This window comes from Oryza brachyantha, chromosome 2 (genome assembly GCF_000231095.2).
Source record: "Oryza brachyantha chromosome 2, ObraRS2, whole genome shotgun sequence".
Lineage (NCBI taxonomy): Eukaryota > Viridiplantae > Streptophyta > Magnoliopsida > Poales > Poaceae > Oryza > Oryza brachyantha.
Genome location: NC_023164.2, coordinates 15,996,276 through 16,111,288, shown reverse-complemented (window position 1 = coordinate 16,111,288; position 115,013 = coordinate 15,996,276). Strand labels below are relative to the sequence as shown.

The window sequence follows — 115,013 nt, the reverse complement described above, 5'->3', positions numbered from 1 at the left end:
ATATGCTAATTATTGGGGAGCTTTTTTTATTATCTTTAAAAAGTAACTTAAGGTAACAAGAATAAATTTTTGGTACCTTATGTCTTTTTACGCTAAAAGAGGTGGTGCTTAAGGTATTTTTTAAGAATGATAAAAAAATTCTTATTGAGACATTATCACCTTTAAGCGTATGGCTATTATTTACTCTTTTACTTTTATATTCTAAGATTTTCTAGTCTTGTCTATATTGTTTATATAGTTTGTGAATTTAGGTTCATTAATTACGTGGTTTAGTTTAATTACTCTTGGTCCGGGAGTTGTTGAATCAAGCAACACACACGAGTACGATCAGTGCAGCTGAGCTATATATAGATCATTAGCGATGACAGATAGCTAGCTCTAACAGCACGCTACCTACAAGTGTTACGTGCGAAGAGCATGAATACCATTTCCCTTGATTCATATGTGTACCGTGTCGGAATTAATTGAACTCCAATTACCGCTTTGGAATTTATCTTTGGGCTCAGTTAAATATATAATATCAAACATTTATATATATAGTTTCTTGAGTATATATATAAAACTGTGCACGCATGGGTCAGCAAGGGCCATTTTTTCAAAACCCTAATTAAAATTGTGGTTTGAGCAATCTCACGATTACGTGTAGCCTGGAGCTGAGGCCAAGTTGTTGAAAAGGCATGCAATGCAATGCAGGCTAGCCTGGATGCACACGTGTTGATGGGTGACCACATAGAGTTAGGATATATTCGCCGTCAGGGCCTTGATTGGGTGGGTCCATGGTGACACGTGTCAAAGCTTGCGTCGCTAATTAATACTCTTCGGGGTTAATTAACCTTTTTTGGTTAATGCATGGTTAGCGTACGCGCGTGCAGTGCTGATAGAGTGAGCTAGCTAGCTAATTGCACCAACCATGCGTTAACCAATGAACGGTTCAAATTAAACCACCAATTTTATTCACGATTAACCGATGAGATCATCGATCGATGACTATTATTACTCTGTCAATTGTTTTTACGTGTACGAATTCCGATGCTTTAATTTTTTAAATTTGACCATTAATTTAGTTTAAAAATATTATTTATTTTAGTATGGCTGGTTAATTTTGTCATCGTACATTTAAATTAAGCATAACGTATATATGTTATCATGTGCAACGTGTATACTAACTTTTTGAATAAGACAAATGATCAGATAATATGCACGTGGTAATTTTAAAATAAAATAAATAATCTTGTGCATTAAAAAATAGAGTAGTCCTCTCCTTACGTTTAAAAATGTTAACTTCTAATGTTAAATATGAACCTAAGTTGATTTGTTTTGAATGGAGGGAACATGTGTTAATTTATGTGTTGCTATATGTTGATTAATTGATCGATTGATCGCGATATATATTGAGCATCTGGAGTGTTCTGGACAGCTAGCTGATGACCGCAAGATTAAGATCTCCATTTAATCAAGCTCTTTTAATTTGCAGGGGATTATATGTGTCCATGGTATGACATGACTGATTGTGTCAATCATATCACCTGTTAATTATGGAGATAAAAGCTAGGTTGATCGATGGGGACAACGTGATAATGTCAAATAATTCCATCCGTGCATGTTTCGGATATACTGCAATGGCAGCAGAGAATGATACATCGATGTGACATGTTAGGGACTATAAGCCAGCTATAAATATATTTTAAAGAGATGATTGAAAATAGAGTGGATTACCAATTTATAACTAGCTACACGAGCTCTAAAATGTCATGTGCCTATGACATGTTGAATTATGTAGTAATGTTTTGTTTTGTAGCCAGCTATTATACGAATTGGCTATTAGATTGACTATAGATGAATTAGAGCTAATAGTTAACTATACTTATATTAAACTTGCTCTTAGTTTGATTGGATTTTGATTGGATGCTTAATGATTTTGGCGCCTTAATCGTCATTTCAGTATCGTGAAGAATGAATGAAAATGTAGCAGAAATGGCATGCATAGTACACCAGAGTTGTTCACGTGTACAATCGATAATCGATAGGACGGCAATTAATTATTGATGATGCACAATGTATTTAATAGCATGGACCCATGAATATAACCTCTAACGTACTTAAATAAAAATAAATTGTATCAGTGGCTCATTTCTAATATCATTAAAACAAATATTATAGGCTCGAGTAGATGGAGTCGTAAATCACGACTCTACTATCACACATGTGTTTCCTTATATATGGATAATTTTTTTTTGGGTAGCCAAGACAACATATGTTGTATGGTTAATTCTGCAAAGATTTTGTCAAAGACTAATTAGCTAACCAGATGACACACGCATATGACATATGTCGGATTGTTATTATAATTTGTGGTCGAAATGTCTAATGAATGGGTAAAGTGTGTGTTGTGGTTAGGCAGAATAATTAAGGTGCCTTGTTGTGTCTCTTTTTGGGAGATTGACGTGCGCATTTGATTGGAAAACATGTGTATAGTAAGTGATAGTATATGTTTTGTTTGACTTCCGTAATTTTCAACGGTGAGTAACAAATAATGGTGCCACGTGTGTTACTTGAAAAAGATGTAAATCGTGCGATTTGAGACTGACGTTTTGTCACATCGGTTAACTTTTGCACTTAAACGGGTGCTGGTTACAGTTGATACTGGGGACTGAGGGAAAAAAACGCGTCGAACAACCATTTTTTTCTCTTATGTATTAAATACGTTTTAATTATTAGAACCATGTTAAATAACTTACCAGTTATAAAATATTTTTTTAAAAAATAATAATTAGACCATCATTGATGATGCGGTCAATGGAGTAGTAAATACTATCTTCGTCCCGTAATAACTTTATTTTTCATTTTTCTGTATCCAACGTTTGACCGTTCGTCTTATTTAAAAATTTTATATAAAAAATTAAAAAAAATTATACAAAAAATTAAAAAATAGTCATGCATAAAATAGTATTCATACTTTATCATCTAGTAACAATAAAAATATTAATCGTAAAAAAATTTAAATAAGACGAAGAGTCAAAACATTGAATAAAAAAACTAAAAAATAAGGTTATTATGTGACAGAGGTAGTATATACCTTCTGAACTTCATCCATTAATAAATATTTTTATCGACGAATATCAGCTTACACGTACTCGTGTGAAAAGCCCTAGCAAGCCAGAGCTAGCCCCACTTGTTCTTCGAGAGACAGCTTCAAAAAGATGAGAGCTAGCACGATGGAGACACATTAATTCCCTTCTGGTATATAATACCCGTATAACCAGCCAAACAGTACGTTGGATGGATGGATTGGGCTGTGTCAACAATAAACGCAGCTGGAGTATGTGCTGTGTTTTCTGTCGATTAGACGAACGGGCGTGCGCTGCGACGTTGACGAGAGCACGCACACGCGTGCTGCAGGGCGCGCGCTGACGTCGCTTCCGACGCTAGGTGTTGTCGTGGGGCAATGTTACTGGATCGTTTCGTAATCCTACCAAATCCTTGTATATTTATAGCTTAAAGACCTATGAAATTCGAGTCATTCTATTTTAAACCCAACCAAAAAGTTAGCTACATTACATGTATCACCGGCGTCACAGATTCCGTGCCTGCCTTAGAGTAATTTATTATTTTTATAAGTATTTATTAAAAATTTCAAAAATAGATTTATTTTTAAAAAATATTGCTAATCTAGACCTCCAATGCCTAGCCAGTGGGCGCAAAATATATAACATCGACTAGCTGTGCATGGAATCCGATGTAGTAAGGAGCGGGGCAACGACTGTTGGATGAAGGATGGCATATTTGTACGTAGCCCCTTATCGCTACATAGCTAGTGTTTTATCCCCTAGTAGTACGCCTCTTGTAAATGTTATGAGCTGGGTAAGAGGATGTTTACCCGCTTGCTACCCATTGCACCTATTTTTTATGTCTAGGTGGGAGGCCAATTCACTATAGAGACGTATTAACCCTTATTCAACTACACTTTCTCATACGAACTTAGAATCGGAAAAACTTATATGCATTTATAGGAAAATTTACAATCGCGAAATTGCGTTGGCAAGACTGTGTTTTGAGACAAGAAGCTTTGTAAACTTTGAAAAATTTAACGGGTCACATAGTTCGTTCGTTTGAGCTCAGATTTTCTGTCGTTGGTTCATGTATGCTCCTAGGTGAAAACAAAAGATCAAAAAATAAAATAAAAAGCACACTACTAATAGAGAGAGAAAACCCTCCAACCCCATCTCAGCCTTCATGGTTGTTTTACAGACAATCTCTGCTCAGACTTAAAACACCCTCCTACTGGGTGGAAAAGGGGTCGCCTACAAAATAGGCAAACTCCCAAACCCACCTATCTCGGCTAGTTCATACATTTGTAAGTGCTCCCTGCTAGGGGATAAAATATCCAGGTAATGGCGACAAAAGGGTCGCCTCATAATATTCCCTTCTTCGTCAGAGGCCATTGTCCCTATCCATGTAACCATTTTCCACGTTAGATTCCACGTTCAACTTGTGATCATTTTATATTTCTCGTTCCCTGGCCGAGCTTGGGCTATTTTTTAAAAGAAAGAAATAAATAAATATAAGAAATAAAAAGCTACCCTATGGCCCGGCCCATGTGGCCCACATAAGGTTCAAGCTTCGCAGTGGTGGCCATTCTTCAGAACAGAAATTTAACAATATGTTACTCGAGGTGACTTTAACAGGACCATCCCAAAGAACGTTCTTATAAAAATAACACTCTATAAAGCATGCTTTTTAATGAAATGCCACTTTGGGGGATTAGAGGCTTTTAATCACACTTTGAGGTAATTAGAGACTTCTAATCACGATTAGATGCTCACTTGTTTGCTCTGCCGCCAAGCGCACCGGCACCACCAAACGGCCGGCAGGATGAAGGAGGGCGCCAGGGCGGCGATGATGGTGGGTTCGTGCGGGCCGACCAGATCGACCTCAAGAGCCTGGACGAACAGCTGGAGCGCCACCTCAGCCGCGCATGGACGATGGAGAAGCGCAAGGAGACGGCGGCCACCGGCGCCGACCAGCGGGACAGGCTGATGCTCGCCCCCGCGCACTCGCTGCAACGCCGGCAGCGGAGGGAGGACTGGGAGATCGACCCCACCAAAGCTCGTCATCAGGGGCGTCATCGCCCACGACACCTTCGGCACCGTCCACCGCCGCAGCCGGGAGGACTCGAACTCCCTCCTCTCCCCCATCCTCCCTGCCGCTGGCGCCGCCCCCATCCACCGCCGTAGCAGCAGCCGCCGTCGCCATCTCCATCTCCGGCCTCCGCTTCGCCTCCTCCTTGTCATCGTCGATGAGCGGCGACTCCAGCGGGTGCGCGCGGATGGGCGACGACTCCAGCGGCCGCGTGGAAGGGAGCCGACGCAGGTAGCCGCGCGGGGACGAGCGACGGGAGCAGCGGCGATGACGACGAGTTCGACGACGACCGCGCCGACAAAGATGGTTAGCCTTTAATCACCCCAAAGTGGCATTTTAGTAAAAAAACATATTCTACGGAGTGGCATTTTTATAAGGACGTTCTATAAATCTATGGGACGGCATCATATTAAAGCCACCTTTATGGAGTGACGTATTTTTAAATTTCTCATTCTAATGTTCTACCGCCGTAGCGATATTAGTGTTCATTAGGAACGGTCGCTCCGCCTACGGTTAAATCGAAATATGTTGAACCGGAAACGAAAATAGTAATGAAAATAATGTCAAAAATAAAAAAGGAAATATATAGGCAAAAACATGTCAACATAGAATCACATATTTAACCATATAAATTTCTTAGAAGCATATATACTATTTAAATGTTATACCATAATATAATAAATAGTGCTACGCTGACTCAAATAATTCTTATCACATCAATGTTTAGAAATAATTTACTATATCATTCTATATCATTCAAAGGAATGATATAATATTTAGAAATAATTTACTATTTCATTCAAAGGAATGATATAATATCTAGAAACAATTTACTATATTACAGTACTATAATAATACCATAATATAATATTTACAAAGGAAATCTAAATCATTCAAAACTCAAAAATGGACTATTCAACTGATTAGATTATCTTTTTATATCTAACCTGAATATTTATACTTTAAAAAGGATGGAGTGCGGACTCTTCACCCATACTCCACGGACCACGAACCACGGTGCAAACTCTTTTCTGACATCTAAACAGATACTCCCTCCATATACCATGGTGGTGTAAACTTTTTTCCCACATCTAAACAGATACTTCCTCCATATTTTTTTTATATGACGCCGTTGACTTTTAGGTCTACATTTGATATTTCGTCTTATTAAAAAAATTATATAATTATTAATTATTTTGTTATAATATGATTTATTATTATAGAAATTTTAAATATGCTTTATATTTTATATATTTAGACATAAGTTTTAAATAAGACGAACGGTCAAACGTAAATTTAAAAGTTGTCATATAAAAAAAAATAGAGGGAGTACTGCATCATTTCCACTGTGATGATTCGAACGAGAATCTAGGAGTTGGAGCCGTACGAAACATAGGGTTGAAAGCCCTGGTTGTCATGGTGTCATGTCCTCCTCCTAACAATAGGAGGAGGAGGAGGTGCTCTTAAGCACAGAGATTTAGAATTTACTTGAAGGCAGGTTAAAAACGGGTGGGAGGGCTCCTTTCGCGCGAAAAGAGGGAGCTCCCGCCATTCCCCACCATTAACCCCTCCTCCCGGGGAACAAAACAACCGCTGTTCTTCCCTACGCGCTCCCCGCCCGCCCGCCCGATCGATCCATCCGTCGATCTCATGCGGGATTCTTCGCGGGAGGTAACAATGATCTCCCTGCCCGCCCGATCCATCCACTGTTTGTTTCTTTCTGTCTTTCTTGGAAGTAATCTTTGATCCAACCCACGCTGTTGATGATGACCATGAACGAAATTAACGATCTCTGCCTCGATCGTTGGGTTGCTAATTGTTGGATCATTTTTGTTGTAGATCGTGGCGCGATGATCTGCTGATCACTGACCGCCGGCACCCAAATCGACCGACCGCGCATTGTGAGTCCGGCGGAGGAAGGAGATGTCTTGCTGCGGAGACGCGGAGGAGGACAGCTACGGGCCGCCGGCGAACCAGGCCGCTCCGCCGCCCAACTTCAATGCTCCCGGTGCGTCGCGCTCTTCCGTTTCCGGCGCCGGCGTTCCTGCCCGTGCCGATCGTTAGATGCGTACGGCCGGGGTCGTCGTGCTCTTGCTGATCGGTCTCGTGTTCGTCTTCTTCTTTGGCTGGCTGGCGGCGACGGGCGGCGCAGGGAACAGAGGCGGGCCAAGAGGTCCAGGCGCGCCGCGGCAGGGCGGGCCGCCCAAGCCGGTGAACATCGACGTGCCGGCGATACCTTTCGACGAGCTGAAGAAGATCACCAGCAACTTCAGCGACCGCGCGCTCATCGGCGAGGGCTCCTACGGCCGCGTCTACAACGGCACCCTCAGCGACGGCCGCGCCGCCGTCATCAAGAAGCTCGACCCCGGCGCCTCGCAGGAGACCGACTCCGAGTTCACCGCCCAGGTGCACCCTCCATCGATCAGCCCGCCCCCGCCCGCAGCCCAATTTCATCCTCCTTCCTCGCGAGATGATCGTGTTCCTGTCTCCTCCGCTGCCATAGATAGCCATGGTCTCCAAGCTCAAGAACGAGTACTTCCTGGAGCTGATGGGCTACTGCTTGGAGGACGGCAACCGCATGCTGGCTTACCAGTTTGCAACCATGGGTTCCCTACACAACATTCTGCATGGTAACTCCCCAACAGTAAAAGAGTTTCTTTTATTATCTTTGAAAAATATGTCGAGACACCATATTTTTTCAATGTAAAAGTTTAGTATCTTGAGGTACAATGGACCTTAAGACACAAGATTTTTACACTAAAATTTATGTTACCTCAAGATATTTTCTTTCAAAAAAAATGTTACATCAAGATACTTCTCAAGGATGATAAAAAAAACCTACGGCAAAAATACCGACAAAGTTGTGACATTGAGAATGATTTGCGGGTTTGGCTTGGCGTAGGCAAGAAGGGAGTGCAGGGTGCAGAACCCGGCCCGGTTCTAAACTGGGCGCAGCGGGTCAAGATAGCTTATGGGGCGGCGAGAGGGCTAGAGTACCTTCACGAGAAAGTTCAGCCATCGATCGTTCATCGAGATATTCGGTCCAGCAATGTTCTTATATTCGATGAGTTCAGCTCGAAGATCGCCGATTTTAACCTAACGAACCAGGGCACCGACACCGCTGCTCGGTTGCATTCAACTAGGGTGTTAGGAACATTTGGTTACCATGCTCCAGAGTAAGAAATAAAAATGATTTTTTTTCACATATCAGACTGCACATTGAGTTTTGCTTTTGCAGAATTTTCATGCTGATGGTTATTGTTTTGATTTCGGTGATATTCAGATATGCCATGACAGGGCAAATCAATCAAAAGAGTGACGTCTACAGCTTTGGTGTGATTCTTCTGGAGCTACTAACAGGAAGGAAACCAGTAGATCACACCATGCCAAAGGGGCAACAAAGTCTTGTTACTTGGGTAATGCATATTTTTAGTTTTTCCTTTTAAAAAAATACTTATATCATAATGCCTCCTATTTCAATGATTCAATCGTTTAGTCTCCGATAGCCTTACTTATGCCATGATCTTGTGAGATGTAGGCTACTCCAAGATTGAGCGAAGACAAAGTTAAGCAGTGCGTCGATCCAAAGCTCAACAGCGACTACCCTCCAAAGGCTGTTGCTAAGGTAGTTACTGTAGCAAATCCGACAAAACGTAATGCCTCCCTGAAAACAGAAGAAGTCAGTACCCCATCTGTTTATTCCTCTCTTTTTTTCTTCATGTTTTCAGTTAGCAGCAGTGGCAGCATTGTGCGTTCAGTACGAAGCCGACTTCCGGCCGAACATGACGATCGTCGTGAAGGCAATCCAGCCTCTCCTGAACACAAAACCAGCCGGGCCTGCAGAACCACCACCACCACAACAAAATGCCTGATCAAAAAAATTGTATGGGCAGTTGTTCTGCTCTAGGCAGAATGAAAAGGAGAAGAAGAAAAAAAAACACCACAGATTTACATGGTTTCGTGTGTTCTTTTGGTGGCATCACGCAGTGTGTAATGTTTGAGAAGCCGTGCAAACTTGGAGCATCAATCCGGCATGACTTTTTTCTTGTAAAAAAACACTGATCCATTTGGGTACCACAGGATAATTACGTACATATAGAGGGGGCGTTTTGCTAACTGGTGTAATGAATCAAAGCTATTGTTTGTGAGTTCACGTGTAATTTTAAGGTCCTTCAAAAGATTGCATAGAAACCAAGGATTGCAGGTTGCATTCCGAAGAACTTCCATGGCTGCCTTTTCTCTGATACTTCTTTTGTAGAACTCTGGAATGAAGAGTAGTCTGTTTTTTTGTGTCGGGACTACAAAACTGGGACTAAATACTATTCTCATATCAGGTTTTGGTCGCCACGGAGATAAATGGTGTACATTAGATACTTACATCCTTAAAAAAGTATATCTAGGTATTAAAATTTTGGTGCCTCAAGATATAAAGTACTTAAAAGTATTAAAATTAGAACTTTTTTACTATCCTTGAAAAAATATCTCAAGTTATCATATGTTTCCGTGTAAAAATTTAGTATTTTAAGGTAAGGTATTAAAATTTTACCTTAAAATAATTGGTACCTCAATATACTCAATATACTTATCAAGAATAGTTAAACATCCATCAAAATTAATATTAGAAATTTTGGTACCTCAATGTAATGTATAAACTATCTAGAGATATCAAAATTAACTTTAGAAATTATGGTACCAAACAGTAGGGTTTTTTACCATCCTTTAGAAGTACCTTAAAGTAAAAAAAATTAATGTAAAATTCTAAGAGGTACTATATTTTTATACTAAAAATATGATACCTCGAAGTACTTTTTAAGGACCGTAAAAAAACTCTCTTTCAGTATCTTTTCAAAAATTGATAAAATTGCTCATTTACGTAACATTTGCTCTAACGTAGGATGCTAGATGTATCTTTTTTGCACATTGCATGTTGAGAGGCACAAAATAATAAGACAAGGATAATTTTATCATTATTGAGAAAATAACTCTAGGGTCTCTAGGTACCGAAATTTATAAAAATTTTAGTAACTTGAAATACAAAGTAACTGGAGTACTAAATTTTATACTAAAAAAATATAATACCTCTCAATACTTTTTCAATGATGGAAATATTGCTCATAAGATAAATGGTTATGCCTAAACAAAAATTCATTTGATTTGACGCAGGAGAAACTATTAACTAGAGAAGTGTAGCATAATACCAGGTGAGCCTGGAATCATTACAAATTTATATGCAAGATTCACAACTTACAAGCTAATCAGTGCCTTGCATATATTACAAATCAGGCTTGCTCGACAGTGAGGCTCAGAATCACTGTTTGTTCAAGTACTTGATGGTGGCAATCTGACAAAGGCCTTCCATTAGTATCTGTCACTGCATGACTGTAATAAAAGAAGAGAAAACTAAAATCAATTAAATCAGCAATTTTAGTACAATATGCCACATTAGAATTGTTACTCCTAAGGATGGTTACTGCACAAGTGAAAGTCCTGTTTCTGATCTGACATTTAACATAGAGTGGCTAGTGCCATTATGTTTTAGTGGAAGAGGACTGAATCCAACATTTTCCTGTCACAACACAACTCACAAGCACTGAAAGTAACTCTATGAGGACGAGGTTTGAATCACATCACTGCCCACTGGTCAATATCTTATGACACCCAAAATCCAAAGGAAAATCTGGATATCACAGCCTTTTCCAAAATCCAGTTCGAATTTTAGGTTTTCAATTCAGATATGAAAAATATATAGTTTCAAATAGAAACCAACCAGTCATTTTCATATTACAAGTTGAATTGGCATTATCTAAATCACAGTTCTTATATTTATCCCAAGCAGATCTGTAGAACCACATCCGAGAAAACAGCATGACTAGTCTGAACTTTGAAACCTTTTAGGGTGTACTATCTAACATAATTCAATTCTGGCTTACGGTACAGGAGTAGAGAAAACAGTTACCATCAGCCCATCACGTTAGATGTTTGATCGGATGATGGAAGGGGTTTTCGGACACGAACGAAAAAACAAATTTCACGGCTAGCCTAGAAACCGCGAGACGAACCTTTTGAGCTTAATTAATCCATCATTAGCACATGTTGTTACTGTAGCATTTACAACTAATCATGGACTAATTAGGCTCAAAAGATTCGTTTCAAGATTTTTTCTGTAACTGTGCAATCAGTTTTTTGTTTCATCTATATTTAATGCTTTATTTAGGTGTCCAAAGATTTGATGTGATGTTTTTAGAAAAACTTTTTGGGAACTAAAAAGGCCTTAACACATCTATTCATTCATCTAGTTGATATGACGTGATGAAGAATATTAAAGCAACAAATTCCTGATCAAACAGCTCTAAATATGTAGCTTAAACTAGTATGATATAGCATGTAAACCATAAGCATGTAAGCACAAGAATGTGAAACATGAAACCATGTACAAGAATAAGGTAAAACATGTTAAGACAATTATTATGCAAAAATTCCAAGCAACTAGAAGACCTGGTGGGCTGTAAGTCTGTAATATAAGAGGTGGAGAAAAGGACTCACATGTTGTCAAGAAAGCAACATCAATTAAGATACCATTTAATGAACATCCAGTAAAATCTCCTCTACTACCGAAGATGCATAGAATATTAGTCTCAGCCCTCGATACTGATATTATCCCTTTATACGTATTTGCAGTTCAATCAAGCAATCTAATGGCTCCCTTATTTACCAATCTCTTCCTCATGACTCCTCTAGAACACAACTCATCCAGCAATTCACGTGCCTCCTTGATTAATCCCTCGTAAGCCAAACCTTCAATCAATATGGTGTACGTTGATTCATTCGGCATGCAGCCATTCCCTATCATGCAAACAAAAAGGTCGATAGCACCGTGTGTTTCACGCCTTTTGCAAAGTCCAAGAAGTATCGCATTGTACAGCACAGTGTTGGGCCGTATGCCCATATCTTGCACTTTACAAAATGCTCCAATTGCATCTTCAATTCTATCTTCTCTACAAAGACCAGAAGCTATTGTCGAGTATGTGATAATATCTGGCTGGAGCCCTTTGCTGACCATCTCATTAAGCAGCTCCAATGCTTCTTTTGTCTTCCCAGCCTTAGTAAGGCCATCGATGACTGTGTTATAACTAATCAAGACAGGAGTGCAGCCCTTATCCTTGAGTTGATGAAGCAATTCAATAGCAACATCAACCTCACCACTGCGGCAGAGTGCAGTAAGCAGAGTGTTGTATGAAACGATGTCTGGATAACAGCCTCTTGACACCATTAAATCTAAAAATGCCATCGCTTTATCCATCTTCTTTTGCTTGCAGAATGCGTGAAGAAGTGGGTTGTAACTCAGTGAATTAGGTGTGCATCCATACTTGGGGATCTGCTCAAGAACTTCCATCGCCGGCTCAACCAATCCTTTCCGGCATAAGAAACTGATGAGCATATTAAAAGTTACCACATTTGGAGGGCAGCCCTTCTGGCCCATCTCTGCCATGAGCACTTCAGCATCCTCCCATCGCTCCGCAGTACACAGGCCTTTCAACACAATGTTGTAGCTAACTGTGTTTGGATCACAGCCATACGACGGGAGGTTCTTCAAGAATTCCATGGCATCGTCAACCCGTCCTTCTTGGCAGATGCCATTCACAACGACATTATAGGTGACGATGTCTGGGGTGCAGCCCTTGGCGCGCATCTCGTCGAGAAGCTTCATGGCCTGCTTGTACCCGTTCCTCTTGCACGTGGCCTCGAGCAGGATGGTGTAGGTGACCACGTCCGGCACGCAGCGCCGGCGGAGCATATCGTCGAGCACCGCCAGGGCGTTCGCTGTCCGGCCGCGACCGCAGAGTCCGCGGATGAGCGTGTTGTATGTGTAGGCGTCGGGCTCCATGGGCATCTCCGCGACGAGCCGCCTCGCGGCGTCGAGCTGCCCGGCGCCGCAGTAGCCCGCTACCATGGAGTTGTACGCCATGACGTCGGGGTCGCACGCGGCCAGCACGCGGCGGGCCTCCGCGGTGCGCCCCGACGCGCAGAGCTTCTTGATGAGCGCGGCGCAGGTGCCCCCCTCGAGTCCCCGCGAGGACTCCACGAGCCGGAGCGCCTCGTCGAGCTCCCCCCGGCGGACGAGCGCGCGCAGGCGGTCCCCGGAGGAGGAGGAGGATGCCCGGTGGGACACGGCGTTGTTGGGGGCCGCCGCCGCCGCGGCGGAGGCGGAGCCCGCGATGCGGAGGCGCGGCCTGGGGGAGGAAGCGGGCCTGTGCGCGGGGAGGGACGGGTAGGGGTGGTACGAGGCGAAGGAGAGGAGGCTGGACATGGCGGGCGGCGGCGTCGGCGGCGAAGCTGCGGGCGCGGCCATCGGGCGACGACGACGATAAGGTGAGCCGTGTCGTGTCGAGCGATGCGGTGGCGTGTTTGTGCTAGACTGCGCGTGCGGCGTGCCGCGTGCTCGGTTGTTTCATGGGCCGGAGTATTTGCTTGGTTCATGGGCCTGTGCTCGCTTATTTCATGGGCCAGAATATTGTTTCCTAATGGGCCTGAGCTCGGTTTTATTATGGGCCGGAGCATTGTTTTCTTAATGGGCCTTGCTGATTGAAATATTTGGATTAGTGGGCTGGGCGAAAAATATGTGAATGATGCGAGGGTTCCGGCCATTCCAGCAAACTTAAGTTCTTAACAGAGGTGAGTTACTATCCTATCACTGGTGAAAATGATGCAATGTTTCTTTCTCTTTTTTTCACGGTCTTAAGATATGGTTTTGATTATGGTTTATACTAGAATTAGTTTGTGATATTTTAGAAGTATTTTTCAAAATAAGTCTACAAACGTCGACATTCCTATGTTCTCAAACCAAGTATTTTAAATGCTGTTATTAGTCAACAAGTTCAAAAGGTTTACCACAATCTTTGATACTTGTGGCTAGACAAACTAATAATAGAATTACAAGGGAATCCTCTAACTAACTAGATTCTAAAGAAATGCATTGCGACCAAAATAATCGTAAGGTCCTATTTGGTATACGAAGATTCTGATAAGTAGTCGGTGAGAAACTAGTTTCTATGAATTTAGAAAAGTTGGTTTTTCCATCTTATTGCATCATATTCTCGATTTTACAACCTTTTCTTTGGGAGAGATTTTGGTTTCTTAAGATTTTGTGAGAAGCTCTGACTAAAAGAATCTTCTGAAAATGGAATCTAAGAGTACAGAGGATTCATATAGGTTTATGTGGATGCTCCGTGACCCTGTCATCAACTCAAACAAGCAGTGACTTTTAAGTGACATGGATAATATATATACATGCTCGTTCTTTTTTTTTCTAATTAATACCGTTGACTTTTGGATATATATTCAACCATTCATCTTATATCGAGCGTCAGGCTACATGGCACTAGTTTTGCTCTTTACGTGGTTGGGGTGGCCCACCTCCCTCCCAAAGAGACACACCTAGATCCGAAATAGCTTGTCTCCTTATCAGCATAGGGTTGGGTCCCGCAAAACCCTCCAAAAGACCCTTCCCTTTTAGGCCTTGAGGTCCTAGGAGAGGAGAGATTGATATGCTCCCTAGCCGTTGATGGCTGATCCCTTCCAAGAGATGCTAATCTTGATCGTCATATGTCATGAGGTACTAATATAAGGATCCTTGTTTCTATAACACCAATAATTATACACTAAATATATATAGAAAGTTTATATGGAGAAAGTTTGTATGTAGGAAGTTGTGTTCATTTGGGTTAGCCGACGTGCTACGCTTTATGAAAAAACGATTTTTGGAAAAACTGTATTATCTCCGTTTCATATTATAAAACTTTCTGGTCTTAGTCTTGTATAGATTCATTTATATGCAAATAAATCTATATACATATATAAAACATATAAATCCAGACAATTCTAAAAACTGTTGTAATATGGAATGGGCGGAGGAAGTTTAACCGAACCAAATTGACCGGAGGGGAAAAAAAAAACTAACGCCCATCTCTGTCTAAATAGAAGGGAACGAAGGGATTACTAGTTACGGGGAAGCTATGCTATAAATTGTTGCTGTTTTAACGTCATAAGTTGAGCTGTTAGTCGTTGGATGTTGCAACCACCCAAAGGCCAGAGAGAGAGGAGGCCACATCTCCATCAGTCCAGCCACAGCCAGCCCGCCGCCATCGCCGTCAGCGACTTCCCAGCCGCACCGGGCAGCCAGCCAGCACACCGCCACCGCCGCTTCCGGCTTCCTTCCCCTCCCCACCCGCTCGTACACGGCACGGCAGGCACACCCCCGCACGGCGTCTCCATATCGATCGTCCTCCAGCCAGCGGCCAGGCCATGGCGCCGCGACCGCGTGCAGCAGTCGTCGCCGTCGCCGCTCTCCTCGTGCTCCTCGTGCTGGTGGTGCTTCTGCGGCCTTCGTGCTCCCTCCCCGCTGTCGTCTTCAGCGTCACCAGACGGCGGCTCGACGGCGGCGGCGGCTCCCGTCGTCCCTCGCCGTCCCCGGCGCCGGCGCCGGCGCCGTCCCCCACCACGAACGGTGGCGACCACCGAAGCCCCACGGGCGCGCCTCATCCGCGGGGTGGTAGAGGCTCGCGTGGTGGTGGTCCGGCGCCGCGGGGGAGGAAGAGGAAGCCGAGGCTCAACCTCGGCGAGAGGGTCGGGATCGCGCTCGCGGCCGTCGCGGCGGCAATGCAGGTGGCCCTGATCGGCGCGTGCCTGGGGCTGCTCGCGCGCCATCTCCGGCGCCGGCAGGGCAAGGCCCGCGAGGAGGAGGAGGCGGGGGCGCTGCCGTCATCCTCTTCCGCGCCACCGGCGTGAGCTGTGAGAGTTCGCCGCCGGCGCCGCGGCGCTACAAAAATGTACGACACTGCATATATACGTATTGGATTATTAAATGAAATTTTACGAAAATGTACGTATCGCTATGCTTCGTTAGTTACGGGATATCTTTGCTATTCTTATTGTTTGGACAACTGTAAATTTACCATAAATTTAAATCATCATTTCAAAACTATCTAAAAGTTGGGTTGTGTACAGCTTAGACGGGTTTAATATAATCCATTATAAAAAAAAACTACCAAAAAAAACTACCTAAAAGTTATAAAATATTTCTAAAACCATCGGTCGATGGTATTCTTGCAATATAGAAAAATTTTCTTTCAAAAAGGAATGAATTTCATTTTTCAAGTTTGGACTGCACCAAAATGGACAAAAGATACATTGAAATCCAAATACCCGTTAGTCATATTATAAATGATGATTTAAATTTTGATATGAATACATTCCCTTCGATTCTAACAAGGCAAAGGAGCATAAATGTCAAAATGTCAATTAATAATCTTATAAAAGAGCATTAAAGTAAAAAAAAAATGGGAGAGTTTTATGCTGACGTGGACTTCCAAGTCATCCACCGGTTCAGGCGAACGAAGCCTCCGACGTGGCAAACACGGTCCACCTCGTATCCGGCCCCACCCGTCAGTGAAACATTGCATCATACTGTTCAGTAGTACCCACCAGGCCACGACATCCTCCTCTGTCTCGAGTCTCGACGGCGACGACGACGCGGATAGCGACCAACGGCGGCGGCGCCCCCGCCTCCTCACCGGCGGCGAACAAGGCCAACCTCCTCGACCCCTACTCCATCAAGCACCTCCTCGACGACACCGTCTCCGAGGTGCGGGCGGCAGCAACGCTAGACCCTAACCCCCTCCGAGATCCTCCCGATTTGAGATTTGATGAGGGCTCTTAGCCATTTCTGATGAATGCTGTGGTGTATTGCGGCAGGCCGTGAATAGCAAGGGCTACGCCGAGGACACGCGGCTGAGCAGCCGGAAGCTGGCGGTCGGCGCGGCGGTGGTCGCCGTCGCGCTCCTCGCGCAGTTCTACCCCGGGAGGTTCCCCGAGAACAGGGGCGTCCTCCTCGTCTGCATCGCGCTGTACGCGGCGCTCAACGTGGTGCTGCAGATCGTTAGCTACACCAAGGAGAAGAACGCCATCCTCTTCGCGTATCCTCCTGAGGTGAGACAGTCGCATCCCAGAGTTTGTAATAACTAAGTAGCATATCACGCATGCGCCGTAATAAAATTTTATTAAAAAATATCATTAGCATGTTATTAAAGTATGGTAAATAAAAATAGTTTGATATAGATCAGCTATTTTTTAAAAGAAAATATAAAGGAGTTAGTGGTGAGATAGGTTGAAGATTATCATCCACCACCACTGCTGCTCATTCTGCATACGTGTTTGTCCCTTGAACGTGCTGCTACAATCCACAAAATGTTTTCATAATTATACTTGAATTTAAATCCTAGTGTTTATTTACAGTTTACAAAAGTTTGTTCTTTATATTGTTGTTGCAACTGCTCTGCATCAACTTCATTTTCCAGATTTTGGCTTTGATTAGCAGTTTTTCTCCTGTTATTACTTTGACAAGCTAGTTTTACTGTATTGGTGAACGTTGAGTTGTGAACTGCTTTTTGTTTTTTTTTTTTTGGTGGAACTAGTTATATTCCCAATGCACATCTGTAAATTTTGGTATTCTACACTTGCCTTTAATATAAGAGCAGAGCATCAACATTGTCCAGGGGACTAGCTATCCTACATTCCTACTCCGGGTCCTTCAATAGAAGCAAGTTTTAACCTTTGAGCTAAAAAAAATTAGTATCTCTGTAAGTTGCTGTCATGTGGGGACCGGTTGCATAATAAATTTGTTTTGTAAATGTGATTTCGGGGAAATTTCGACGTACTTATTATTCAGGCTGAATAGCTGTAGCAATTTAATATAGTTAAATTTTTACTTTATTTGGTTGATAGGATCATTTCTGGTAGCCTATTACATCATGTGAAGTGTGAATGTGACATCAATTATTTACTTGTGAGAAGTAAATGTGTAACTTTGATAATTGTAATTGATGCTGTGAACACATTCTTTTTTTTCCTTGTGTTTTGTTCAATTCTAAAAACGTGTTCCCTGCTGTACTTTTGTTACAGGGTTTATTTAATAGCACTGGACTTGTTTTATCTTCAAAATTACCAAGATTGTCAGACTTGTATACCCTCACAATAGCAAGTGCAGATCCACAGTATAAATCTTCAACTGATCGAGTGCATTTCACTAAGAGTGTCACAAAATGGTAACAGTTCTTGTATATTTTATGTTCTGATGACAATGTAAATTATTTATGTCGGCTGAAATGTATTATAATCTTATGCATTTATTCTGCAGTCACTATTGACAACAATTGAGTTGAAAGGACACGTCTGAATTTTATTGTAGTTTCAGGGTTCAAACATTACAATTTAATGCTTTGCTGCTTGTAAAATCTTATGTTTGCTTAATAGTGTTATGATGTCAGTATAAACAGGCCTGCACCTCTATATATAGTTTGATACAAGCTAATGAATTAGTGAGTCTAAATTTTGCAAAATTGGTCCATGCTCCACTTACCTTATGCCAAACCAAGAAATGTTTGCTTGATGAATGCAATTTCCATGGGAATTTCATCTGTCAGCTAACTTTTTATCTATTTAGTACTTGTTGGTAGCACTATTCGCTGTTTCTTCTGAATGCCTGCAGTTCTGTTTCCACTGCTTTTAACCCTTTTTTTTGGTCCAGGTTCACCAAAGATGGGGTTCTTGTGGAAGGTTTGTTCTGGAAGGATGTTGAGAAACTGATTGATGACTACAACAGGAGCAAATGAAAGGATAGCATACTTATCAATGTCATGAAGCAACCGTTCGCTTACTACATCTGTTAGTTCTTGCATATGCATAGCAAAAATCTCTTTCTGAAATCAATGTTTAACTGAATTTTGTTATACAATTTTGTGACGTGTCCTGGTATTAACTGATGATATGATGTGTCAATTCCAGATCGTGTTTCTGATGAGAATCGGCTCACTGTTCTAATTTCTGAACGCTCTTAATCTACTACTAACAGTTCCAACAGCTGCATCACAGTTGTTGGTGCACCAGAATTATATGAACAGCTTTGTTGTGTAGCTCTTCAACAACAATGAAGTAGTTAGTTTAACTGCTTGAGTATATTCTGTAAATCCTTGTATGCATGTTTCAACGATCGAAGTGATGGGAAATGCTCGAGATGACAATGCTAGTGTTGGGTCTGTAAGATGCCTACTTGGGTCTTAACTTCCTCATGCTTTTAAAGTTATAAGAGTATAGTCCTGAAAAATAAATTTATGACCGTAAGGTTTCACAAAAACTCACCATTGACTAAATTGTAAATTGTTCGACATTGGAATGACGGTCACTGGGAGATGAGTTTTGGTGATGAGCTTTTTTATCATTCTTAAAAAACAGTACCTTAAGCTACTATATTTTTTAGTGTAAAAATTTAGTACTTCGAGGTACCAAAATTTTACACTAAAATTTTTGGTACCTTAAGATACTTCTCAAGAATGATAAAAAAAACCCTTTGATGACAATTGGAAAATCTAGACTAACCTGCTCCCTAGAGATGGCGAAATTTTGGTTATGGTTAGTTTCTATGAAATACAATACAAGTAATAATAAGTCGATAGCTAAGAAACATGGGTACTGGGGTACTGTGCCACTCTGGACCAAAGTTAGGACTTATCTGCAATTGTTTGAATGCCATGCTAGATTTCTAATAAAAAGGAAAAGCATCTATTCATCAATTGATTGATTTGGCCTTTCTTTGAAACTTTATGTACATTTTTATTGCACAATTGCTTGCAAAAGTTCTAACCATGTCTTTATCAAATGGCTGCTAAATATGTTTTGGAAGAGATTTGCTTCAGTCCAACAAAAAACAATAAAAAGTACCTTGCGGTACCAAATCTTTTCTGATCGTTGGATCTAATAGTGCACATACTACTCAGCTAGATTTAATGGTGAGAAACAATTTGACACCTTGAGATACTGCTAACTTGATATACTTTTTGTTGGACCGAAGCAAATCTTGTTTTGGAATGCAATAGAAAAAAGGCCTTCTACAGATCCACCCCTTCCTTCTCATGGGGATGTTCTTGTGATGAGATTTGCTTTGGTCCAACAAAAAGTATCTCGAGGTATCGGTACCTCAGGTTAATAAATCATTTCTCACCATTGGATAGCTGAGCAGGATGGACATTGTTAGATCCAATGATTAAAAATAATTTGGTACCGTGAGGTATCGGTAACTTGAGATACTTTTTGTTCCACTGGAGCAAATCTCTCTTGTGGTTATGCAATGTTGTCATCGTCAAATTCATGTGGCTAGGGAAACATTTTGTGTAATATCAGTGGTAGGAGATCACAGGGAACCAATGAACTTTGTCAAATATTTCTGGCATGTAAGGTGGTTGTTGTGATCTTAGTGGAAAGTTAACTTCTTATCTTAGAAAGTTTGGTTGATAGACACTACACCAAAACTGAACCTTTTGGAAGAGGCAAAACCAGGGGGGAAGAACATCTGGATCCTAAATTGGATAGCATGAGCACACCCTGACAAAAGTGTTTTTCCTTCTCATCAAAAACCATGTTCTATTCCTGACAGAAATGGGTTTTCTTTTTCATCAGAAAACCATTTTATATTTGTGTTGATGATGAACTTTGCCCTTGTTTCAGCTACTAGAAGCTAGAGCCTTGCATATGGACAATTTAACAAGAGTGGCACCAAGAATGAATGGATAGGGGTGTCAATTTATGGCTCTTGGGACGAGCCAAACCTGATGAGCAAGCTAGCTGCTCCTGCACCTAATCTAACGAGACACCTTTCCAGTCTCTCTTTCCATCTGCTTGCTTTCTTCTCGATGTCAACAACAATCGGCGGATTTCGGTGCAAGTGAGGAGGCCAGGTGAGGTGCATTTTTCAGGGCAGAGCCGCAGAGGTTGCTACTAGCTTCCAAAAGGTTTCTTGGCATTCAGCTCGATCGTGTATATCCTTAGTTGCTACTCCCTCCGTTCTATATTATAAGGCTTTCTGAATTACCTAGATTCATCTATATATTCATGTATATAGTTTGTATATGTGACTAGATTAATTAGCATACCTATAAATTTAGGTAAGGCCAAGAAGTTTTATAATGTGGAACGGGGATAATAGCTAGCTAGCTGCTTCGCGTCGACACATGACGGGACAATATATTCAGGGTTTGAGATGGTGGAGATTGGGTCACACGTAGGAGCGCTCGGGGTTCACAGAAGCAGTGAAAAACCTAGCGGTTTTCATCAACTTTTGAGGTTTTAAGCTGGCTCGATTTTGCAAACCGCCTCGTTAACCGGTCAAATTTTTTTGACAAAATTAACCGGTCAAATTCAAACTGATCTATAATTTAGTGATAAAATTTATTCGAGTTTCATTTGTTCTCAGCGGTTTTTAATCTGGTAACGGTTTTGTGAATCCTGTGAGCAGCGGCGGAGGTGGCATGGGGGCTATGGTCTTCAGCCCCCACTACCGGCGCCAATCCTATGGAGACCCCCCTAAGCCCTCTCTTAAGACTCCCTACAAATCTTCTCTATGGTTTCATGGGATGGGGGATGGAGTTCTTCAGTTCGTGGTTAGAGCTAGAAGATGAAGTGTTAGACCGTTATGAAAAGAAGCCTATTAAATTTGTTTCCTTGACTTAACCCACTTAGAACATAGCCATCAACATTCAGCTATCCATTTTCATCTGTTTCTATCCAAACCGTCCATTCTCATCCCAATCCACACCCCCTCTCCACCATAATACCCTAATCCTCACTCACCCACCCAATCTCAGGCGGCTGGCGGTGTACGATGGATGCACAGAGCGGCGGAGGCGGTCATCAGCTGGCAGCCGATGGCGAGCGCGTACGAGCGGGCCGAGCGGTGAGTGGCCTACGCACGCGGTAGGGGTCGGCAGCGGCGCGTGGCATGATAGGGAGCCCGGCACACACGGCACGACGGAGGACGACAAGGACGCACCCGCACACGGCAGCCGGTTTGTTCAGTCCTCCCTACGATTTTTTCCTGGATCCGCCCCTGCCTGTGAGCACTACCGGTTTCAGCGCCCACTCCCGTGGAAATTGTCCACGGAGAGCTTTACTATGCTGGAACTAGAATCTTGCCAATCATCTATACTTGCACGACGATAGCTTCTAAAAGTTGTAGTCTGCTTAGAACTCCCTTCGTTTCATAACTTTAGTCTTGTCTAGATTTATTAGCATCTAAATAATCTAGACACATATATAAACTATATGAATTTAAGTAAGTCTAGATAGTCTTACACTACGAAACGGAGGGAAGGAAATACTGAATTTCACAAGATCACCACCTCTGTAGTAGGAGCTGTAGCAGTAATGGCCGTAGAAATGAGCATGGTAATATGGTATGAAATATATATTGTCTCCTAGGGATGACATAATCAGGCAGTGTTCTTTTGGCATAACAATGACATTGATAAACCAATCAGCAGGGCACTTATTTCTCTTCTGGATTGAGTGCAAATTCAGCCAACACCAAGGCATCAACCATATGCCTAGGCTGCTGTTTATTAGCAACCGTTCTTATCACCAAAAACTCTGACATGCGCAAATTCATCTGCAGACAAGCAGATCTTTACACAAGCGAGTGTTGTCATCTGGTACCAAGAAAGATGATCGAATTGCTTCTTCTGATCGACCAACTAAACTTTCATGCCGCTTACCCAATTAATCGCTTGATTTTAGATCAATATTTCCATCTCTGTGGAAGAGAACTGTTGTGGCAGGAAAGAGCAAACTTGAGATCGACATAGGTGTCTTTTTAGCAGGAAAAGTCAATTAACGATGATCAATAGTTAGTGGCATCAGTCATGGATGTTTGTTCAGGATTGAGTACAGATTCCGTCATCGCCAACCATATTCTTGTGCTGTTTTTAGATAAAGAAAGGTTTATCGATAATAAAATATTGCATGAAGATGATAAATTACTCTAATACCCCTCCTGGTCCCTATAATTATAGAAAAATAGAAAAAGAAAAGAAAAGGAAAGACACCATACGACAACAAACATCATACCTCAACGAGCTATAACCACAAGCGATCTTCATCCTCATACTTTACTAAAGCAACATTTGGATTATAGATTTGTTTCAGTCCAATAAAAAGTAACAAAAGGTATCTCGAGGTATCGGTATTAAATCGTTTCTGATCATTAGATCTAACAGTACACATACTATTTAGCTAGATCCAATGATAAGAGATGATTTGGTATCTCAAGATACCGATACATCGAGATATTTTTTTGTTGGACCGGAACAAATCTCATTGGATTACAATAAATGTTTACACCTCCAAAAATATTAATGTAGTTAGCGACCGTGTTTATGTTATCACCAAAACTCTTGACATATCTAAAAGCATCTCCATTCTTCATATCACAGCATTAATTAGTCATCGCCATCTAGTACCAAAACAGACGATGAACTGGAAGCACAGACATTCTGTATTTATATATATATATATATATATATATATATATATATATATATATATATATATATATATATATATATATATATGAAAAAAAAACTCAAGATGAACACAAACGTACGTAGTGCCCTGCTCCCATCTGTTCGATCACTCAACTGTCCTGCAGCTCGCCATAAATGGAATCGTCCATGACGACGCCCGGCAAGCTTCCGAGAATTCAAACCTGAAACGGAAGGATGACGACGAGGAGGATTACGATGATCGATGATGCAAGTACAGGCTGCACCTCGATCCGCAGCTAGAGCTAGCTGGAAATTGAAGGAAGGTCGGAGTAGAGTGAAGGATTCGATTGCGCCCAAAGGGAAAAATTCAGGATCCACTGAAATCGAGGAATCTCATAGATTCGGACAAATTTTGATCGAATTGGACCGAATTTAGACCAAATTCAGATTAAATGGGAGCGGACGTACCGTCTTCGACGTAACCCAGAACATAGCTAGTAGACGACGTTTGATACAAATGAGGTTGGCTTGCATGCAGGGGCGTAGCTAAAGGGTGTACCAGGTATATACGTATTTCTAGAAGAAAAACTCACCTGAATATAAATACCTTTTACTTATTATTTATATATTGAATAATATTGTTAATTTTATAATTATTACTAGTTTATTAAAAAATATCAATCTAGGTGCGTTAATTTTTAGACAGATGTATCCTTAAAATTTTAGATTCAATTTAGCACCGATTGCATGTAGGAGTGTAAATGGGCCAAGGCCGGTGGATTCTTTCATGACCCTATTTAATTCTAAAAAAATTTAGCTTAAAACTTTATACAATTTTAATTTTAAACTCGTCCCTTAAATTTTATAAACAAAATAATTAGGCCTATTACCACCCTAATTGCGTGACACAAAAAGCAGGCAGCAGTACAGCAGCAGTAGTACAACGCCACTGCTCTCTTTGATATATCTCTTCAGAGAGAACCAAGGGCGAGACGAGCTAGGCAGCAAGCCTAGCCTAGGTAGGCGCCTAGTAGCCGCCGCGAAGAGGAGAGGAGGATGGGGGGCGCGCCATGCGACGGCGACGTCGTCGCCGGCGAGCCGCGTCGTCGCGGGGGTTCGTTGGTGTGGCGCGGGCTCGGGCGGCGACGGAAGCTCCCGGTCGTCCGGCTAGGAGGAGGAGGAGGAAGGCGTGGTGGTGGCAGCGGCGGGCGCGGGAGAGGGGTGCTGCGGCGGCTGCGGCTGAGGTGGCTGGCGGCGAGGTGGCTACGGCGCGCGGTGCGCAGGCTGGCGGCGATCTACGTGGCGGCGCTCACGGGGCCGCCCCACGGCGGCCACGCGTCGGCGTCGTCGTCGTGCCCGCCGTGGCTCGGCGTGGAGCCCCTCTTCGCCGTGCCCTTCATGCCCAACGTCCGGCACTTGCTGTGATCGACGACGAAGCTAGCTACGTACGGGCGGCGGCCGGCCCGGCGCCCCGCGGGGTCGACGACAACGGTACCACGGTGCGGCATGCCGGCGGCGACGCTGGCGTGCACGCGTCCTCGTCGGCGGCGGCAGAGTGCCACCAGCTCCCGGCCATCCATGTCATCTCCCAATCTGATCTCATGAAACTTACTACTCCTTAATTACTCCCTTAGTAATAAATAATGGTATTAAATTTTTTACATATTTAACTATTTATTTTATTTAAAATAATTATGTAGAATTTAATTTATAGTTAAAATATATTTATGTAAGTTATAGTTATAAAAATAAATAAAAATTATGTAAGTTAAGACACCTCTATTAAAACTTGATAGGAACGAAGTACTCCCGCCATATTTTTTTATATGACGCCGTTGACTTTTAGGTCTACGTTTGACCATTCGTCTTATTAAAAAAAATATAATTATTAATTATTTTGTTATAATATGATTTATTATTATAGAAACTTTAATTATGCATTATAATTTTGTATATTTGAATATAAATTTTGAATAAGACGAATGATCAAACGTGATTTTAAAAGTCAACGGTGTTATATATAAAAATATGAAAAATATGGAGGGAGTATTAATTACGTGCAAACCAAGAAAAATATATTACTCCATATCAAATCATATATGGCAATTAGCATAATATGCAGTGCATGCATAAGAAATTAAACTGAATATGCTCTTTACTCTTCTCTAATTCAGACTCTTTTCGAAGCAATAAAATGGAAAAGTGATGTACAACACCAATTCTTTTCTCCATTTTGATGACTGACAAATTGGGTCTATACATAATAGTTCCACAAATTATATACCGGCATCCATGGCTGCTGATTTCTTTCTCTTGTACTGCCCTTCGATCGCCTCACCTCCTAGTACAATTACATCACACACCCTTCGAATTCTCAAAGCTGTTCGTGCAAATGGGGGAGAAATTCAACGGATCGAGTACATCTTGCCTTTTGGCGTGCGTCCGATCCATGACGTATGCCATGGACATGCATACGAATTTAATTTACAAATAGAAGAAAAAGAAGAGCTCCGAATTAATTAACCCTCTGAACTTTGGTGGCAGTTCGATTTACCCTCCTGATCGGAAATAGCTACGTCATTGACTTTTTAATGCACGTTTAATCATTCGTCTTATTAAAAAAATTACATAATCACTGATTATTTTTATATCATTTTATTTATTGGTAAGTACACTTTTATGCATATATATAACTTTACATATTTTTAAAAAAAATGAATAAGATAAATGGTCAAACATGTATTAAAAAATCAGCAATGTCAAATATTTAGGAACGGAGGGAGTATATTTTAGTATAGATGGAGTAGTTTATTAGCAAACCCTTTTAAAGTCTCAGAGCATATCCTCCTGTTTCTTCTATGTCCCCTTATAGTTATAAAAAAATAGAAAAATAAACATGATAGATTATTGGGTGATATATCAATAAACAAACATGCAAAACTAAATTTGAATTATGTGAGTTGCAGTAGAAAACAAATATTACTGTTAATATGTGTATACTAGCCATAGTTTAAGTTGTAAAGTTTATTACTACCTCCGTTTCATAATGTAAGATGTTTGATTTTTTTTTTACAACGTTTGACCATTCGTCTTATTAAAAAATTAGTACAAATATAAAAAATAATAAGTCGTGTTTAAAGTTCTTTGGATAATAAAATAAGTTACAAGCAAAATAAATTATATTTTCATATTTTTTTGAATAAAACAAATGATCAAATTTTATAAGAAAAAAGTCAAACATCTTACATTATGAAACGGAAGAAACGGAGAGAGTACAACTTATATAATCGAATTCACATGTTTGTGGATAAATATATCATATGTTATGTTATTTTATTCATTTAAAAATCATAACTATTTGAATGGCATGTAAAAATAATGTGGCATCCTCTCGAGGGATTAGAATATATTTCTATAGTTTTCTTCATTTCTAACTTTATTTTTATGTTCAGTAGTATTTTTTGTAACTTTCTAATGCGTAGTTATTCAGGATTCAACAAATGGAGTGCAATTAATTGCAATTTTCAAATCCAAAAGAAGAAGCTCAATTTTGCTGCTGCGAACGACTTTCTGTTTGATTTATCACCTGAAACAAAATCAGTCTGCAAACAAAACTCGGCGTTTCGCGCGCCCCCGGGGGGCTCTGAACTTGGAGTCTCATGACAACCTACCCTTTCGCCTCAACCGAACACGGCTACGGCCGTCCGGCGACCATCTGTATGCGTACGTATGAATCTTGAAAAATCATAAGATGCTCAAATTCGAACCAGATAAACTTATTTTTGAACGTAACAGGTAATTCTTATAACTTAAAGTAATTCGCTAGAGAACTACACTAGTATGTAGAATATACTATCAGTTCAAAGTGCAAGTATTTTTTATTTAAATTTTATATCAAAACATAACTATTTTAATACTATTTACCATAATATTTATTCCCTCGACCATCTTTCGTTCAAAATTTTCTTATTTTATCCCCATTTTATCCCCATGTACCCTTCTACTGACTTTCTCCATTCCTCATGTATTATGAGAGATATCAGATAACATAATTTTTTTTCTTTTTAAGCTTAATTATATTAAGAAAATAATTATATTTTGAAACGCAGCGAACACGACACACCAAAATCGTGCTGGCATCAGACGTCTGCCGTAACACACGACGTGTCAGAAAATGCATACCCTTTTGCCCTATCCGTCCACTTAACTGTCTCTGCATTTCATCAGAGAACTGTTTTTAGCACACGAAGAGAATGTACATTCGTATATTTGTATGTCATCTAAATAGTTATTAAAAAATATGAAAAAATTTAATAAGATAATTTAATATGAGTTATATCACTTCATAAACATGCAAGTTTAAATTCAACTTATACAAGTTGTAGCAAAAAAAACAAAAATAAAATAAAACTAGTATAAGCACATTCACAATTATTTTTGTCACCACACGTAGATGTCGAATTTAAATTTGCATGTTTATAAAGTGATATAACTCGTACTAATCTATCTTATCAAATTTTTTATATTTTTATAACTATTTAAATAAAATACAAGCAACACCCATCCGGCCCCAGGGTCAAAGTCGAAACGGAAGGACGACGGCGACGAAGCGGCGGCGACAGGAGCACAGCTAGACCTTGGCTCTGTATATATCTTGCAAGAAAGACGGTAGCTACTCCAGGTAGCCAGTAGCCACCACCGTGAAGAGAAAAGAAGAGAGGAGAGGAGGACAATGGTGGGTGCGCCATGCGGCATCGTCGAGCCGCCTTGTCGCGGCGGCCACCGCCAGCCGCTGATGTGGTGCGGGCTCAGGCGGCGCCGGAAGAAGCTCCCGGTCGTCCGGCTAGGAGACGGCTGCGGCGGCGGAGGAGGAGAAGGTGGTGGACGAGGACGAGGACGTGGTGGCGGCGGCGGGCGCGGGCGAGGGGTCCTGCGGCGGCTGCGGCTGAGGTGGCTCCGGCGCGCCGTGCGCAGGCTGGCGGCGATCTACGTGGAGGCGCTCGTCACTGGCCCGCCCCGACGACGAAAGTCGCCGGCGTACTGGCCGTGGGTCGGCGTGGATACCCTCTTCGCCCTGCCGTTCCTGTGAAGCTCCGGCCGCCGTGAGGCGACCATCGAGGCCGCATGCATGCAGGCATGGTCGTGCGCCGTCGCAACTCCATGAGGCCGGCACGTGAAGATCGTCTTCTCATGTCATCCAACCTAGTAAATTAATTAAGGGATCAGGTACGATGCAATCATGCACTCAACAGATTAAGGGATCAGGTGCGATGCAATCATGCAATCAACAGAAATTTAATATTGTCTGTTCATGTCTTCATTTTCGTTTCTTTTCGAAACAAAAGAGAAGGAATGTTAATATAGCATTAATTCTTTTTCACTTTCCGTTTTGACAAAGTAGATCTTCATCGGTATTGATTTCATCTTTTCGTTTATTATTATGTTTATAAACTAAATTTTAAATTTTAAAACTTAATTTAGTGTTCTTTCATCGTAGTTTATTTTCCCATTTTTTGTTTTTGATAGTTAAGAATATATATATATATATATATATATATATATATATATATATATAAATTTTTACCCACACCTTATTTTTTTCGGTTTCGCTTTTACTTCTATCATCCAAAGATGGGGCTCGGTCACCTCATACCATTACATCACACGCTCGAATTGTCAAAATTGTTCGTGCAAATGAAGGGGAGACGCCCACAGCCCCCATTCCCATTTTTTTTCTCTTGCTTATATTTATAAGCTAAAATTTAAAATTTTAACCTTAAACTTGAAGTTGATTTTATGGTTTTTTTATCATGAATTATTTTTAGCTTTGGTTTTTTAAATTGAAGATGTATATAAAATTTTTATTCATAATTTATTTCCGGTTTGCAAATATATCTTTTAGTTTTTTCCACCAACAACTCAAATGATGGCCGACAAATTTAACCTAGTAAGAAAGGAAAAAAATGGCGCCTTTGTACCATGTATGGTGTTTGAAGAAATGGTTTCAGCTGAGGATTATGGGCTTATTTGGATTGGATCCATCTTTTTACCCTACCAAGATTTTGGCAAATTTAATAGTAGGACATGCATGTTTGATTTGCTACAAAAATTTACCCATGTTTGAACAAATTCCACAATCAATCATGTGTCACAATCTATACTTATCAACCTCTTTTGTCGTCTGTATAGGATGGTTCTTACAATTTACACGACAAAAGAGGGAGTGGAGATAAGTATAGATTGTGGCACCTGATTGATTGGTTTAAGAATGACAGGAATCTGAAGAGGGCACAATGTAATCTGGACAACCAGCCTCACAAACTCTGAGAAAAAAATACTCTCTCCGTTCTCCGTTTTATGATGTAAGACTTTTTAACATTGTCTAGATTTCATATAGATGCTAATAAATCTAGACATATATATAAATTATATGCATTTATCAATTGATGAATATATATAAGGCTAGAAAATCTTACAGTATAAATTTATATACGGAGGTAGTATAAGTTTAGCAGTTAGCACAGTCTTCAATGCCGAGATGAAAATTTGACACCCATCTGATTCATGATGGTCGTCAGTCTCAGACACTCGATACTAGATATATGAGCTTCCATGAAGTTTCTGGCATGGTAGTTTGCACCATCCTAGTCCTTATCATACACAATCTGAAGGGGGATTTCCTTGAATCCCATCTCATCTTATGTTAAAAAACTTCCATCAACAAAGGGGGTGTTTCAATCGGCCGGGGGGAGGGGGGCGCTCTGACAGCTTTGGGATTTAGTTCAAAATTCTGAAGGATTTGGATCCAATTAAGGTGTGAAATTGTATAGTGACATATGTTACAGATACGCCTGTCTATATATCCTCTACAGCTCATCATGTTCCACGCTATCTGCATCGCCATTGATTTGCGTTAGAAAAGTTGGTGTCTTCAAAATTTATGAAACAAGATCAACAAAACTAACCAGATCTAACATCTCCAAAGAAAAATGAAATTTCTCTGGCTGCAGATAGTGGTGAATCTGAACCATGCACACAGTTTTTCTGTGAGTCTACTCCACACATTGCTCTAATACTGAAATGAAAAAAACATTACTCCTGTGAGTAAAGTAAACATACAGTAGGAAAAGCGAGAAAACATATTCAGACCCAAACAAAGTATCATCACCAAATCGTGATGATAAAGTGCAGCAAGTTTCTTGGAGGGCATTTGCTCATAGCTGCTTCCATGTGCCATAGGAGTAACCATATGATCTGGGAAAAATTATGCGTTCTCAAGTACAACGAAGGATTTAGTTCTTAACCTGTTAGGATGAGAGGTTTTAGCCTTTCTCGCATCAGTTGGCCCAATCAAAACTCGCCAGTGTAAGATGGCATCAGGCCTTTCCAGAACCATGACAAGAACTGGGCCGCTGAAGAACAACATTTATGGTCAAACACAAACGAAAATGTTAAAAACTGTTTAGTAACATTGAGGCTGATGAACCTAAAGAAGTCCAATGCAAATATGCTATAAAGGATAAAGATAGCTACATTCAGCAAACAAAAATTCCATGTTCACTCATATCTAACCTAACCGTGCTTGCTAGGCTTTGGAGGGCTTGTTAAACTAGCATCTCACTTCAATGTTTGAAGTAACTTAATTACAAATGGATCAGAACCTAAAAACCAAAACCTTCATGGCTATCCTAAACTGTTTGCTAAAACTAAAAGTTTTTGGGTTTAGTGCAGCAAAATATTGCCACCTAAATAAAAAATGCAGTCCACTTACAAATATGAGAACTTGGTATGTCATATTTCCAGAAGTTGCTACTTGCTACCATTTTGAATATTCAGTAACCAAAGGACAGTTGGCACAAGAATATGCATTGGGAGTAAACTTAGTACCATGACCTTAAGAGGTATCATCAAATTGATTGAAGGATAACTATACAGCACAACTATTCAGTGGGTTCTACTTGTCAATCAGCAAAATAATATCCACTGAATAGCTGTGCTCTATAGTTTCCTGTATTCTATTTAGAAAATCGTATCCACTGAATAGAAGTTCGGATATTCTATTGAGAAAATTTCTGAACTTCTGGATTCATGTATCGAATACTTGTCTAAATAGAATATCTAGGTGCCCCAACAGCAAAATCATAATGAAACAAGGATAGCCTAGTAGCTTCAAAAATGAGAAACATTTGAAAATATGGCACCATACAGGCTGCTTCCTCTGGCCACAAAATCAGATCCTCATACTTAAGTAGCTAAATTTTCCGATTTCTAAAAATAAGCAACTAAGTTCCCAATTTCTAAAATAAACCACATTTGACGAATTTCATATTTTTCATGTTCTAACAAATCACTAAACCATATGACTGCGGCGCCTTAAGCAAGGAACAAGACACACAAGTCTTTTGGACAACAGTACCTCGTCATATACTTCACTAGACTGTCAAAGAAGCTTCTCCCAGAATGCTCCGCGTAGAAGAGGGACGCCCTCTCCGCGTCCAGCCGAACCACCGCCTCTTTGACAATATCAAATCCAGACTCCAAGATGACCCCCTTGATCCTCTCCGTGTGGTTACCAGACAAACCATCCGGCTTGATCATCGCCAGCGTCCTCTCCCTCTCGACAGCTCCGCAGCTCCAGCACCTAAAATCAAACGCCCCCAAACACATCACCACCAGGTAAAAGCTAGCATTATCGCATAACAAGACCTTGACACTGCACAGCCACTCCCTTCTACAGCCGCACGCACCACCAAATGCATGCATCCCTGAACAAAGCCATGCTTGGTGCTTCATCTCGATTGCCACAAGTGAAAAAACTTAGCACACATGTGTACAAATTACAGTCCATATTAAGCGAGCGACCCAGTGAGCTGAGGATGCGATGCTCAGATCTGCCGAAGCAGGCAGCGATATTCGATAGCACACCAAATCTAGCGTCACTCTCTACTCGATCGGCTACTGCGCCACCTCCTGCGGCGTTGCCTTCTGGGCTAATCAGCAGCACGAACTCAACTCATCACCCCCCCCCCGCCCAAACCTAGGAAAGGTTTCAGTGTCTATATATAAATCGAGAGTTAGCGGCGAGCTTGGAGCTTACCCGTGGAGGTGGAAGAGGAGGAGGAGCAGCAAGCAGATGAGGAGACGGGTCGCCGGCGGTGAGGTGGCGGCGCAACCCATCTCCGGCGAGACGGAAGAGGAGGGAGGGAGCGGGGGTGGGTCTCCGTGTCCCTCGCTCTTTTCTTTCCTTGGTTTTGTCGCGATTATATCGGAGCAGGTTTTCAGTGAAAATTCTTCGCTTCACTCTAGCTTGAAAATACATCTTTTTCTACAAAAAATTTCCTCCGTTTTTTAATTGGAACAGTTGAATTTTGATTTGACCATTAGTTTCATTAAAAAAATTATATAGTTATTAATTATTTTATTATGATTAATTTATTATCAAACTAACTTTAAATATGGTTTATAATTTTGCATATTACGACAATATTTTAAATAAAACGAAGGGTCAAACATATATCCAACTACGTCAATTAAAATAAGGCTAATTTGAGGATACTGTACTTAACAGATGCATAGTAGTTTGGTAGAGGAGGAAAACTGGAAGAGTACGAAACCTTTTGATTAAAAAAAAGCATTGGCTTATTTTGGGTTAATAGGCTAATAGTTGACGATATCGTCTTTGTGTTTTAATGTATGATGCTTTCATCGCATTGTAAAGTATAGCGACTAACCATTTCACAGTGGAAGGGACATTTTTCTCTCCATTTTTACTTGTTACTAGCTTCACATGAAATCCATGCATTGGTTTAATTATAGACCATATCCATGAAAACACCAAATATGTTGTAGTACATATAGAATATTGCTTAAAATATTATCATGGTATGCAGTATACGAAATTTTACTAATATAGGTAGTGAGATACCTAGATCAATGATTTGTCATAGTTTTTATCTCTCGAAACGTTATTACGTTAAGGGTACAAATAGGGATGGGACATATTGATTTGTGGGTAATTCGAAGCCGATACTAATTTAAATAAATAAATAAATTTTTATTTTTAAAACCGTGGACGATGAATTACTCATGGCAGTCCCAGGTCCATCCCTTAGAACAAAACCCTATGGATATTAGTATGTAGAATCGTGACCCTCTGTCATTATATCACTTTTATAATCGTCATTAACATGTGAACATGTATTACGATGACTTACATGTAAGTGATTATAGTATCTGGTAGAGAACGTGAATCCGAGGGTCCCATGCCGCAATTCGCATAAAGCCGGGAGAATTTTACTAAGAAAAACGCCGGCCCATCTACGGAAATGGGCCAGAGATCAACGGGCCCCCGCAAAGGCCCTCCTCCCCCGTTTCCGGCCGGCCCAACAGCCCGCTGGCTCCATCGCAGTCCGGCAGTCCCTCGCCTCGCCGCCGGACGCGACGGCGGCCACAGCCAGCAACGCGCAATCAACCAAAATGGCCCCCGCTTGATTCCGGATTCCTCATCGCCCCCCTCCCCGTCCGTCCATCCGTCCCGGAAATATCCCCAAACCCTCGCCCCCCTCCCCCTCCTCCTCCCCCCGCCGCCGCCGCCGCCGGCGAGGGGAGCCAGATCTGCGGCCATGGACGACGACGGCGCCGCATCCCCGTCGTCCTCGCTCTCCCCGTCGCGCTCCCCGTCCCCGCTGCCGGTCGCCGACCCAGTCACCGTCGCCGCGGCTCCCCCCGGCCACCTCGCCCTCGCCATCCCCATCCCGAAGCCTGGCTCCTCCTCCGGCGGGGGAGGAGGGGGAGGAGGGAGGGAGGACGCCTGGAGCGACGGCGCCACCTCCACGCTGATCGACGCCTGGGGGGAGCGGTTCGTCGCGCTCGGCCGGGGGAGCCTCCGCCACCCGCAGTGGCAGGAGGTCGCCGAGGTGGTGTCCTCCCGCGACGGCTACTCCAAGCAGCCCAAGTCCGACGTCCAGTGCAAGAACCGCATCGACACGCTCAAGAAGAAGTACAAGGTCGAGAAGGCCAAGCCGGACTCCTCCTGGCCGTACTTCCACCGCCTCGACACCCTCCTCGCCCCGACGCACAAGCCCGGGGGAGGCGCCTCCGGCGGCGGCGGAGGCAATTCCGGCTCCAACTCCGCCGCCCGGAGCACCGCCCCCATGGCGCCGCGCGTCAACTTCCCGCAGCGCACCCGCACGCAGTTCCTGCCCTCCTCGGGGGTGAAGCGGAGGTTGCCGTCGCCGCCCCAGGTATCCGCGTCGTCGGAGTCATCCGACGGGTTCCCGCCAGAGCCGCCTTTGGCCGCCGCGAACGGCAAGAGGCGGCGCGTGGAGGAGGAGGTGAACGGCGCGGACGGCAGCAACCGCACGCAGGGCCTGCGCGAGCTGGCGGAGGCGATCCGCCGGTTCGGCGAGGTGTACGAGCGCGTGGAGTCGGCGAAGCGGGAGCAGGAGCTCCGGATGGAGCGAGACCGCCTTGAGGCTGCCCGCGAGCTGGAAGACCAGCGTGTCCAGTTCTTTCTCAAGATGCAGATGGAGCTCTCCAAGGCCAACACCGCTAGCTCCTCTGCCACCGCCGCCGCCGTTGCTGCCGCAGCCACAGCTGTTGCTGCTGATGTCAATGGCACCAGGAGAACTCCAGTGGCCACTGACGTCGGTGCTAGCAGCAATCACCATGTTCGGTACCGCTTCAAGGACAGCGGCAGGCACCGCCAACCCGCACAGCAGCCACAATATAGCGAGAACAATGTCGCCGGAGCTGCCAGAGGCACCGGGAACGGTAGCGACACCGACAACAAAGATGATGAGGACGAGGCCGAAGACGAAGAGGATGAGAGCCAGTAATGGCACCCGGTTTACATCAACTCAAGAATTCGATTTGTATGATTGTATCAGTTAATTGGCATTGTCCTGGTTAGAATTACTCCCAGTTAGGCTGTCCTGGGAGCAACGAATGACATCTGAGTACTAGTTAGCATCGTATTAGCAACAAGGAATAGCATAGTTATGTTAAGTGCCCCTCCTGTGGGTGTTGTGTAACTTGTAGCTGCTTGTTTTATGCTTGTGATGTGGTCCTGTGTTCTGAGCTTCTGATGCAACCACCATGGAGAATACAGCATCGGTTGTAACCTGGTTATGTGACAAATGTTAGCATTATCTGTGTTTGTTATTGGAAGTCAGGATCATTGTCCTGAACCCTGTAACTGCTGAGACATGCTCCATCAGTGCTTGAATTTTCGCTTGCTGGGTGATTGAGTAGCTTCTGCTATGACTCATGAATCCTGAATTGTACCTGACTGTGAACTTATTATTATGATATAATTTGAGCTGGTTATGTTGCATGTGCTCTCTTGACAGGGTAGGACTCAGCAGGAATGTGGAAGAGCCCTGACAGAACAATTGTGGACAGTGGGCACCCAAGTATACTTTACAAGCGTCATCGAATGGATGTAAGCATAAGAAGATGCTCCAGACGTTATGTTTGTGGCATCCCAATGTGAGATTAGATCCAGATGCTAATCTAATCCCTGAGCACTTATACGGATCCTGCTGGTGATCTGGTGACGGCAACAGGAGATGAATGGAATGGCAGTGGTGGTTTTGTATGGCCTGTGGTAGCAGCCTAGCAGAAAAATGGTGTATGCAGTCTATGAACGAAAAAAATCGCAAGATCTACGGTCAAAAATGAGTTTAGATTAGTGCAAGGGACAACCAAATGTGGTAACATTGCATGCGAGGTTGGCTTGAGTGAAGAAGTAAATAACATAGTATACCAAGTATTTCTCTCTCCACTCAATTTTCAAATACTACGATTGATACAATTTACACTCAAATATTTCTAATATAGCATGCCGTTGCTTATGAATCTGATCATCGTGTAAGTACTCGGTTGATACAATTCGACCCAAGTTAAACACATGCACTTCTAACTTTAGTAATGACAGTACCTAAATGTTATGAATGATTTAAATCCAAATAAAAAGATAAAAAAGAAAAATGGCATAACACCTAAACATGATGAATAATTTAAACATTATTAATTATTTAAGTAAAAAATGGCATAACACCTAAACATTATGAATAATTTAAACATTATTAATTATTTAAGTAAAAAAATGGCATAACACCTAAACATTATGAATGGTCTTTTTTTTAAAAAAAAATAAGAATAATAAACATTATGAATGATTTAAGTAAAAAGAAAAATGGCACAATACCTAAACAACATTATGAATGATCTAAGTAAAAAAATAAGAATGACAATTTAAATAAATTATGAATGATTTTAAAAAGATAAGAATGCTAAACATTATGAATGATTTAAGTAAAAAAGAAAAATGGCACAATTCCTAAACATTGTGAATGATCTAAGTAAAAAAATGAATGGAGACGCGGGGAATCGAACCCCGTGCCTCTCGCATGCGAAGCGAGCGCTCTACCATATGAGCTACGTCCCCACTTGTTATTGAAACAGCTTTCCGTTATTTCATCTATCTTGATTATGCAGTAGCAGAAGTAATAAACAAGAGTCCAGTCTATGTCCATCTTTCTGCCAATCCTAATCTTGATTACCTATATTTCTGTGATCTTAAAACGGTCGCACAACTGCCAAAACTTCCGCCCAAGTAGCTAAGGTTTCATTGGAAACTACTTTCTATGTTCTTCTCTGCACGAAATGTTTTTCCTTTTTTCCGGGAGGCCAGCTTAGGCTTATCTTTAGAAGGTGCAAAATACATGTTGCAAAAGGCGGTGCAGAAAGCTAAAAAATCAAAATTTTACACCCATGGCGGCAAACAGGATTGTCGTCGATTCATCTTGTTTAGAATATGGTTGCAATTTGCAAACTTGTTGTATGGAAGATTCATTATCTCAGAAGTACGTTCTTGTTTCTTTCGTTCAAAATTTCCCAAGCTACTAAAACAAGGGCAGATTTCAGGCCTTTCATTGTAGAGCGATCAAAGCCATCCGTTCTACTAATCCATCAATCCAAAGCGTTTTTTCTTTTCGGATATTGGGCGTTGTCTTGTCTAGGAGGGGCGGGTTCAGCTTGGTGAAAGTTTCATCCCACGCGGCCTGAGCGAAGGGGGCATTCTAGCAGCTTATAGTTTCACATGCGACGCTGACAAATGTGGTCATTTTTTCGCTTGTTGAATGAAAAAGCTAAATGATAAACAAAAAATAATTTATAAATAAAAATTTTAATATATACACTTTTATGATTAAAAAACAATACTAAAAATAAACTACGATAAAAACATTAAATTTATTTATTTCATTTTGCAGCCTTGGCTTTTAGATCAGTAGAAACGTATATATAAAATTTTTATTTGCAAAATATTTTTATCTATAAATATTTCATTTTTCCCCTTAAATAAAGCCAGACAATCACCACTTTAAATACAGAATGAGTAAACATGTAAGCAGGTTACTCCCAAAAACAACTTGCAATTTGCCTCTTGGTCGCCAAGCTCCCAACACACGTGTAGTTTGCGGTCAACTTTGCAACGGGAGAATAGACGAGGCCCGTTGGCGTTCGTGCATGTGCATTTCGAGCAAGTTTAATAGTATAGCCATATAAATTATCTATAATAGTTAATTTATGCCATAGTCATATATTATAAACAATTAGTATCCAGCTCCTTCTGTCATACACATATGTCCGTGTTGTACTGCTGTCATCAGCAACGGTTCCCGGTTGTTTCGATCGATCGCTCGCGGCAGCGGCTCACAGCTAGTCCGTCTTTTCCTCCCTTTCCAGGGCGCCGGCTGAGACGAAACACACAAAAAAAATTGCTCATCTCCAGAGCAAAATCGTTTTCGGGATCAGCGGCTCTCACCGTCGTCACTTTGCTAATTGTCGTTATCTTCCCATGGTTAAACTATGGAATATTAATTAATTAATCAATCCGAATCTACTACCATAGCTAGTTGCAACGAGAATTTCTCTGCTTTTATTTTGAGGCAGTTGTTATTTTATTTATGCTTGATTATTTATCTTATTTAATTTTTTTAAAAAAGATAAATAAAATCATAAGCCAAGCTTAAAATAATTTAAGTAATAAATTAGGGACTGACTATACAACTGCCGGCTGAAAAATTTTGTACTTTCAGCAGGATGTTTTGACCGCACGATGATACACGTGTCTCCATCTGTTAACTAGACTGCTACGTATGCATTCTGCTGCCACTGCGTGTGTCGCACTCTCTTTTCTGGGCTTTGCGCGCTTTGTTTGGAACATACAGCCCCACATGTTTACCATGTCCCCCTGCCCCCCTCCCCCCCCCCCCCTCATCAGTAAACAATGGTAAAAAATATGCATCTCCTACTTATTTTTACTTACATAATTATATCTCCACAGATGATAGATTTTAACCACATTTGCAATAGGCAGCTGTTATAGGAGTACACGTAAGAATTGCATGAATTTCTCTATAGCGTCGTATAAAAAGTACATGTGTACGTCATATAAAGCTGAGAAAAATAAATTAGTTATTATGCGAAAAAAATTAATAGATCGGACTGCCCACTGCTTGATAAGCACCTTGCATACTCAGCTGGTTGCAAAACATAGTAAGGCCGAGTTCGGCAAGCAGGGATAAGTTATCTTATACCTCTTGTTTTTCGTGTGCATGCTTCCTGATCTACTAAACGGTATATTTTTTACAAAAATTTTCTATAGAAAAGTTGTTTTAAAAAATCATATTAATCTATTTTATATTTTTTAAATAATTAGTAATTAATTAATCATGTACTAATCTATTACTATGTTTTCCGTGCCAAATAACTAATCCACCTTCACCCTTGTGCGGAATACAACCTCAGCCAAAAGGTTTGTTTTGACATAAATTATTTTCACTGGGTTAGATGCTTCATACCCCTCCCTCCTTGGACCCCTTGTTGCCGCTGGTACTAAGGCCGTGTTCGGATGGAGTTAGTTAGTTGGTGTGAAAACATAATAATAGTTTAATACATGATTAAATAATTATTATTTATTTAAAAATATAAAATAGATTAATAAAATTTTTTAATACAACTTTTCTATAGAATTTTTTCGCAAAACATACCATTCAGTAGTTTGGTAAACGTGCGCGCAGAAAATGAGAGAATCGGGGGTGAGAAGTTGGGCGGCCGAATGTAGCCTAAGTAATATTTCTATGTTTTTATAGTTAGCCACCAAGAATAAACTTAGCAGTTCTCAGCTGGCTGAATCAGAAAAAAGAAGTTTGCTATAGTAAATTGTATGCTAGAGTACAAAACCATGGTGATAACAAAACCCAACTAGAAATCTAATAACAAAACTAATTACGACGCACAATGCATGTGTGCAGCTTGGGGCACAAAAAAGAAAATTAAAAAAGAGGACAAAGATCAACTAATAAGGTGCTACCATTTTAAAAAGAAACTGACAAAACTAATACCTATTGCCAAAAGTTGATGACAAAAATTCACAAAAAAACAAAAAACAAAACAAAACTGGGTATGATTTTAGCAAAAAACTTAAGTTCCGACACTCTAAAACTGAAACATTAGCAGAACATTAAACAACTTCAGAAATTACAATCTCAACAAACATATGCAAATTCAAATCACATTCTTTCACAAACCCAGCACCCTCCCCTCCCCTCCCCTCCCTGGCTCAGACCATGTGGTTGTGGAGGTCAAAACTGAATATGGTTGTTTAAAAAAAAAAAACTGAATATGGTGAACGGTCCCATTGACACGTGTCTGGCTGGGACATCGACACCCAGCGTGTGGGCTCAGCCCGCTGAACAACGCCTAGCACAAATCTTGGAATCATCCGATGGCCAAGAATTCGGCTGTTAAAACAAAAAAAAAATCAGCAGGCTGTTGTGTAGCAAATCCCATAAATTAAATCATTCAAAAATATTAATTATGTAATAATTTTACCAGACGAACGGTGAAACTTACACCAAAAATCAAATCAATGGTGTTAAGTAAAATAAAACGGATGGAGTAGCTTTCGGCTAAACCTAATTAATCGCATGTGCAGATAGGGTTAGGCGACGCTGATGCTGCTGCTAATCGCAAAACCGGAAAAGCGGTTAGGTCTTACGTGTGACTTGGGAGTTCTTGCGAAACGCATTCCTTTTTATCCTTGCTTTCCAGATGTGAAAGAATCAACACGGGTCATCAGCTTATCGAATCGGCCGGTATGGAATCTATATACATCTCTCGGTTTTCTTTACGTCGTTAAGTTTTATCTGCGTCTAACCATTTGAATTATTTAACTTTTTTAAATATATAAAATTATAAATTATGCTTAAAGTTTTATTTAAATGGAATAAATCAGAACAAAATAGCTGTTATCATTCTTTATACATTAAATAGATATCATAAATACTCAAACATAAAAAATCTTGCTAAGCAATAAACGTGGGCCTAGGTAATTGTGTGAAGTCGACACATACTCCAACTTAAGTAATATGGGCATGTTCTAACTCACAGAACGGTGGTTGTATCTAAATATCTCGAATCTATCATATAGATGGTTAAAAAGACATGTCATATAACCCAAAGTCTATTTTTATTGTCTATAAGTTATTTAATGTTTTTGTGTAGTTAAGATCAACTATAAATAAATTATTAAAAATTTATTATCTACGAGCTATGCAACCGTACTAAACCCATTTCTTCTCTATGAGCCATTTGACGTCTCTCGATGAGCAGATGGCCTGGCCGACTGCAGGGCAAGATGAGGGCTTTTTTACAAAAGTGCCGTCTCTAGCTGGTGCGTTGTACTTGCCCTGATGTGTCTATCTTCTCCTCGTGGCTTTATCATTTGCACCCATACAGCAAAAAGGAACAAAACGAAAATGTTGAGCGGCATAAAAGGCAAAAAAAAAACATAGCGGCAACAAAAGGCAAAAAAGAAAAAGAAAATCATACTAGCAATTTTATCCTCTATGTAAGATACCCAACTCTTTATCATAAAAATTTGGTACTCCTGTCATTTCAAAACATAACTATTCCTACGTATTTCCACGTATTTATAAAGATATTTCTATACAAATGAATAGAAATGAGAATAGTTATTTTTTGAAACGGAGGACCAGAATATGACGTAGGAGCATGGATTTTTATTTTATATCAGAAACTCAGCCGTTCGCTTTTCTTTGCCTGCCTGCCTGACCCGCACATATACGGCCAGGGCCGCTTCGGCGCTTCCCCCTGCGCACACTTGTCAGCCACGCACAAAACCCCAAGCAGCCACGCGCGCACACAAGTGAGTGCGTAGGTACACGCACGCACGCACACACCGTCACGCGCGCAGGCGGGCGCAGCTATACAACAAAAAGAGAGGAAACGCACGCACCCAAGCGCGCGAGAGCCGAGCCGAGCGCCTCGTCTTCCCTTCCTACCTCCTCTCCTCTCCTCTCTCTGCTCTGGTCTTCTCCTCGCCCGGCGAAACCGGACCCCGGCGGTTATATACACGCGCCTCCTCCTCCTCCTTCCTCGCCGCACGTCGCCCTCCGCTCTCGCCTCTCCTCAGCCGTCAGTCGGACTGTGAGCTCCTCTCTCTCTCTCTCTCTCTCTCTCTCTCTCTCTGCTCGCCGTGTTGGATGATCGCCGCTCTCCTGTATCTATTTGTGTGTGTGCGCGCTTGGGCATTTGATTGGGGATTGAATTGATGTTGGGGGGGGGGGGGGGTACGGGAGCTGTTTCCTGCATCCTTTGATGGTGGTGGTTTCGATCGATCAGCTTGCGCTCGATCCACCCGTTAAAAAATGTTTTTTTTTCCTTCTCTTTTCTCTTTATCTGGAGGAGATTTATTAGTCCGTTCATGTTCTTGGTGGAACTGCGGCCGTTTAGTTTGAATGCTGCTCGGTTTGGAGGTGTAGATTTCCTGATTGGTTTGGGCTCTAGCTCGTCTCTTCTGCCGTTCTGAATTTCTTCAGGTTCGGGGAGGAAAAAAATGGTCCTGTATGACAGTTGCAGTGTTGTGTAGTGTGCTGCCTCTTTGACTTTGTTTTTTTGATTGATGCATTTCTTTACGCGCCAATATGTCAGATGCAAACGGTCGAGTTTGGCAAATTTATTTAGTAGTCAAGAGTTCTTGGAGATTCTTTCTCAAGGGCCTCCATGATACTAGTACAGTACTAGTACGTTCTGTGACTGCAATTTGTCAGATCAGATTACTCGGAGCTCAAAAAGTGTTTGGGAAAAGGGGTCTGTCCATCGAATCGAATATTTGAATACTTAATAGTAAACGTAGACTATTAATAAAACCCATCTATAATCTTGGGCTAATTCGCGAGACGAATCCATTGAACCTAATTAATCCAGGATCAGCCTATGTGATACTACAGAAAACATGCTCTAATTATAAATTAATTAGGTTTAAAAAAATCGTCTCGTGGATTAACACTCATTTATGAAATTAGTTTTTTTATTAGTCTATGTTTAATACTTGAAATTAGTGTCCAAACATCCGATGTGACATGGGGCTAAAAAGTTTAGCCCCATCTAAACAACCTCTTAATATCTTAATCTTAATCATCTGGCTGATCATGAATGAGGCCATGCATGAATAATGATTTAACTTACTAACTAGCTACAACATGGATAATTATTTATTGTTCTTGGCAATCATTTTTCTAAACCAATGTTTTTATGGATCTCAACTTCAACTTCAGTCAACCATGATTCATCCAATTTTTTGGCATCTTAGAATGGCCTTGTTTGCTTCTTCCTCTATTCACTGATTTTTTAAAACAAAAAATATTTTTTTCGTTCTTGTTTTGTTCAGTTGATTGCACCGGAGAGATCGGAATGGGCGGCTTCGCCTACCCATTCACGCCGTCGCCGGCGTGGTCGCGTGACATCGTGTTCACCGGCTCGTCGTGGTCAGGCGGCGTCTCCTCCTCCCTCGCCGGGAGCTACGACGAGGCGGCGTTCCTCGGCGAGATCACCGCGTCGTCCCCCACGGCGACGAAGCTGCACGAGCAGCTGCTGCTGGAGGCCGACCTGCTGCGGCAGAGCGAAGGCCTCGGCTTCGCGATGGACGACGGCGGCGCCGCGGCGGAGGCGCTGGGGTCGGTGCTCGGCGCGCCGGGGCCGGGGCCGGGGCCGGGGCCGGGCCCGTGCGCCGTGCCGCTCACCGACAGCGTCCCGCTCATCTGCAGCAGCAGCTCGAACGACAGCAGCGGGAGCGAGCAGTCCCTACCGGCGTCGTTCCTCGCCGGGGAGCAGCACGTCCCGGCCGCGGCCTACGCGGGTGTCCCTCCCATGGCCGGAGAAGAAACGCACCAGAGCTTCGGCTTTGGCAGGCTCTCCAATGGCGATCTCCTGCAGGAGGCGGATGGGAGCAAGTACCAGCAGCTGCTGGGCGCTGGGCGCTCGTCGTCACAGCTGCTTCTGCATGTGAGTGGCGTGGCCACTGTCCACACTCCGCACACTGTGCAAGATCAAAATCAAACCCCTGAATTGAATTCTTCGTCTGCCTTGTTTGGAACACAGCAATTCCCAGAAAGCGATTTAATCCTGCTGGAACAGGGAAACATTTCTGTGTTCTAAACAGGGTGTTAATAATCATAAGCACTAACTCGCTTGCGTGTCTTGGTTGCAGGATGACATTGATTTCGATTCTGGCAAGCTGCTTTCTTTTGCTCCTGGACAGCAAGTTACCCCCTGCATTGACAGTCTGCAGGTTGATCAGAAGGTGAGAATGAGGAGCTCACTAAAATGTTTGTCTTTTGTTCTTTATGAGAGACATGCTTGATTATCAACTCTTCTAAGTAGATCTACATTTAGTCAATATATAGTACTGATTTATCACTGTCTAAATAAAGCAGCACAGTATTAGTTAGCTCAAGGCCGAGGCGGAATTGGACCCTGATGCGTCAGTTTACCTAACCCTGGCTTTCAAAATTTCAGGAATTCAGTGGCCTGCACCACCTTAATCTCTCCTCCCTGATGTCTGGGTCACTCGCATCATTCAATGCAACACAGAGCCATAGACAGGTTCATTTCTTCTTGTTTCATCTTGGTTGACAATCTGTGTATGTTTTGTGCAGTCAAAATTATCTGCTCGAACTGATGTCATGAACTAAAATTGTTGTGCATATACACAGCCTACTGAAGCTCGCAGCGACAAAAATGATAGTGCTGCTCCATTTGTGAATCTGTCTGAGGTTCTACCAAATGGCAATGGGGGTAGTGCTGGGAATGGAGCACCCAAGCCTCGTGTCAGGGCTCGCCGAGGCCAGGCCACCGATCCCCACAGCATTGCAGAGAGGGTGAGCCATTCATGATTCTGTACTTCTGCTTGAATTCAGTCTTCAGTTCAGTCAGAACAACAGATTGCAGCAGACTGTTTTGACTCTGGTGATCTCCTGTTGTAGCTCCGGAGGGAGAAGATTTCTGACAGGATGAAGGATTTACAGGAGCTTGTTCCAAACTCCAACAAGGTACTCCTACCTTCTGCCATTGAAACCAGCTTCATTGCACTCTTGTGATCTGAACCGGCATTCTTTTTTTGTGTTGTGCAGACCAACAAGGCTTCCATGCTCGATGAGATCATTGACTACGTGAAATTTCTTCAGCTACAAGTCAAGGTTTGCGCACCAACACAACCGCTTGCTTTCAGAGGTCTTTTATTAATAATAAACTTCAAAGAGATTTGCTCTGGTCCAACAAAAAGTATCTCGAGGTACCAAATCGTTTATCACCATTAGATCTAGCTGAGTAGGACGTGTACTGTTAGATCCAACGATAAGAAATGATTTGATACTACGAGGTACTGGTACCTCGAGTTACTTTTTGTTGGACTGAAGTAAATCTCAAACTTCAAATGACAGTCTTTGTTTCTGTACTAATGCCATGGCTGTCTTTGAAGGTCCTTAGCATGAGCAGGCTTGGTGCGGCCGAGGCCGTTGTCCCTCTTCTGACAGAATCACAAACTGAGGTAAACCACAAACTAATTCATGCCACAAATACACCTGTATGCTGCACAGCTGATCGATGCAATCAGGTCAAAGAACCAAAGTGGCTAATCCTGTGAATTGAATTCCGGTGCACTTACTGAAAAAAAGCTGCTGGTGCAGAGCTCCGGGCTTCTCTTGTCCCCAAGATCAGGAGAGCGGCAGGCAGGAGCAGGGCTCCTCGGCGGCGGCCAGCCGGAGCTCCAGGACGGCGCCACCTTCGAGCAGGAGGTGGTGCAGCTGATGGAGAACAACATGACGACGGCGATGCAGTACCTGCAGAGCAAGGGCCTCTGCCTCATGCCGGTGGCTCTGGCGTCGGCGATATCGGCGCAGAAGGGGACGTCCTCGGCCGCGGTTCGGCCGGAGAAGAACGGCGGCGGCGGCGGCGGCGAGGAGGAGGAGGAGGTGAAGGGAGCGTTTCACGCACTGAGGCCTCCTCCTCTTGGCAGGCCGAAGGAGATGAAGTCTAGAGCCTAGAGGTGCCTAGCTGTGTAAAGCTAGAATCTCTGCTGGTTCAGGAGAGATGGAGCTTAATTAGTACGGAGTAGATCCTAACATTTTGCTGCCTACATGTTTGTCAAGTTCTGGTGATCTCGAACGACCTTTTTAATGTTAAAAGTGCCTAGAAACTTGTTATTATGGAGGTCAACTTGTTGTCAAATATATGTTTTGTAATGTTGCGTTTGCAATGCCATCGAGTCATTTGATATTTGATCTAATTTATTACCATCTCTTCGATCCATAAATATTTTGACGCCGTTAACTTTTTTATATATATTTGATCATTCGTTTTATTTAAATATTTTTTAAAATACGTAAAGCTATATATATACATAAAAATATATTTAACAACAAATAAAATTATAAAAAAATAATTAATAATTATGTAATTTTTTTAATAAGATAGATGGTCAGATATGTATAAAAAAATTAACGACGTCAAATTTAGGTACAGAGTATTTAGGAACAGAGGGAGGACTTTCACAAGATTGTCTTTCCTCTATGGTTTCTTCTGACTTTGGTGAGAGATACGGAACGATGAAATACGATAATTACATATTCGTGAAATTCGTATACTCATACCGGGGCATAAGAAACACTGAAGAACATTATTCAATCGACGAACATCGAAGTCAAAAAAAAAAACATCAACGAATGTGTGCTCTATAAAATATTATTTAACAAATGGTTTCGTGTAAGAAATATTATCATCGTTAGGGTTCTACCGTCTCACGTCATTAAATACATTGTTCATCTTATCAAAATCCCAACGACAAAGCATCTTCAAGAGAACGACTAAATTTTGACTATCTAAATCAAAATTTAGTCATTCATTTTAGTTTTGGCAACTCAAATTTATAGAGCATCTCTAATAGACTATCCATTCTCACTCTCCAAATCCTACCAACGTGAGACCCACGGATAGTAATTGTGCTGGTGGGATAATGAGTTGCTAGATATAGCCATTGATGACTCAAGTTTAGTCATTCAAATAAAATGGCAAGTCAAATAGCTCCTCTCTTGAAAAACATTTTTTGTGGAAAATTGCTAAATTTAAATATGGCAAGTGAGATGACCATTCTCTTGGAGATGCTCTTAGATTAAGTTTTCTATGCGATGACATTTCATAAAACTTATACTCGTCGATGATATTTTTTAGAATTATGTGTTTGTCAAAAGTCATTTTTTATACTTTGCATTTGTGGAGTAGTATTATAATATGCATTTGTGCTGTAGTGTATAATGTTTGTCGTCATAACTCGTAAGAGTGTTGTAAAGGACACTGTTTTCATTCTCAATGTTCAATGTTTCATTTCAAAATTTCAGTGCAGTTTTGACTCAATTACAGGACACAGGGAATAATCGTATCAAAGAGGAGAGCACTAGCAGTGATCCACTTCAAACGAGGTTCAGCTCGCTTGGATTTGATGGGATCAGTTTCTTCATGGAACGAAAAATGATTTCTTGAATTGCGTTTGATTTCCTAGCCCTTCCTGGACAGGAGACGCGCCCGGAGCTCGGCGGCGTCGACGTCGCCGAAGCGGTTCTCGGGGACCCAGCAGCCGGTCTTGGGGTCCCTCATCCAGAAGATCTCCTTGGCCGCCGCCGCCGCCGCCGCCGCACCGGCGGCGCCACCACCCTCCACCGCCGAGATCCTCGCCGCCATCGACGAACCGCGCCGCTGCACCTCCGCCGCGTAGCCCCGACGGCTGCGACACGCAGAACCAGAGGAAAAAAAAACACAAGAAGCAGAGCACCCCAGTCAGCGAGTCACCTCGCGCAACTCGAAAGAAGAAAGAACCAACCAAGAACGGACGGTGAATCCTTCTTCCAAGATCGTAAGAGAGAGGCGGCGGCGGCGAGTACCCGAGCGAGATCAGTTGTCCGGCGGCGGAGGCGGGACGCGGCATGGCGCTGTTGCTCCCCTGGCGGGCTTGTCAGAGAGAGAGAGAGAGAGACGCGGCGGCGAGATGTGTCCGGAGAAGAGTGGTGGTCTCCGCCTCCGGCGCGGCGCGGCGCCGCGGGGGGAGGTGCAGGTCCAATATAATAGGAGAGGAGAGAGAGAGAGGGTTTCGGGGTCGGGGCGCTAGGGTTTCCTCGGCGCCGCCACTGGTCGGCGCGACGAGAGACGAGCCGCGCCGCCGCGGGCGCGCCTGGCGCGCGTCCCAATCTTTCCGCGCTGCGCTGCAACAAACTTGCTCGCTCGGTTGGGCCCGGCCCATACAGGCCCAGTCCGGAAAAGAAAAGGAGACGCGAGAAGGCTGGGCTTGGGCTCATAAATGGGCCTGACTAGTATTGGGCCGGCCCACCAAATTTCGCTACTAGCCTAGTCCACTTCAGTTTTCTCGTCGTCTTCGTCTTCGAGAAGGGAGACATTTCGGAGGCCCACGCAGCGGACGGCGGCGAGCGGCGGGCGGCGCTCTCCGGGAGGATACCTCTGCTCCGGCTGCGCGGTGGCGGGGGACCGGCTCGCGCTGTAGGGAGGGGATAGGTAGCGGAGCCGGGAGGGGGGACATGGACACGATGCGGGGGGCACTGGAGCGGGCGAAAATGCTGGTGGGCATGGAGGTCGACGAGGAGTCGGCGCTGCCGCCGCCCGATGAGCAGTCCTTCTTCGACGACGTCACTCGCCACTGCGCCCTCACCACCACCGAGGCAAGACGCCACCCCCCCCCAACCTACCCCAGCCGGCGGCGCCCGCGGCCCGCCACTCGGATCCGGGGGGGCGGCGAGCTCTCCCCCCGCCCGGATCTGTGGCCCGCGAGTAGGGTTGCTCTAGCAATGCGGCTGCGCTGGTGGCTGGATTGCGTTTGGGCGCTGCTAACCGTGCTGAAATTCTGTGCTTGTTTGGAATCTCCGTGCAGAGGCTCTATGGCTTCGCTATATGCTTGGCTGCCGGATTGACGTGCACCTTCTTGGTAAGTTTCAATGCCGATGTTGTTGTACATATTTGTTACTTACATTGCAGGGTGCTTTTAGAACAAAGTAACGCAGGAAGGATGAGATTCGATGCTTTCAGACTAATGACGATACTTCATCCTTGCAGTATGCTATGCAGCTGTAGTTGATCCTTGCTCAAATTATCGTAATCCTGCATTTTTTGTGACCTTGTCTTGGACCCTCAGTTCAATATATCTGCTTATTGTATTAGTTACTATTTAATCTGTTGCAGACATGTTTCACAAAATTGGTGATATCGATTCTTTTTTACACATTAGTAGGACAGAGTGCATAATTGAGCTAGAATATTTTTCCCTATTCTTTTTAACAAAAACTTTGCAACCATTTTCTATGATACATTTTTTAACCGCTGACAGTGTGAATAAATACCTCAAATGTTGGAAGCTGTGTGATGTCCATGCAGTATACGACTGTTACTAGTATAAATTCTTGTATCACATGTTATATCTGATGGTCTAGCAGTGGCAGAACAAAAAAAATCAGGTAATACTACCTCTGTTCCCAAATATAAGAGGTTCTAGGTTTTTTCTTGAGAAATTAAGGATGGAGGGAAAAGACTATGATGCCCTCATTAGATGAGGTAGGGGTATGTGGGGGAGTGGGGAGGGTAGTTGGGGGTAACATTGGGCAAAATTTAAATGAGGGATGTTTGGGTGGAGGAAGTAGTGCTTGTGCTTTAGGGTACATTATATTTGAGGACAAAATTTGAATATTTGTATCCCCTGTATTTGGGGATGGAGGGAGTATGCCCATGATTGTACTTCACAGTTTACTTGGGTTCCATCTCTAGCCTATGCCCTACCCTAGCTTGTTTGGGATTAAAGGCTGTTGTTTTTTTCGGTAACTGGACTAAAAGTTGTTTTCAGTGGTTATTATGTCTCCCCATTTTTGCTGCAATTAATTTTCCTTTCCCTAACCACTGTGGGCTGCTTCTTATTTGCTTTTTTTTTTTCATCCCTGTCATTGCAGTCGATGCTAGTTTTCTTCAATCCTGTGAAATTCGGGGTAACATTCACCCTTGGAAATTTGATGGCACTTGGAAGGTCTGTTTGAAAGTTCTGTTTAATATATTATCTTGGTCTCTTTCCAAGTTATTTTATTACATTCCTTTGGACACCAGTAAAATCAGAATGACATTTACTTCAAGAAATAAGGTTGTACCTTTCTCATCTGCATATCGATGCAAGCATACAATCTTTACACTCTCCATATTCTCATCTTGGATGCATTTTTTTCTTTTCTTCTGGATGGGTTCTCAACTACTTGAATTATATTTACATACATGTATTAATCTTTTATCTAGTTTTTTATTGATTTAGTTTCACATGTCCCCTCATTTTACTGTTCTTTAATTTTGGCATGGTATAATACTTTCATTTATAACTAGCTAAATACCCGTGCTTTGCTATGGAGAAATATGAATTATACACATGCTAGTTTTGTTTGGAACAACTTGTTTTTCAGGGATAAAAATAAGATAGAACCAATAGATAGGACTATATTATAATATTAAAGTATATGAAGAAATAGTATATGTATACGCTTAGTAAGACTCTAATGTTCTGCCCTTTCTCAACTAGTAGTCTCATCTTTTTGCCTCTGCTTATGCTTATTAGCCAAAATTTAAATTTTCATTCTTAAATTTGGGTTGATTTGGGGTTTTTCATTGTAGTTTATTTTTCAGTCTTTGTTTTTAAATCACTAAGAACATGTATATAAAAGTTTTATTCACAAATTATTTTTCGTTTGCAAATATGAAAAAGCCAAACGATCACCCCCTAGGTATTTATCTTCAAAGCCTCCAAGTTTTTTTAACTCATGTCAACTAACGATGAGATCATTTGTTTGGCAGTACAGCGTTTCTTATAGGTCCCAAAAGGCAATTCGATATGATGCTTGATTCTGTGCGGATATATGCAACTGCTGTATACATTGCAAGCATCATAATTGCTCTATTCTGCGCTCTCTTTGTAAGATTTTTAAATTTAACTGGTGTAAATCAGTTTTGCAGCATGCCTCAGTTTTCAGTTCTGCAATATGCTAAATGGCTCTATTTGTTCTTCACAGGTTCACAGCAAGCTGCTGACTCTGCTTGCCATTATCTTGGAATTCGGTGCTCTTGTATGGTAAGTCAAATAACTTTCAGTGACTGATTTTGAAACATTTGTATAACTAGGATAATGGTATATACAATCACTCTCTCCTGGTTTTAGATAAGGTTCTAAGTTAGTTGTGTGTACTAAATAAATAAATAAACAACATCACTAAGCTAGCCAGCTGCTAACAATGTTTAATGTATTTGTAATTTTCTCTACATGAATACTATCTTTGTTCTAGATTCATACTACTAGCACGTGTCACGTCCAGCATTAGGGCTTTTATATTTTGGAACTGAGGGAGTAGATGATATGGTAAATTGCCGAAGTAATGGTGCCTCATTCTATCACATAGGCTGAAAATTTTGCGGTCTGTAAATGCGATAGTAGTCAAAGAAAAATGGCGCATGGTCACAGGGATGAAGCAATTCTCAAGTTTTAAATGTTGGTATTTGCAGGTACAGTCTAAGCTATATACCCTTTGCACGCTCAGTTGTTTCGAAGGTGATGACATCTTGCTTCGACACTGAATTCTAATGACCATCCTGATCGACTTGTCATAGCTGGATGAATGCATACATATCTGTAATATACTGTGTATTTCGGTGAGCGAAGGGGGAGTCACCTCAGTACATCATCTCCTCCAATTAGTTTGTGCAGTCATTCTGATGTTGTGAAGACAGTCAAACATTTACCCTAAGTTTGTTTGGGTTCTCCTCCTAGGTTGCTCCTGGATTTTTCTGCTACTCAACTTCTTCCAGATTTTGAATTTGGAGCATATTGATGACTACTCTTAGTTTTTTTGTGTTACGATCTTAGTCACAAGTCATAACCCGTTAGTTGTATGTTCGATATGCCTGACTTATGATGCATCCACGCTTTATATATATTTTTTAAAAGTACGTCATTTAACAGTTTGGAAAGCGTGCGTGTAAAACTGAGGAATACCGTGGAAAGAAAAATGCAGCCCAATATGCAAGCTCAAGCCTCACAATGGTGTTTGTCATCAAAGACTAATATGTAATTAATTAATTGTTAGCTTAAAACATGGATTAATATGATCTTTGAAATCAAATTTTCTATATAAAATTTTTATAAAAAATAAAATATAACGTTTAGAATTCAGAAAGTATATGTCCGAGGAACAAGAGAATCTAAGCTTGTCGAAAGAACATGGCTTGGCCTTAAAGAGCATTTTTAACAGCTCATCTAAATTTTATTATTTATATTATCATTTAGATGATTATTTAAAATAAATTCTATGTTCATATCATATATCACTCTAATAGAATATTCATATATATTTTATTAATATTTTATAACAACATTCTCTTATGTTGTTATTGTTCTCTCCTCGTGTAATTGGATATTAAGATATGGAGGGAGGGAAAAGAGCAAGTTATTCTTTTTAATATGGACGATGTTATATGTTTAGATGATGGAATAGATAACTTGCTGAAAACTTTTGTTTTCTTATATCGTCTATTTTTAGGATGGATGATAGGACAGAGAATATGTTGGGTTTGCGTGGACAGTACAACGCCTTTCTTACTTGTGGGTGTGCTATAAATAGGGGTGGGAATGAGTAAGGCCCGTAGGTTCTTTTACGACCCTATTTAATTCTTAAAAAAAATTTAACTTAAAACTCTATATATAATTTTATTGTACTCCACCTTTAAATTTTATAGGCAAAATGGTTGGACCAGTTACCACACCAGCTGCAAATGGTACTGGTGCTTGACGGTTGGTCAATGAGGTACGACCGTACGAGATCCTTGGGCTTCATTCATGCTCTCCAGGTGCATGGGTTGGTGCTGACCTCGTTCCCAAGCGCGACGTAACAAAGGTTAGCTCTCAAGCACGTCGATCGGTTCTACTGCTCACGCACACACGCGTCCAATACTCCAATTTGAGCTCGAACCATCCGCCGGAAGAGCACAAGAATGTGCAAGTGCAACTCATCAGGATCCCAGTTGGCCCAAGGATTGGGACTGGAGGTGAAAAAGAGCATGCAATCATGTGACATGATATATGGGTTATCTTTTCGTTTTTTTAAATGTCAAACGATATATTTACAAATAAAAAATAATCTATTAATATTCTTAGCGATATAAAAGTATATGTTGAAAAATACACTATAATGAAAAACTCAAAATTAACTCTGAATTTAAAATTAAAAATTAAAATTTTAGCTTATAATTATAAACAGAAACGAAAAAATAATACCGATGGTTTATAGAGTTGACCACTATCGCATAGGCGATGTACCTCCAACCCGTTCTAACTATTGGGATGGGTGACGACCTATTTTGGAGGTCACGTACGAGCTCTAGAAGGTACAGATTGATCAGCTGTTGTTAGTTGAATTTTTTCTAAGTATAACCATGATACATATGGTACCACCAATATACATCATGGTACATTGGTACTGGAATACACAATATCTCACGGTAGAACGGAAGTATGGTTACCAAAACCAACTGTCAAGTTCACAAGAAAAAAAAGCGCATATACTGTTGGACTGCGTACACCCACTAGTGCGCATGTATCTCTGCCACCTCCACCTTGATAATTTTCTGTCATTTTAAACATTGACATGGTCTTCCAAATCTATTTGCTATTAGTTAAATACCCGTGCTTTGCTACAGATTTTATGATATGTTATCAAATTTTCTTATATGAAATAATTACCTTAATTTGAATATATATATCTATATTTAACTGGTTTTTAATATCAAGAAATTTATATATAGATTCACTGCTACCACCACTACTTTTTTATAGAAATATATAAATTTTATATTAAAATATATAAACATAAATATATAAATATTTAATAGATGTCTATATAATCCATAGAAAGTTGGCCATATGATACATACATAATTGTAACAAGAGAAAAAGGAATTCCATTAAAGTACTCTTTATAACTTATCTATACATGCTATCACGGTGTTCTTAAACTAAATATTTTAGAAGTAATTAATAATCAAAATTTTAAAATTTACATGTATACTTATCGAAAACAACGAGGTTACGAGAATTATGGAGGAAGGGAGCACTAAGTACTGTCTTTCTGTCCATCCACGATGCATCATGCGAGGGCACCATTTGACCCACATCTGCAGTTTGCATGCTGACCACCTCAACGGGTACTCCAGTTTTATAATTTTTGTTGTTTGAATATAAGTATGGTTAAGTTTTTAAAATTTTGACTATTAATATTTTAAAAATATTTAGTTTGAAAACACTACGATAGCATGCATAGATAAACTATAAATTGTACTTTAATAAAAATATTTATTTATTCGTTATTTACATTTTAATAGAAAATCAGCCAAAGAATGATAATACCACGTTGTTGTTTACGACGATAAGAATTATCAAACTTAATACCGGCACCAAGCTGAAAAGATTCATTAACTATCATGTACCACTACGGAACGGAATACCATGTTGTAGTTTTTCTAAGGCCAGTGCCAGTTTTATGCATACTTTTATGTCTTTACCAAGACTGTAAATTAGATAACCGAGCTAGATGAGTTTTAGGATGAAACTTCTTTCTCCTCTTATAAAACTTACTCATTTAATGACCATGCCAAATCAACAATTTTACTGATGCGGCACCATATTTAATGTACATGACATCCCTATGAAACATGTATTTAGACTAAATATGATACCCCTATAAAACATGCATTAAGATTGATCTAAAGTAAAAAGAATTAAGATTGATCTAAAGTAAAAAGAATAAACAATAAACAGTGTGGGTGGCAAAGTGCAACAATTTGGAAAACTGTTAGGTTCAAAGTGAAAACATAATTCAAGAAATCCCCTCTTTGCTCTAAACATTATATTTCAATCCTCTAAAATTAGTTTTTTCTCTCTCCCTTTCCAAAGAAGGGCAACGTTTCGACACTGAACATCTTTATATATCGGGAAAATTCGACATCCCAAGTTTTTACCGGGAAAAAAGAACATCAGTGCTCCAATATGTAAACCATGAACAAGCATCAACATTTCGACGACAGCGTTATTGGCATTTTCCTTCCACATTTTTCATTGTTTCTAAGGTTTCTTTACATTCTGCAGCAATCACAATTCTTTGACCATTACATTTTTCACGAGAACCTGGTCTCTGTACGACACCCATAAATATGCCCCCAACCTATGGTCTCTTCTGAAATCCTGCTGTAAATTATGCGAGGGCTGGAGGCCTGCCTGGTCATGTGCGCTGGAGCATTTTTTAACAGATACTACAGACTTTACTTTACAGGGCTAATACTTACATTATTACATCTGGGATTAGATTTTTACAGGTTATACAGGAGATGTGAGAACCAATAATAAATCACATCCCCATTGCTCTTGACGAGGAAAGCTCAGCTTCTCTATCCACTTCGCTTCCTGCTGCATCCCCTGCTGCCTGCAGCATTTTCCCAAGGAATTTTATAGTAGCAATGGATAGATATATAGCTGTGGATGGACATGGGCACATTATATGATTATATCCATCAGTTCATAGGGTTTCGCAATCCTTACCTTCATCTCGGAGAGATAACGATCAAAAGCACCATCTCCGTAAAGGATCTTAGCTCCACAACCTGGTTGGTCCACTGATCCTACTGCATCTTCATCTACGACCACTGCATCAATCCGCTTCTCACCAGATTTTGCATCTGGAATCTGCAAGGAACAATGAGTCATTAAAAAAAAAAAACTGTGTTAACTCCATTGAGTTTATGTCTAGACTGAAGTCAATATGAAAGACAAAATATTGTCACAGAACAGACCTCATACATGGCATCCATGAGAATATTCTCAAGGATAGTTCTCAAACCACGTGCACCTGTATTTTTGGACATTGCTTTTTTGGATATTATTCTAAGTGCAGCATCCGTAAAATGAAGCTTAACCTGAAAACCACAGTTGGGATTGAGATGAGATAGCAAGGGGACATTACTTTGCATGTTTCTATTGCAGATATACTCACATTGTTCATGCTGAATAATTTCTTGAATTGTTTACCCAGAGCATTTTTTGGCTCCATGAGAACCTAATAGCACATAATTGCATCAGTGCTTGTTGGTAAAATCTATAAATATCTTTCAGAATTCTACAGGTTTTTTCATAGTAAAGTATCATAAATAGATAACAAGATGATACTACGGAGAAAAGAAAATACAGTACATGATTGGATTACCTGAACAAGTTGGTCCTCATTTAGAGCTGCCAAGCTAACAAGGATAGGAAATCGTCCAATAAATTCCGGAATGAGTCCATATGCTATTAGGTCACCGCTCTCAACCTAAAAAGGACAGTTAGAACACCTAGGTTTAAGGTTTTACATAGCAAATTCATTGTCGCACAAGCATTCTCCTTAAACAAATTGGGTTACCGAACAGAAATTTGGTGCTTACTGATTCCAACAAGGATGATGTCACTTGAGCACTTGAGACGCCACCTGCCCTCATGTTAGCACGGACAGGTGCCCCAAAGCCAATAGAAGAATCTTGCCGTCTATTTTTTTTTTTTAGTAAAGCAGGGGCAATTACATCAAATGAAGATTGAGGAAACAATGGAGATAGATGGTTCCTACATGTAGATGCTCAAATATGAATATGCAATTACCTCTCTGATATAGTTTTCTCCAAGTCAACAAAAGCACCACCACATATAAAAAGAATGTCCTTTGTATCTATCTGTATGGCATGAAGACCATTACAAATTTGAAGTTTTTACATACCGTAAGCATTGAATGACCAGAAAAAATAAACCCAAGGTTTTACTAGGCAGTTGGTAATGTGAAATTGTGCTAGTTTAGATCAGACATTTATGATGTGAAGGAACAATAGCATGTGCTCATAAAGCAGCATTTGCAAGGAGACCTATCCAGAGTGTATTTAGAACAAACGATTTTTTTTTTCTCTCACTATCATCAGCCATGAAACACCCAAAAATCTAGTATTTTTCTTGGCATTATCATTCAGCACAAGTTAAAATAGTATGATGTAATTATTCAGCTATAAAATGCTAAATATTTTCTTGAAGATTGCAATATACTGTATAAACTAACAATACCTGTATATTATCACCACGAGGATGCTTCCTTGCTCCTTTCTCGGGGACATTGACTATCTAAATATGTCAACATTTCACAAAAATATCAGAAAGATGTCATGTCGACATTCCACAAAAATATCAACGGATGTAAAATATTCCACAAAGATTATATGATCTAACACTAGAAAACCAAATAAGCAAAGGAGTTCCTTTTAAATAGGTAAGTAGATGGATTACCGTAGTTTTTTAGCTTGATGCCTTGTAGCACGTGTTGTAAAACAAAAATATCAATATCACAAGAGAAGACTAATACTGAAACATTTCAACCATAAAGAGAATGATCATCAATCAATACCACTAGGTGCAGCTATTGAGGATAGAGCCATTCAACAACTATGAAAGTTTCAGTACAGTAGTACACTCTAATAATACAATGTTGTTTCATTTGCCGGGAATACTACCTAGATGTAATCTGTATCTAAAGCAGAGATCCTAGAGTACAGCTAAGCAATATCTGCTTATCTACAATTAAGCTTCAACTTTATATTGTGATTCAATATGCCAAAAGACACATGAGCTAGCCAGGAGATCAATGCAAGCCACTTACCGTGCCTTCCAGCATTTTCAGCAAAGCCTGCTGGACACCTTCGCCTGAGACATCTCTACTAATATTAAGGCTCTCAGCCTGCATGTTCAACACATCAGCTGGTTTTTGTCACCAAGGAAGACATTGATTCAGCTAAGAAAGCCATACCTTCTTTGTGATCTTATCAACTTCATCGATGTACACCATCCCTTGTTGTGCTGCTTGCACGTTAAAATCTGCCACCTAGTTGAAAATAGAATATCCATAATCACTTTCAAAGGCATGGTGTAAAGAGAATAAGCAGGTCCAAGTTGTCAATTAAAAACCATACCGTAAGTAACTTGTATAGTATAGATTCTACATCTTCTCCTACATATCCTGCCTGCAGGAAGGCACAGGAGTTAAGCTTTACTTTTGGAACCAAGATGATATGAAATAAGGGGAAAAAACTGATGAACATTGCACATGCTCACTAAATAGAAAAAAAATGATCAGTCATAATATCACTCTTAACTTAATTCAACGTAATAAAACTGCTGGTGGCTGCATGTTTATTTCTGTTTAATCCAAGAGAAATTCCATTGCTTGTCATTGAATAACTGATTTAATGAACAACATGGAATAGCTGTGTATTCTTTTCATGGCATCGGGATTCATTCGCCTCACTCTATGAAAATCACTGTTCTCTCAGTCTGATTGCTTCCTGTTAAGGTTGCAAGGCCATTTAGCACCTATGAGCATGAGACTAACAGACATGCCCTGCATGCTGTTCTCTCATTTTCTCTATTGTTGCCATCGAACCCAAAAGTCAGACCTACATTAGTCCATCCCCTCAATCCCATATCATGTTTCTAAGCAGTAGCCCACACAAATGTAATGGAAGTGGATTTATTGCATCTGTTTTTAACTATACAAAACTTTAGTATAAACCTTCAGGCAATAGTTGGTTGGTTATGGAATTTAATTCACTCATGTTTTTCACCCCAGCCAGCAGGTATGCCAGGAAGGAATTTGCAGTTATCTAGTGGCCAAATGTTGAACTCAGAATTACTTGGTGGCATATAATGGATCTTTCCATAGTTTAATGGCTTCATCATTTTAACTCTTTGTAAATAGTGAGTTCAAATTATAAATATAAATCCCTGATATTGAAAACATATCACCCATGTCTATGACATGTGAGTGTGCGGCACTGTTGCCTCAGATCCTATGTGTGATGTGTCATAGCGATGAGACTACATGGGAGTAATTACCAACGCTTGCAAGATTGTCAACAAATGATGTTAGTTGTGTGCTTAGGCATGGTGCATTTCTATGATTACTTGGATTGTAAAAGTTGGTGAAGACATACCTGTGTCAATGTCGTTGCATCAGCAATTACAAATGGTACATTCACAAAGCGAGCTAATGTCTTAGCAAGTAGAGTTTTGCCTGTGAAATAAAAGGCATGCAAACAAAACAGTGCTGAGTGCCCTCTCCATTATAATTGATCCACTATCGTAGAAGACTAATGAACATAGTTCCCATTACATCAACGTTCAACTTTTAACTTGGTGGCAAATGCTTACCTGAGCCAGTAGGCCCCATCAATAGAACATTGCTTTTCTCTAGTTCAACACCATCGTCATCATCAGCTTCTCCATCAAAACCACCCAAATCTGCTCCAGACCTAATTGTTTTAGCTTATATACCACATAATTAGTCACTGATAGATATGCATTGATCCTAATTGTTCTTGCACAGGAATAAAGAAGCTTCATCATTCCAAGAACAAGATAAGAACAATTAAGGTGGTGGAATGAAACTGACCCTTTTTGTACTGATTTATGGTATATTCGTTTATAATGGTTGTACACTGCAACAGATAGGACCTGCGGATTTAAAACGCTGTGTGAGATCAGCAAATCAAAAGTATGAATGTGTTACTGTTAATTAACAGTTTAACACAACACTGAACAAAAGACTTGAACTTATTGTCTGAGTTTGATGAATAAATAATATATCTTAAATGGAGAAAGAAAGTGACACTTAGAAAATACCAGTACTTGATTCGCTGATCTCATTGACACTATTTGTTCTAGATATTATGTATGGAATGTGAAGTGTATTTTGTCGGGTAATGAAGACCAGGGGTAAGTGTGTGCAAATTACGGGATATTTGAATGTGAAGACTATCAGTAGTCCAGATCAATGTTGAATATACTTTTGTACAAAACTACCTATCTTTTACCATGTTGAAGTGATTTGTCCACTAAAAATTAGAATTGAACAAATTTGACTAAATAACAAATCAAGTTCTGTATCATTCTTTCATAGTGTCAAACCAGTAGAAGCTAACTTGTGCCCCTGATTCAAGACCAGTTTGCAAAGAGATCAATATTATCAGACAGCTTAAGGGGCCAACTAACACAATGGACAGGAGGGAAACTGTTTCACTCATTCTACTCCAAGTACAAGTTTCTCACAGAATGAGTAGAACTGAAGATAATCTCCACGGTAACATAGAAATGAATCAAAATAATCATAATATATAGTTGATTTGGTAAAAAAAAAAGATACCCTTTCGGTCTTTGCTATTCTTACAATTCCAATTCCATGAACCAACATAATCGTAGCCAATAAAATGAGAATATTAAAGGCGATCCACTCTAACCACGCTAAAGCAATGGTACTACTTAAAACAGTAAAGATACCACTCTTTTCTGTAAACCTCGTTCCTTACTGAAACCCCCAAAGCATTATCATAACCAACACAGCCAGTTCAATAAATTAGCTGCCAAATCTTGTAACTTGTAAACAATCACATACTTGTCTCGATCTTGTAAACAATCAAATTAGCAAAAATTAAGGAAAGATTGTCACCTTCTTGGCTCGATCTTGCCCAATCACATACTTGTCGAGCCCCTGACATATCTCCTTGGGCGTAGGCAAATCCTTCCCGAGGTTCGACCCGCCCCACCCGTCCTTCCCCGCACCCTCCTCACCACCACCGCCACCAGCTCCTCCCCCGCCGCCACCGCCTCCGGCGACGCGGACAACGTTAAGGTTGGGGTGAAACGGCGGCCCGGGCGGCACGTGCACGGCCACGCCGCCGCCTTCCCCGTCGTCCCGCGACGACGAGCTCCCCCGGATGGCCTCCCAGAAGGAAGGGTCCCTGACCCTGACGGCGTCGGGCGGCAACACGTCGGCGCGGACGCGGCCGATCTCAACGAAGGTGCCCTGGAGAGGCGCGAGGACGTGGGGGCGGAAGAAGTAGGCGCTGCGGCAGTTGGGGCAGAGGTTGAGCGCCTGGTACCCGCCGCCGGCGCCGCCGCCGCCGGGGGGCGGCGCCCGGTGGGAGAAGAGGATGTCCATGTGCTTGGAGCAGCGCGGGCAGTGGGCCTCCGCGCGTATGCGCCGCGGCTCGGTCTCGTCCGCCGATGACGACGACGACGACGACGAGGAGGGGGGCCCGTCCCACTTCCGCCGGTCCTGCACGCGCCGGTGCGGCGGCGCGGCGGCCACGGCGACGGCGGGGGAGCAGCACTCGGGCGCGGTCAGGGTCGACGCCGCGCGCGTGGCGACGGCGGCGAGGCGCCTCCACCGGAGGAGGCCGGACATGGCGGCGGCGCCGGAGGTTGAGCTCGCGCGGATTGGGGGAAGTGGAGTCTACAAGAGAGAGAAGAGAGAGAGTGTGTGTGTGTGTGTTTTCGTGGGGATCTTTGCGGGTGTGGATAGCAATTTTCCAACGGGTTTTCCATTTTTTCCCTGTTCGTTTTTTTATTTTTATTTTGGTGGCGGAATTTTTACGTGGTGGGAAGGGATACGTGGATTCCAAGACAGCGGGACCTCCCTGGAATCTCCGGATCGGATAAGGAGGGCTTCCGCGCCGTTGGATCTTGGCTTCTGTTGTCTCGAGATTCGTGATGGGGTATTTTTTTTTCTTTTCTTTTTTTATCTTGGAAATTCCGTCTGGAAATATGGATTCCTGGTTGGATCTACTGCTCTTCTTCTTTTTAGATCCCGATATTTCCATCTAAGATTCCAGGTTGAATCTGCTGGTCTATGTGTTTGAATCATATGATGGAAAAAGGGATAAACTCGTGCTAAACTGTCTAATATCGCTTAAATAATATTATTATTGAGAATTATATAGTTATTAATATTTTATTGTGATTTTTATTATTAGGAAGAAAAATGTAATTTAGCAAACGTTAATTAGAAGTTGTTTGGTTGCTTACACAGTTTGTCTAACCTTGCTACATCTCAAATTAGCCAAATTTGATTAAGTTATATGCGTGTTTGATTTATGCCATACTTATGACAGGATTCCATTTTCAATTTATAGGGTTCACATGTGAATGACAAATAAAATATGGTAAACTTGTCACATGTTAGCTAAAGTGTGACTCTATTTTTAAATATTGTTACAATCTTAGACAAATTGAATAGGTCCCAAACATCCCCTAAGAAAACATACTCCATCTGTTCCACAATAAGTATATTTTACAACGTTTATATTTAAGGTTTGATGGTTCGTCTTATTTTAAAAAGTTTTATAATTAATATTAAGCATTAATAATATTTTATGGATGACTAATTTTTTTCACATTTTTTAAATGAGACAAACAATCAGACGTCGAATTGCAGAAATCTACCAATACAATTATATTAGAACTAAGACGGTACGTAATAACTATGTCCGATTAACCAATGCTTAACCAGCAATTCCACCAATGTTTCGGCATGCATTTACTAATAAAGGAGTCATCAAATTAATGCAGATTAACCAATGTTTAAGCTGCAACTGACCGCTGATGGAAGCTACAGCCTGCACATGTTATTGGTTAGTACTACGTAGTACATGGAAACGAGATTCCACGCATAGCAACACACATAGCTCAAGCTCAAGGTCTCAACATTCAGATGCCCTCTGGCACTTCCAGATATACCATGAGAGTATATGAATTTAATCTTCTATTATATTCGCGTGAATACATCTTCGATTCCTGCGACTGTTCTCTCAGCCTCTTGAACCTCAGCCCCATGTTCATGTGGCTCCTTCAGTTCAAGTTCAGCCTGAAATGGATAAATGGCAGATATTTTGAATACAAAATTATGGAGAATTTCACAAGTAGCAGCTTGTTTTTCACAGTACCAGAGTTGGTTTCAAATCGAAAAGTGCGGTTACTAGTCGATTACGGAATTCTGGGTCCTCTGGGATCATCATCCTTGATTCAGCTAGAACATTCTCCTGCAAAAGCAGTCAAGCGGATGCAAATGGAATTAAGAGAAACTTTAGAGACAATTGTTGTGATTATGAATGAACATAGACACATAGTAGAAACTAGTGCTCTGAAGAATTCAGACACTCCATGTCCATTTTATCTTCAATTGTGCTTATAAATATGTCCATTGAGTTGCTTTGTAAGTATGAGAAATGCAAAGTTTTTAAAAACAGAATTTTATTGTCTTGGGTTAGCGAAGATAGCTTCTCACATCAAGTTATTCACATGGATAGAACCAAAAAATATGATGAATAAAGCTAACCACCACCGGGGTCAGTGAGTGATAGATGCTGAAAGCTTTGAAGCCAATCCTTCAGAATATGTTTGATGGAACAGAAGCAGAGCCTGGATTCAAACAATAAACAACAATACAGTTTGGTGACATAATCGATTGCAGCAGTAAACAATGCAAAGATTATTATACTGAAACCCAATTCAGAGAAACGCCAAACAAAATTATTCTAGCTAACTAACCTGCAAGGCTGCAATCATCACAAATTAACAGGTCACAAATCACAATAATTAGATACGCAGTATACTACTACGCTTTACTCATTTAGAATGATAAACCATCCTAACTAATGAAGCAATTCTACCAGCAACCATTCTGGAGATAAACAATGAACCACCATTACCACAACACATAATCCATTACCACCCATTCTGCACCAGATTTCACCAGCACTAGGCAACCAAGATCAGCAATTGTATCCGAAAAAAATGGTGGTAAAAAGCTACGCCACATCTCTTCATTTCTGTTTATAAGCTTAATTTAGATTTTAGGGTTTTATCATAATTTATTTATTAGCATTTACATTTAGATTACTTATATATATATATATATATTATCCATAAATTATTCTTCGTTCATAAATATATGATCCTGGAATAATTAACTTTCTGTCACTCTTAGAAATGGTGCTAACATATTTGCCATTGGACTAATATGTCATACACACATGAGAGCCTACATATCATAAACAGCGGGTGATAAATATATTAGGTGTCATTTCTAAGAGCGACAAAAAAGTTAAATGTCCCTACGACCCTAGGCTTTTATAAGCATAAGTTTTTTCACCTGCTGCTCGAGATAGTAGGGAATGGTGGCTTGCTCCATCAGACCACGATGACGGGTCTTGGCCGCCTCCTCCTCGTGGAGTGTAGCTCCTTCACAAGCCTCTCTCTTGCATATCGACGTCCTCATCTTTAGGGGTGTTATAGTTTGTGAAATAAGAATTTTTGCATGTCACATCAGACGTTTGATCGGATGTTGAAAGGGTTTTTGGACATAAATGAAAAAACGAATTTCACGACTGGCGTGGAAACCGTGAGACGAATCTTTTGAGCGTAATTAGTCCGCCATTAGCATATGTGGGTTACTGTACTTATGGCTAATCAAGTACTAATTAGGCTTAAAAGATTCGTCAAACGATTTCTCACATGACTGTGCAATTAGTTTTTTATTTTATCTATGTGATATTTTTAGATGAAAATTTTTAGAAACTAAACCGCCCCTTAGGCTCCTTGGCGGACTGTGACGACGATGACTTCGGAGAAGCTGGGGAAACCTAGCGGTGAGGATGTGCCAGTTTGGGTCCCAAAAGGCTAATGAATAAATGTTCCCGCGACACCGTTAACCGTGCGAGCATTTTACGTATATAAACTTTACATATATAAATTATATATATATAAATATATGAAAAAATTTAACAAATATCATTGACAAATGCTTAATTCTAAGAAATGTCATTAATAAGTACGAGTTTTATAAAATGACATCGTATAAGCAATTTTTTAAAATAAATACCATATTTTTTAGGGTTCGTTAATATGTGCTATAATATGAATAGTGTATTTAGCGGCAAAAATGGATGTAACCCTAACGGGGATAACATTTCTCAGGTAAAGTCATTTGCAGGATGACATTTCGTAGAATTCGGACTCATCAATGATATTTTTTTAGATTTAGACATTTGTCAATTAATTTTTTTAGATTTTCTCTAAATTTATAATGTATAATCTTTGTCATGCATGTTTTAAGATGATATTTTCCATGTAGATGCTTTTTATTGCATCTTTTTATGTGCTACAAATTTGTTTCTATATATAAATTTTCTATACATTAAATTTCTATTATAAAGATAAAACTTGGAACATACAAGCATAAATTATAAACAAATTATATATATAAACTCTCTTGTATATAGAAACACGGGAACGCTCGTCCGTTAGACCCATACTACTGCTTTGGGAAGGTGTGAGCCAGTTAGCTTCGTGACGCGCGCGCGTCGGATAGCGAGGCCACCAGAAAAAGAAAAAAAAAAAAAAAATCATCCGTTTCCTCTCGGTTCTCCTCGGCCTGAGGCGCTCGAGCATTCGCTGCCCCTATCCCTACCAGGCTCGCGCCACCATGCAGCTCCTCGCCGCCGCCGCGGCGGCGGCGGCGCCGTTGTCCTCGCTCCGCTCGCTTTCCTCCCACGGCCCCCGTATCCCGTTCCCCTGCGAGGCCCGCCCGCGCGCTCCGCTCCGGCGCGGGGACCTCGCCATCCGCATGGGCGGCGGGCCGCGCACGTTCCCCGGCGGCGTGTCCAAGTGGCAGTGGAAGCGGATGCAGGCGAGGAAGGCCAAGCAGCTGCTCAAGGCGCGCCTCGCCCGGGAGCGCCAGCTCTACGAGATGCGCAAGCGCGCCGAGCTCCGCGACGCCGTCGCGCACCTCGAACGCCCCTGGGACCCGGACGCCTCCGCTCCCGCGGCAGCGGAGGTGGCGCCCAACCTGCTCTCCGTCGCGGCGGACGACCAGCTCAAGGCGCTGGCCGACCGGTTCCACCGCCCCGGCGGCGTCGACCTCTGGAACGACCGCGACGGGCCGCAGGTCTTCGCGTCCCCGGGCACCGGCATGTCCTCCGCCCGCTTCTTCCCCAAGAACGCTGTCCATAGCGTCCAGCCCTACGCGCTTCTCGGTGGCGACGCTGAGAGCCCACTGGACGCTCGCGGTAACGACGGCGATGGGACGGACCGGAGTGACCGCGTGCAAGGTGTTCGTGAGAATGCGGCCAAGAAGGAAATGCTTGGTATCCGTGGTGATCACGAGCCTGCGGTTGAATACATCGAAAGAGGTGGAGTGTGGGAGCCAGTAGATAGCTTGGATGACGGTGATGACAACAATTCTAGCGACCATGGATGGAACTTCGACAACATTACCTCCGACTTGGAGGAGGACATGGCCCTGGGAGATGTCGGTTTTCGACCCAAACAAAGAGCAATGGATGGGAGAGAGGGAAGGAAAGGTGGTATGGCAAGGTGGGCAGCCACAACCTCTATGGCTGCCAGTGTCAACGGTGTTAGGGATCGGTATGGCAATGATTTCTCTTTAAGCCCAGAAGGAACAAGCCAATATCATCTTGGTCAGAGATGGCAAGCCAGAAACAGTGGGGGTAGAGGGAACCGTCCTTCAGGGAGAGGTCCAGCCTTGAACACAGGTGTCAGTGGTGCCATTCGGAAGGATCGAACGGTGGGTGGCACTTCTTTCTCCGACTCTGAGGTGACTCGCGATGGTTTTGAACCAAAATGGAGAGCCAGGAATAGAGAGGGCACAACGAATGGTGTTAGGAGGTGGAAGCCGAATGGCAGCAGTGCCAATGTGCCTACAAAGGGTTGGATGGGTGATGATTTTGGTTCAAATTCAGACAGCGGAAGGGATTTCATGTTGGAGCCAAAATGGAAAACCCGGAACAGGTTGAACCGAAGTGAGAACAACGACGGCCATGCCAATGCGCCTAAAAAGGGTTGGATGGATGATGATTTTGGTTCAAATTCAGAGACCACAAGGGATACCATGTTGGAGCCAAAATGGGAAACCCTGAACAGGTCGAACCAAAGCAAGTACGACAGCGGTAAACGTGAGCTCAAATACAGTCCTAACTCTTACAACAGGGAGAGGCCTGAGAGGTCCATGAGAGGCAGCAATGGCAATGGAAGAAGAGATCGCTTCGTTAACCGCTTCGCCTCAGACCTGGAGGAGCCAAAATGGAAGCCGAGAAGGAAGGACGGAACTAGAACAAACAGCGGCAGCAGAGAGCACGTTGATAGCACGAATGGGAGGTTCAGGAGAAGCAGCAATGGAGCAGCGAGACTTTTGGATGCACGTCCTTTGGACACCAACAGCGGAGCCAGCGGTGAGGATGGTGGCCACAGGACGAGCAGAAATGGCGGACGACGTTCCAGGGGAAACGGGTACTCGCTACGCCCAACGTCAGATCTGCGCAGCCCTGGGAGGGAGAGGGGATCAGATGAAATGTAGTAGTCTAATTTTCTGATAGAATGATGAACTGTATGTAGTTAACAGTGATGATAACTTAATAACGCTGGGTGTGTACGCTAACCTCGGTATAGCTCACTCATCTGTTCAATGGTAATATGTGTTAGTATTCAGGGTATCTGCTTTTGTTCAGTTTATACGAAGCAAAGCGATTCATCGACGAACTAATTCATCTGCAAAACTGCCCGCAAGCAATAATATTGTTCTTAACCTGCACTATCTGGCCAGTGCAAGCCTGCTAACTTCCACATAAAAAGTGCCAAATCCACAAGGTTGATCAAACATACGCATCACGGATTGCAGGGTTTCATTTGAAGTTATCTGGGGTGCACTGGTCAGATCATCAGATAGTGCAGGTCAGAATCCAAACATAGGCACTGCGGATTTCACAAGCTTCATTGTTATGAGAATGGTGTTGCTTCCAAATGCCAGGTTATAAGCACAGAACATTGATTTTAAAAAGTACACAATTTCAACAGCATAGTTGGACCAGTAGCATGTCTTGGTTGCAGATTACAAGATGGTCATGGGCCTGATGGCAGACCTTATGAGTTCAAACTGGAAAAGATCAACTTGGGTGTTTGGTAGTAAAACTTGCTCCACGGCCACTTCACCTGCAGCACACGAAAACACCCATTAGATAATCATAGAAATACCGGATAACAAATGACACATAACTTTGCTGTAGCTCCTGCACCAATGTGCAAAAGCAGATTTGAGAGGGAACTAATCATGCACGAAACACAAAAAAGGTTAATCACAAACAAATACAGGTCAGAGAGCCTTATTTTGCAGTAAATGCAGCACTTAGCTGTCTAAAATTACGTTTGACTTCCTTAACATGTCAGGACAATAATGTAGGAAACTGCCTCTCTCAAATTAAAACACTGTACTATATGACTTATGAAGTGATTATATGGATCTGCAATAGTATAATTGACTCATGGAAGTCTGGGAACAGGGGACCACAGTGAACAATAAGAAATCGAAAGTTAGATTCACAACTTCTCATTTCACTACAATGCACAGAAAAAGGGCACCCTAACTATGCAACTCAAGTCCCTAATACTATAGTGCAACATAAATGGTGCTATACTGACAAGTTTTTACGTTAATATCAGCCAAGGCAAAATATACAACTCTGACAATAATCATGGAGAAAAAGTGGAGGAAAAGGGTGATATCTCAATTATGTGAAACAGACATTTATATGATTATATCTTGCAGTAAATTTCAACACGGACTGAAAAGGAACAATGTTCTCTCCAACACAGATGGCAACATGTCATACATTGCACAAACATACTTCACATGATGCTCTAGTTAGGGTTAAAGTAAATTGACTATCATGGCATGAGTTTTGAGTTGACCTCTAATATGTGATGGTTATCCTCTAAATTCAATGTTTATCTAGATAAAAGAAGCAAAATTTCAAGTATCACAATTTACAACTTAAGATGCATCTAAAGGGAAAGGCATCCAGCCATCCAGTCAGTTAGGTTACCCAGTGCTAGCCACATATGCTTACTTGATGGCCAAATTACACCTTCAATGATACCACATACTTTTCCTTCGGGCAGATTTGTACTTGCATATGGCCAGGCCGCTTTGTATTTGCATTATATCCGCACAAATGCTAAGCCTAGAGCTAAACTATGTTTAGACTTCATTGGCACCTACATACATTTCCAAGAATTTTGTTCTCCTCCGTCAAGAGCTAAATACATTCTTAGTATTAGTATTTCTATGATGAACTATTTCACAATGTCATTAGACACCTAATCTTTTGCAAACATAAATTAGCACGCAAGTGCAGATGAACAATTACTCCATCCAACCATAAGCCTAGAGCTAAACTATGTTTAGACTTCATTGGCACCTACATACATTTCCAAGAATTTTGTTCTCCTCCGTCAAGAGCTAAATACATTCTTAGTATTAGTATTTCTATGATGAACTATTTCACAATGTCATTAGACACCTAATCTTTTGCAAACATAAATTAGCACGCAAGTGCAGATGAACAATTACTCCATCCAACCCCACGCGGCGCAACAATTTCAAATTTTCAATATGGAAATTCCTAATCTGCTCTACATGAAACAGCTCAACACAATCTCTAATAGATAGATCTAGGCGAGAGCATCCGAACAACCCTAACGCCTCTAAATCGAACCCATTTCAGCCGGAAAAAGGAGGAGCGGGCACGGGGGGACGAGGCGCTCACCCCGGGAGGCAGTACGGCGTCCCTCGTGGCCGCCGGCCCGATCTAGTGGTGGTGGTCGCCGCCGGAGGGGCGGTAGAGGCGGTTGTAGGCGGCCTCCCCGACGAGGTAGATCCCGAACGCGACGATGGCGATGCCGAGCCCCGGCGTCGCGTGGCGCAGCTGGTTCCCCACCATCGGGTGCCTCCTCCACTCGTCCCTCCGCCGGAAGAACTCCCCCGTCGCGTTCAGCCCCTTCCCTCCCGTCGCCATCGCCTCCTCCTCCGCCGCCGCCGCTTCTCTCCTCCCCCGCTCTCTCTCTCTCTCTCCTCGACGAGCACTGGACACCCACGCCCACGAAAGCCCAACTACTAGTAGTAGGATGCAACCCGAGAGGCCCTGAGGCCCAGCCCATTAAAAATTGGGCCTGGTTAAGCCAAAGGAAGAGAGAGAGAGAGAGAGAGTGAGTGAGACAGAGAGAGGGAGCGCGGCAATGGCGACGACCTCGGCGGCGTTGCCGCCTTCCCTTCGCGTCCCGGAGCTCAGGCGCGGAAGCCGGAGGGCTAGCTACCTCCACCGCTTCGTAGCGAAATGGACGAGGACGCAGACGAGGGCCCCTTCACGAGGGGGAGGCGGTGGCGGGGGTGGAGGAGGAGGAGCTGACAGGCGGCTCCGCGGCCTCGTCCAGCGCGGGGAGCTCGACGGCGCGCTCCGCCTCGTGGAATCCGTCCGCGGAGGCGGGAGGTGGCCCGCCGTGGTGCCCTGCAACATCCTCATCAAGAGGCTCTGCGCCGAGGGGCGCCTCGCCGACGCCCAGCGGGTGGTGGACGCGCTCGGGCCGTCCGCGACCGTCGTCACTTACAACACCATGGTCAACGGGTACTGCCGCTCCGGCGACATCGGCGCCGCGCGCCGCGTCATGGGCGCCATGCCGTTCGCGCCCGACACGTTCACCTACAACCCCATCGTCCGTGCCCTGTGCGTGCGCGGGCGCGTCCGCGACGCCCTCGAGGTGTTCGACGATATGGTGCACCGGGGATGCTCCCCCAGCGTGGTCACCTACAGTATCCTGCTGGAGGCCACCTGCAAGGAGAGCGGGTACAGGCAGGCCATGTTGCTCCTCGATGAGATGCGCTTCAAGGGCTGCGAGCCGGACATTGTGACGTACAACGTCCTTATCAATTCTATGTGCAATGAGGGTGATGTTGATGAAGCTATCAAGCTCTTGAATTGCTTGCCTTCCTACGGATGCAAACCTGATGCCGTCACCTATACCCCTGTCTTGAAAAGTTTGTGCAGCTCTGAGCAGTTGGAGAAGGCTGAGGAGCTCCTGACCAAGATGGTCAGCAACAGCTGTGACCTGGATGTGGTGACGTTCAATGCGATAATTACCTCTTTTTGTGAGAAAGGACTGGTTGACCGTGCAATTGAAGTTGTTGAACACATGTCAAAGCATGGATGCACCCCAGATATTGTCACATACAGCACTATAATCAAAGGGTTGTGCAACGAAAGACGCGTTGAAGATGCAATCAAATTACTGAGGGATCTGCAATCATATGGGTGCAAGCCTGATATCGTTACCTATACCACCGTCTTAAGAGGGCTATGTGCTATTGAACGGTGGGAGGATGCTGAGGAGCTCTTGGCTGAGATGGTCCGCAACAATTGTCCACCAGATGAAGTGACATTCAACACAATTATAACTTCCTTGTGTCATAAAGGATTGGTCAGCCGCGCAACTAGAGTTGTCGATCAAATGTCAAAGCATGGATGCATCCCAGATATTGTTACATATAACTGTATTATTTATGGTTTGTGCAACAAGAAGTGTGTTGATGATGCCCTGAAACTGTTGAAAAGCCTACAGTTTTATGGGTGTAAGCCCAATATCATTACCTATAACACTGTACTGAAGGGCCTATGTACTGTTGAAAGATGGGATGATACTGAGAAACTCATACTCGAGATGATTCAAAAGGATTGCCCTCCGGATGAAGTGACATTCACTACTGTAATCACTTCTTTGTGCAAGAAAAAATTGATTCTGCAAGCAATTGAAATCCTAAAACAAATACACGAGAAAGGTCACATTCCCAACTCAAGCACTTATAGTATAATAGTTGATCAGCTTACAAAGGCTGTAAAGGCACATGGAGCCCTTGAAATATTGGATGACATCAGAAATGGTTGTACTCTGGATATGCATACTTATAATACATTAATTGCCAGTTTTGCAAAGTCTGGAAAAACAGAAGAAGCTCTGGATTTGTTGAATGTGATGGTCACCAAGGGCCTTTACCCAGACACGGCTACTTACAAATCTTTGGCTTATGGGCTCTCTAGGGAGGATGAATTGCACAGTGCTATTGAAATATTTCGCAGAGTTCAGGATATTGGGTTATCACCTGACACCGACCTTTGTAATGCTGTACTGATTAATCTTTGTACAAATTCGAGAGCAGATCCTGCTATCGACTTTTTTGTCTATATGATCTCCAATGGCTGCATGCCTGATGAATCAACATACATAATTCTAATTGAAGGTCTTGCTCATGAGGGTTTTCTGAAGGAGGCAAAAGAAGTGCTAGGCAATTTGTGCTCTAGAGGACTCCTAAATAAGAGCTTGATTGAGGGGGTAGAACCATACTCGTCAGGTTGAATATCACGTCTCTCATAATGTGATGAAGTTGAAGGGCCTTATCGCTTGCACTAGCAAGTGCTGAATTGGTTGCTTTGCATCCTTCCTAATTTCTAGTCGTGATGATTTGTGCCTACTTCCATTGGGAGATAAAGCTTTTTGGTTATATGGTCTCAGAAGGCAACTGGCTGAACACCAAATAAATAGTAGCAACCACACCCTCATGTCAGGAAGTTTAGGTGGTGTTCTCACTACAACATTTAACTCCGGATTCTTATAACTTAACTTCTCTATTGTAAATATCTATTTCACATGTTTTCAGTCATCAGATTGATGTAGTGCTATTTATTGTATTATTAATTTTTGATGGAAAGATGCAGTGGTATTGTCATCTTTAAGTCTCACTAATTTCTGAATTTACCAGTTCCATCTAGATTTTTAAGCATATGCTCTCTGTAGAATAAGTGATCTGGAGTATTCGATCTCCATTGTACTAGAAATTTACTTTCTTATATTTGTCTGAACAGACATTTCGTCCTATTGTTCTACGAGATCTGTTTTTTTTACTTGCCTTGTATGTATCAGGAAGAAATGTTTAAGTTGTTAACACCAAAGAGCTGTCCTTATTTATAGGAACGCTCAGAGCTGCAGAGAAACCTGAAGCCTGTGCCATGTCGTATGGAGATACTTAGCTGATGCAAAGTTGTGTTTTCAAGGCCCTATTTGCATTTTTGGTGCAACTCACTTGCTTTGCTGGACGTACATCGCTCACCTGATATGTGTTGATCATCCATTAGCTGTCTACTGTAATTCATGACATGGATTACTTCTGCTCTATGAGGAATTTTTGTTGGGCGAAGATCCTGGAAGGTCAGATACTTAGATCCTTCTCTAAATGCTTCCCGGTTGTTTACACACCCTTGTTTGGTCTTCTGTACTTGGACATGTTGATTTGTATCAGGCTGTTCCTTACGGAAACAAAATGATGATGGGGAAGTTCCTGGATTCGTTAACGTTTATGAACGCCATCTGTTGCTGATATGATGGAAGCCATGGGCACTAGTTGAGATTACAAGAGGCGGCGAAGCAAGGCATACTGGAGGGAGCTACAGCCTGCAGGTGATTCAGCAAGCTATCTGTAGTCTTTGATGCCGAATAGTTGGTTCTGGTAGTATTGACATTGCTGAGCTGAACACCATGTTTCTTGCTTGGTTACTTGTGCGGATCAGAGTAGCCCACCTCTGTATTTTCTGTCATGTTTGATAGATAAACTCCGGGGTTGTATTTTCCATGCAATAGTGTTTAACGATGTTCTGAATTTAATTACATGTACTCTGAAAGACTTGACAGTGTAAATACATGCAGGTGTTAAGCTGCCTGGGTAATTTAAAATACTCTCAACTCTCAAGTATGTGCACTAATGCGACAATCTAACAATATTAACATATGAGATTAGGGTAGAGTGGCGGACCCAGCATTTAGGCTAGCTCATATGAAGTTTGGGCCATACATGAAACTGCGTCCGGTTATATGGGCCTTCACAGCCTGACCCCGTGCCAGGGCTTGGGTGGCCTGAGACCTGGGTCCGCCCAGGTAAGATAATTTACGGCCGTTTGGTTGTCTGCTATCACCATTTGTCACGAGAAGTAACCGTACTCATTGGTAAGGTTATTACTTCCTCCTCCTCCTCTGTATCTTAATAAATGACACCATTAATTATATATATAATTAATAATTATTTTATTTAAATATTTTTATAAATATATAAAATATAAGTTATAATAAAAAATATATATTTAGTAATAAATTTAACTAAAACATAAATAAATGATAATTAAGTAAGTTTATTAGTAAGGTAAATGGTTAAATGTGTATCCAAGTCAATAACATTAACTAGTAAAATACCGAGGGAGTATATTCTTCGTCCCCACTCTTTGCTAGAAGTTTGGATGGATACTTCACCAATTTTTGTGAGCATAAATTCCAAACTAATAAATGGTATATCTATGCAATATTTTTTAAATAAAAAAAATTCATTTCTCAAGTGTACGATAGCTAAAACTTAATTAATCATGCGCTAATGAACCATCTTATTTCTCGTGCCTTGAAAAATCCAATCCAACATTCAATAAAGAATGGTGTGTTTGATTTAGCTTCTAGCTGAAGTTTATCCAATGCTGGAAAACAAGACAGGCAATTAGCGCATGAATATTGACTATTACAAACTTAAAATGATTTTTTAAAAAAGTTGACTTATATAGATTTTTTTTTGCACAAAACACATCGTTTAGTGATTTTCTTTATTAAATCCACCTTTTTAATATTTAGTAACAAAAATAAACCCTTCCAAAACTTATTTTGAAAATCTAGACCGTTCTTGCCATGATAGTCTCGTCGACGTTAGCTAGATGATGCGAATATTGAAAAAAATCGGAATGATTTAAAAATAAATATTTAAAAGATGTATTTAATATAAGATTTTTCCATTTAGCGATTTAAAAAACACGCTGAAAGAAGCATACGAGTAAGCCGCAAGCCAAACTCACAATCGAACACTACCTAAGAAAATCTTTGCACACCTTTTAAGTCATTAACGTAAGGCCTAATATGTTGGAAGATAATTTTGCAGGGCAAATATAGCATGGAGGCTTTGGAGGCTTGAACTCTTACCCTGTTAAGACTACGTGAGTCCTTATTAAGTCTCTCTAAAATTTTATGTCAAAAATTAATATTTCAAATCCCGTTTACTATATCGCCACTGTTTTGCCACAACTAAAACTAAAAAAACTGTCAAATCAAACTTACCTAACCAGGGACGATGTAGCAAAACCATAGAGCAACTTCAACAGCTACTCAAATTTTGTTTCTCAAATCCTAGGTTTTAGCAAGTTTATAAACAATATGGAAAAGAAAATTTTGTTTTATCTCTAAGAGTTTGGGATATTGAATTTGCCAAAACAGAATTAGTCTTCAAAACCGTTGGTAGTTAAGGGAGATTGCATCCAGCTTGCCGCCACTCTCGTCGCATCGCGCCCACGGCATATTGTCGCATCGCGCCTGAAGCGCTGTGCCGCCGGCCGCGCCCTGCACCGCTTGCGCCATCCCACACATCCCGCCCCTTCTGCGCCGCGCCGCTGGCCACCGCCCGCCGCCCGTGCCGTCCTGCCCCTTCCGCGCCGCGTTGCGCCATCCCGTACCATCCTGCACCTTTCGCGTCACGCCGCGCCGCGCATGGCGCCAGGCGAGCGGGAATGGGGCCACGACGCTGGACGTCGGGTGAGCAGGCGCTGCGGTGCAGCGATCGGCGACGACCAGGAAGGAGGCTGGTGTGCGGGAATAGGCCTCAGCGGCGGCGGCTCGGGCACTGGGCGGCGCCTCCGGATAACGGGACCGCGAGCAAGGGTGACGCCGGGACTCCAGAGAAAACGAAACGTCACATGTAATTTTCCAGTTGGAGGCGCGAGAGAAACCCAATGTTGCACTTTCCTGGATGCTAAGTGAAAACCAGACTTCATATATGCATGCAAACAATAGGATATGCCAAATTGCTAAAATTTGAGAACCTAGATAGCTAACTATTAAAGACAGTTTTTTTTATAATTTGCCAAAAAAAACATTGATGACAGATTAGTACAGGGAGATGTTGGAGTTGCTCTTACTAGGAACTCATTTTTTTTATTAATCTCATAATACATGTGCCGTGGTGATAAACTGATAATAAGGCTTACAGTGCAATGTTGAATAGAGAACTTCTAAGAAAACTGCACTATTTTTTAAAAATAAAGTAAATATCACAAAACTACAACCAAATTATTGCAAAACAAAATTAAAGGCGTGTATCAACAAAACTATGGATGTAGTACCTTTTTCAGAAAAAAAAACATCTTGTAAGCTATCAAACAAGGGAACTGCAACTTTTATAGTTGTATTGGTGTCTTTTTTATGCCACAAAAGTTATAAGTTTGTGATAAAAATTGATATTAAACATATAGTTTTTGGATATAATGTTTTAAATATGTAGTTTTATACGTACTTAAATCTTTAGTTTTGCGAGAGTACGGTCAATTTTTTATGAAATTTACCTTAAAAAATCAGGTAAAATCCCTTCGTGGCATATCGGGAAACCGCAAGCTTGCCAACTGCCATTTCCCTCCAAATCCCATGGCGGCCTCGACGCCAGCACCGCCGGCGCTCGCGCCGCCTACTCCTCCTCCTCTGCCGTCCTCCAGACCACTAGCCACAAGACGCCGCCCTCGCGTCCGCCTCCGCCTTGCCGCCAGAAGGGAGAGGCAGCGTGGCGGCGGCGGGGGCGGGGCCAAGGCCCGCTTGTGTGGCCTCGTCCGCCGCGGCGAACTCGACGAGGCCGTCCGCCTCGCGGCGTCCATGCCCGGCACTCCCGACGTCGTCACCGGCAGCGTCCTCATCAAGAAGCTCTGCGCGGACCGCCGCGTCGCCGAGGCGGAGCGCGTGCTCGACGCCCTCAGCGCCGGGGGCACCGCCGACGTCGTCGCCTACAGCACCCTCGTCAACGGCTACTGCCGCGCGGGGCGCATCGAAGACGCGCGGCGCGTCATCGCGTCCATGCCCCTGGCGCCCAACTCCTTCACCTACAACCCGCTCATCCGCGCCTACTGTGTCCGCGGCCGGATGGACGACGCGCTCGTGGTGCTCGACGATATGCTCCACCGGGGCTGCTCCCCCGACGTGGTCACCTACACCATCCTCCTCGAGGCTACGTGCAAGAAGAGTGGTTACGGGCAGGCCATGGACCTCCTCGACGAGATGCGTGCCAAGGGATGTGCACCGAACATTGTGACATACAATGTCCTCATCAACGCCATGTGCAATCAGGGCCATGTCGATGAGGCTATCGAGCTCCTGAACACCCTACCTTCCTGTGGATGCAAACCCAATAGCATTAGCTATAGCACTCTGTTGAAGGGTTTGTGTAGCGCCAAGAGATGGCAGGATGCTGAGTGCATTGTAGCCCAAATGGCTCAAAATGATTGCCCTCCAGATGAATTCACCTACAGTATCCTTTTGGAAGGAATCTGTGAAAGGAGCGGCTACAAGAGTGCATTGAAGCACCTTGAAAAAATGCGTGTCGAGGGATGCACACCGAACATTTTCACATACAATGTGCTCATCAATGCCATGTGCAAAGAGGAGCACATTGATGATGCCATTGATCTATTCAATGCTTTACCCTCATATGGTTGCAAGCCTGATGCTGTTAGCTACACCACTGTGTTGAAGGGTTTATTGACTGCTGGGCAGTGGGAGGAGGCTGAGGAGCTCATGGCTGAGATGGTCCAGAAGGGCTGCCCACCAAATGTGGTAACATTTACTACTCTCATTAGCTACCTGTGTCAGAAAGGATTGGTTGATCTTGCGGTTAAAGTTCTTGAGCAAATGCCAGAGCATGGATGCATGCCAAATACTGTCACATACAATTGTATAATAGATGGGTTGTGCAAAGAAAGGCGCATTGATAATGCCATGAAATTATTAAATAGTATGCAATCTGGTGACTGCAAACCTGATATTGTTACATATAATACCATATTGAAGGGTTTATGTATCATTGAGCAGTGGGAGGATGCTAAGGAGATAATGACAGAGATGGTTCGTGACAATTGTCCACCAAATGAAGTGACATTCAACACAATAATAAATTTTTTATGCCAAAAGGGATTGCTTGAGGGGATTATCGAATTTCTTCAACAAATGTTGGAATATGGTTGCACACCAAACTCTGTGACGTACACCACTATGATCAATGGCTTCTGCAATACAGGAGCTAATCGATTGTACCAGAATGGCCAACCACCCAAAGCTCTGACTCCTCATGTACTCGTCAGTTCCTTGTGCAAAAAAGGATTGCTTATACAAGCAATTGAAATTCTGAGGCTAATGCCTGAGAAAGGTTATGTTCCAAACTTACTTACTTATAACATAGTAATTGGAGGGCTCTCCAAGGCTGGTAGGATGCAAGAAGCCCTTGATATGTTGGATGAAATGAAAAGGTTTTGTGTTCCTGAGGTGTTTACTTACAGCAAAATAATTGCATCTCTTTCAAAGGCTGGAAAAATGGAGGAAGCTCTAGATTTGTTGAATGATATAGTATTGAAAGGCCTCATTCCTGATACAGTTACATATCAATCTTTAGCTTTAGGTGTCTGTAGAGAGAATAGTATCGTAAAGGCTGTCAGAATGTTCCACAGAATGGAAGATATGGGTGTATCACCTAACAGTATGTTTTACAATGCTGTGCTACTTGGGCTGTGTAAAAACCAGAAGACAGACCATGCTATTGACCTTTTAGCTTATATGGTGGGAAGCAACTGCATGCCTGATGAATCAACTTATGTTATCCTTGTTGAAGGTCTGGCTCGAGAGGGCTTTCTTGAGGAAGCAAAAGAACTAATAAACAAGCTTGGCTGTAAAGGAGTTTTAAATAAGAGCTTCATGGAGGAAGTAAGACAGTTATCTTGATTCAATGTATATTTGTTCTGGTAAAGGGTTCAGCTATGGGGTATTTCCTTGTACTAGCCCAAGTGACAAGTGCTGTTGATTACGCTTCATTAATCCTAAGTCACATGAGCCGTTCTTACCTTTTGGATGATTGGATGGTATGTTTTCCTTTGTTATACCACTTCTACTGTGTAACCTATGTTTGGAATTGTAGTATTAAGCTGTATTACACTCTGACTGTCTTCCAGTATGCTGTGGTTTTTTTCCTGATTACTTTTTAGAAGGCTATACGATGATTTTCTTCCAATGACTGACAAAAATGATACTTGTACTTTGAAATGCCTTTTTATGATTATTGCTTCTGGACTTTAAGCAATTTACCATATATCTAGCTAAAATTGTATTTGACCTACAATTGCATTAAGCTGTACATTGTCTTTTTAACTTCATGGAACCATCAATTCTGCTTATTCAGTTGTAAAACCAGAGTGTTGTTTCCTTTGGAATGTATATTCTCAGGATTCTCTTGAACTATCATTCAGATACTAACAACTGTAGCAAAGCATTGTGGCCGCATACCATTGAAGTAACAACACATGAAACTTTGTTGGGGAACCAAGCCTCAAGAGCTTGGGAATTAGTTATACAATGAAAATCATGCCATATGATACATCAAGTTACTATGCTTTTCTCCTATATCTGTACAGAAATATGGGAGGCGGTGATTATTCGTCTCGTCGGTCGAAGCTGTTAGAAAGCACGAGTCTTGATCTTGCAGAGTAAGTAATACTGTCCTTTGCGAAGACTACTGGTCCCTTCAGTCGCTTTATCAATTCGTCTTGGCATATTTATCATCAAATTTGAACACTTAGGTTTTTAATTTTGCTATACTCATGAGTTGTTTCAACCGTTCCCGGTGCAGATGTTGGCCCTGTGACCTGATCTGATAGCAGTGTATGCTATTAACAAGCTGAACCAGCCTGCAAGGCCACTTACATTGTGCCCTTCACAAATTGTCCTGCCAACTACACTGACTGCCTTTGTTTCATGCTGAACTGGAGTCTTACATGGATACTGTGACAATGCAAGTGGACAGTTACACCTTGATTGCAGCTAGGGATGGCACAACTCTAGTTTAACTAAATAAATTAAATTTTATTTTACGGTGAAACTTAGTTTATTTTGTTAAGCTAGAGTTGACCCTAGCTTACCCGCGGGGTAGACCCATACCCATCCCTAATTGCAAAAAGGGAATCCAAGAGCATTCACGTTGCAATGACTAGGATTATAAAATTAAATAAGTTGTCACATACTCATTATTTAATATAATGGGATAAGTAAGTAAAAAAAATATTTTTTGCATGAGACATGATTTCTACACAATACTCAAAACATAATAAGAGATAAGCGATATTAAATTTTTTATTTATTAGTAGCATTTGTATCGTAAGAGTTTGGTCTAATACTACTTTCTTAATGACATGGAGGATATAAAATTTGTTTATTGCATTACTGCATTAAGAATACCCTAAGTGATACAAACCCGAACCTTGTCATGGCGAGATCTTTGCATGGCGAAATTACTGGCTCCGTTTGGTTGAGGAGTAGATAAGTTAACTTACCCGATATGGAAAACATAGTAATAGATTAGTACATGATTAATTAATTATTAATTATTAAAAATATAAAATAGATTAATATGATTTTTTAAAATAACTTTTCTATAGAAATTTTTTGTAAAAAATACACCGTTTAGCAGTTTGAAAAACGTGTGCGCGAAAAAAGAGGTTATTAAGTTATCTTACATAGGTTACATAGGGTGCCGAACGCGGCTGTTTAGACCAGCTCGCACAAATTCACAAGAGCTAAAACATTGATGAAAAACAAGTGTTTGTGCACTATACTTCTGGTATTGCTCACATATAATTTACCCCTTCCTTTCGCATTTGCTTATAAGCCAAAATTAAAATTTTTAACCTTATATTTAGAGTTGATTTTGCGTTTTTTCAATCATACTTTATTTTTTAGTTTTTCTCTTAGATAGCTAAAAACAAGTATATACGAGTTTTATTTATAAATTATTTTTTATATATATATATGTAGAAAAAGCAGCCTGACAATGTTTATGGTTAGTTTTTTTTATCCTGACACGTATACTTCACAACTTAGCCCGTTTGAAAATTTAATGGGCTGCTGGATTCGTCCAGGAAGCTGGTACTCTCCACGTCAGCAACCCAACGTCTCAGGGATTGGAGAGGATTGCACGGAATAATTCCACACCACAATAGGTGTAGAATAAATCTCTTACTAATCCCTTTAAATCCCCTATAAGACCTTGTTCGGTTAATCCCAATCATAAGGAGATTCAAGAGGATTAAGAAGAGATTTATTCTACACCTATTATGTTGTGAAATTATTTTCCCTTAATTCTCTCCAATCTCTCCCTCTTGAGGAATAACCGAACAAGACATAATTAGGATTAACCGAACAAGACAAAGAAATGAGCCAAGACAGGGTAGAAATCCCAGAAAAAGGAGGCAGTCAGTTACCATAGAATCATACACACTAACACCATCACTTAATCACTGAACACGAGAGTACCCAACTCTCTAATAGAGGTTCAGATCACACTACGATGACAGCAGTTAGCCTGCCTGCTACATACAATAGCTACTTACCATGTCACCTGGTACAACACTGGATGAAACTAATACTACTACAACAACCGGTCTGGAGTCTGGACTGGACGCCGGTACGCTGCTGCTGCACAGAGCAGCCAGCAGGTTGCAGGTGAACCGCTTCACCAACACTCCTAACGATTCTAAACATGTCAACCGGGAGACCCCCCCGTGGGTGGGTCATTCTCGGCTCCTCTTGCTGCTGCAGCCGGGGCACTTGTACTGCTTGATGTGCTCCGCCTTCGCGGGGGTGATACGGACGCACTTGCCATGGAACCACTTCTCGCAGACGTCGCAGCAGATCCAGAACTCCCCGTTCGCGTAGGTCTCCCCGCAGGCGCCGCACATGTACGCCTGGTCCTCATCCTCTCCACCACCCTCTTGGTCTTGGCCGCTGTCTTCCTCGTCTTTCGGCTGAGCCGGCTTTGCAGGCTTGCTGTTAGGATTGGGTTGCTTCGATGGCTGAAAGGAAATGAAAAAAAAAGGTTGTGTTGATAATCGGGCACCAGATAAAACAATTTCAACGCATTCTGTGTAATCGCATGTGCTTACTTTGGAGTTGGACTTGTTGCTTTTGCTGCTGCCGTTGGAGACTTTTGATTGCTTCTTGGCGATTCCCGTCACAACTTCATATACAGTGGGAAGACCATTAATCATGGTGAAGAGTCGTCGCCTGAAATTCAAACGCCACTTGTGGACTATTACCATTTTCTACAATAACAGCTTACTAGGCTGGCAAAAACCACAACATAATGTTAAGTACGATGCACGGGATAAACTAGTGTGTCTCTCAGATGTTTACACAAAAGATGCAAAACCCTCTTGTAAACTTCGACAGGTGGAATCAGAATGCCACATCACTGTTACTTGATTTCTGTAAATAAGAAATGCATCAACAGCTGAAACGAAAACTATGCAAACCTGGCTTCTTTATCAAATCCAAAGCGTGCTCCAAAGTAAAATGCAACAGACAGCAGCCATGCATCACTATGAACTGCAACCAGCGACAACCAATCTTTTTCAATCATTCCATCACGGGCAAAGTTTATGCCCAGTGCTGGTTCTGGAAGTTCAGGAGGTACTTCCTCAGCTGGAAGGGTCACGTCCCAGGTCTCATTGGGCAATCCATAAAGGCACAAGTTCTCTTTCTCTGAAAAAGCAGGAGATGCCATTAATATGACGAAAACAGGAGAAGGAAACTTGATGCATTCAACAGATGTCATGCATGTACCATTCATCATTATGTCGATGAACAACAGTATAGAACATATAGTTGAAGACCAAACCAAACATACTTGATGCAGATGCTGGTACTACCACTAGGAGTCAATAAACCAATTTACTCAAAACAAATTAATCCCATGTAACCCCCAAACATTAAATCTGTCTTCGAACATCAACAGGACGAATCCCGCACTCCAGTCTAAATAAGTTCTAGAGCTTTTTTTTTCACTTTTACTGTTGTAAACATGCAATTACAGCAGATTGACTAATATTTTGGATCTTACAATTTCAGTATACAGTTGACTTATATCTTGGATCAGAGGAAGTACATGTTAGCAGAAACCCTGTTGCTTCAGCAGCTCCCTAGCAATGTAGCTATGCAGTTGGGCCTCTAGAAGACTAGAATAGGCTGCTTTAGTGATTAAATGGGCCTTGTAATGACAAAATCAGTCCTGTATGATGTGGGCCAAGCCCATGAATACATAATTTACAGATAGGACCTCGGCTGACTGCAGGTAGATATACCTTTTTGTCCACTTCTGTGTTCGGTTCATGAAATTTGTTATAATAACAAATATTTACTACCACTAATACAACAAACATTCACAAACCATGAGTTTAGGGGCATGAGTATCATAAAACCAATTTTTACTAGTATAAATACTATGAGTACCATAATAGAAGGAAAAAGAGTATGGCCAATCACTTCCATGAAGCCATTTCACGAAAAATCCTACTTTGCCTAAATATGTTTTAAAAATTTTCAACCAGATTCCCAATCCAATTAATAATCAGAGTAATTGTTAGCATGATACGGTCAGTAGAATCTGCACTGGGCAAATACCCTAGCTCCAGTCAAATGAACAGAATCCGATTCTGTAATTCCTCCTATTCTGCATTTAAGCAGAACTGCAAAATTCTTAATAGGTAGCATCATTTAACCATGCTCTCCGAGGTCCCAGATGCTGACATTGCAAAGAGCAACAACAGCTGCACTTTAATTTGCTGAAACTTGACACTTCCCCTTAACAAACTGACTTAAATTGATCCAAGAAAACCAGCTAAAAAGAAAAAAAAATCCACCAAAATCACACTAAAACCAACATCCCTAGGACGGATTAGTTAATTAAGGCTACAGCACACTAATTATTCGAGCTCTATTTCTTCACCAAACCAACCATTCGAGTTTTAAGGCGCGTCAAGAACACTGGAGTAAACCCTGAAACGCAGCCATCCTGAGCTCCGTCCATGCAGAAGCAAACGCAACACCGAAGCAGCCGAAAAGCACCACACCTTCACACACACACACACACACACACACACACCCACCAAACGAACATCGCAAGCGGGCGGCGGGGGAGCCTCACCGGGGTCGCACTGCCGGTAGAACTTCTCCACATCTGCGCAGACACAGGAGCAGCAAGCAAATCCATCAATCAATCAGCAAAAAACAACAAAAAAAAAAGCATCCCGCAAAAACAAGACGAACAGCTAGAGAAGTAGAGCGGCGAGCAAAAGCAAAAAAACGGATGACCCACCGGTGGTGAGCGCCTTGACGATGCCCGCGCGGCGCGCGCGGAAGTCGCGGAAGACGTCCTCCGCGGAGCGCGCGTTGTGGTGCACCGCCGCGTTCGCGGCGGCGCCTCCGCCTCCGCCCCCACCCTCGTCCATCGCCCGGAGAGCGTCCGCTAGGGTTTCGGCAAGCTGAGACGAAGTGGGGGGAGCGAGCGGAGCGAGCGTGGTGGCCGCGTAGTGGACACAAACAGCGAGAGGATTAGAGAGGAGGCACCAAAAAAAAAAATAAAAAATAAAAAATCGCATCCGAGTCCATACGAGGTCCTAAACGTAAATAGTTTTTAAGACAGAGGGCTAAGACAAAAAAGAGAAAAAAAGTTATGCTTTTCCCCATGTGGGGCCCACCTGTCAGAAGTTGATGGGCTTTGTTGGGCCTGGGCTCTCTCGTTCCGGGGCCCATGAGACCACTTTGAGTGGTTCTCTCGCTCGCTCGCTTGCTGACGTGTACGCTCGGCGGCAAATGGCGATGGCGGAGGCGGCGGCGGCGGCGGCTCCGGCTCCGGCGGCGAAGCTGGGGCTGTACTCGTACTGGCGGAGCTCATGCTCCCACCGCGTCCGCATCGCCCTCAACCTCAAAGGTGCGCGCTGGCGCTGCGGCGGAGCCTCAGGCCGCTGGGGCGGTCCGGCGGCTCGGTTGCTTTCCCCCTCGTCATCCCTCCTGGATGGATGGGGTGGTTCGGCGAGTAATCCATGTACTGGTGTCTCTTGCAGGTTTGGAGTACGAGTACAAGGCGGTGAACCTGCTCAAAGGGGAGCACTCTGATCCAGGTACCTGCTGCTTCGATTTTTTGTGCAGTTTGCCGCTTCAAAATTCGCTGAAATTTCCAGCAGCAAATCTGTGTGTATACGTTCCCTGTGTGGGCTTTGTGTGGTAGATTCAGTTAATTGTGATATGGCCGGGACGAAGCTGATAGCAAATTTGGGTTGTGCAAGCACCTCCTTGCTGCTCGGGTACTCATCTTGTTTTTTGTTTTTTTGTGGTGGAAGAATTCATCAAGGTTAACCCTATGAGGTTCGTGCCAGCGTTGGTGGACGGCGACGCTGTAATCGGCGATTCTTACGCTATAGCGTTGGTAAACATTTAGAATTTGAGGTGCAGTCGTTTGGAGCATCAAAATTGGTCGCGGATTGACTTGTTTCCATGTGACTTTGCAGTATTTGGAGGACAAGTACCCGGGGAGCCCTCTTCTACCTCAAGACCTTAAAATGAAGGCCTTGAATCTTCAGGTAATGATAAATTATGTGCTGCTGTGCTCAGGATGATGACCTCAAGTAGTTAATTGACCTTTTGGTCTACATATGTGCTATGTGTAATTTGTCGAGGTTGAACAGCGTTCATGTTCATCTAGTGCCTGTTTAGAAAGGTAAGATCACATATGAAGAGGAAGAATAAAAGGAGGAAAAGTACAGCCCGCAAAAATGTGTTTTTCAGGGTAACAAGAATGCTAAGCACATGGAAACAGGATAGGCTTAACCATAATCCAGAAAACACAGCTTAATGTATACACTATATTTTCCCCTCTACTGATTCTAGTGTGACCTTTCATCTACTAATTTTATGGCAGATTGCAAGCATTGTATGTTCTGGGATTCAACCTCTTCACAATCTTACTGTACTGGTAAGAACTGACTGACACTCAATTTCTTATAGCCATGTAAGTTTCTTTGTCTGGAGTTTGATTGATAAGTGCATATGTGTTTCATGTAGGGGTGGTAATGGGCCTAATCATTTTGCCTATAAAATTTAAGGGTCGGGTTCAAAACGGATTGAAAATAAAATTGTATAGAGTTTTGAGTTAAAATTTTTTTAAGAATTAAATAGGGTTGTGAAAGAACCCATGGCCTTGACCCATTCCCACCACTACTTCCATGTAGGAACCTGGTTGCATTGCACAAAGATGTTTTATTGTGCTGCAGATTAACTCTATATGAGACAATTTGTGCTTTTATAGTAAAATTACATAGTACAGTTCATTTATGGTATAACAGAATAACGTATGGGGTACTTGTCTCTTTGCAGAGGTTCATTGAGCAGAAGGTTGGTGCAGGGGAGAGCATCCCATGGACTCAACAACAGATCGATAGAGGTTTCACAGGTTCTCCTCACCGACATAGCCTTTATTTTATTTATTAAGTGAGGACTGTCTTGCAGCTTTACTTCCATCCATCGAATCTTTTTTTATAAAAAATGTGTTCTGCATAATCCATTCCTACTTGAACTTGCTTTTATGCCACACTGTGCTCACTTCTTTCCTCCATTGTGTAGCTGTTGAGAACCTGGTAAAAGACTCTGCTGGAAAGTATGCAACAGGAGATGTTGTTCAACTGGTGTGTCCTGAGAGTTTTATACTTTGTTGTATGGAGATCTTTTCAAGAATGCATTTCTTTCAGTGGTTTCGTCTTATCTTGTTTTAAATTTGAGTCACTTTCCCCCTAAAACAGAGAAAAGTTCTCCCATGTGAAAAAAAATAAACTGGAGTAATATATAAGATAAAAACGCATCCCCATATCCACTGTACTTCCCATGAGAACCATAGATTGTCATCTACTAACTATTGTCATCTACTAACTTCCCCTCTGTTTATCTAATCATGTTAGCTCCAAATATTGATTGTCTAGTAACTGTTGCATTTTGTTTACAAATGCAGGCAGACGTATTCCTCGCACCCCAGACTTATGCAGCAGTGACTCGCTTCCAAATCAACATGGTATTGTTCTTTTGCTTCCTTACTCTAGCCATGCATGTCCCATTATCCATTTTGTAGAATCTAACGAAACATGTTGCCTTGGTACAGTCAGATTATCCCACTCTCGCGAGGCTCCATGATGAGTATATGAAACATCCAGCATTCCAAGCAGCGCTCCCTGAGAGGCAACCAGATGCCCCTTCTTCTACCTAGAAACTGCTGTGTGTATGGATTGCTCTTGTATATTTTTGGTCATCTGGGAAATAGATTGGAATTCTTACTGTCGTAATCAACTTGTCACTGGAAGATGTAACAATAAGCACAGAACTTGTGCAATGAAACTAGGCGTGTATATGTTCTTGTGCTCTTCTTCTACACCATCCGCGCTTCTCCTCAGTGCCTAGTGATGTTTTGAGTTCTTCAAGTACTTTATGTCATCCAAGTCCATTTGCCATTACCAGATCTATACTGTAGCACTGTCAGGGAACATGTCCACTCTTATTTTTTTTTTCTGTTTATGCTTATAAGCCAAAATTTTAAATATTCAACCTTAAACCTGAAATTGATTTTGGGTTTTTTCATCGAAGTTTATTTTCTAGCATGGACTTTTAGGTCACTAAGAATACACTAGCAATATACTCGTGCTAACGATAGATCATAATATTTATATTTACTATGAACGGTAAAACTTGGATGTATATATGGTAGTATAGTATCAATAAAAGAATGCGACGATTATTATTTTTTATTTTGCCGCCACATGTAAGGAGGTGTTTGGTTTTTTTCAAAGAAAAAAGACAAATGACATATTTACAAATAAAAATAATTTATGAATAAAATTTATATATATATGTTTCTAGATATCCAAAAGATAAGATTAAAATATAAACTATGATAAAAATCATAAAATCTATTTTTAAATTTAAAGTTAAAAATTTAAATTTTAACTTATTATAATAACGATAGATGTATAGAAGCGAAAAGATAAACTACTTTTTTGTGACCCCTCAGCAAGGAAGGATTTTGTGACCCCTCGGCAAGGAAGGCATGCATGTAGCCGGCTTCTCCCCGTCGCAACCCATTGGTGTCAGGATCAATCAAGGGTGGAGATCAACATGCATCCTGCTTAGAAAAAGTGACATGTCAGCTTGTCCTGTCAGGATGCCAACCGAGTCGGTTACAACCAGGCCGGCTCAATGTTTTCAAGGGCCTTAGGCGAACTCGCCATCATAGACTCTTAAGACTAATTTTTTAATTTATAATATAATTGTATAAGTCATAAGATACCATCATACAAATAAACATTACCAGTATATTATAGAACTGTGAAATTAATATATTAAAATAGTATGATACCTTAAATTGTTGATGATAAATACCTATTATCTTTTATAAACATGAACTTTCACGAGCATTTGTTGAAGCAAAATCATCATAGATATTTTGTGAAATAAATTGGTAATTGAACCATAATTTAAATACCAATAAAAATTCATGTATTGTACGTATTGGCACTTTGCGCCTGGTTCTGAACCAAAATCAATGGGATAAGGGAGTACAATAATACACGAAACAAAGTGATTGTTTGGTTTTTTTTCATGACAAAAAGCTAAATAATATATTTGCAATGAAAATAATTTATGAATGAAATTTTTATATATGTATTCTTAGAGATCTAAAAGACAATGCTGAAAAATAAACTTCGTTGAAAAACACCAAATCAACTTCAAATTTAAGGCCGAAACTTTAAATTTTGACTTATAAACATAAGCAAAAGCGAAAAGATATGTGGTGTAATCTAGAGGTAGCGGGCCCTCATCTGGCGTGTACGCTAGGCCGTCGCCCCCGCCGCCCATGCCTAGAGCCTACCCTGGTTACAACATCAGGTTAATCGTCTACAAAGAGTATACCCTACAAAGCGATGCAGCCAAACTGGTGTTGGTACGGGAGACCACTCATAGTGGTAGAGTTGACATATCTCGACGACTATAAAGCAAGGGAAGGGGGGGCACAAATACGCTTTCTTCATGCTCTAGCCTCACATTCTCGTTCTTCTTTCTTTCCCATCGCCTACTGTCAACTCTAGAGTGGAGAGATGGGTTCACCGCGTTCACCTTCTACTCCGACGATGTGGATATGAGTGCCCTCTGCCTTGCGGCGGAGGAGACCTACGTCTTCCATAACACCGTTCATGCCACTCAGACGGGGTGTGAGTGGAGTGCGCTGCCTGACACATTGTAGGGCACCATCCAACACATTAGATGGCTAGGTTAGATTATTCTACAATTAGATTATTCTAGACCACATGAACATATATAAGAATACTATATTTTTCTAGAGATTTTCATATATTTCTACTTCTTAGCTATTGTTTCATAAACATTTGAGAGGCTAGAATTTTTCATACATGTCTAGCTATTACTTGATCCTTGCTTCATGAATATTGGGGAGGTTTAGACATGCATGAGTTGGCTAGAAGTTTCAAGGAATAAATTAGCTTCTCAACCATGAATGAGTGATCTAGAAGCTTCAAGAGATGCATTATCCTCTTATTTATTCATGATATATCAAGAAGATTCAATATAATAAATTAGCTTCAACAAACTACTCCTTAATTTATTTATTGCAAATTCTAATAAGCTCTCTGTCACGGATGACTTTTTTTCTTTGACAAAGACTTCGTAAATATGTCTGTCAATTGTTGATCTGTTCGGCAGAATTCCAGTTTATACTAGTTGTTAGTGCTAATTATTTTGTAGAATTTGTTGAGAGCAAGATAATAGAGGAGTTGTTTTGGCTTTGTGGGTTACTAAAGAGATAGGCTTGTGTGGAGTAATTTGTTAGCTAGCTCTCATTCACTTTAATGTGCAAGAGTACATCAACTCCACTCACCCTTGGATGCCTATTTATAGCCTATCATCTAATAAATTAGATGACTAGGTTAGATTATTCTACAAATAAGACTAAGTTAGATTATTTTTAGACCACATGAGCATATATAGGAATACTACATTTTTTTATAGATTTTCATATATTTCTATTACTTAGCTATTGTTTCATGAACATTTGAGAGGCTATAAGTTTTCATATATTTTTAGTTTTTACTTGATCCTTGCTTCATGAATATTGTAGAGGTTTAGCCATGCATGAGTTGGTTAGAAGTTTCAAGAAATAAATTAGCTTCTCAAACATGTATGAGTGATCTAGAAGCTTTAAGAGATGCATTATACTCTTAGTTATTCATGAGCTATAAAGAAGATTCAAGAAAATGAATTAGCTTCAACAATGCGATCTTTGGTTGGTTGTCGCACTTCCCCTCCCGTGCTCTTTAGGTCCCTGCCGCTCCTTGTCGTCCACCAACCCGTAACATTCCTCACAGTGCCGATGGTCTTGATAGCGACATGGAGTGAGGTTGATGGGTAGAGCCAATTTATCAACTACGCCTTTGCTTTCGCGGACAATTTAGTCAGGTTCGATAGACCAATGTCCATCCCATGCACTTCCTATCATTTTAGGATCTAGAAAGATGGATAAGTAGCTTGTAAGTTTCATTACTTGTTATCTCTATCTGGTTCTTTAATCGTTAAGATGTAGTCGGGGTTGTTTTACTTCTCTATTTTGTTTGTTTTGACTTTCTCTATTTTGTTTGTTTTTGACTTTCTGCTTGTTTAAGCAGCTTCTGATGTCAATGACCTGAATGATTACGAACTACCGATGCTGCTTTCACCTCTCTGCTTGCTTAAGTGTGCATCTTCTGATGTTAATGCCTGAATAATTATGAGCTACTATTACAATTAAAAATTTATTAGTGAAAAGGGTAGGAAAAAAGAAAATTTATAATAGTTTATTAGGTAAAAATGGTTTGTAGGTATATGTTTATAAAAACTTGACACGAGGACAGTATTTTCGATGAGATTGATTTGTAGACATGTAGGGATATATTTGTACGTTGTTCGATTAGGTTATTATAAAAAATACGATTAGGTTATTATAAAAAATAAAATGTGTAGCTATCGTTAGTTCATATTGGATAGCTTCCTATGTCAATTAATGTAGTAACATTTATAACTTTTAGAGATACATATGCAGGATAAATACACATGATTCTTGGTACAAAATATGCCATTTATTTGTTAGTTGAATGAATACATGCGTATTATGCAGATAGAACCTCGGATCTTGTGTGGAAACATGGAGAACCCATGATCATGTTTTTTTTTCAAAAACATGTCCTATTTTATAATTTTATACTACCTCCGTTTCATATTATAAGTCTTTCTGGTTTTGCCTAAATTCATTCATTCATGAATTTATATACTTTATATACGCGTCTAGATTCATTAGCATCTATATGAATCTAGTCAATGCGAGAAATAGTTACATCGTGAAACGGAGGGAGTAGTTTTTAGATTTCTTTTATAATTTTTACCTCGATTTATACTATCAACGATTTTCGCTCGAAACCACACGGTTTTGACAGCTTACCGCGCGATTTTGACTAACAAGACCGCGATAACAATCAATAATTCTAAAAATTAAAATTTGAATTTGTGGCGGCATCTGCGGTTATTTGCTAGATTGTTGGAGATTGGTACGGTTAAAGTTATGGTCACTGTTGTGACTGCACTTGATCCGAATCCGACCAAGACTATCAAAAATGACTAAATATGCATAACTTCAGCACGTTTTCTCTATTTCTTCAGGCTCGACTAAACAAGAGAGATGCAGATGCCACCAGGGTTCAGAAAGCAGACGAAAGCTAATTGGTTTTTATGTTTTTGACGTCGCTCAAACCAACTTGGGGTTGTAATTTTTGACTTGCATTGGTCAAATCTTCACAAAGCATACGAAAGTTGATTGGTTTTACGGTTTTTTGACGTCGCTCGAAACCAACTTGTGGTTGAAATTTTGAATTGTTTTTGTCAAACCCAATTGTTAAACAGTGAGTCTGATCGAAATTTAATCAGAGTCTGCCAAAAAGCGGTTCAAAATTGCCGAAAGCCACGATACCGACGAGACTCAAAATTCGGTTATCGGTCGGTAACTTAAACACGGACACCTTTATCTTTTCACTTATATTTATGCTAAATTTAAATTTTTAACCCAAAATGTTAAGTTGATTTTAGGATTTTTGTCGATGTTTATTTTATTCTTCGTTTGTAAATATGTTGTTTATCTTTTTTTTAGGCAAACAATCACGCCCTGCCACATTCAGACACCCTACCCTTGAAGACCGATTCGGATCTCATGCAGTCACAATGGCGAATGTAACTTAAGGATTGCACGAAGTTTCGTCCGTCCATTTCGATGATCAACGGTCCAGATCTTGTGCTACAGTATTCTATAACGTGTTATTTTTGCTACAGTACTTTTTGCTGCAGTGCGTCATACTGACTTAGACCATCCGGTTTACATCTATTGGTAATAAATACAACTGTTAAAGTTGCAGTTGCTATAGCAACTTCCACTGATCCGGATCCCTTGAAGACACTCTGCTGTTTGGTACGGTCTACAATGCAATTCACGAGTGTTTTCTCCTCCAAGCGCGCGCGTACTCCACACGGCTAAACTAAACCCGCACGGACGCGGCCGAGTAAACGAACCCGCCGAACCCCGGCGGCACGGGCACGCGGCGCCACCGCGCGCCACCGGCGTCCATCACCCACGCCGCGTGCTTGCCGTCGTCCGCCTTGCCGAACACAAACACGGCGGCGGCGCTGTCGCCGTCGCCGTCGCCCACGCCGACCGCCTTCACGCACGCCTTCATGCCGTGTGGCCCGTCGGCCACGTCCCTCCAAGCGCCGTCCCAGTCCCGGACGCCGCCCTTCCCGGAGCCGACGGCCCACACCTTCCCGCCGACCGCGGCCAGGCACGTCTCGGCGGTGTTCGGCACCATCATGTCTCCCCCGTCGGCCCAGGCGGAGGCGTCGCCGGTGGTGGTGTAGAGCTCGGTGGTCTTCTTGAACGCGCCCTGTGCGTCACTCGGGTAGCCGCTGGCGGCGAGCACGCGGCCCGGTGTGGCCACGAGCTGCGGCTCGTCCCGCTCCTCGGACATGTCCGGGAGCGCGCGCCAGGCGTCGGCGGCGACGTCGTACGCGTAGGCGGAGCGGAGCGCGTTCTTGGACTCGTCGTGGCCGCCGGCAACATAGACGGCGCCGTCGCTCCCGGCGCAGCCGAAGAAGTCCCGGGAGTCCGGCATCGCCTCGCCGCGTCGCCAGACGCCAGCGTGGACGTCCAGCACGCGCACGTCGCGGGTCAGGCAGCCATTGACCGGCTCCCATCCCCCGACGACGGCGACGTGCCGGCCGTCACCAGCCGCCGCGCACCGCGCGAAGAACGGCACGTCGCCGCACCACGCCTCCTCCTCCTCCCCCGCGCCCTCCACTCGCCTCCACTCCCCCGTGGTAAGGTTCACCGCCACCAGCACGCACTCCGCCATCATCGAGCCCTTCCCCTCGCCGCGCGCGGGCGTGGCCTGGACGAGGAACACAACATCCTCGGCCGCCCCGGCCATCCTCCGGCACCGGCGGAACGCCTCCGACGCGGCCGCGCGGCGCCACCCGCGGCACACGTGGCGCATCGCCCGGTGCGACCGGATCGGCACGCGCGCCAGGCACTCCATGGCCACGTCGTCGGGCAACCCCGGGATGAGCTCCGCCGCCTCCGGCTCTCTCCATGGCGCCGCCCGGAGCGCGCCCTGTCGCTCGATGGCGCCGCCCATGGCGAGCGCAGCGCAGGGTGGCGTGTCTTCCCCTTGTGACGTGGAAAGCGGAAGAGGGGTGTTTGTGTGTGGCTCAGTGAAGGGCTTTGGAGGGTTTAAGTAGAGGGAGAGTGAGTGTGAGGATAAATTTGGAGTATGGTTTCTTTTTGTTTCCTTTTCTTTTCTTTCTTTCTTTTCTTTTTAAGGTCTTATCTTTCGTTTTTGTTTCTGTTTACGGTTGTAAACCAAAATTTAATTTTTAATTGTAAATTTAGAGTTGATTTTAAGATTTTTCTAATTTATTTTTTAGGTATTTGTTTTTAGATCACTAAAAACATGTATATAAATTTTTTATTCAAAAATTATTTTTTATTTATAAATATGTTGTTTGTTTTTTAATAAAAAAAAAAGATAACCCTGAAAGGTTGTGAACAGCAAATTAGATGTGTTTTGGGAGCACACAGTGAAAGAGAAAAAAAAGTTACGGTTGTAGTGGAGGAAGATATTCTTGTAGTGGAATGGGAGGCCATTCAATGTGTGTGGTGGGTGGGTTGTAACGCTACAACTTTGGTAAATTTGATTGGTGATATTTTCGAGTGAACATGAGCAGGGTAACAATGTAACATAGAAGATTATTGTATAAAGCTTAATTTTGATTATTAAGGGTGAGTTTGAGATCGAGAGAAGAAGGGCAGGTAAAACATAACATCTCATTACTGAATAATAAATCAAATATTAGCTATTACAATATTTTTCAAAAAGTATTAATATACTTTTCTAATGCAATTTTTAGATTTTTTTAAAAAGTGTTGTTTAACAGTTTACAAAGTATACTCATCTGAAATGGGGGAAGTTTCCCTCATAAGTTGTGCAAGCAAATGCAGTCTAAGGGCACAATCAATTTAGATCATAAGTTCATAACTCCCTCCTAATACATGACTAGATCTGGCAGTACCTTCAATTTTGTTTGACACTGTTGAATTTTAGATCTATATTTTACCATTTATCTTATTTAAAAATATACATAATTATTAATTATTATTATATGTTTCATCATTAAAGGTACTTAAACATATTTACACAAAAATATTAAATAAAACAAATGATCAAACATATATTCAAATGTTAACATCGTCAAGTAAAAAACAAAGTGACAACACGGAAAACTGGGGTAACCGCGATGTGTTGAAGCTAAAAAGAAAAAAAAATGTAGAACACAATAAAATTATATAAAACTGTGGAAATTTCAGGAAAATTGTGGTTATCTCTAGAAAAATAATGTAATATTGCATAAAAACCTTGCATAACTTTTGTTATACTTTTTTACACTTCATCAAAGTAGAAATCTTATCCCAAACCATGTTTTATTTCTTCAAAAAATAATAATTTCCAATTTCAATGGAGCTCCAAAATATGAATGAAATTTTGTCATTTTCACTAATTCGTCGGATAGCAGTACAAATGAATTGTTACTTATAAGAAAATTTTAGATATTTTTCATCTCTTTCATCAAATTTGAATTTAAATAATTTTATCAAACCCTACTAACGGTTACCCTTACTGGAGCCCATAGTAAACACGATTACAACGGTAGATGCAGTGGTTACCGCTGCTAGATGAACCTTCACGTTGTTGGACTTTTGCAAATCAATTAATGCATGCATGGAGCATAAATAACTGTTATGTAAAGAGCATGTATTAATATGTCATTTTGTGCTTGAAGAAATGCTGAATAATTGCACGAGACAAAAGATCGATGCACGCAAAGAGATAAATTAAGAAAATGACTTGAGATCTATCCTCTAAGGCTCTAACCTTTGTAAGGCTACACGCAAAATTATTCACCAGATGCTCTTCGATCCGATGCTGATGTGAAAAGAATGTTACGTCTTGCAGATCATAACCGATCGAATATATACTGGCTGCAACCAGTCAAAAGGACACTTAATTATTCTCTCTTGATCACATAAACAAAAAGTTGTTTTAAAATATCTAACATGATCTGTAAGATGCACAGCCACAGATTTGATCTCCACTCTTTATTCTAAAATATTTTCAAACCTCTACCATATTACATTAATATTATACAGGTATATTTCAAGATCAATCCACATACATAATTTTCATGCATCTAATCTACAACCTTTATAAAGCATACTGATATTTGAAGCTTACAAAGATCGACTTGAAACATGCCCAAGATAATATGTTTCCGTGACCATAGTAGTAATACATCTTCTTTTAATTATTGTCATCAACTCTATAGAATTTAAAATGAAATTTTAAGTCCTGTAATTTTAGGCGATAGTGGAAAACTTGAGATTATTCTATTATTCTATAAATATCATTATCCCATGTTTTTACATAGATAATGAGATTTATTTCGGTCTTTACTACAATTAATTATTACACAAGTAGTAGAATATTACAGGATGAATGGCTTCACACAAAAGCATAGTTTGATTTTAAAAAAAAAATCTTTGAACACCACCTCAAAGATAAATATAGCACATATTGCTAAAACTTCATCTATAACCATCATCTTTTCGCTCGTACTTGTAAGCCAAAATTTGAACTTTCTATCGTAGATTATTTTCATCCCGTGCTTTTGGAGCGCTACCATACGTATGGAAAAGTTTTATTCATAAATTATTTACAGATATATCTTTTAATTTTTTCTATGAGAAAACCAAAAGATCATCTCCCGCAGTTCGCGAGAATCTATGAAATTGTTTGTCCTCTAGCAGCTTAGGCCATCCTCAATGCAAGTTTTATGGACACGATTATCTAGAGAGCGACATGTCATCTAAAAAATTTGAAGGTAGGATAAAACACCCATCTCTCAATACATAGTTTCATCTATTGTTGTTTCATAGGTTACATGCAAGACACAAACTGTTTAGGTAACAGTGTCTAGAAGGTTTTCATCTCCATGAAACTCATTTCATCTCTCTCTTCATTAATACTTTGTCACATCATCAAAAATGTCTACATGGCATTATATTTATTGTTCATGAAACTCCCATTGAGATTGACTTTACAAAACCATCGTCCCACAATGATCGTCCACATACATGGATACGTGTGATTTTGTGGGCACCCCTAATAAAACATGCATATAGCGTGAAGAGATGCATTTTGCGGCCAAAAAGGAGGAGAATCCATCCATCCTCTGGTTGAAATTAAGAGAGTAAAGAATGACCTTCTAGAAGCTGATGAGCTGCACCGGGGCCCACCCAGCTAGCAGAAAGGGTCATGCAGCTGAGGCAGAAAAAGGGTTGTATTGTAGGCCACATCTTGTTGTTATGTGGGGTGTGGCTGTGTTTCTCTTTTTTAAAAGGCTATTGATATGTTATTTGATCGTTTAGAAAAAAAAGACAAATCGGTCTTGATAAGTCAAAACTTAATTTTAATAAATTGGAAGTTAATTTTAGGATTTTTTCCGCCGAACCTTATTTATCAACCTTGGTTTTGAGATCGCTAAGAATATATATATGAAATTTTTATTTATGAATTATTTTTCGTTTGTAAATATATTATTGGTTTTTTTATAAAGAAACCAAATAATCACCTATCTTCCAGATATATTATGGCCCATTGGACGCTTAATCACGCATGCTCACATAGAGCACCTGCAGCAACAGGAGAAGAAGAGAGAGTAGCAAGAGTAGAATTAAACCGATAGAGAGGTGTGCAATGTGAGAGAGGTGTGTTGCACAGAAAGGTGTTCACTTTTGGACGTAAGGAATGTCAATTCATCCATCAATCCGATGTCCGAAAGGTTAGGTTAGGAGCATCTCGGCGGCGCAGCGAGAGTTCGAGACGAGGGGGGTGTGCAAAAAGGAGTGGGGCCTCCGTTGTCTGGCACTTGAACATGCCTCGTCTTCTAGAAGCTAACCTGCCAAATGCACCAACAGTCACCATATATACTGGAGTTTGTTGTACTACTAGCTCACTGTTGTGGATTTTTCCTTTTGCCACTGCCAGGTGTAATCATTTCTCATGTTTTCGTATGTTTCAAAATTTTTAATTATTTATCTTAAATTTAGAGCTAATTTTAGGGCTCTTTAATTGTACTTTGTTTTTTAGTTTTTATTTTTAGAACGCTAAGAACACGTACATAAAAGTTAATTTTTTAGCTGTAAATATGTCAATTATGTTTTTGTCTTAAAAAGAAAACAATCACCCCTATTATATTTACACCTTGTGTTATTGCAACTCCGTCCGAGGTATGCTTTACAGTTTACACAATCTCATTTATCTTAACGAGCGGTTAATTAGGGTGCATATTTCATGTTCCATTTTTGGTATCTGTTTAGGGTGTGAAGCTTTGTGAAGGCTAATATTTTTGATTACATTGACCTCGCATGGCCATCTCTGCTTGTAATTCATCGTCAGCATCCCTATCTAAAGTTTGAACTTTGAGTCGAGCTATGTTGTTTTCTTGTACATATTAATTTGAATGAAAAAAAAAATCATACGTAAACTAGTAGACTTTTAACTTTGGTCGTCAACTTTACACGTAAGGCTACACTAAATACATGTGGTACCGGTGACAATAGACAAAATAGTCACGCACATTCACTCAAAAGCCACCGGTTTATTATGTCCTACGTAATTCATATGTCTGTTCTATCTAAAGCAATGAAAATGCTGACACGCAACGTGCTTGTCCACCTTGCATGCAATTATTATAAACGAGACAGTGGAAACAGAAAAAGTAACGTGTCAATCTTATCATAATAGATGTGTGGCATGTGAGGTATACATGGTTATAGACAAATTGGCATACCTTTTAAAAGGATGATAAAACAATATTTTGTACATGTAAGAAGTTTTTCTTATAAACTCTACTGACGAAGAGATCTCACATGGAACCATAAATTGTGAGTCGATCTAAGGGAGCTTGCTTGATAATTTTTATTGTGGTTGTGCTGACTGTGACAACAAAGTTATGGCTACAATGCTCCGTCCTTTGCATTGGCTGCACCACAACCACAGCAGCGGCTCTAGGAGTGAAAATAGACCTAATCTTTTTATCTATAAAATTTAAGAACAAATTTAAAATAGGACAGGGTAAAATTTTGTAGATTTTGGAGCTAAACTAAGTAGAGCTATGAAATGACCCAAGAGTCTAGCCTAGTTACCACCTCTAGCGGCAACCGATCAAACCCTAAAATTTTCAGCTCAAACAGGTAATGATGATAAGATTCGCTTGATATGCTCCTTATTAAAAATGATTATCGAAATGATTATCGGTATTGCATACTTATCTCTTTCCGCACTATTTTGTCCAGGAAAAGGAGTAATATACTCTATAGGTATGTATAGGTACTAAGCTAAGCTAGACATATACTGGCTAGTAGTAGCATTTATCTTTTTATTTATATTTATGTTTATAAGCTAAATTTTAAATTTAGATTAGATTTTGGGTTTTTTCATCGTATTTTATTTTTCAGTCATAACTTTTAGATGGATAACAACATGTCCATAAAAATTTTATTTATAAATTATTTTTTATTTATAAATATATAATTTATTTTTTCTTATAAAAGCCTTATAAAAGCCAAATGATGTCCAATTGCGTGCGCCCATCATGCACGGCAGATTGATGCATGGATAACAGTGAGAGACCGAGAGTCAACAAGGTCCTCAAGAGAGTCACGAGGTCTTGTATTACTATCGCCATGGACTTGACTCAAAAGAGCATCTTTACAAGCACACAATGTATAATGCTCTGTTTATATTTTAATAGATCATATTGTTAACTTTTCTTTATCACACATTTAACCATTCGTCTCGTTCATTCAGAATGTTAAATTAATTATTATTTATTTTGTATGATTATATTTATTACTAAATATATTTGAAATTATAACTTACGTTCCCACATATTTATACAATATTATTAATAAAACGAATGATTAAACAAACTTATCTATTATTAAAATAGAGAGGTAATATGCATGGTGTGTCAAGGTACATGTGGTACTTAACACGGTGCCAAATGGAGATAAATATAAATCTATGACCCATGGTGCACGGCAGATATGGATACTCGGGGACAAGAAGACACGCACGATCGAATTGATTAAGTAAACTTGAGACTAAATTAAAGACAGGCACATGATCATGGCTGGCCCATCGTGTACGGCGGCTATATATGGACGCTAGACAGTGAGATCGACACAAGTCAAAAGAAAACTTTAAGCTATCCCTCCATTACATTAATATATATACTGTTTTGATCACATTGATTCTTTCATGAATTGCGATGATATGTTTTATATGTGTATCTATTAACATCTATAGAAGGGATCAAAAACTTCTTATAATATACTCTGTAAAACAAAGATAATAGTAAGTAGCAGTGGTTTAATTTAATTAAGAAATTTCATTGTCACTCATACACACCATCTCTGTGTGGCGCGTGCGCTCTCCCTCTATATATATATGTGTAGGTATGTGGTTGCGTTATTTTGTCATCGAAAGATGAAAGAATATCATATTTTCATGATAGCTATTTAATACTATAAATGATTGAATTGTTGGGATAAATAGGCTAGGCCCAGTTTATTTTTAATAAATTTCAATTGGCCCACCATTAGTGTTATGGGGATTAATATCACCTTGAACCTTTAAGTGAAGAGATCTGAACTTAAATAAGGAGCTATTAGAGAGCACCTATTGACCGCTTAAGGTGGGGTGGAACTGCCACACGCATGCGAGCCAAGCCGGGTGTGTGGCATCAGACTAACCAACCGTTCTTCTCTGTCACACTAGCCAACTTCTGCTTCCTTCTCGACAATGCAACATGTCGACTGACAACATCGGCACCGACACTAGAGAAAGCGAGAACGACAATATCAATGGAGGCAACCAACAATGTCTCATCTAGTACTGGAGCATTCTCTGAGTATTGTACTACTCTCATCCTAGTTTTAAAGTTGTTGATGTTTTAGTCCCTTGTCGATATATTCATGTTTACCACCAAAGCATGTTGATGTTTTAGTCCCTTGTTAGTATATTCATGTTTACCACCATGCTAAGATCACTATTCCTTGTATCACTGTCTTTTATGAATGTTGTCGATGCTTATACTTATATGGTTAAAAGTATACTCATGTTTAACACAATTACTAGATCATTCAACCATACACATGTCATGTTTAGTATCTTTTTTCCTAAATTAAAATATATCCATTCATGACCATGTTTCCAACATTAACTACTACAGAGTTGAATTTCTATTTTACAAAGATAAAACAAGGGTGATTGTTTGACTTTTTTACGGAAAAAGTCAAACGACATATTTGTAAACAAAAAATAGTTTATCAATAAACTTTATATACGTATTCTTAGCTATGTAAAAGCCAAGACTGAAAACTAAACTTAGATAAAAAATAACTTCAAGTTGAAAATTTAAATTTTGACTTATAAGCATAGGCATAAACGAAAAGATGAGAGTGGAAACTTTATAAAAAAATTAAAAACATATCTTTTAGTAGATCGAAAAGCGTCCGGTGAAAACTAAAAAATCTCAGAGGAGAAACACATCCTATATAACGTTGCTATATGTACGACGGCATCGTACGAACCGTGTACGATGCTGTCCGCATTGCGTGGAGCGTGTTGCTGCCGTCCGTGACATGTGCGCTAGCGGCACGTGCGTTCGTTAGTTCGTACACGATTCATACAATACCGTCGTACGCATAGCCTTTTTCCATCCTATAAACACACACAAAAGTACGTTATATTGTTCGTCGACTTGACTGACTCAAAAGAACAAGAAGAAGAATATATGGGATCAGTAGTATACAGTGCAGTTTCAAAAAAAAAAAGGTAGTATAGTATATAGTGTAGTATGGCGTTAACCGATCGAGAGAGAAGGATGTACAAACGAGGGGCGGCATAGGCGGTCGTCGTCCGAGACCCGAGGAGGAGTGGAGCGGAGTCGGTCGCCTTAAGGGCATTCCCAACCCAATAACTAGGATAATGTCCATAACATTAAATAAGTTGTCATCTAGGATGAAAGATGATGTGATAAGTGAATAAATGAGGAAAGAAAATGAAAACATGTCTTGCATGAGACATGGTTTTTACACAACATTCAAGATATCATGTGAGATAAGTAGCATTAAATTAAAGTATAGAATAGTGGTGTTTGCATTAGAAAAATAATGTCTAGTACTAGTTTCTTAATGATATAAAGTTTATAGAAACTACATTAATATTATGAGTTGAGAGTGCCCATAGGGCCATGAGCGCTCCAAATTTTCTATAGTCAATTTTATACAATAGTTAGCCTACAAAACACATATTATTATGTCCTACGTATCATACACACATTATGTCTTAGAGCATATGCTATATGCTATAGTTGACGCCGCCGCTCCTCTCTACTCTCTTATATTAGCAATCTATTAGCAATCTATTAAACTTCAAATTTATCCGTAAATAATTTATTCGTAAAATTTTTATATACGTATTCCTAGCAATCTATTAGCAATCTAAAAGTAAAGAATTAAAAATAAATTATGATAAAAACTCATAACTACTATAAATTTAATTCTAAATTTTAAAATTCAAATTTTAACTTATAAACACAAACGTCAACATATTGTCACAACCACTGAAGAGGATGCCCTAGAGAGCAGAGTTAAAAGACGAGACAATGATGCTACTTATTACTCCGTTTTTTTTTACTTGGTACCGGTTATTTTTATCTGTTTTTACCACTTATCTTATTCAAATATATATATATATATTATATATATATATATATATATGTATAATAATGAAATATTGGTACCGGTTATTTTTTATCTGTTTTTACCACTTATCTTATTAAAAAGTATATAATTATGAAATATTTTGTTGTGGTTTACTACGTACATTTTAAATATGGCTTATAAATTTACATATTTTAAATATGACTTATAAATTTACATATTTGCATGTATGTCTATATCGTCAAATAAAAAAACAGGTGAAGTATTTCGATCACGACCGGTTGTTGATTGGTTGGTCTAGTCTTGCCTGACTGATTGAATGTTTGAAACCACATTGAGTCCTTGACGGCTACTCCCTCCCTCTGTCCAAAGTAACGTTTGACCATTTGTCTTATCTGAAAAAGTTTTTAAAAATTAGAAAAAATTAGTCATACGTAAAGTACTATTCATAATTTATTATCTAAGATAAAGAGTCAAAAATTAAAAGTAAAAAGTAAAAAATTGGTTTATTTTAGGACGGAGGGAGGGAGTAGTGGGCACCTCGCAACCGGATCAAAGTGCAGGAACAAGTAATAATAATTGTGACCGAGTAGCGAGTGTACTTTACTGCTTGACTCCGAGTAAAAGATCATGCTGCCACAGAGCCTCTGGCTCCACGATCTCTGAGCACGGTGGGAAGAGGACATCGAGTGATGTAGGGCCGCAAAACTTTATTTGTTTTATGGGCATAACCAATGACTTACCATGTCTAAGGCTTAACAACATAATATAAAATTTTGGATAAAATTTAATTAAAACATAATAGTTTTTTAACAAAACTTTTTGGCTAGACGTAGGACTCAAGTCCAAGCTGCCCTATGCTCGGGACTGTCCTGGTTCCTTCGGTCTTCGAGTAAAACTACTTCGTATATGATTTGATACAGTTGATAACTATTACATCTGTTTTTTCGTAATCTATTTTTAACCAATAGTATTGGCTAGATGCACATAAATATAAATAAATCTAAATATATATATACAATATAAATTGATCGATCAATTATTATATTTATATATATAGATAGTTAAAATATCTTTTAATATAAAATAGAGGAGCTATGTTTTAAGCGGAAATAAGAACATTTTTACAATACAGCGACATGATAAGTAGCCTTACCTCCACACGGAAGTCGTAACCACATGGCCTTGCCCCGTTGAACCAAGTTAGCATCTCAGGCGAGGCGAGAGGGTGTCCCGTGCCGTGAGAACATGCAAGCTTTATAGACAAGGGATGAAATCCGTTTGAAATGGTATCATTTTTATATTACTTCTACAGAAATATTTATCATCAGGAATTTTTCATACTTATGAATTAATTTTTAAGTTTTCAGCTAATACATAATTAATCATAGGTTAATAAGTCACTCAATTTTGTTTGCACAGAAAATTAGCTCGCAACACCTCCAGCCGAATGAAGCCTTAAGCCACCATGCATCGAGAAAAGGATATCCCCAATAATGACTCTAGTCTATTTTCTGAAGGCAGCTCCTCTAACGTGACATGCCACCGTTTAGGCTTTTATTACAGAAGATCCGTTCCCTATTTTCTGTCCTAAAATAAATTTATCTTTTTAGTTTAATTAAAATAAAAATGTAAACTTATTTTAGACCAGGAGGGAGAATAGGCCACACGTTATCTCTCTTCCAAGATAAACAACTTAAGCGTAAAGCCCTGGCAACTATACTGCGACAAGCCTTTTATCGGTTGCACCGCATGAGAAAGGATTTGGATTTCATGCAGTCTATAGTGTAATTGCAGCTTATGCAGTCACACTATAGCTGTTTGATCCAAATCCAAAGAACCAAAAAATTCATGACACATGCAAAAACACTATTGATTTACTATAGCACGTACTGTAGCATTAGATCATACCTTTCGTTAAGAAAAATGAACGGTTAAGATTGCGTGCAGTTGTCATTAGAACTGCACCAGACCTCAATTCCATGAGAAAGCTATATATCCTTTATTGGGATGAAGTTCATGCAAACCAGTACCAAATTAGCCTGCAACTACATTGTCACACGGGCTACTGGTAATATCAGATATTCGGATATGGAGTAACACACGCATCAATACAATGGCACATGGCAGGCTGCGTGGTTCGGTACAGAACACTGTCACAAATCTGCATGGCAATGGGCAGATCCTGATGAAGAATGGATTCTAGTTATGTTCAGAGTATCAGCCGAAGCCATCACCCCACTTATCACGCCTGGCCTGAGCCGCCGGCGCCCTTCAGTACCTCATAAACAGCTGAGAAATCCAGGTCCCCTAGCCCCAAGCTTCTTGCTTTCTTGAACGCCTGCGATTCAGCAACCACAGTAATGATGCTTGCAAGTAAGCAGGGGCTGCGTTCCAGCTTTCAATCAATCAACAAGGCTTTGCAGTGGAAGGAGGGGACAGAAGGCGAACCTCGTTGGAAGCAGCTGCCACTGGCATGGAGATGGCGTTCTCGTCTCCTAGGGAAAGTGCCAGCCTCATATCCTTCTGCTGATGTTTCAGAGGAAATGCAGGGCTGTAGTTGCCTTGCAGCATCGACGGCCCTTTCAGCTTGAACATTGGATTCGTGACCGCACCAAGGTCCTGAAAATAGTATAAGCTAGTGTTATTTGATACTCATTGGTAAAGGAGGTGACTCAAGTAGTTTGGCAAATAACCATGTGCCATACCAGGACATCAAGAAGCGTCTGGGGGCTCAAACCACTTGTGTCAGCCAAAGAGAGCCCCTCAGACAAAGCATTCATCATACTGCAGCAAGAGACAACATTACTCGTATGCAAAAAAGATAACATTAAATGAGACAATTCAGAAAGGTATAGGAGCTATGTAATTGTACATGTGCTAACAACAGAGAGCTTGAAAGTTTCCAGATGTCTTAAAATTAACTATGATTGTTGAAACAAAATAGAAGGCCATTAACCCAAATTTGCAAAAACAGGGAGGCAACTTACAAAGCTCTGCAAATTGTTGACCATGTATAAAAAGGATAGTTCAGACAGATCAACTATTCTGCACGAGTGGAGATGCAAACTTGCACCGTGAAATAGTAAAACACATCCGCTGTACTAATCTAATACACAAGAACAGTATTTTCTAACAAAATCGCAAGGTGGAACAAATATGCTTTATACTGATATTACAATGATCCTGAATACAAGCATGAGAAATGTGAATATGCGAATGGTTTCTGCGATCATTACAGGAGGGTGCTTTGCAGATGTTTATAAATAATTAACAGATAGTTACCTTCCCATGATCATGTTTACCACCAGCTTCATCTTTGCTCCATTTCCAATCTCTCCCAGAAAGAATGACTTTTTTCCAAGTACATCGAATGCAGGGACCATATCATCATACAATACCTGTGGAAAGTGGATCCAAATTTAACAGGAGTATAATTACATCAAGCACAGAAGAGTGCTACGACATAGAACTATAAGAATATTGCTTTATGTTAAAATCGTTGAGAACTGGCAGGAGTTGCCAGGATTAAGCAAAATGCTAACATCTAGACCAAATTGAGCCTTCTGGCAAATGCTACAAATACTATTATACTGACACATTTGTGGAGAAAAAAGAGCTGCAGTGGTAAACCCACGTAGAAATGAGAATCCATTATGTGCAGTAAAGTTGTGTATGTACAATCACAAAAAAAGTTATGATCATTAGGCCATGATCATCACAAGAACTCAACAGAAGACATCAACCAAAACTAACAAGTGAACCAAAATATGGTACAATCTTTTTATCCTAGAAAAAGGAAGACTGTTTTTGTGAAGTGATATCAATACAACTAGTTTACAATAGTAACTGAACGATTACCGTATCATATGGAATTACCTTGTCCCCTGCAGCAAGAATGACCAATTGGCCATCTTCAGCTGGCTTTTTACTTCCTGAAACTGGAGCTTCAACAAAAGCTCCACCTTTTTGTTTTATAGCCTGCAAACATTTATTCAAGGGAAATCCATTGTAAACATGCCTTGGTAGATATAGAACATAGTCAATCTAGCCATGCTTATAAAAAATGGTAAAGAAAAGACACCACACAGCAATTCCAGCAGAATTAAAAGTGCGTCAAAATTTCATGCTAATGATTTATATTCATTGTTGGGTGTGTTTGGGACTCAGAAATATGCAAATATGGGGTTGATACTGTCCACAGTACTGAATTCGTCTCAAACTTAATGCACTGGCCCATATTAGTTCCATCACATATACGTGGTTGTTAGGGTCAGAATTGTGTGTACGCGTCGTCGACAGGAGAAGCAGCCGCGTCAGTCTAAATTGCCGGACAATTAATAGTATAGTTGCTTGCATTAGTTCAGTTTGTTTCCAGTTAGTTTGAGGTTTGTTAGTCATTTTGCTATCTCTCGATTGATAGCAGTATTCAGCTAGTGTAAGCCAATTTAGGGGCCATGGATCTATGAATAATTCAAGCAAGTATTCATCTGCAATCTCATCTCTAATTCTCTGTTTGCCCATCCCCTGCTTTTTCTACCTCTGCCATCACAGGCCAAACAACCAAGAAGCTGCCAAACCTCGTCCTCCAGTGTTCCACTCATATCCTCTTCGTCCCCTGACCGGCGCTCACAACAGTGGTATGCTGGATTCTTATGTCAATATAACCATGTGAGATTCTAATGAAATGGAAGTCTATGACCAAGTTGGCATGTCTATTACATGGGCATGTTATACTTGTACCATGCATGTATTTACTTGTCGGACAAAAACACAAAAGGCACAATAAAGTCTCCCACCATTTAGAATGTTATGCTACGTCAATTGTGGATTTTATACATCAATGAATAAGATTGGATCATATTGTGACCACAAGTGCATTTGTGCAAAAAATGCCAACCAGTAGAATGCATAAAGAAAATGGAATTGTGTTTACACATTAAATCTCCTCTTATGATATGATATGCGGTGATAAAATATCCGCTTATGATATTGAGTAAGGCCTTACTATTTTCATAAATACAAGAATCAGAGCTCACTTATTTAACAAATTAAATTAACTGTTGAGTATGTGCAAAGTTTGAAGTTCCGTGTTAGCTTCGGAATCTACAGTACTCCTTGACAAATGTTTATCCTTGTTAGGTTATTAATTGCACTGCAAGTATGCAACCTAGTACTGGCTTACATATTATCTTAGTGAGGTAACGGGTAGTATTTTACAAATTGCTAACAGTTTCATATGGGAATGACTTCTTTGCTGCGCCAAGATGTCAGAATTCTGAATGTTAAAACAAACTGAGGGCCTTATTTGCAGGTATCCAGGAGCCCATTACTCACCAACCATGTTGCTTTATGATTCATATAATTTTGTTTTTAGGACAGCGTGAAAGTTGCTCAATTTATTCATGTTTGGTGAGACAAATCAAACCTTGGAAACCAGTGCCTATATACAGCCGAAGAGATGGTAAGGTATTTGGTATAATTATTCTTCCTTCTTTCTAACTGCAGGTGGAAAAGTATATCTTCTCTTCCTACATCATCCAATTCAATTCAGTATTTACATGTTTTCGTTGAATACATCCTCAATTAAGATGTCACTTTGTGCTTGGCAGTGTGATTAAAATAGGTTACACAAAATAGGTTTTTACCATTCAATTAAGGCATGTTAGGAAGTTGGGAACAATGGGCCATGCATTAATGATATATTGAGATTATGAGAATGAGAGCATTCAATTGGTACCAAGGACATAAGACAACACGAAAATACCTAGAAGCCTACAACCAGTGCACTTTTGCAATGATTTATAGTGGATAATAGTTTTTAGGGCATATAATAGGGACAAGGGAATAGTTGGAAAGTTTAAAATGACTTATAAAAGCAATCAGCGTGAGTATTACAAAAGGTACTGTCATATACAGTGGCAAGATAGTGCAGACAAACAAGGGAAATGCCAAAATTTAGGTCCATGTCTCCACAGGAATAAATAGATGGAATTCAAATTGTTTTGATCATGTTAAGTTGATTATATTTGTTTAGAAGGATGGAAACTTGTATGTTGAGGGTCATTATATGAAGGATTATGCTTGTGAGCTACTCCCTCCGGTCATAAATATTTGACATTGAACAAAATTTGGTCAAACTTTTATCAACAATTTATGATTTTTTTAGTTTCAAAACAAAAAGGATAGTATATGTAGATTTACCACAAAAGGTACTATCATAATATCATATACTATTGCTAATACACAATTAACTTAGACATGAACTAATCTCAAATTAGTGAGGGCAAGACAACATAGTAAGCATAACTGCATAAACGACAAGTCATCAGGTTGAAATGTACCTGGCTTATCTGGCAAGAAGTGGTGGCATCAACAGTGGACATGTCCACATAGCCTTTCCCATCCCCGATCTGCTCGAGCACACCGTCCTTGTCGAAAACAACCTAGATGGATTGGGGCCAAACAAAAAAAAAATTGTTCAGAAGAGACGGCCATCTAAGAGTAGGGGTGCTGCTGCTGCTAAGGTAGTTCCGGTGCCGTGCGTGCGTGGTCTTAACAGATAGCGCGGCGCTGGGGTCCGAGAGCATGGCGATGGTGTATCTGCACTTGGCGACGACGGCCGCCGGCGTCTCCCCGACGGCGGCGCCCAGCGCGACGAGCTCCTGGCACTGCAAGCGACGGCGCACGGGGGGTCATCGTCTCATCGGATTAATCCAACCAATCCGCGGAGGAGGGAGGGGAGGAGAAACCTTGGCGAGGGTGCGGTTCCAGACGGTGACGCGGAAGCCGTGGCGGAGGAGGTTGGCCGCCATTGCCTTCCCCATGATGCCCAGCCCCAGGAACCCCACCTCCATCGCCGGCGACTACCTCCTCCTCCTCCTCGTCTTCCTCCTCTCGCGTCGTCTCCACACACACGCGCGCGCACTTGTGTTCTTCTCCACCAATCCCCCGATTTTCTTTATTTTTATTTTTTTCCCAGGTTTATTTTATTCTATTCTATTTTATTTCTTTACCTTTTTGTCGCCTCGCTTTGGTGGAGATTTGGCTAAGCTCGGTGCACGGACTGAGAGGGGATAAGAGCCGCCGATGGGGATGATGGATGGACAGGATGTGTCCGGTGTATGGGGGTGGTGGTGGACGTGGGTGGCTGTCCAGGCCCACGGGTCGGCGTCAATGGTGGGGGTGGCCGACGTGGCGCGCGTTGGCCTCGCATCCAAATCTGCCGGCCGCATCAGCTCCCCGCGGCGGAACACCATGCAGCCAGGAGGCGAACCGCGGGAGTGCTACACGTGTTCACGCCCGGTAGGCTTCCTCTCCTCGTGGGCTAGCCTAACATGTGGGCTGTGGCCCAAAGCCCATTCTGTTCTCTCCGTCGCGTGTGTGTACTTAGTGGGCTGAGCGCCATGGCTCGTGTGCCAATTGGAGCACGAGAATTGAACTGTGTTGCATCAAATTCCTATTTCTGATTCTCACAAATTTATAGTTATCAAATAAAGAACATTAGCGGTCCTAAATGCATTCTCGGCAGATACTCTGTTCCATCATATATCGTGAAAATAGAGTATGTGAGAAGTAAAATATTGCTCCAGTAGATACTCTATCCTATCATCTAAAAATAGAGCATTATTTATATTGGAAAGAAAAACTCTAAATATGGATGTGCTCTCTCATCCCTCTATATCTCAATATTTAATTGCGAAAGGAGAAAGCAATAATAATATGAGAGTATGTGGTTGTAAAATATTATTAAAATATATATGAATAATGTAATATGGATATTCTGTTATAGTGATATCTGATATGAATAGAGAATCTATTTTAAATGGTCATCCAAATGGTAATATGGATGATAAAATTTGGATGAGTTGTTGGGAATGCTCTAAACTTGTCTAACTATGTCATTGAGATCTCCAAACTCTCAACATGTGTTTACAACACCCCTACCCAACCCTAATCTTGTTTCTCGTGCCATATAGGTCCAAACAAGCTTCAACTCACTCCATGCGCTAACGTGGTATCTCATAATAGATCACACTTAGACTTCTTCATCATATGTGGCATTTATGTTAAATTAAAGATAGTGAAAGTGATCATAAAACATATTCGACCCATATTTTATTCATAATTATACTATCAAAACAAAACAAATTTATGGAATCCATATTCCAGCCATATGGAGAACAATAAAGATAAACCCATCACTACTCCCTCCCTTGTCTCTCCTCTCCCCCCTAGTACGATGAGGACAACAAGCTGAGACATAGGTCGATGCTAGCCGTCACTACATCGCACACAAGCATGCCTTCCATGCCACTCGTCTCGACCTAGACTTCCTAGAGACCTTGCTCCTTTGCACCGTTGTATCCTTCCTCATTGTTGAGCTCCTCCATCCACCTCTCCTTCTCTGGTAGCAGGAGCCAACCTCTTTGTTCTCTCCTTCTCAAGGTTGTGTCAGGGAGCCAAGGAGCACAAGGATAAAGCTCTAGCATTAGACCAATTTTGAGAGGTCATAGCGCTGGGCCTAGAGCAAAGCAGCTAGATTGGGTGAAAAACAACGATCTCCTTGCTCCCACTATGCCTCGCCCTTCTTGAAGTGGTGGTGGCAGCGACATACTACTAGCACGGAGGAGAGGCTTGGGCAATGATGTGGTCTTAATGTGGGGCTAGGACAACAATGGTTTGTCAGCGTTTCTCCCAGACCCCATTGTCCACCATGACTTGTTCACTAGACTTGGGCATAAACGTGGCTTCTAGAGTTGCAGCATGCTGTAGGTAGGGTTAGGCAAGGAGGTCGCCTGACAATGCAACCTCTAGATCCACTTGATTTTGCCTATAACCAGCCTCGATGTTGCTCCATAGTAATCACAGAAATCGACAATGAGAGTGACCTCAACACCAGCTTGTGCAAAATCTGGTACAAGTAGTGTGCATTGCTCCATGCGGCCTCCCTATTGCTACTGGTGCCCGTCACCACCCCATTTGCTAGTACTGAGAGAGGATGGTATCATTAGATCAACGAAACATGGTGGCAAACTAGTGAGAGAGAAGATAGAAGATAAGAGGAAAAATAAGAGTGCGAGGAGCTGACAATTGGGTTGACTAATCCATCATGGTATGCGGCCCCACTAATTCACCATGGCATGCCACGTTAGCATGCAAAGCGAGATGGAACTTGTTTGGACCTATATGGCACCTAGGACAAGATTGTCGACTTGAAAATGTATTTTAAGAGTTTGTGGACCCAGATTATACATCATACAAGTTTCATTATATGTAACCATGCTCTTACTAGCCGATGTTACAATAATATAGTTATCGAGCAACAACCAATTTGCAAACCTCCACTGTGTTGCAAAACCAAAGATCTTGTGTTCAGTCCACGAGGAGACATGCCAACGATGTTGTTAGATCCTAGACGATGAATGATGGAAATCTATTCATTTTTTGATATAATTTAATCCAAAAATCAACATGAAAATAAACATCATGACTGAGTGATCCTCTAGTACTAATACTTAAAAAGAATATGATAATTCAAAATTATCATAACAAAGCATGTTAATTATTTGTAAAAGCATAACCAGATACCCCATGCTCCCACTATTGATGTTATTGTTGTTGTTACCTGAGTTGCCCAAGCCATCAAAGTCGTTGTCGCCACTTATGTTATTGTTGTTCATCCCCATCAAGTGGTAGTCAAAAGAAGTTGAAGCAGCAAAGATCAGACACGCGAAGAACATGTTACCTAAAAACTTGACCGTCCATCTATCCGTGCAGGTACTCCTGATAGATGCAGTTCCAGAGGCCTGCTCATCTAGAAAACTTATGTGTGCAAGTCCTCTAGGTCGGAGATAGGGAAGTGTGCAGTGCCACAGAGAAAGACCTTGAATAATACTAATGGAAGGAGTTTTTAAGAGTGACATAGCTGAGGACATGAATTTAGGAAGAGGGTAGATATCATTAATTCAGCCATAATCCATTAACCACGATATTGTTATGAATTAATAGGGTTAACTCAATACATGAATACTCGTACAGCACATACACATGCCCCAGCCCCAGCCTAGAGCATAATCTAGTGCCGCTACCGAGGTTTTCATCAATTATCAGCGAAACACACCAACTATGAAGCTAACTGACCAGCCCGGGAGGTGGCTCAACCCTTGAACTACTCTAAAAGTGCTCTTCTTCAATTCCGTGTTTTGTCAACGCGTGATTCCGATCCAAACAGTTGACAGTTACATACACATTGAACACTACAAGTGGTTCGTTGCCTTATTGGGAGGGCTACTGTAGCAGAATTGCACATGCTACTTGATCGATCTTCAACAACGATCGATGAGCATCTTCTGAACTCTGCGCAGAAGAATTTCCGATCAAACCGGACGGTTTGGCACACATGCACTTTGGTTTCTTGGCATGTTTCCCAATCCCAAATCACCCACTAGGCCACTACCGGTATGGTGGTAGATAGACTGGTTGGAAAGACGACTCGGCTCTGCCCAACGGCATCTCACCAACTCCAACATTCTCCTCCTTCCTCGTCTTGGCGACAACAACATGGCCAGCTCTGTTTCGTCGATCTATCTCCTTAAAAAAAAATGATAAAGCCATACCGGTGAACTGGTATGTATGCTAAAAAAAAACAAATGAAAAATTCTAGGTCTCTCATCGGTTGGCTAAGACTGGAAGCCAGATGATATGCTAGCGACTCGGAGAATAATTTATGGGTAAAAGTTTAATGTTCAGAAGAGTGATACTTAAAAACTCACAAAATCAATTTAAAATTAAGCTCTAAAATTTAAACTTTAGTAGTGGCCGATGCGTTTTAGTCATAAAAAAAATGGAAACCTTAGCTATAGTACCGATGCCCCACAAATACAACATGAATTTAAAGTACAATAATAGTAGCTGGTGAGGCAATTATGAATTCCTCGGATTTTAGTCAGTCAAGTCAAGAGTCAATTATATACTGCTGCAATATGCAATTGGTAGGACAACACTACGAAATGATTTTTTTTTTTTTAGGAATTATGGGATGCACCCTCACGGAGTCAGGGGGTAGCTCTGTATATCTAGATTTGTTTGATACCAACAACCAATCCTGGTGGTTGCGATGACGACCAATATTCCTTTGTATATCCTTCTGAGTATTTATATCAGACGTCATACATGTAGTTTTGCTAATAGAGTAATTCTAGAGAATGTTATTGACAAACTTTCAAGTTCAAAAAATATCACTGAATACTACGGATTTCATAAAATATCATCTTACAAACAACTTTGTTTCAGAAATATCATTGTTGTTAAGATTACGTTCATCTCGCAACATTAATGCATCTTACAACATTTAACGGATGACTACCAACAAAACCCAAAAGGCAATAATATTTCTTAGATAACGTTTGTACGTTGATATTTTATAAAACTTGTTTGATGACATTTTTTTAAATTGGACACTTGCCAATGACATTTCATAGGTTATCTTGTGTTAATATTATACTCCCCTTTCAGAAATATAAGCCCTATTTTGATGGTGCCAATTTTTTTTGCTTTAACCAAGTATTGATCCAACTATATTTAGGTTTATTAAAAATGGCAATGTTGGATTTATAGGGATGTGATTTTGTTGATATGGCTTATATTTATGAATGGATGGAGTAGTATATTATCTAATTTTTCAAAATTGAGTAATAAAAAACAATTGTTAAAATTATATTTGGAAAACTACTATTTCCTCCATTTTTTATTTGATGTTATTAACTTTTAGATCTATATTTGACACCGTTATCTTATTCTTTTTTTAATATGGAACAAAATTATAAGTCACGCTTAAAGCTTTTTTATAATAAAATCAAATATTAACAAAAATAGCTAATAATTATTTAATTTTTAAATAAATGAATGCTCAAACATAAATTCAGAAATCAACAACTTTAAATTATAAAAAGAACGGAGGGAGTATATCATACCAATATGACAAATGGGAATAATAAATTGCGACGCACGTAATTAAGTGACATGCAATTAATTGAACAGGTGAATGCTGACAACTCGCCAACGAGGCTAGCTGCTAATTTGGCCTTTGGTGTCAAGCAAGCTGCTCTTGAACTGCACTAGCATCAGATTATTCATTATACATGCATGTCATTACCTGGCTTATGAAAAATAGAAAAAGTCTGCTTCAACATCTGAACTATCAGGGTTAGTCTACTTAACCCCCTAAGGTATGAAACTAGATATTTCATCCCATAAAATACGCAACCAGTTCAAATACCCCCTAAGAGTAGTTTTATATGTAGTTTTGCTGATGACATGGTGGTGTTTTTGGCTATGTGGAGTACGAAGGATGCAATGACATGGTGGTAACCAGTTCAGTATTTTTTCCACAAGTGAACTGGCTTGAGAATGATAAACATTAGTGATAATATGTAATTTTTACGATTATTGATCAATGAGTAAAAAGAAATATTTGGTTTAACTTGGGTTTAATGGGTCAATCTTTATGTCATGCAAGCAATAACACTACCACGTCGGTATCTCCATGGCAAAACCACCTACAAAACCGCTTAAGAGGGTTATTTGATCTACTTTTTGTACTTTAGGGAGTGGAACATCCAGTTTCATACATTAGGGGGTTAAGGCCATGTTTCTTTCAGCTTAAGATTATTATAATTTAGATTATTGAGTCGAATTATTATAAGCTAGATTGTTATAATCTGTAGCAGAATAAGTTGTGAGTTGTTTATTTTCTAGATTATTAGAGCCTAGATTATTGGGTTTGCAAGTCTAAAGGGGGTGGGATGGCATGGTGAGTAATTTTTCACCTAATAAGTTAGAAAAAGCTCACCTAAATGAGCTT

General features: G+C 41.1%; 17 protein-coding genes and 1 non-coding gene across 19 annotated transcripts; 9 read left to right on the top strand and 9 right to left on the bottom strand.

Annotated features, from left to right (window-relative positions):
* The first annotated feature begins 6,711 nt into the window (after positions 1-6,711).
* LOC102704953 (probable protein kinase At2g41970) lies at positions 6,712-9,359 on the top strand. The gene is made up of 8 exons (XM_006648695.3): positions 6,712-6,810; positions 6,979-7,147; positions 7,292-7,545; positions 7,643-7,769; positions 8,042-8,315; positions 8,423-8,555; positions 8,678-8,764; positions 8,868-9,359. The coding sequence occupies exons 2-8, from the start codon at positions 7,063-7,065 to the stop codon at positions 9,009-9,011; spliced, it is 1,104 nt and encodes a 367-aa protein (XP_006648758.2). The 5' UTR covers positions 6,712-6,810; positions 6,979-7,062; the 3' UTR covers positions 9,012-9,359.
* An 864-nt stretch (positions 9,360-10,223) lies between these two features.
* LOC102699566 (pentatricopeptide repeat-containing protein At1g09900-like) lies at positions 10,224-13,542 on the bottom strand. The gene is made up of 2 exons (XM_006647335.3): positions 11,683-13,542; positions 10,224-10,518 (listed from the first exon to the last, which is right to left on the bottom strand). The coding sequence occupies exon 1, from the start codon at positions 13,487-13,489 to the stop codon at positions 11,819-11,821; it is 1,671 nt and encodes a 556-aa protein (XP_006647398.2). The 5' UTR covers positions 13,490-13,542; the 3' UTR covers positions 10,224-10,518; positions 11,683-11,818.
* A 1,899-nt stretch (positions 13,543-15,441) lies between these two features.
* On the top strand, positions 15,442-18,976 carry LOC102704678. The gene is made up of 5 exons (XM_040520623.1): positions 15,442-15,920; positions 16,588-16,780; positions 16,891-17,124; positions 18,097-18,239; positions 18,722-18,976. The coding sequence occupies exons 1-5, from the start codon at positions 15,442-15,444 to the stop codon at positions 18,804-18,806; spliced, it is 1,134 nt and encodes a 377-aa protein (XP_040376557.1). The 3' UTR covers positions 18,807-18,976.
* Positions 18,977-29,942: 10,966 nt separating this feature from the next.
* LOC102699284 (probable nucleoside diphosphate kinase 5) lies at positions 29,943-32,752 on the bottom strand. The gene is made up of 5 exons (XM_006647334.2): positions 32,602-32,752; positions 31,921-32,145; positions 30,809-30,916; positions 30,470-30,579; positions 29,943-30,396 (listed from the first exon to the last, which is right to left on the bottom strand). Exons 1-5 carry the CDS (start codon positions 32,679-32,681, stop codon positions 30,371-30,373), a joined length of 549 nt encoding a protein of 182 aa, XP_006647397.1. The 5' UTR covers positions 32,682-32,752; the 3' UTR covers positions 29,943-30,370.
* Positions 32,753-34,033: 1,281 nt separating this feature from the next.
* On the top strand, positions 34,034-35,776 carry LOC102722833 (trihelix transcription factor ASIL1-like). The gene has a single exon (XM_040520307.1). The coding sequence runs from the start codon at positions 34,127-34,129 to the stop codon at positions 35,339-35,341; it is 1,215 nt and encodes a 404-aa protein (XP_040376241.1). The 5' UTR covers positions 34,034-34,126; the 3' UTR covers positions 35,342-35,776.
* Positions 35,777-36,881: 1,105 nt separating this feature from the next.
* Positions 36,882-36,954, bottom strand: TRNAA-CGC. Its single transcript has one exon. It is a non-coding gene; the product is annotated as a tRNA-Ala (tRNA).
* A 4,870-nt stretch (positions 36,955-41,824) lies between these two features.
* On the top strand, positions 41,825-46,177 carry LOC102704398 (transcription factor RSL2-like). The gene is made up of 9 exons (XM_040520976.1): positions 41,825-42,023; positions 43,267-43,880; positions 44,086-44,178; positions 44,394-44,480; positions 44,591-44,755; positions 44,861-44,926; positions 45,008-45,073; positions 45,355-45,423; positions 45,563-46,177. Exons 2-9 carry the CDS (start codon positions 43,290-43,292, stop codon positions 45,917-45,919), a joined length of 1,494 nt encoding a protein of 497 aa, XP_040376910.1. The 5' UTR covers positions 41,825-42,023; positions 43,267-43,289; the 3' UTR covers positions 45,920-46,177.
* A 1,010-nt stretch (positions 46,178-47,187) lies between these two features.
* Positions 47,188-48,069, bottom strand: LOC107303636 (protein SENESCENCE-ASSOCIATED GENE 21, mitochondrial-like). The gene is made up of 2 exons (XM_040521372.1): positions 47,810-48,069; positions 47,188-47,652 (listed from the first exon to the last, which is right to left on the bottom strand). Exons 1-2 carry the CDS (start codon positions 47,851-47,853, stop codon positions 47,427-47,429), a joined length of 270 nt encoding a protein of 89 aa, XP_040377306.1. The 5' UTR covers positions 47,854-48,069; the 3' UTR covers positions 47,188-47,426.
* Positions 48,070-48,339: 270 nt separating this feature from the next.
* Positions 48,340-51,905, top strand: LOC102722552 (vesicle transport protein SFT2B). The gene is made up of 6 exons (XM_040520915.1): positions 48,340-48,598; positions 48,808-48,861; positions 49,874-49,947; positions 50,757-50,874; positions 50,972-51,030; positions 51,459-51,905. Exons 1-6 carry the CDS (start codon positions 48,458-48,460, stop codon positions 51,535-51,537), a joined length of 525 nt encoding a protein of 174 aa, XP_040376849.1. The 5' UTR covers positions 48,340-48,457; the 3' UTR covers positions 51,538-51,905.
* A 3,091-nt stretch (positions 51,906-54,996) lies between these two features.
* On the bottom strand, positions 54,997-61,340 carry LOC102722273 (CLP protease regulatory subunit CLPX1, mitochondrial-like). The gene is made up of 15 exons (XM_015833150.2): positions 60,512-61,340; positions 59,459-59,520; positions 59,218-59,318; positions 59,001-59,080; positions 57,981-58,031; positions 57,818-57,892; positions 57,671-57,748; positions 57,082-57,138; positions 56,632-56,702; positions 56,421-56,520; positions 56,204-56,308; positions 55,994-56,056; positions 55,794-55,916; positions 55,543-55,686; positions 54,997-55,426 (listed from the first exon to the last, which is right to left on the bottom strand). Exons 1-15 carry the CDS (start codon positions 61,247-61,249, stop codon positions 55,352-55,354), a joined length of 1,923 nt encoding a protein of 640 aa, XP_015688636.2. The 5' UTR covers positions 61,250-61,340; the 3' UTR covers positions 54,997-55,351.
* Positions 61,341-62,608: 1,268 nt separating this feature from the next.
* Positions 62,609-64,120, bottom strand: LOC121053516 (tubulin-folding cofactor A-like). Its single transcript, XM_040520622.1, has 3 exons — positions 63,995-64,120; positions 62,787-62,882; positions 62,609-62,707 (listed from the first exon to the last, which is right to left on the bottom strand). The coding sequence occupies exons 1-3, from the start codon at positions 64,118-64,120 to the stop codon at positions 62,609-62,611; spliced, it is 321 nt and encodes a 106-aa protein (XP_040376556.1).
* Positions 64,121-65,246: 1,126 nt separating this feature from the next.
* LOC102703844 lies at positions 65,247-67,403 on the top strand. The gene has a single exon (XM_015833149.2). The coding sequence runs from the start codon at positions 65,327-65,329 to the stop codon at positions 67,214-67,216; it is 1,890 nt and encodes a 629-aa protein (XP_015688635.2). The 5' UTR covers positions 65,247-65,326; the 3' UTR covers positions 67,217-67,403.
* Positions 67,404-69,905: 2,502 nt separating this feature from the next.
* On the top strand, positions 69,906-73,455 carry LOC102703559 (pentatricopeptide repeat-containing protein At1g09900-like). Its single transcript, XM_006648690.3, has 3 exons — positions 69,906-72,317; positions 72,712-72,948; positions 73,040-73,455. The coding sequence occupies exon 1, from the start codon at positions 69,931-69,933 to the stop codon at positions 72,097-72,099; it is 2,169 nt and encodes a 722-aa protein (XP_006648753.3). The 5' UTR covers positions 69,906-69,930; the 3' UTR covers positions 72,100-72,317; positions 72,712-72,948; positions 73,040-73,455.
* A 2,784-nt stretch (positions 73,456-76,239) lies between these two features.
* LOC102703284 (pentatricopeptide repeat-containing protein At1g09900-like) lies at positions 76,240-79,949 on the top strand. Its single transcript, XM_006648689.3, has 3 exons — positions 76,240-78,710; positions 79,260-79,331; positions 79,475-79,949. Exon 1 carries the CDS (start codon positions 76,240-76,242, stop codon positions 78,571-78,573), a length of 2,334 nt encoding a protein of 777 aa, XP_006648752.2. The 3' UTR covers positions 78,574-78,710; positions 79,260-79,331; positions 79,475-79,949.
* Positions 79,950-81,074: 1,125 nt separating this feature from the next.
* On the bottom strand, positions 81,075-84,211 carry LOC102721805 (PHD finger protein ALFIN-LIKE 7). The gene is made up of 5 exons (XM_006647330.3): positions 83,993-84,211; positions 83,822-83,854; positions 82,152-82,380; positions 81,783-81,903; positions 81,075-81,692 (listed from the first exon to the last, which is right to left on the bottom strand). The coding sequence occupies exons 1-5, from the start codon at positions 84,123-84,125 to the stop codon at positions 81,411-81,413; spliced, it is 798 nt and encodes a 265-aa protein (XP_006647393.1). The 5' UTR covers positions 84,126-84,211; the 3' UTR covers positions 81,075-81,410.
* A 245-nt stretch (positions 84,212-84,456) lies between these two features.
* On the top strand, positions 84,457-87,096 carry LOC102721517 (glutathione S-transferase Z1-like). 2 transcript variants are annotated; one of them, XM_015833362.2, is made up of 9 exons: positions 84,457-84,607; positions 84,741-84,797; positions 85,017-85,102; positions 85,185-85,256; positions 85,595-85,648; positions 86,050-86,125; positions 86,296-86,357; positions 86,678-86,737; positions 86,829-87,096. In XM_015833362.2, the coding sequence occupies exons 1-9, from the start codon at positions 84,490-84,492 to the stop codon at positions 86,865-86,867; spliced, it is 624 nt and encodes a 207-aa protein (XP_015688848.1). In that variant the 5' UTR covers positions 84,457-84,489; the 3' UTR covers positions 86,868-87,096. The 2 variants fall into 2 exon arrangements, with proteins under 2 accessions (XP_015688848.1, XP_006647392.1); XM_006647329.2 differs by having other exon boundaries at positions 84,459-84,607; positions 86,825-87,096.
* A 4,954-nt stretch (positions 87,097-92,050) lies between these two features.
* LOC107305555 (F-box/kelch-repeat protein At2g44130-like) lies at positions 92,051-93,482 on the bottom strand. Its single transcript, XM_015843619.2, has one exon. It carries the CDS (start codon positions 93,435-93,437, stop codon positions 92,286-92,288), a length of 1,152 nt encoding a protein of 383 aa, XP_015699105.2. The 5' UTR covers positions 93,438-93,482; the 3' UTR covers positions 92,051-92,285.
* Positions 93,483-104,024: 10,542 nt separating this feature from the next.
* On the bottom strand, positions 104,025-109,123 carry LOC102721238 (glyoxylate/succinic semialdehyde reductase 1). Its single transcript, XM_006647328.2, has 8 exons — positions 108,901-109,123; positions 108,709-108,819; positions 108,493-108,594; positions 106,028-106,129; positions 105,434-105,549; positions 104,857-104,935; positions 104,600-104,770; positions 104,025-104,489 (listed from the first exon to the last, which is right to left on the bottom strand). Exons 1-8 carry the CDS (start codon positions 109,003-109,005, stop codon positions 104,394-104,396), a joined length of 882 nt encoding a protein of 293 aa, XP_006647391.1. The 5' UTR covers positions 109,006-109,123; the 3' UTR covers positions 104,025-104,393.
* Between the last annotated feature and the right edge of the window lie 5,890 nt (positions 109,124-115,013).

Excerpts from the sequence above, each read along its gene's own strand:
- LOC102704953 (XM_006648695.3), top strand. The coding sequence starts at position 7,063 with ATGTCTTGCTGCGGAGACGCGGAGGAGGACAGCTACGGGCCGCCGGCG. Across the intron at positions 7,546-7,642 it reads ACTCCGAGTTCACCGCCCAG|ATAGCCATGGTCTCCAAGCT; the intron begins GTGCACCCTCCA and ends CCGCTGCCATAG. Across the intron at positions 7,770-8,041 it reads CCTACACAACATTCTGCATG|GCAAGAAGGGAGTGCAGGGT; the intron begins GTAACTCCCCAA and ends GGCTTGGCGTAG.
- LOC102699566 (XM_006647335.3), bottom strand. The coding sequence starts at position 13,489 with ATGGCCGCGCCCGCAGCTTCGCCGCCGACGCCGCCGCCCGCCATGTCC.
- LOC102704678 (XM_040520623.1), top strand. The coding sequence starts at position 15,442 with ATGGCGCCGCGACCGCGTGCAGCAGTCGTCGCCGTCGCCGCTCTCCTC. Across the intron at positions 15,921-16,587 it reads TCCTCTTCCGCGCCACCGGC|AAACATTGCATCATACTGTT; the intron begins GTGAGCTGTGAG and ends CACCCGTCAGTG. Across the intron at positions 17,125-18,096 it reads TCTTCGCGTATCCTCCTGAG|GGTTTATTTAATAGCACTGG; the intron begins GTGAGACAGTCG and ends CTTTTGTTACAG.
- LOC102699284 (XM_006647334.2), bottom strand. The coding sequence starts at position 32,681 with ATGGGTTGCGCCGCCACCTCACCGCCGGCGACCCGTCTCCTCATCTGC. Across the intron at positions 30,917-31,920 it reads CTAGTGAAGTATATGACGAG|CGGCCCAGTTCTTGTCATGG; the intron begins GTACTGTTGTCC and ends GTTGTTCTTCAG. Across the intron at positions 30,397-30,469 it reads CTTTGGAGATGTTAGATCTG|ATAGCGTGGAACATGATGAG; the intron begins GTTAGTTTTGTT and ends ATGGCGATGCAG.
- LOC102722833 (XM_040520307.1), top strand. The coding sequence starts at position 34,127 with ATGGACGACGACGGCGCCGCATCCCCGTCGTCCTCGCTCTCCCCGTCG.
- LOC102704398 (XM_040520976.1), top strand. The coding sequence starts at position 43,290 with ATGGGCGGCTTCGCCTACCCATTCACGCCGTCGCCGGCGTGGTCGCGT. Across the intron at positions 44,179-44,393 it reads GTCTGCAGGTTGATCAGAAG|GAATTCAGTGGCCTGCACCA; the intron begins GTGAGAATGAGG and ends TCAAAATTTCAG. Across the intron at positions 44,756-44,860 it reads CCCACAGCATTGCAGAGAGG|CTCCGGAGGGAGAAGATTTC; the intron begins GTGAGCCATTCA and ends CTCCTGTTGTAG.
- LOC107303636 (XM_040521372.1), bottom strand. The coding sequence starts at position 47,853 with ATGCCGCGTCCCGCCTCCGCCGCCGGACAACTGATCTCGCTCGG. Across the intron at positions 47,653-47,809 it reads GGACAACTGATCTCGCTCGG|CCGTCGGGGCTACGCGGCGG; the intron begins GTACTCGCCGCC and ends TGCGTGTCGCAG.
- LOC102722552 (XM_040520915.1), top strand. The coding sequence starts at position 48,458 with ATGGACACGATGCGGGGGGCACTGGAGCGGGCGAAAATGCTGGTGGGC. Across the intron at positions 48,599-48,807 it reads GCGCCCTCACCACCACCGAG|AGGCTCTATGGCTTCGCTAT; the intron begins GCAAGACGCCAC and ends ATCTCCGTGCAG. Across the intron at positions 51,031-51,458 it reads GAATTCGGTGCTCTTGTATG|GTACAGTCTAAGCTATATAC; the intron begins GTAAGTCAAATA and ends TGGTATTTGCAG.
- LOC102722273 (XM_015833150.2), bottom strand. The coding sequence starts at position 61,249 with ATGTCCGGCCTCCTCCGGTGGAGGCGCCTCGCCGCCGTCGCCACGCGC. Across the intron at positions 57,749-57,817 it reads TTGATAAGATCACAAAGAAG|GCTGAGAGCCTTAATATTAG; the intron begins GTATGGCTTTCT and ends TTGAACATGCAG. Across the intron at positions 56,309-56,420 it reads CATCATCCTTGTTGGAATCA|GTTGAGAGCGGTGACCTAAT; the intron begins GTAAGCACCAAA and ends TGTCCTTTTTAG.
- LOC121053516 (XM_040520622.1), bottom strand. The coding sequence starts at position 64,120 with ATGAGGACGTCGATATGCAAGAGAGAGGCTTGTGAAGGAGCTACACTC. Across the intron at positions 62,883-63,994 it reads CCTACTATCTCGAGCAGCAG|GAGAATGTTCTAGCTGAATC; the intron begins GTGAAAAAACTT and ends CTGCTTTTGCAG. Across the intron at positions 62,708-62,786 it reads TCGATTTGAAACCAACTCTG|GCTGAACTTGAACTGAAGGA; the intron begins GTACTGTGAAAA and ends TATCCATTTCAG.
- LOC102703844 (XM_015833149.2), top strand. The coding sequence starts at position 65,327 with ATGCAGCTCCTCGCCGCCGCCGCGGCGGCGGCGGCGCCGTTGTCCTCG.
- LOC102703559 (XM_006648690.3), top strand. The coding sequence starts at position 69,931 with ATGGCGACGACCTCGGCGGCGTTGCCGCCTTCCCTTCGCGTCCCGGAG.
- LOC102703284 (XM_006648689.3), top strand. The coding sequence starts at position 76,240 with ATGGCGGCCTCGACGCCAGCACCGCCGGCGCTCGCGCCGCCTACTCCT.
- LOC102721805 (XM_006647330.3), bottom strand. The coding sequence starts at position 84,125 with ATGGACGAGGGTGGGGGCGGAGGCGGAGGCGCCGCCGCGAACGCGGCG. Across the intron at positions 83,855-83,992 it reads CGTCAAGGCGCTCACCACCG|ATGTGGAGAAGTTCTACCGG; the intron begins GTGGGTCATCCG and ends GTGTCTGCGCAG. Across the intron at positions 81,693-81,782 it reads GCAACAAGTCCAACTCCAAA|CCATCGAAGCAACCCAATCC; the intron begins GTAAGCACATGC and ends ATTTCCTTTCAG.
- LOC102721517 (XM_006647329.2), top strand. The coding sequence starts at position 84,490 with ATGGCGATGGCGGAGGCGGCGGCGGCGGCGGCTCCGGCTCCGGCGGCG. Across the intron at positions 85,649-86,049 it reads TTCACAATCTTACTGTACTG|AGGTTCATTGAGCAGAAGGT; the intron begins GTAAGAACTGAC and ends GTCTCTTTGCAG. Across the intron at positions 86,126-86,295 it reads GATCGATAGAGGTTTCACAG|CTGTTGAGAACCTGGTAAAA; the intron begins GTTCTCCTCACC and ends TCCATTGTGTAG.
- LOC107305555 (XM_015843619.2), bottom strand. The coding sequence starts at position 93,437 with ATGGGCGGCGCCATCGAGCGACAGGGCGCGCTCCGGGCGGCGCCATGG.
- LOC102721238 (XM_006647328.2), bottom strand. The coding sequence starts at position 109,005 with ATGGAGGTGGGGTTCCTGGGGCTGGGCATCATGGGGAAGGCAATGGCG. Across the intron at positions 108,820-108,900 it reads GGAACCGCACCCTCGCCAAG|TGCCAGGAGCTCGTCGCGCT; the intron begins GTTTCTCCTCCC and ends CGTCGCTTGCAG. Across the intron at positions 108,595-108,708 it reads ACCCCAGCGCCGCGCTATCT|GTTGTTTTCGACAAGGACGG; the intron begins GTTAAGACCACG and ends CAATCCATCTAG.